Source organism: Dama dama, chromosome 20 (assembly GCF_033118175.1).
Source record: "Dama dama isolate Ldn47 chromosome 20, ASM3311817v1, whole genome shotgun sequence".
NCBI classification, from domain to species: Eukaryota; Metazoa; Chordata; class Mammalia; order Artiodactyla; family Cervidae; genus Dama; species Dama dama.
In genome coordinates this window covers 49,324,055-49,431,484 of record NC_083700.1, presented here as the reverse complement: position 1 = coordinate 49,431,484, position 107,430 = coordinate 49,324,055, and the positions used below count along the sequence as shown (strand labels likewise).

Here is a 107,430-nt window from a genome sequence, read left to right as displayed (position 1 = left end):
GCTAAGGTCTCTAATGTATACTGCAAGGTGAAAAAAAAAAAAAAACCCAACAGATAGTACTTGCAGTAAGGCCCAATAGCATTTATTTTTGTATATGCTTAGAAAAAATGTGTAGAGCGATTCACAAGAAACTTGGAATAGCGGAGACCCTGGGGAGTAGAACTAGGGCAGGAGTGATCTGACTTTTTGGCTCATTTTAGATTTTCTTTTTTACCTTGTGTATACACTTAGTACTCTTACAATAAAAGAATTTTTAAAAATTCCTTCCTTGCTGAAAAGTATTTTTGTCAGCTACACAGGAGCTTCCAAAAAATAAAACTTCTCCATCATTAATCAAGCTGCAATGGATGATTTTGAAAAGAGAAACTCAGTATCCTAGAAAAGTATACTGAACAGCAAATCTCAGTGAGTTTGGGGAAGGGAGATGGTGGCTTAGTCACTCAGCCAACTCTTTGCGACCCCATGGACTATATATAGCCCACCAGCCTCCTCTGTCTGTGGAATTTTCCAGGCAAGAATACTGGAGTGGGTTGCCATTTCTTTCTCCAGGGGATCTTCCAGACCCAGGAATCGAACCCGAGTCTCCTGCTTGGCAGGCAGATTCTTTACCACTGAACCACCTGGGAAGCCAATAGATATATAAATAGCAGTAAAATAATGCTAGCAAGTAGGAAGAGATGAAAGAGGAACAAAACAGTACGTAAGATCACTTTATGAGGAGAGAGAGATTACTCCCAGTTAGAGGGGAATCAGGAAAATTGATGGAGGAGGGGAGGTAGCATTTAAGCCAGAGCCTGAGAATAAGTAAAAAATGAAAAATGCTAATGAGATATAAATTCATCTGAATTTGAAATCAGATTCCCAATATATACAATAATTTCAAATTTTAGGAAGATGTGAGGCAGAAGTTTTTTGGATATTCATTGAACTAAAAGATGAGTAAAAATAGTTGAAAGCCTGAACATACACATTCTGCAAAAATGTATAAAAAATGTATAACTTAACTTCATCCTATGATAGTCTAACTTCTTTACAAAAATACTCTTTACTGAAGTGTAAATATTTTCAACACCAATTTCTCTGCAAGGACGAGGCATAACTTCTGGGGAAGGGAAGAATCTTCAGGAAATAGATTCTGATACTGCCTCAAGTTGAGAAACACTGAATTAATGTACTGCATTTTATTTTTATAATTGTATATGCTGGAAAATTTTAGCATATAGAAAAAACAGTATCATGAACTCCCATGTACCCAACACCAAGCTTCATTATTTAACATGGCTAATCTTGTTTTGTACCTAACCCATCCCCTACTCTCCTGACATCTTCCAAACATCGTGTTGCTTTATTTGAGAGCACGTTTTTTCATTTTGTTTGTTTTTTGCTGTTTTTTGTTTGTGGCTGCACTAGGAGGCAAGTGAAAGCTTAGTTTCCTGACCAGAGATCGAACCTGTGCCCCCTGCAGTGAAAGCACAGAGTCTTAACCACTGGACCCGCAGGGAAGTCCCTGAAGTTATGTATTCTTATATTAAGAACTCTTTTTTTAAACATTATCACCACACCATTAAGATATGTTTTTATTAAAAATTTTAATTTTATTTTATTGATGTATAGTTGATTCACAATGTTGTATTAATTTCTGTTATACAGCAAAATGATCCAGTTATACAAATATATATTTTCCATATTCTTTTCCATTATGGTTTATCACAGGATATTGAATTTACTTTCCTGTGCTATATAGTAGAGTCTCATTTAAAGATAAGTTTTTTAAAACTTGCCAGTAACCCCTCTATATCATTAACTATCTAGTAAGTATTCAGATTTCCAGACACGCGCTATATATGGGATTTGGTTGCTATGTCTACTATGTTCATAATTATTTAAAGGTTCTGTTTCTGCTTTTTCCTCATAATTTATTGGTTGAGGAAACCAAGTCACTTGTCCTGCAGAATTTCCCACATTCTGGACTTCACAGATTATATACCTGTGGAGTTTTTCAGCATGCTCTTCCATCCCTTCTGTTTCCTGTAAATTGGTAGTTAGATCTAGACTTGGTTTGATTTGGGTCTAATTCTTTGGAATAATAGATAATGTCCTGTTTCACTCTGTGATCCTAACTGCCATTGATGACTAGGATTGAATAGTATCCCTCACAAAAGATATGTTCAAATCCTAAACTTCATGCCCATGGAGGTCATTCAGGTTAAAATGAGACCCACATTAACCAGCACTTACTAGAGGAGGAACATTTGAACACAGACTCAAGGAGGAGATGGTCATGCAACCACAAAGGCAGAAATCAGAGTGTTATATCTACAAGCCAAGGAATGACAAGGTTTGCCAACAAACACCAGAAGATAGAATAGGAAAGGAAGGATCCTCTCATAGAGTTTGAGAGGGAGCATGTTTCTGCCAACACCTTGATTTCAGACTTTCAACTGCAGGACTGAGGGGCATTAAATTTCTTTTTTAAGCTACCCAGTCTGTGGTACTTTGTTATTGTAGCCCCAGGAACTAATACTATCATCCTTGCCTAGAACCATTATTTCTTTTAGGACTTGTCAAATGTTGACATTCCTTAATTATTGACTGGAATGCTTCTATAAAAAGAAACATCTCCTTCACTACTGTTTCAAATTCAGTTCATATGGCGAAAGTAGATAACATGTTTACTTGCCTATATTCAGAACAGTAAGTTGGTTTCCCAGTATCATCCAATGGTGGTTTGGGGTTGGAATTTTTTTAGCATCATTATGAATATTATGAATTTTGAACATGATTCACATGTTTTAATTCTTTTCCATTTTCATGTTTAAATTGTCCCATACGTGGTTAGTTAGAGCCTTGACAGGTTGGCTCTGAGTCCTTTTGACATGACTCCAGGAATTTCAGGTATGTTGTGATGTTCCAGGTTGATCACGTACATTGCCTGCCTCAGACCAGAACCATCCATCTCCTCAAGAAGCCCTGGTTCCCATTAGTGGGAAATAGTATTAAGGGACTAAACTGGCACTCAGGGCACACATTCCATGTGACTGGCCATTTTTTCTAGGCCTTTTCAGTAGGCAGAACTAGGAAACAGACTTTCAAAATAAGAAAATGTATCAACAGTTCATACTAATATTTTCCACTCAAATTTAAGACTATAAAATGTTTACTACATTATTAAATTCTGTGTTTGCATCTCTTTGTCTCTTCTGGTAAAATTCTTGGTTTCTATTAACATTAACATAATTACTTACTTTATATGTAGCTAATAATTTCAGAATAATAATACCAATGTTATTACTAACATTTTATTCTGTTAAAAATCTCTTGAGGGGCTTCCCTAGTGGTTTAGTGGTAAATAATTCACCTGCTAATGCAGGGGACATGGGTTCAGTCCCTGCTCCAGAAAGCTTCTACATCCCTTGGAGCGAATAAACCCATGTGCCACAACTACACAACTACTGAAGCCCTCACATTCTAGAGTCTATGCTCCATGACAAGAGAAGCCACCGCAATGAGAAGTCCTTGTACCACAACTAGAGAAAACCTGCATGCAGCAATGAAGACCCACAGCAGTGAAAAAAAAATTAATTAAATTTTTAAAAATCTCTTGAAATAATTCCTCTTGGTTGGCCACCAACTCAATACACAGTTAAAAACATTTTGATTTTAAGGAATTGCCTTTTTCAATTTTGATTTAATTTAGTCTATATTTTATGTAAATTATTCCCATGAGTCCAAAATCAAACCTACAAGACAAGGTATATTCTGAATCTAGCTTTTAATGGTGTCATTTCCTAGTTTCCTCCATCCTTCTCTAGATAACTGTTTAAAAATTTGTGACTCCTATGTGTTTTTTTTTTTAATGAGGCAAAATCACTGTCAACAAGGACTTTAGTGAGGTGACTTTACATATAAGTGAACATCTTGGTGAATTTTTATCAAATATACACACTTACGTAGGCTGATCAAGATAAAATATATTTCCATCACCCCAGAGGGTTACCTTGTCCCCACTCCAAAAGTCAATTGAGAAATCCCAGAAATAGCTACCATCTGATTCCTACACTGATTAGTTTTTTCATTCCTGACTTTCATGTAAATGAAACCAACTATACAGAGTGCACTCTTGTGCCTGGTTCAGTTAACATGCCATGTCTGAGAATTATTCATGCTGTTGTATCAGTTCATTGTCTGTTATTGCTAAATAGTATTTTATTGCATGAATGCACCATGATTTATTTATCCTTTCATCTTTTCTCAATTGTTTTTAGACTGTGTCTGATAGGAATAAAGCTGCTAAGAACTTTCTCATAGAATTCATCTTTTTGTGGATATTACTATTCATTTCTCTTGGGTGTGTACTCAGAAGTGGAGCTGCTGGGTCATAGGAAGTGGTCTGGAGCCAGCTTGTACAGCTTGGGGCCAGTTATGTGCATTTCTTCCCAATTCTACTTTCAATGACTTCCCATTGGTAGCTTGAAATCAGCCAAGGGGGAAATATTTATCCCAAGGGGGAAATATTTACACCATGGAAATAGGCAAATGCTATAAATCAGGACTTCCTTCTCCTCCACCCCCAAACCAATTGTTAAAGGTTTACAAGCACACTACTAGCTACAAGGAAGTTACATAAATTTGTTAGAAACAGCTAATTTCCCAATGGTTGTATCATTCTTATTTCCACCAGAAGTGCATAAGTGTTCCTATCGCGCCTCATCTTAGCTAGCACTTGGTATTCAACTCGGTTTTAGAATTTTTAGCCATTAGGATGGATAGGTGGTATTTTCTTATTGTAATTTTTATTTTCTTGATGACTAATGATGTTTACTGTCTTTTCATTTGCCTATTGACCTTTTGATGTTTTGGTATGTTGACGCTTTGTCTTCTGATTTGACTAAATTTACTTATTAGTTCTAGTAGTTTACTTGGAGATTCCTTTAGGCAAAGGACTAAATGTCCTTGTACACAATCACATTATACACTTTATTCATTATAAGCTTTATTTCATTTCCAATCTTATATCTTTTCTTTTACCTTATTGCACTAAAAAAATAAGTACTGCATATATTTTTTTAGACAAATTGTAGCATACCATACATGCTTTAATTAATCTTGCTTTCTTCACTTAACTCTATATCTTACAGCATTTTATACTAGGATATAGACAGAATAGTGCTTTTTATAAAATTATTTTGGGAATTCCCTGGCAGTCCAGTGGTTAGGACTGTGCTTCCACTCCAGGGAGCATGGGTACAGTCCCTTGTCAGAAAACTAAGATCCCATAAGCAGCATGGCTAAGAAATAAAATTATTTTACCAATTTGAAAAGTTGTGGCAACACCCTGAAGAACTCACAAAAATTATATGCTATATGGAGATAAGTCAATAAGATCTCAGAAATTTATTTCTTGGACCTTCCATCTACTGGCTGGCTGATTTTCTTCAGGTATAGTAATCTGTTGACAACTTGATAAGGTCTAGTTATGGGAGATAAGAGATCCCTCTGTCCTGATTGAAGGGCCAGAAATATACATAAGAGAATGTATCCTCCTCTGTGGTCATAGCAACCCACCCGGTGTCATCAGGCTCTCCTTGGCAACCCTACCATATATCCAGTACCATTTCATTGTTTCAGTACTCATGTTTCAAGAACATTCATGCAATGCAGAGACTACATACTTCATCCAATCTTATATGCATGTTCCTCAAATATATCTATAAATACAATGTGGTCTGTGAAACTTCTTGGACTTAGCATTTGTATACATATATATATATATATACACACACACGTATATATATATGTGTGCATACATACACACACACACCCACCTGTGGGAATAATTTTCAATCTAGACCACTGTAATCTTGCTGAAAAACATAGGGTATTACATTTGGGCTTCCAATCTTGTTTGGTTGGACGCTACTCAGAAAGAATCCCGTGTCTAGCCCTGCAGCCCAGCTCCCTCTGAGCACCTAGAAAGTGAATGGAGCCATACAGCTATCTAAGTTTTAAATGCAAACACCCTTTAGCACAGCAAGTTCACCTATGTAAGTTTATCACTTCACAAACACGCAGCATGCATATGTTCAAGGGTTTATTGCAACATTATTTGTAATAGAAAAAGAAATTCTGGAATAACCTAAATGTCAGTGGGTAGAAGACTGGTTAAATTATGGCTCATCCATATAATGGAAAACTATGCAGATGTTTAAAAGAATAATAACTGTCTGAATGTACTGTTGTGGCACATTCTTTAAGATAAATTGATTTTGAAAAGCAAGGTGAAAAAGAACCACTATATTATGATCACAAGGGTATAAACTTGAAAGGAGATAAATTATAGAAAAACAGATCTGGATGTAGTTATATATGTGGATGAAAAGTGAAAGTGTTAGTCATTCAGTCAAGTCTGACTATTTGCAACTCCATGGACTGTAACCCGCCAGGCTCCTCTGTCCATGGGATTCTCCAGGCAAGAATACTGCAGTGGATTGCCATTCCCTTCTTCAGGGGATTTTCCTGACCCAGGGATCGAACACAGGTCTCCTGCATTGCAGGCAGATTCTTTACTGTCCAAGCCACCAGCGAAGCCCATCAGTTCAGTTCAGTCGCTCAGTCGTGTCCAACTCTTTGCATTCCCATGGACTGCAGCACGCTAGGCCTCCCTGTCCATCACCAACTCCCGGAGTTTATTCAAACTCATGTCCATTGAGTCAGTGATGCCATCCAACCATCTCATCCTCTGTCGTTCCCTTCTCCTCCTGCCTTCAATCTTTCCCAGCTTCAGGGTCTTTTCCAATGAGTCAGTTCTTCGCATGAGGTGGCCAAAGTATTGGAATTTCAGCTTTAGCATCAGTCCTTCCAACAAATATTCAGGATTTATTTCCTTTAGAATGGACTGGTTGGATCTCCTTGCAGTCCAAGGGACTCTCAAGAGTCTTCTCCAACACCACAGTTCAAAAGCATCAGTTCTTCGGTGCTCAGCTTTCTTTATAGTCCAACTCTCACGTCCATACATGACTACTGGAAAAATCATAGCTTTGACTAGATGGACCTTTGTTGACAAAGTAATGTCTCTGCTCTTTAATATGCTGTCTAGATTGTTCACAGCTTTTCTTCCAAGGAGCAAGCATCTTTTAATTTCATGGCTGCAGTCACCATCTGCAGTGGTTTTGGAGCACAAAAAAATTAAGTCTGTCACTGTTCCCACTGTTTTCCCATCTATTTGCCATGAAGTGATGGGACCAGATGCCAAATGCAGGTAAAGGCACTTACATTTCTGGAGGGTTACACTATTAACAGCTTCCAGTAGGGGCCTGGGAAAGGACCAAACCTCTAGCAAGAGGAATGGGCCTGGGAAAGGACCAAACCTCTAGCAAGAGGAACCTCTAGCAACTCTTCTTGGTGGTGAAGAGTTGGGTGGTTGGAGACAGAACTGCTGTCTCCATGAGCCTGCAGTACCTTCACATGTCTGTTGAATACACCCCATGCTCTGGGCACCTCCCTACTAGTGCAGGCCTGGGTAGCACAAGAGCACAACATACAATGAATAGTTAGTGTGGCAGGCACTTTGCTAAGTGTTTGACCTCTACTGCCTCATCCTTGAAGCTCACCGAGAGACTGCTGCTCTCTTCCGTAAGGAAACTGATCCTTTCATGGGATCATTAACTTGCCCAGAGTCACACAGCTAGGAGTGTGGGAGCTGGGAGTCCACTCTGCTTGTCTCTTGTTGCAGCTGGAGCTTTACCCACGACTCCCACCTCCTGCTCCGTTTCCAGGCACCTGGCATTTCCAGTTCTTCCACTAGGTCCCACTTTTCTAGTCTCTGAGACTTGCCCTGAGATACTTTTACCCAACCCTTCCTTGCTCAGTTAACTCCTGCTCGTCCTTCAGCTTTATATTCAGATATCATTCCTCAAGGATGGGATGATCATCCTCCTCAGAGCCTTTCTGAAGGTAGCTCCTTCCCTGTTTCCCTTTATCTGCTATCATAGAATCAGAAGTTCGAACTTCCCTGGCAGTGCAGTGGTTAACACTCTGAGCTTCCACTGCAGGGGGTGTGGGTTTGATACCTGGTTGGGGAATTAAGATCCCACATGCAGTGTGGTGTGGCCAGAAAGATAAAATTTAAGGGGCTTCCTTGGTGGCTCAGTGGTGAAGAATCTGCCTGCCAATGCAGGAGACATGGGTTTGATCCCTGATCCAAGAAGATCCCACATGCCTCGGAGCAAGGCATGTGTCACAACAACTGAGCCTATGCTCTAGAGCCCAGGAGCCACAACTACTGACCCCATGTGCTGCAACTACTGAAACCCGTGGCAGCCTAGAGCCTGTGCTCCAAAAAAGAGAAGCCATGGCAATGAGAGGCTTGGGCATCGCAGCCAGGGAGTAGCCCCCACTTGCCGCAATAAGAGAAATGCCTGTACAGCAATGAAGACCTAACACAGCCAAAAATAAATAAATTTTTTAAAAATCACATGTTAAGTTATCAGTCTGCCCACAACCTGTGCTCAACCTGGGCTCTTAGGGGAGAGGAGGTTGTCTGACGGTCTTAGTTATTAAAAACCTCAAGTCCTGGTAATGGGTCACGGTTGAGTTTTGATTTTTTGACTCTAATGTATCTCTTGGCCGATATCAGAAAAGGCAGTTAAGAAGGAATGGCAAGATGGGGCGAAGGAGTGGCCAAAACCAGCAGCCGAGTTTCTAGCAGTCAGATTTAATTGTATAAAACTTTGAAAGAGACAGCATGGGTGTGAATTTTAGGCAACTCACTTTTGCTTAGGAGGCAGGGTCAGAGAGACTACTCATGGGTTAACAGAACTATCAACAGGGCAACAACTTCTAATTGAGAGATGAAATCCCTCAGGGCCTGTAAACAGCCAGAAGGCCACTCCGCCTGTGCTCACCGTTCCCATTCATCCATCCTTTTTTTTCCACAAATATTCACTGAGCTCTGCTCTGAGCCCTGGGAAAGAGGATCAAGAAGAAGAGAAAGCTCTTGACTCCAGGGGGCTGACAGTCTAGTGGAGACAGTGAGCTCAGTCACTTAGTCATGTCTGACTCTTTGTGACCCTCTATGGATTGTAGTCCACCAGGCTCCTCTGTCCATGGAATTTTCCAGGCAAGGATACTGGAGTGGGTTGCCATTTCCTCCTCCAGGAGAACTTCCTGACCCCTAGGGATCAAACCCACGTCTCCTGCATTGGCAGGCAAAGCCTGCATTGCAACGAGCCTGCATTGAACCACCAGGGGAACTAGAGATGATAGTTAACTATTAAACAAATATAGAAGGTATCAGGTGGACATAAGCAGGATGAAGAAAATAAAGCAGGATAAGACAATTAGCAAGTGATATGAAGGGCTGTTTTGGGCACAGGGTTCAGAGAAGCCCCCCTCTCTGAGAGAAATCTGGGTGAAGAGGAAAGTAAGCTTCATACAAAACTGAGGGGAAAGATGTCCCAGGGCAACATTAGTCATGTTGACAGAAGGTCATTAGAAACCTGAGCCTCTTCCTTCAGCGCTTTTAAGTAACTGCTTAGTATTTAAGTAATTCAGGAAATGAAGACACAGTCATAACACACGGTACTCCTGGGTACAGGCCAGGGGAATTGATCCAGGCAGCTGCAGCAGCCCCCTCCCACCCTTTCATCTGCATCAGGCCTCTCATGCCCACCATCCCCGCCTCTCCTGCCTCCAGGAAGGGAACAACCTTACCCCAGCATTTCATCTTGAATTCAGGGCCTTTTAATCCTGGGATGACTCATGTTCCTGTAGCCCTTGTCCTCCAGCTGAAACGCAAACCTCTCAGGACATGTCTCCTTACCCTCAGCCCTGCCTTGTTTCACGTCCTTCCTGCTGACCTCACCTCTCACCACTCATGGGATCCCCTCCCATTCTTCCTCAGTACCACCTCTGGGGCCCCACGAAAGGCAGACAACACCCTAGACCTCAGCCTTCCCTCCCTGAGGGGCTCCTCAGCCTTCCTTTACCAACTTCTCCAGGGACAGCTGCCCATCCTGCTACTTCCTGTCCCAGTCTGCAGGTGCTTTGCTTCTCCCCTCCCTTAGAGAAAACTCTGGCCATCCACTACTTCTCCCCTCTGCTTTTCTGGGTCTCCCATAATAGTTACAGTAAATCCCCTATATATGAATGAGTTCCATTCCAATAGTATGTTTCTAAGTCCAATTTGCTCTTAAGTCCAACAAAGTTAGCCTAGATATCCAACTAACACAATTGACTGTATAGTACTGGACTGTAATAGGTTCATAACACTTTTTATACAAGTGAGACATGAAAAACAAATGAACACAAAATATTTTTACTCTTATAGTCAGTACTTTGAAAAGTACAGTAGTCCAGTACAATAGCTAGCATACAGGGGCATGTTCGCATCCTTTAATGTTCACAACTTGGAGGTTTGTATGTAGGGGACTTACTGTATTGACAGATTGACTCAGAGTGTTTTTTGCGCTCCAGTCCTCATCATCACCTAGGGAAATGTCAAAACTTGGTTGATAATTTTCTTAAAACACTGGTTTCACAATTCCTTGGCTTTTTCAAATGTAATGATTTTCAATTGCTCTCTACTCAGACACTAAAAGCTGGAAATGGTCCAAAACAGAAGCATAGAGACTGGAAAAGAAAAATGACATTAGATGTACAGGAAGCAAAAACAAGATGGCAGAGCCAGGATTTTCTTTAGAAATAAGGTTGAGAAGCTCAAAACTCCACAGGGAGGGTGGGTTTGACATGCTTTATGGGTGTTTAAATTTGGCTTAAAAATTTACTTGGTCTGGTCAGAAATGAGAGCATTCTGGTAATTTTGCTTCAGTTCAATTCAGTTGCTCAGTCATGTCCAACTCTTTGTGACCCCATGGACTGCAGCACGCCAGGCTTCCCTGTCCATCACCAACTCCTGGAGCCTGCTCAGACTCATGTCCATGAAGTCGGTGATGCCATCCAACCATCTCATCCTCTGTCTTCCCCTTCTCCTCTTGCCTTCAATCCTTCCTAGCATCGGGGTCTTTTCTAAAGAGTTGGTTCTTCACATCAAGTGGCCAAAGTATGAGAGTTTCAGCTTCAGCATCAGTCCTTCCAATGAATATTCAGAACTGATTTCCTTTAGGATGGACTGGTTTGATCTCCTTGCAGTTCAAGGGACTCTCAAGAGTCTTCTCCAACACCACAGTTCAAAAGCATCAATGCTTCAGCACTCAGCTTTCTTTATGGTCCAACTCTCACATCCATACATGACTACTGGAAAAACCATAGCTTTGACTTGATGGACATTTGTTGGCAAAGTAATGTCCGTGCTTTTTAATATGCTGTCTAGGTTGGTCATAGCTTTTCTTCCAAGGAGTAAGCGTCTTTTAATTTCATGGCTGCAGTCACCATTTACAGTGATTTTGGAGCCCAAGAAAATAAAGTCTGTCACTGTTGCCATTGTTTCCCTATCTATTTGCCATGAAGTGATGGGACTAGATGTCATGATCTTAAGTTTTCTGAAAAAATTTTTTTTTTTTTGCTTAAAAAGACATATTACCAAACATACAAAGAAGAATAAAATACACTGAAATCTCACTATCACTAACCATTGTTTGCTGAATAATAACGCCCATTGAATTTTCAGAGTACTTTTGCACATTTTACTTCATTTTAGTCTCAGAACAGTCCTATCCTGGCTCTCTGGTGTGAATCAGGCCCATTGGCACCAATCAGACATTGGTGCATTGGATCAACTGAGGATGGCTTCACCTAAAGGTCCTCTGGGGGTCCAGGGCAGGGAGGGCCAGTGGGAAGAGAAAGGTAGCCAGTATGTACAAAGCCATGGAGAAGAGAAGAAGACCCAGTTCTGCACAGTCCAGCTGACTGTCTAGTACAAAATAAATATCATGGCCATGCTTCAGTAAAACTCTATTCCTGGACACTGAAAATTGAATTACATTTAATTTTTACATATCACAAGATATTATTACTTTTATTTTCTTCAACCATTTACAAATGTAAAAACCATTCTTAGCTCCAGGGTCATTCAGAAACATCCAGTGAGCAGGATTTGGACCATGGACCACAGTTTGCCAATCCCTGGTCTGTGACAACACACCCATAAAGGAACCTGACAGCTGGTACTCTGTTCACAGACTAATAGTGATAAAAACAGCTGCCATTATGAACACTTGCTTTATGCCAAATACTGTGAATATGGTTTATATATGATCACTTAATATTCATATAATCATGTAAATTATCCCCCTGCCCCCACTGTAAAGTGGCTATCTGCCTGAGATCCACAACCAGTAAGGTTAGGAGATTCTCCCTCTGTCTACAAAGATTATACTCTGAACTAGTATGCAGAATGCCCTATGCTAGCTCTCTGCCATACACAGATCTGGGCCTTAAGTCGTCTCATTCTACCTATCCATCCTTCTACAACTTCCTGATGTTTGGCTGTTTTAACTCTTATTTCACCTTCTCTTTGCTCCCCATCTTAAGATTTATCTTCTCTCTGACTTGGCAGTTATTCAGTTAGAAACCAGGAAATCTGTCTCTTCAACTTTATATAGATCCATGAGTTTGGGTCAGGAAAGCTTGAACCAGCATGAGGTGCCTTTCTTGAGGCAAATGGAAGCCAAAAGATGAGTTTCATCTAAAGCCCTTACAAAATGCCTAGTGTCAAAGCCAGAAAAACTCAGACCAGTGTGAAGTCAAAGATGAGAGGATCCAGGAGAGAGGGGCACCAAAGATTAGGTCCTGTGTGGAGCTGCGAGGGAAGGGAAGCAAATTTAAGTCCAGTTTAAGTCCAAAATGGGTGAATGGGAAAGATATACCATGTTCTTGAATCGGAAGAATCAATATTGTCAAAATGACTACACTACCCAAGGAAATCTACCCATTCAAAGCAATCCCATCAAACTAACAAAAGCATTTTTCACAGAACTAGAACAAAAGATTTAAAAATTTGTATAGAGACACAAAAGACCCTGAATAGCCAAAGCAATCTTAAGAAAAATGGAGCTTCGTGAATCAGGCTTGTTGACTTTAGACTACAGTACAAAGCTAAAACAGTATCTACTATATCAAAACAGTATAAGTTCAGTTGCTCAGTCATGTCCAACTCTTTGCAACCCCATGGACTACAGCATGCCAGGCTTCCCTGTCCATCACCAACTCCTGGAGCCTGCTTAGACTTATGTCCTTTGGAGTTGGTGATGCCATCCAACCATCTCATCCTCTGTCTTTCCCTTCTCCTCCTGTCTTCAATCTTTCCCAGCATCAGGGTCTTTTCCAAGGAGTCAGTTTTTGCATCAGGTGGCCAAAGTGTTGGAGTTTCAGCGTCGGCATCAGTCCTTCCAATGAATATTCAGAACTAATTTCTTTTGGGATGGACTGGTTTGATCTCCTTGCAGTTCAAGGGACTCTCAAGAGTCTTCTCCAACACCACAGTTCAAAGCATCGATTCTTCAGCACTCAGCTTTCTTTATAGTCCAACCCTCACATCCATACATGACTACTGGAAAAACCATAGCTTTGACTAGACAGACCTTTGTTGGCAAAGTAATGTCCATGCTTTTTAATATGCTGTCTAGGTTGGTCATAGCTTTTCTTCCAAGGAGCAAGCGTCTTTTAATTTCATGGCTGCAGTCACCATCTACAGTGATTCTGGAGCTCAAGAAAATAAAGTCTGTCACTGTTTCCATCATTTCCCCATCTATTTGTCATGAAGTGATGGGACCAGATGCCATGATCTTAGTTTTCTGAATGTTGAGTTTTAAGCCAACAAAACAGTATGGTACAGCACAAAACCAGAAATAAAGATCAATGGACTAGGACAGAAAGCCCAAACACACCTATGGTTAATCAATTTATAACAATGGAACAAGATGGCATCTTCAATAAATTGGTGCTGGGAAAACTGAACAGCTACCCGTAAAAAATGAAATTAGAACACTCTTTTAACACCATACACAAAAATAAACTCAAAATGGATTAAAGACCTAAATGTAAGACCAGGTACTATAAAACTCTTAAAGGAAAATATAGGCAGAACACTGACATAAATCGCAGCAATATCTTTTTGGGGGCTTCTTTGGTGGTCCAATGGTTAAGAATCCACTTTGCAATGCAAGGGATACCAGTTCAATCCCTGGTCTGGGAAGATCCCACATGGAGCAACTAAACCCCCACACCACAACTACTGAGACTGTGCGCCTACAGCCTGTGTTCCACAAGAGAAGTCACTGCAATGAGAAGTCCATGCACAATGAAGAATAGCCTTCAGTCATTGCAACTAGAGAGAGCCCATGTTCAGTAATGAAGATCCACCACAGCCAAAAATAAATAAATAAATCTTTTTTGATCCATCTCCTAATGAAAATAAAAACAAAAATAAACAAATGGGACTTAATTGAATTCAAAAGCTTTTGCACAGCAAAGGAAACAATAAACAAAATGAAAAGACAATTCATAGAATAGGAGAAAATATTTGCAAATGATGTGACCAACAAGGGATTAATCTCCAAAATTTACAAACAGCTTATGCAAGTCAATATTAAAGAAAAAAAAACAACCCAATCAAAAAATGGGCAGAAGGCCTGACTAGACATTTCTCCAAAGAAGACATACAGATGACCAAGAGGCACATGAAAAGATGCTCAAGATCACTAATTATTAGAGAAATGCAAATCAAAATTACAATGAGATACCACCTCACACCAATCTGAGTGGCTATCATCAAAAAGTCTACAAACAGTACTGGAGATGGTGTGGAGAAAAGGGAACCCTCTTACACTGTTGATGGGAATGTAAATTGTGCAGGTACTGTGGAGAACAGTAAGGAGATTCCTTAAGAAACAAAAATAAGCTACCATATGATTCAGCAATCCCACTCCTGTGCATATATTCAGAGAAAAACATAGTTCAAAAGGATACACGCATCCCAGTGTTCATTGCAGCACTGTTTACGATAGCCAAGACATGGCAACAACCTAAATGTCCATCTGTAGATGAATGGATAAAGAAGAAGTGGTACACTTATACAGGAGAATATTAGCCATTAAAGAGAATGAAATAATGCCATTTGCAGCAACATAGATGGACCTGGAGATCATCATATTGAGTCAAGTAAATCAAAGACAAATATCATATGATACCACTTATATGTGAAATTTAAAAATATGATACAAATGAAATTATTTACAAAACAGAAATAGACTCAGAGAACAAAGTTATGGTTACTAGTGGGGGAGTACTAGCGTGAAGGGCAGATTGGGAATTTGGAATTTACATGTACACACTGCCATATTTAAAATAGATAACCCTATATGCAAAACAGAAAAAGAGACACAGAAATACAGAACAGACTTTTGAACTTTGTGGGAGAATGTGAGGGTGGGATATTTCAAAAGAACAGCATGTATACTATCTATGGTGAAACAGATCACCAGCCCAGGTGGGATGTATGAGACAAGTGCTCCGGCCTGGTGCACTGGGAAGACCCAGAGGAATCGGGTGGAGAGGGAGGTGGGAGGGGGGATCGGGATTGGGAATACATGTAAATCCATGGCTGATTCATATCAATGTATGACAAAACCCACTGGAAAAAAATAATAATAATAATAAAAATAAATAAAAAAATAAAAAATAAAAAAAAATAAAATAGATAACTGGAACTTCCCTAGTGGTCCAGGGGTTAAGAATCCACCTGCCAATGCAGGGTACATGAGTTCAATTCCTGGTCTGGGAAGGCTCTCACATGCCATGGAATAACTAAGTCTGTGGGCCATAACTACTAGATCTACACACGATAGAGGCTGGGAGCCACAACTACTAAGCCCACACTCTCCAACTACTGAAACCTGCATGCCTAGAGCCTATGCCCTGTGACCTGAGAAGTCACCACAATGAGAAGCCCACACATAGCAATGCAGAGTAGCCCCTGCTCACTGAAACTAGAGAAAGCCCACACATAGCAACAAAGATCCAGCACAGTCATAAATAATTTTTTTAAAAAAGAAACTACTACTGAAAAAATTAATATAAAATAGGTAACCAACAAGGATGTACACAGGGAACTCTGCTCAATACTCTGTAGTAACCTAAATAGGAAAAGAGTTTGAAAAAGAACAGATCCATGATATGTATAACTTAATCACTTTGCTGTACACTTGAAACTAACCCAATATTGTTAATCAACTATACTCCAACATAAAACTTGACAAATGGATAGATATGGTGCACTGGGAAGACCCAGAGGGATCGGGTGGAGAGGGAGGGGGGAGGGGGGATTGGGATGGGGAATACATGTAAATCCATGGCTGATTCATGTCAATGTATGACAAAAACCACTACAATATTGTAAAGTAATTAGCCTCCAACTAATAAAAATAAATGGAAAAAAAAATGGATAGACAGATGGATGGATGAAGCAGAGAGCTCCAAGGCTACCCTTCAACTGTGGTCAGCTTTAAGGGCACTGGACAGGCAGACCTGGCTTGAAGGTGCATGGTCAGAGCAGAGAGGCTCACTTGGGACTCCCCTTCTGCGAGAAGCAGTGTTCTTGGGCACCACTCTGCATCTTCAGCTCCACTGTTACTGATCCAGGGCTAGAGGAATGCTTCCCATCTGGGTCCAGATGAAACGATCCATGTACTATAGAAAATCAGAGCTCAGACCAAGCAAGGCTGATGTCTAAGGGGCATCTTTGATGGTGCTGACACTGGGGCGGGGGGCAATTTGGCTCCAGAGAAGGCAGCTCATTTTGAGGCCAGTCCCCACACGGCAGAGTTCAGTGCTGGGTGGAGAGGGCCTGAGAGGTCGTGGAAGGACTCCAGTGCCAGCAGAGGAAGTACAGTGTCAGGAAATCAGTGCAGAAGTCCACTATCCATAAGTCCTCAGCAATCATTCCAGAAGATGAGGAGGGACAGCCCCCTCTGGGGTCAACAAGAGGAACATCAGGTTCCAAGAGGAGCCAACTCGAAGGGCTGAGACCTCAGTGGGCTCCCAGGCTTGGAAGGCAGTGAGGACCTCAGAGAAGGACAGACTGTCTTAAATAATACCCCCAAGTCCCAAGCCTAAAGGCTAGTATAAGATTAATAAACTTAACTGTAAACTTTAAACACTTCTGTTTATCAGAAGAACCATGGGGCTTCCCTGGTGGTCTAGTGGTTAAGAATATGCCTGCCAGTTCAGTGGGCACAGGTTGATTCCTGGTCCAGGAAGATTTCATAAGCCTCGGAGCAGCTAAACCTGTGCGCTACAGCTACTGAGCCAGCGCTCTAAAATCCAGGAGCCACAGCTACTGAGTTCATGCACTGTAGTTAATGAAGCCTGTGAGCCTAGAGCCCATGCTCCGCAACAAGAGAAGCCAACACAATGAGAAGCCCACATGCTACAACTAGACAAAGCCTGTACACAGTAACAAAGATCCAATGCAGCCAAAAAACAACAACAACAATTAAAAAAAGAAAAACCATGAAGAAGTGAGAAGACAAGCAACAAACTGGGAGAAGATATTTGCAACATATTTGATCAACAAAGGGCTGATACGGAGAATATATAAAGAACTCCTACTAATCAATGGTATTATCTATAAAAAGGTAAAACAGGTGAATAGGCAAAATTTAAGAAGACTGATAATATCAGAGGATGTGGAACATTCTGCTCTGGCAGAGTGTAAATTAGTTTAGCCACTTGGGAAAATAATTCAATATCATATAATAAAGTTGAAACTTGGAAATGGCAACCCACTCCAATAGTCTTGCATGGGAAATCCCTTGGGCCCAGGAGCCTGGCAGGCTGCAGTTCATAGGGTCGCAAAAGAGTTGGACACGACTTAGTGACTAAACAATAACAACAAAAGTTGAAACTACAAATGCCCTATCATCTAGGAATTGCCTCCTACCCTAAGCTAGAGCTTCTCACCCTCGGTATGATTAACATCTTGGATCAGATAATCCTTCATTAAAAGGGGCTGCCCTGAGCACTGTAGGATATGTAGCAGTATCCTTGGCTTTTGCCCCCTAGATGCCAGAAGCAAAGCTCCTATCATTAGTCACAGAAACCAAAAATGTCTGGAATATTTGGTGAACATTTCCTGTCATTGCTAAAAATCACCCCTGGTTCAGAACCACTGCCCTAGGCTCTTGTGCACTAACAGAGTTCTACAAGAATGTTCACAGCAGCACTGTATAAAATAACAAAAAGCATAACACATAAGAAAAAAGACTGGAAAAAATATGAATATCCAACAAGAGGATGGACAACTAAATCGTGGTAAACAAATGCAATGAAATATTACGCAGTTCTAAAAATGGATAAACATCTCCCAACAATAAATGACTCTCATAGCTGTTGGGGGAAACAAAGTTGTAGGAAAATATGTTTAGTATGCTAAACCTGTATGCAGGTCAAGAAGCAACAGTTAGAACCAGACATGGAACAACGGCCTGGTTGTTGTTTTCAAAACTGGGAAAGGCTGTACATTGTCACCCTGCTTATTTAACTTCTATGCAGAGTACAACAGGAGAAATGCTGGGCTGGAGGAAGCACAGGCTGGAATCACGATTGCTGGGAGAAATATCAATAACCTCAGGTATGCGGATGACACCACTCTTATGGCAGAAAGTGAAGAGGAACTAAAGAGCCTCTTGATGAAGGTGAAAGAGGAGAGTGAAAAAGCTAGCTTAAAACTCAACATTCAAAAAACTAAGATCATGGCATCTGGTCTGATAACTTCAGGGCAAATAGATGGCGAAACAATGGAAACAATGACAGACTTTATTTTCTTGGGCTCCAAAATCACTGCAGATGGTGACTGCAGCCATGAAATTAAAAGATGCTTGCTCCTTGGAAGAAAAGCTATGACCAACCTAGACAGCATATTAAAAAGCAGAGACTTTACTTTGCCAACAAAGGTCCATCTAGTCAAAGCTATGGTTTTTCCAGTAGTCATGTATGGATGTGAGAGTTGGACTATAAAGAAAGCTGAGTGCTGAAGAACTGATGCTCTTGAATGGTGGTATTGGAGAAGACTCTTAAGAGTTGCTTGCACTGCAAGGAGATCAAATCAATCCATTCTAAAGGAAATCAACCCTGAATATTTATTGGAAGGACTGATGCTGAAGCTCCAAAACTTTGGCCACCTGATGTGAAGAGCCAACTCTTTAGAAAAGACCCTGATGCTGGGAAAGATTGAAGGCAGCAAGAGACGGGGATGACAGAGGACAAGATGGTTGGATGGCATCACCAACTCGATGGACATGAGTTTGAGCAAGCTCTGGGAGATGGTGAAGGACAGGGAAGGCTGGTGTGCCTTCACGGGGTCACAAAAATTTGGACACAACTTAACAACGACAAATATTTAGTATCAATATTTCAATAAAGCTTTAAGCATGCACAATCAGGACTTCCCTGGTGGTCCAGTGGTTGGGAATCTGCCTGCCAATGCAGGTGACATGGGTTCTATCACTTCTCTGGGAAGATTCCATGTGCTGTGGGGCAACTAAGCCTGAGTGCCACAGTGCTCCGGCAACAAGAAAAGACTTGCTATGAGAAGTCAATGCATCACTACAAACAGTAGCCCCTGCTCACCACAGCTAAAGAAAGCCTGAGCACAACAACAAGGACCCAGCACAGCCAAAAATAAATATATTTTTAAATAAATTGAAAATAAAAATAAAACGTGCAAAATCAAATAATATTTTACCTATGTAGTACCTACATTAATAGTCCAGTAGGTGGTACTTCCCCAAAAAGCCTGCAAGGGTATTTCTGGTCCCACCTGTTTTTCCAGAACCTGCCTACTCTCCCATTAACAGGTGCAGGCAGTGACCCTGCCCCTTGAGCCAGGTGGGACTTTGTGGCTGCTTCGACTAATAGATGATATATGACTTTTGAGGCTAGGTGGCCAAAGTTCACACAGCTTCTGTGTAATTTTCTCTCTTGGGAGCTCGGCACCATGCTGTGAGAAGGCCCAGGCCTCAGCCCAGCTCCAACAGCCAGCCAGCGAACACGTCATGGAAGAACATAGATCCAAAAGGCCCCAGGTGAGCCGCCCCAGCTGATGCCGTGTGAGACACAGGTGAGTTTTTCCTACACAATCCTGCCTGCAGGATTGGGAGGAAAATAAAGATTGTTACTTTTACACCACTAAGTTTTATGGTTGTTTTTGAATAGCAATAGATTTCTAAAATAGATGGCAAAACTATAATGAAGAGCAAGTGAATGATAACATAAAATTTAGGACCCTGGTTACTGATGGGGAGAGGGCTGGGGAATGTGATGGATTAGGGGCTGTGGGGAATGTTCTAGCCAGGTGGCTGAACCCACTGACAGACAGTGAAACCACTCTGTCCTTCCTACTCTTAGGCATCTTCTGGGCTGAGGGTGAGCAGTTCTTCCTAGCATTAAAGAGCTGCAGAGAAACTCAAGCCCCAGAGAGGAAGGTGTCCTGACTACACAGCGTGGGCCCAGCCGGTTGCACCTGCCTGCTGCCCTTTCAGGGTGGGCCCGGCTCCTCTGAAGGGCTAGAGGAAGGTGGAGAGATTCTCTCCCTAGGCTGTACTTTTCTGGTTGTTTAATCAACACTTACAGTTATCTGTTGACATTTTGGAAACAAAACCAAGTGCCCCTGAAAAGACAAAGTGAGCACTGTGCCAGGAGTATTCAGAGCTGGTCCTGAATAGTGGTGTGAACACTGGACACTTATCTTCCAGTGAGACAGTCTTTGTGTGCAGACTTGGCGCTGGGCGAGGTTGTGATGCTGGAAAACTCTGACGTTGGTGCTCCTTGTACGAGCTTCCCTTACCCTTGTTGAGAATTCCAATGTTATGGGGATGCAGCATTTGTCAGGCAGTACAGACAGTGAACTCCAGGTCTCAAGGAGAATTCTGCTCAGTCGTGGGGATTCCCAGAAGGGCCCGTCTGGGCGGGGTGGGGTGGGGGACGGGACTGGAACTGAGCATCAAGACTGTTCTGGGAACTAGGGCAGATCACTCAGTTGTGTTCTTCAAATGAGCAGAGCTGCAGATGTCCTTCAGACAAGAAACAGTGACCTGCTTGGCTTCCTCCAAAGAGAGGTCAAACTGGAAAAGAAAGAAACCCCCAAAGGAGTTCTCTACAGAAAACTAAAAACCAAAAAAAAGTATTATTTGTTACTTTTCTATGGTAGAACTGGGGTGTATTTTCCTAAAGCAGAAAGCCTCAGAATCAAGTGCTTGTGAGGCATAAAATGTTACAGTTGAAGGGTAATAGGGAGTGGTGGGGACTGTGGCAAATGGATCACAGATGGGAGTTTATGAAGGGGGCCCCCACTACTCAGATCCAGCCCATTGCTGAGAGGAGGAAAACCCAGCCTAAACATATTCAATATTCTGAAAATTGTGAAGAAAAGTCAGAAATTCAGATATTTACATAATTTTTTCACATATGTAATCATGATTTTTAAAACACTGTGTCAGGTAAACCGACTATATGTATGGATAGTATTTGGATGTGCCAAAAGGAATATAACTCCCTTGTAGGGTTGTGAAGAGGATAAAATGAAATAAAATAGAAATAACAGCATTTAGTGAACACGCTTCCCTGGTGGCTCAGATAGCAGAGTCTCCCTGCAATGCGGCAGACCCGGGTTGAATTCCTGGGTTGGGAAGAGCCCCTGGAAAAGGGAATGGCAACCCATTCCAGCATTCTTGCCTGGAAAATTCCATGAAAAGAGCTGCCTGGTGGGCCATAGTCCATGGGGTCACAAAGAGTCAGACACGACTAAACAACTAACACTTTCAGTGAATATGCATCAGAAAAACCTATATACATAATTTTAAAAATAGATCAGAGCCTACTGACGAACTATTCTCCAAAGATAACTGCAATAATATTTTGTATCCTCCTGGTTTTTTAATTATGTAAACTTGACGCTGCTTTCATCAAGTGATGGGGGCTACTTTCCCTCCCCTTGAACTGAGGACTTCATGATTTCTTGAAGCCATAGTATGATGGAAGAGACACTATGTGGCTTCTGAAGCTAGGTTACAAAAACACCATGCAATTATGCCTTGCTCTCTGAGATGCTCACGTCTATAGCCCAGCCTCCATGTTATGAGGGAGCTCAAGCAGCCTGTAGAGAGAGCCATGTTCAAAGGAGCCAGCCCACACACGCAGCTGGGCTCCCAGCCAGAGCCAGCTCCAGCCTGCCAATAAGTGTAAGGGAACCATCTCCAAGGTGGGTCATGCAACTCTCATTTGAGCAGCCCCAGTGGGACCATGTCGAGTGGAGACAAACCATTCCTGCTCAGGCCTGCCTGAACTGCAGATTCGTAAGCAAAACAAATTAACGTTGTTGTTTTAAGTCACTAAGCTTTGGGTGTCTTTTCATATAGCAACAGTTAACTTGAACAGGGTCAAAAATTAAACTTTTAAACCAGAGACATTCCTGAAAGGGTGAAGAAAGAGACCCAAGGGCAACTCTGCTGCTGCTGCTAAGTCACTTCAGTCATGTCCGACTCTGTGCAACCCTGTAGACGGCAGCCCATCAGGCTCTTCTGTCCCTGGGATTCTCCAGGCAAGAATACTGGAGTGGGTTGCCATTTCAGGCCCTCCTGAAGCATGGGAATGCAATTTTTAGGTCAAAAGGAAGAGATGTTTTTCTTCCAGATTTCCCAAGCTGAGACAGAACCCACAGAGACAAGGAATGGAGTGAAATGGACCATCTGAACTGTAATTCAATCCCAGGGTTAGGCTGAGGAGGGAGCTGCAACCCTTCTGCATCTATCTGCGTGTGGAATCAGTCCACATCTCTTTCAACTTTGAAGACTGAACATTTTTATTTACCACCTAGTCCAGCATTCCTCCAAGTGGGGTACCCACAGTATGCCCTACATCTGACTAATGTAGAAGGGGGTCTGAGAAGCTACATTTTCCACCACTTCCCAGATGATCCTTTTGTTCCAGTTTAGAAACCTACATTCCACTCATCTCTCAGGTAACCCTTTCAGACATGCCCTTGGGGTTTATTTCTTGGGAAAGTGCTCATGGTTGAACATGTAAGCGGCCCATGGCTCTGTCAGGGGAAGAAGCAGGTGTTTCAGGCAGTGGCCCTGCATTCTCAGGGACTGGATACAGTGGGCACGGTGTTCAATTTGACGAGGTGGAGGGAAAGAGGCATCCCACACAGGCGGTGGGTGAAAACTTAAAATTAAATGAAGTCAGAGACTGTGCAGACCAGAGCCTCTTCTGCTGGCAGACAGCTTTACCGTTCCTCCCGCAAACCCTGGATGGGCTTCCCAGGTGGTGCCAGTGGTAAAGAACCCGCCCGTCAATGCAGAAGACTTAAGAGAGGCAGACTCGATCCCTGGGTTGGGAAGATGGCTGGAGAAGGGCATGGCAACCCACTCCAGTATTCTTGCCTGGAGAATCTCATGGACAGAGGAGTATGGCAGGCTACAGTCCCTAGGGTCACAAAGAGTCAGACACAACTGACGTGACTTAGCAGTAGCAGCCAAACCCCCTACAACTCCACCCTTAATCCACAACAAGTCTCTCATCATTCAGTCTTGACCACCCCCCAGAACCCCACCTAGAAGTACCTCCCCTCTGGTAGTAGAAAGAATTTAGGCTGCAAGAACTTAAGTTAAAAGTTAGAAAAAAAAATGTAATGTTAGTAAAAAAAAAAAGAGGAAGAAATGAACTGAAAATGTTGGTAAAATATTTTCTCTTGAAGCAAGAGGAAATGTTCACCAGCAAATGAAGACAAACCCTGATGCTGGGAGGGATTGGGGGCAGGAGGAGAAGGGGACAACAGATGATGAGATGGCTGGATGGCATCACCAACTTGATGGACATGAGTTTGAGTAAACTCCGGGAGTTGGTGATGGATAGGGAGGCCTGGCGTGCTGTGATTCATGGGGTCGCAAAGAGTCTGACATGACTGAGCGACTGAACTGAACTGAAGACAAAGTAGCTAACATGTAAAGGCCTGTTATGTGCAGGACACCTTCTAGTCACTACCACAGAAACCAGTCGGGCCCACTGCATCAGGCAAAAGCTAGAGAATGTTACATGCAAGTTTCAAGAATACGTATATAGTATTATCCTATTTCTATACACATTGTTCATGTAGCTCTGTATTGGTATATTTATAAAATAGTCTGGAAACACTCAAATGATCATTGTGGTTGTAACTTGGGGTGGAGTGGGAGTGAAAGGCAGTGTGAGATTATGCTGAAATTTCCCTTTTAAATGACTGTAAAAGTTTCTTTTTACTTTTTATTTTTGGTAATGACAACATATTAAGAAGGTGTCATAAGAAATACTAAGAAAATAATGGGAAAAAACTATAAGGATAATTTAGAAATACATATAATATTTTTACTTTGAAAACCATCTTTATGAACATATAATCTGCATTCAAAATACACCTATTTTAAGCATATACTTTGGCTTGATGAGTTTTGATTAAAAATATACACCCTCCAAACAACACCTCAATCGGGATATAGAATATTTACATCACCCCAAAAAGATTTCCTGTTCCCTCACCCCTGCCCCAGGCAACCACTAATTGCTTTCTACCATGACAGATTATTTTTGCCTACTCCAGATTTCATATAAATTAGAAGAATAGTATATTGTTTTCTCTTTTGTATCTAGCTTCTTTCATTCTGCATGTTTCTAGATTCATTAATGTTGTGATGATTTATCAATAGTTTGTTGCTATTTATGAAAATTTTTTTGTATACAAAAATATGCTTATCCATTCAGCAGCTGAAGGATGTCCAGGTTGTTTTCTGCTTTTAGCTATCTTGCATAGAATAGAGCTGTTGTGAACATTTGTGAACAAGTCTTTGTATGAGAATGTGTTTTCATTTCTTCTAGGTAAATACCTAGGATTGGAATGGTTGGATTCTAAGGTAAATGTATGTTTTATTTTTTAAAAATATAGGTGCTTCCATTTTGATGCAGTAATTCTCACAATTTATTATAAATAATCATGGTTGCATGTGAAGATTTAGCTACCTGGATCTTCATCACAAAATTGTTTACACATTTGCTACAGTTTAAGGTATAACCTTGCTATGGAGTACCATGTGCATGCTAAGTCATTTCAGTTGTGTCCGATTCTTTGCAATCTTATGGACTGTAGCCCACCAGGCTCCTCTGTCCGTGGGATTCTCCAGGCAAGAATATTGGAGAGGGTTGCCCTTCTCCAGGGGATCTTCCTGACCCAGGGATTGAACCTGCATCTTTCTCCTGCATTGGCAGGCAGATTCTTTACCACTAGCGCCACCTGGGAAGCCCTATGGAGTACCATTCAGCTAAGGCTATTTCAGGCTCCAAGTTCAGGTTTGGACTTAGCCTGGGCTTCCCAGGGCTTCTCTAGAGAAGGAAAAAGTGATGCACTCCAGTATTCTTGCCTGGGAAATCCCATGGACAGAGGAGTCTGTCTATCGTCCATAGGGTTGCAGAGTCAGACAGGGCAGTGACTAAACCACAAGAGGACTTAGCAACTGCACTCATCCTCTGAGACTGTCATTAAAACAACAACGAATGGATTAAAATGATACAGACTGACAGCAAAGAAGAAAGCAGGAAAGGGCCATCAGCTGAAGTTTGAGCAAATTTCTTGGAAACAGAAAGGGCTGGGTGAATATGGAGGAACACAGCAGATGGGGGAGGCTACAGGCAACGGAGGCTCCGGTCTGTCCAGACACTGAGAGATGCCTCAGCATGGAAATGCAAAGGATCTCAGAAAGCAGGAAGGGAAAGTGGGCTGAAAACTGCCGAAGTTCTACATATGCAACACCTCTGTTTGCCCAGACTGGACACTAGACAGGTGCCAGTCACTTTCTCTAAGTCCAACATTGGAGGGCTTGTTTCTGAAAAGATTGTACAGACCACCTGGGGGGAATTCAGTTAGCCAATATGGAGCCTGGAAGTTCAGAGTGGATTCTTCTGCACTCCTGTCCTTCGGAATCCTTCACAGGAACAAAAAAACTAGCTTTCTGCCACCTTTCCCTGGAGAGAAACCTGAGAGGTTCTGCCCATGTTCTTTAAACTTCCCATCAGCCTCCTATTGCTTCAACCTCAACCTTAAATATTAAAAGAAAAACCAAGAGTAAACAGATATGGAGGAAATTTGACAATAGGGAAAATGTACAAAAAAGATAAACCAACAAGCAAACATGATTCTAGAGGAAACAGATAATTCATGGAGCAGGAGAGGATTAAATAACAAATACTCTTAAAAAACCTCAGAGACAACTGGGAAAATACATCACTGTGGTAAAAACAAGAAAAGGGTGCTATGAGAAAGAAACAGAACAAGAGAAATTCTTTAAAATTAAAATTTACTTGCCAAAATAATAACCCTAGTAAGGTTAGATGATGAAGTTGTAATCTCCAAGTATAGATTTTAAGATTTTAAAATTTTTAAATCATACTTTCATAATTAAAAATATTTTAAGAGATTTTAAAACAAAAAAAATGCATGATGGAAAATACAAAAGATCTAGAGGTTTGAGATCTAAGTAACAGGAATTCCAGTAAGAAAAAGTTAAAACAAAAGGAAGGAAGTTATAAAAGAACAATGATAAATAATTTTCCAGAATGAAGAAGGGCATGTGTCTTTGCTCATAGGACCCACAGAGGCCCGGCACAATAATCGAGAAAAGATTCACACCTGGACCTGATCTCTGAAAACTCTCAATACAAGATAAAGACCAGGGAGGGAGGGTCAGGATGGGGAACACATGTACACCCATGGCTAATTCATGTGAACGTATGGCAAAACCACCACAATATTGTAAAATAATTAGCCTCCAATTTAAAAAAAAAAAAAAAGATAAAGACCAGGGTCACAAGATTCCAGAGAGATAAAAACAGATTCTGCTTTGAGGAATGTGATGTTTGACCTGGAATTTAATACACAGCCAACTGATTAATCAAGTGGAGCACAATAAAGGCATTTTCAGTAGGCAAGTTCTATAAATTTTACCTTCTGTATAGTTTATCCTGAACAGTGACTCAAGGACACTTTCCAGCAAAATGAGAGTGTAAACTAAGAAAGAGGAAGCTATCATGGTCTTGAAAAGAGTGACTCTGATCAATGAAAGCAGCGAATAATGGTCCTGTGCAGCAGACCCATAGGAAATAAGGGCAGGGAGACAGAACTACAGAGAGCTGCAGGGAGAGGCTTCTTGTTTTGTTTTTAGGGAGGAAAGGAAATAGAACCCATAGAAAAATAGTGTGATCAAAAGCTTGGAAAACATGATATGAGGCTAAGATAAAGGAAATTGGTGGAATGTAAAGAAAAAAGAATAAATTTACTTCAGAAATATTCTCTGTTGAATAGGGACATTGGTCCCATAAAGAAATGTGGTCCTAGTTCACTCCTTTATCTGCTGTGAGCTCTGTTTACATCACCAAAATAAAAGAAACACTATTTTCTGGCCTTCTACTCTTAGATCAACCTTAGACAAACAAACAAGAACAAAGCTGTCAGAACAAACTGTAAAAGTATGGAACAGGCTGACAGAGGTGGGAGGGAGGGAGGGAAGGAGTGAGGAGCAAAGAGATACTGTCTGTAGTCGATGGAGCAGGAAATGGGGGCTTAATTGTGTTCTTTGAAGTTGAAGAAGAGACCAGGGTTTAACTCTGAAAATAGTCATTTAAATATATTTAGAAGAGTTGGAGGAGGAGATAGGAACAGGGTAGAAATGAGCTGATGCCTCATCTATTACATAAGGAAGTCAATAGAAAGCACTGAAGTTAAATCAATAAATAGCATCTTACTTAGAAATACGGAGGTAACCTCCAAATGAATTCTAAGTAGAAATGCTTAGAATTTGTCTCGGGGGAGCAGAACCATGGATGGGGAGGGGTGGAGCAGGTAACTTGTTTCATTGTAAGGTCTCTGGTATTATTTGGTCTTAAACATTTGAATATATTACTAATTAAAATCTTTAATGAGGAATTTCTGAGGTAAGTAGTTTATAAGACCATGTAGAACATCATGGCTTGAAAAAGTTGAGGGATATAAATAAAACTGGTGTTAGAAATCATCTCTGAGTCTTTGGATAATAGATTGTTTCATTTTCCTCTTTATAACATACATATCTGTATCTTCTATACTAATTAGGTTTTTACTCATAATTTAAAAAAAAATAACTTTTAGAGAATAACCCTTTAAGTTTCTCTTGGGGCACAGGCAAACTATCTGAAACTGAGACCAAGGAGGTTAAAACCCTTGGACTTGCCCAAGGTCACAATCCAGATTTGATTCCCAGTCTTTTATCTGAACCAGATTTTTAAAAGAAAGATCATTAGGGCATCTCAGGTCTTTGGGTTATAGGTAACAGAATCTCAATTTCAAGTCAAAGGGAAAAATTATCAGAAAAATGCTTCACTTCCCTGGTGGAACAGTGGAAGAGAATCTGCCTGCTAATGCAGGGGACAGACAGGGCTTGGATCCCTGGCCCAGGAAGATTCCACATGCTGCAGACCAACTAAGCCTATACACCACAGCTACTGAGCCAGCTCTCTCCAGCCCGGGAACCCAAACTCCTGAGCCCACATGCTGAAGCTCCTGAGGTCTGACTGCCTAGAGTCTGTGCTCTGCAACAAGGGAAGCCAGCAAAGTGAGAAGCCCCAGCACTGCAGTGAAGAGTAGCCCCCACTCACCACAACTAGAGAAGGTCCTCGCAGCAACGAAGACCCAGCGCAACCAAACATTAAAAAAAAAAAAAAAAAAATACTGGACTCCAAGGACAAGGTAGTGCAACTTGTCAGGGTCCATAGCAGGGTGGAGAAAACCCAGGGGATCACAGGCAGCTTCCCTTCCCCTCTCTCTCTGCAACTGACAGACAAACACCACTCCCGGGCTCCACTGAGTGTGGGAGACAATCCTGAGGGAGGGAGGATGGGTCCTACTGGGCAGATACAAGGCCTGGGCCAGCGTAAACCCTAGATGAGGAGGGGAGACGTTCAGAATGCTTCAGGGTGGGAAATAGGAGGAGGGGAGGGAGTGGAGAAGCTCTGACACGTGTTGAATGCTTCTGGGCTGTGCATTCTGCTGGAGACTTGATCAATGCTAAGTCACTTCAGTCGTGTCCGACTCTGTGCGACTCCATCCCTGGGATTCTCCAGGCAAGGACACTGGAGTGGGTTGCCATTTCCTTCTCCAGTGCATAAAAGTGAAAAGTGAAAGTGAAGTAGCTCAGCCATGTCCTACTCTTCGAGACCCCATGGACTGCAGCCTACCAGGCTCCTCCGTCCATGGGATTTTCCAGGCAAGAGTACTGGAGTGGGGTGCCATTGCCTTCTCTAATACCATCCTCATTTTAATGACAAGGGACTGAGTCTTGGTACAGTTAAGCACAGACAGTGTGGAGCTGAGTGACGGACTCGAAACTGGCTCTTCTTCCTCTTAGTATAAGACTCTTGCCTTTTCACTTCTCCTGTATCATGTGAAATGATCCTCTTGGCATGGGGGGCCCTGGAACAAGCCCCAGCTCTCCACTTACCACTCTGAGAAGTGTTACGTGCTAGCTACTCAAAGCCGTCAGCACCCTGGGCTTCTCGCTGGGACCCTGGACCAGTGCTGAGGGGTGTCACTACCCACTTCTTGCCTTAGCGGCTCCATCCATTTCCTGGCACTGGGCCTCCATTCAGGAGTGTGCTGGAGCCAGCTCACATAGCCTCCCAGGGTCAATTGTATTTTTTGGAATTGTGCAAGCTGGTTGACATCATACTGGTAGCTTGAAATCAGTGGTTGTGGGAGGATTTTAAAGCCTGGAAATGGACAAATGCCACCAATCAGGGCTCTCCTCCACTCCCAGCTTGTTGTTAAATATTTACCAGCACATCACTATCTCCATCTGCCCACTTCCTGCCCGGAAAACTCTTGAAGATGTTCACATGGAAGCTAACACTTGACTTTTAATTCTCCATGTCTTCAAATGTTTAGTAGATTGGTTTTAAAAAAAGAAAAACAACTTTGTAATCTTGAATTCTTTAAATCCATTTCAGTGGTAACTCTAGGCCAAAAGCTTAAGAGAACAAATGGATTCTTTGTGTAACTCAACACTCCAACTCAGCTGTAATGTTTAAACCTCCTTGCTTTCTACACTCACTGCTGGGCCCTTACCTCAGGCGCTTATCTCTCATGCAGCCTATAGTTGGACTTCCTATCTGGTTTCCCTGCCTCAAGCCTCCCCGCTATCCACCCTCCATATCGCTGCCCAGTCAATCTTTTGGAATTCCTTCCTCCCATCAGAGGCTCTGCACTGGCTCCACGCAGTTCAATTTCCTGACCCTGTCTCTTAGCCTCCTTGCCTCCCATTGCCTTAAGGCCTTTATTCCCCAGGGGACCCCAATGATAAAATGGACAGGACTGGACTTTACTCCTGTGTGGTTCTTTCTCCCTAGAAGGCCCTCCTCCACCCCATCTCCTCTGAAACTCGGTTTCTGTGGCATTTCATCCACGACACCATCTGTCCCTAGTCCCTACTGCCTGGACAGAGGTGACCCCAGGCGCTTTGGACCTCTTAGAACACTGGGCTTGAGGCTCTCAGCTGTCCCTCACGGCTGTGACTCCTCTAACGTGGGCAGGACACAATCACCTGCTGCATCTCTGCCACTCAAAATGTAATCATGTAAATCTATGGCTGATTCATATCAATGTATGACAAAACCCACTGAAATGTTGTGAAGTAATTAGCCTCCAACTAATAAAAAAAAAAATAAATAAGATAAAAAAAAAAAAAATGTAATCCTGGCAGCACTTGGCTGGTCTGTTAGCAAAGTAAATTCTCAATCCCTATTCCAGGCCCAAATGAATCAGAATTCTGGGCTGGGTGGGGGAGGGAGCCCTCCAGGTGGTTCCAAGGGAACTGGTCTACTCTCCCTCATTCCCATGGGCCTTTTCTACACAATGTCCTTTATCCGGCGGCCCCTCATGGTATCTTTTCATTATCAATACTTTCCCCGGCTCATTCAGATTCTAGCAGTCTTACCCACTAGAAGGATCCTCTCAGCAAGGCTCTAGGTGATAGTTGCATCCACCCCACACTACACTCCTTTTCTGTATTTCACAGGCTCTGAACGCTCCCTGTGTCCCCAGCCTCTACTGAGAGGTGGGGCCTGCAAGCTCCATTCCACATTCACCTGGGTCCACTGTTCTCCCCCCCTGCAGAGGTGTGAATCACAGCCTGTCTTCTCAAAACACTGGCTGCAAAGGCCATCTTCTAGGTCAGGCAATTCTATTATCAGGTAAGCTTTGTGTGCAGATACTATGGCCAGCCAAAGGCGGTCAGGCCTTCACAGCTAAAGCCACTTTCGCTGAGAAAAGGCCTCTTTATCCCAGCCCTAACCCCAACAAGGGAGCTCTCTCCCTGCCCAGAATCAGGCTACCACAAGCCCCAAACCCTGGAGAACTAGGGCAGCCTTTTTTGTTGTTTTTATGTGGATACAATTTCAAAGTTTAGTACAAAGAAATTCTAGGACTTCCCTGGTGGTCCAGTGGTTAAGAATCTGCCTGCCAATGCAGGGGACATGAGTTTGATCCTCAGTCTGGGAGGATCCCACATGCTGAGGGGCAACTAAACCCAGGCGCCACAACTACTGAAGCACTAGCGCTCTAGAACCTGAGCCCTGAAACAAGAGAAGCCACTGCAATGAGAAGCCCGAGCACCTCAGTGAAGAGTAGCTCCCACTCTCCAAGACTAGAAAAAAGCCCATGCAGCAACGAAGACCCAGCACAGCCAAAAAAAAAAAAAAAAAAAAAATTCCATATACCTTTTACCCAGATTCACTTCACATTTTGCTCATTTCTTTTATTGTTACTGTTTTTTCTTAACTATTTAAAAGCAAGCTCAAAACATTGCGTTTTTACCCCTAAATATTTCTAAGAAAAAGGATATTCTCTTATATCAACACAGTACAATGATCAACTTTAGGAAACTCAACATTGATAGAACACTATTATCTAAAGAGTCCAAATCAAATTGCATCAGTTGTCCCAATAATGTCCTTTACATCTACTACCTTTTTCCCAGCCCAGAATCCCATCAAAGATCAATCTTGTATTGCCTTTAATGGTCACGACTATTTAGTCTCCCTTAATTTGGAACAATTCCTTAGCCTTTCTCTTCCTTCACCTTGACATTTTTCAAGGTCACTGGCCAGTTATTTGAGGCTTCCCAGGTGACTCAGTGATAAGAATCCATCTGCCAGTGCAGGAGATGCAGGAGAAGTGTGTTCCATCCCTAGGTCGGGAAGATTCCCCTGGAGAAGGGAATGGCAACCCACTCCAGTATTCTTGCCTAGAAAATTCCACAGACAGAGGAGCCTGGAAGGCTGCTCTCCATGGGGTTGCAAACAGTTGATACATGAGCACCAGTTACTCTGTAGTCTGTCCCGGAATTTAAGTTTACCTGGTGTTTCATGTTTACATTTAGATAAGCTTCGGGGGTAGGAAAATCACAGGACATGACGTTGCATCCTTCTCAATGTATCTTCGGGGGTCCATGATGGGGGTCTCTCCCAAAAGCGATGGTAGCTTTGAGCTCCATAGAGGCAGTAGACAGCCTGTGCGAAGGCTGCCCTCTGCTGGTCATTTTCAACACTGCCGCTGCCTGCCTCGGCGGATAGAATGGACAAGGGACCAGAAACCATGATGCGCAGACCTTGACCCCTTTCTGGTTGTGAGACCTTGGGGAAGCTATTCAGCTTTATTGAATCTTGATGTTCTCATATATAAAAAGAAGGTGACAGTTCCTGCCCTGCTTCTCTTACAGGGCGGTTGAATGTGAAAGGGTCCTACAAATGTGGTCATGCGGTGTTTTAAACTGTCTATAACCAACTGCTACGACGTCTGCACAAACCCAGCCCGGAGGTCCCTGAGTGCCAAAGCTGCCCTTCAGGACTCGCGTCCGCTACCTGCAAAGCCCGGAGCGGATCCTACCCCTGCGGCTGCTGCGACAGAGCTGCTGCCTCACCTGAGGCTTCCACGAACAGCAGGTATCCATGAGCCAGCCGTGCTGTGAAGGAACACAGGGAGGTCTGGCCCTCTGTGTTTCTGCCCTCGGGGCCCATCTGGGGTCCCCACTGGCCCGTGCACCAGCCGTGTTAACCCCACCCCCGCTGGGGCTGCTGCCACACTGCTGCTCCCAGGCTGGTGGGACTGAGCCCTCCCCTTCAGCTGGCGTCCTCCCACCCCCACCAAACCAGGAACACCTGTGGTTTCAGCACATTTAGGTGTAGGGGTTTCACCTGCACTAATGCCAGAATTGTGCAAACTGTTCTTACCCAAACCTTAACTCTCCACATTTTATTTGCATCCTTCTGAGACGTTTCGGTGCCCCCACACACATTTCTTCCTACCTACCTGCCTTCCTTCCTCCTTTCAGTAAGTATTTATTGAGCACCAACTATACGCCGGGCTCTGCCTTGGGGCTACATGGAGAGCAGGATCCATGCTTGCCTCACAGAGCTTATAGTTTTTTGAGTGATGGAAACAAGCAGAGCAGCAATTACATCCTAAATGAGGTTCCTGTGCCTTCCCAGGCAGACTTTTCCTATCCCACGTGACTCATCCACTCCTACTGCCCCTCACATAGCCCAGAGCCTCCTCTTTATGGCTTTATAGTTTTGAGTGCTCTCCCAGAACACCAGGGAGATTCATTTTGTAGGGCCAAAGGAGAAGCTCAGAGCAGAAGAATCATGAGAAATAAATAGATCAAGGAGGAGAGGCAAGAAATATTTCTCAGCATGAAATTAACTAGCTGCTTCTTTTCTTACTGGGGTTCACTCTTGGAGCAGAGGCATCTTTAAGTAGTGAACTGGAGCCATTCTCTGGAGCAGCTGTGGGGTCCTCATGTTTGGGGAAACTTGGGATTCTTGAGAATTGATGATTCAGCAAATGGAGTTCTGCGCCAGCTCAGAGAAAGGAGCATCACACAGACAGGGGCTCATTATATACTGATGTACAAGTGCACTTGACTTTGTAAAGCTGGTGCCCAGATTAGTCTGCGAGGTTGGGCCAGAAAGCACTGGGGAGGTGGGCAGCCCTGGCCTGGAGTGACCAACAAGCCTGCCCAGCTTCCTTTCATTTACAAGACTGGAGAAGTCACTCCTCACCATGTGAAAGACATCATCGCCTGACTCATCTGCCTCACAGGCTTCCTTTGAATGGAAAATGAAATAAAACATGGGAAGGGCCATGCACCATTTGTGCAGAGATGCCCTGCACAGCAACAGATATATAGGAAACATGTTTGGCCAGAAACATGAATAAGGAGTCACTTCAGAATGTAATTTTACTGTGGTTTATTAGAGAGCTTGTCTCCAGCTGGTTAGGCTTCCCAGGTGAATCAGTGGTCAAAAAAATATTCTCCCTGCCAATGCAGAAGATGCAGCTTTGACCCCTGGGTCAGGAATATCCCTGGGAGTAGGAAATGGCAACCCACTCCAGTATTCTTGCCTGGAAAAATGCATGGACAGAGGAGCCTGGTGGGCTACAGTCCATGGGGTCGCAAAGAGTCAAACATGACTGAGCATGCATGTACGCACTCCACCTGGTTAGCAGCGGGTTAGAACAGAGTGCAGATTAAGCCGCAAGATCATGGTCTGAGCTGGGTTTACAATGGTCTGATTCACACCTGCCCTGCTTCCTCATTTATGTGTGCATTCCAGACACAAAGGATGCTGGGGAAGAATGTGAATGGGGCATTCACAAATTCATCACAACTTCTCAAAGAACAAGTGGGTGAAAAATTAGGTCAGCCTGCTCTGCAAAGGGCTGAATGCGCTTTGGAAAAGTTTACTAGAATTCCATGAGGGTAAAGACTATGAGGTCTGGTTCACCACTTTACACCCAGAACTTAGTGTCATACCTGGCACTGAGTAGGCACATTAAAACATTAGCAGCAGTGGAGGCTCACCATGACCTGGTTTATTATTGTAGCATAATTGACAGAAGGGTAGCTGATGTTTTCTCATGACCTTATCCCCCAAGCAATACTTTTGAAATGAAGCCGCAATTTCTAGTGTTGCTTTAATTGGTGAGTAATTAATAAACTACTTTTGAAATTAGAGCTCTATTTAAAAATCAAGCAATTGATGGTAATATTGAAGGCATTTAAGCTGTTGCTCACTGAGCTCTTGACTGACCACGTCAAAACAACCATTGTCGCTAAGGCTGAAATATTAAGAAATGCAACTCCAAAAATGAAGACAGAACAAAACAAAATCCCTAAACTATCTTAGCTATCATTATTAAAACAGGTACTAACTTGTATTTTGCTGAAGTCCTGAAACTGCCTTCAGGGGCAGGCAAGCAAACACTACATAAAGGGGAAAAAAAGCAGCAGCAGCACAGAAGCAGCAGCTATAATAATAGAACTAGTTTGTCTGTCCTGAGCCTAGGAAGGCAATACCTTCCTGTATTGTTCCATAACATTCACTTCCCAGCCATCTGTTTCCCTGGTCCCTCTACATCCTGTTAAACCAACACTATCCTGGGAACAGGAATTCCTGTTACATAAAGAAACTTTATGATATCTTTCCAGCTTCCTGTCCTGTTTCTGCAGGAGTTTTATTTAGCCTTATATATGAGTGTGTACTTGCATATGTGATGGAAGGAATGAGTGCCAGGGCATCAAAGAAGGGGTCAAAAGGGGTCAGTCACTCGAGGGGAGGCCAGTATGGAACATGGTCTGGCCTTGCTTTCTGGTTCTTGGGGCTGAGAACCAAGCCTTCTTAGTGGATCTAGTCCATGGCTTTTGAAAGTTACCACTTACTGAGCACAGTGCCCAGTGCATTGCGTATGTTATTTCTCATTAGATTAACTTCACAGTACCTAATGAAATGTTTTTGTTGTTGTCACTGCTTTTTTATTAGAGTGCAGGAAACAAGCCTCAAGAAATGTTGCATGCCTTGGTCTTTCCCATGACTCAGAACAGGCAAAAGTGAAATCTCAACTCACGCCGACTCTAAAGCCTGTGCCCCCAGCCACTAGGTGTTTTTAGCCTTTACGCTCCTTCTATTTTGCTTCCCTGTCTCTGGGCTCCTTCCTAGTTCAAGATGGACAGTCATCCATAAGCTCCATATCACATCTGTCATCCTGCTTTCAAAGCCCTCCACAGTTTGACTCTATTCTGCCCTTACTACTCGCATGTTCAGGTTTTCTTCTGCAGCTGACCAGGTCTGTTTATCTTGCAAGCCCCAACCCAGCACCTCTGCAGCACTCCACATCACAGCACTTTCTGCTCAAGGAGTTCTCCTTGTCCCAGCCTCCTCCTGCTTCCTCACCCTCCTTATTCACATCCCCAGCCCTCTCGCTCTGCCAGGGCCAGTGAAGACTTATTCCCTCCATGAAGCTTCTCCATCCACCCAGGCCTCAGGGTGAAGAACTCGTTCTTTGGGCTGCTGATCTGTCCGTTAGCCATATGCTACTTTACGATACTCTTAATATTACTGACTTCACTATTAATTTTTCATGTGCTACTGCTTTGCCTCCACAATTAAGATTATAAGCTCCTTGAGTGCCAAGTGTCTCCTCTAAACTTTGTGATATTTCTCTTAACCCCTCGTTTGGTGCTTTGCACACTAAACGGGTTCAGTAGATATCTGTTGGTTTCTATATGATTATATTCATACCAGGTTAATACCAGCACTCTTAGCACAAATGTCCAAGAGCTAATGTTAATCTTCAGTGCTTACCACCTCCCACTCAGGGTTTTATTCTTCCTACCTATGAGCTGAATACTTTGGTCTACCCTTTCCACACAATATCCCCAACTCAGGCCTGCCCATATCTAGTCATGCTATACTGGGCTAATAGTCTATTGTTGTAGTTATGTGTCTCCAGACCCAAGTTTCCTGGATTTATACCCTATTTCTGCTACTTTCTAGCTGTGATCTGAGCAAGCTACTTAACCACTTGGGGCCCCAGTTTCCTCATCTGTAAAATGGGGATAATAGTACTATCATTCATCAGCTATTTATTGAGGGCCTACTGTATGCTAAGCACTGTTCTAGGTGCTGAGCATGAAACAAATTCTCACCATCAGGAAGCTAACATTCTAGTGAAGAGACACAGACAAGTAATCGAAGTAAACATAGAGTGTCAGAAAGTGATATGGGCTGTGGAAGGGAGTAAAATGGGTGGCTGTGAGGCACTGTGGTTTCACTGGAAAATAGATCCATAGGATACTGTAATGATGAACAGATGAATGTAAAGACTTAGCATCTGGTACACAGGAAATACTGAACAATTGTTGTTGTTGTTCAGCTGCTAAGTCTTGTCCGACTCCTTGTGACCCCGTGTGAAATGCAGCACGCCAGGTTTCCCTGTTCTTTACTATCTCCCAGAGTTTGCTCAGACTCATGTCCGATGAGTTGACTCTTAGCATCAGGTGGCCAAAGTAGGAGCTTCAGCTTCAGCATCAGTCCTTCCAATGAATATTCAGGACTGATCTCCTTTAGGATGGACTGGTTGGATCTCCTTGCAGTCCAAGGGACTCTCAAGAGTCTTCTCCAGCACCACAGTTCAAAACCATCAATTCTTCAGCGCTCGGGCTTCTTTAAGGTCCAACTCTCACATCCGTACATGACTACTGGAAAAAGCATAGCGCTCAGCTGGAATGTAAACTAGACTCCAAGAGGCAGAGATTATGGCTTCTTTGCTCTGTTTTTAGTAGATGGTGAACATGTGTTTGTTGAATGAACAAATGAACCCTGGGCCTCACCCCAGGCCCCTCCCAGGCAGCCTGACCAACTCTGCCCCCTCCCTCCTTCCTACAGACACCTGGCCTGCACTCCCGTTTCCCGCCCTGCTGACTGTTTAGGACTCCCAAAGAACAAAACAGTAGGGACAGAAATAACTTCCTTCTACCTTTGCCCTCAGAACCCCTAGTGCTGCTCCGTAAAGTGACATGTGGCAGCTGTGTTCGAAGGTTGGGGTCAGGAGCAGGGCTCCCCATGGCTGGCTGCAGGCCGGGCCTGACTGCCTCAACTAAGCGGCCCGTCCTCTCCTCCGATCCTCCAGATCCATCCCAGAGGGTTGGGCTGGGCTGGCCTCTCAGATGATGGCTCTGGGTGTACAGACACACTGACCTTGCAGCCTTCCCTCCCGTCAGGGCTCCCTTGCTCTGGCCCGGGCGCTTAGAGGCACCATCCCCCTCCTCTTTGTGTTCCTGCATCCGCCTGGCGGCTCCTCCTCCTTTCTTTCTGGCCCTCTCTCCCTCTGGCTCCCTTGGCTGGCTTTATTCCTCCCAGGGTTCCTGTCACACTAAGCTCTTTGTCCTCTCTCCCCATTCCTCAGATGACATTCTTTCATGCCCTCTGTAAGTCCAGAGCTGCCTGGCAGGGCCTCTCCTCCTCCTCATTCCTTCTGTCTCATCAAAAAAGGCACTTAATCTGATTGAAAGTTTCCTTCTGGGCACTGGGTTCTGCATGCCCTGACGGCCTGAGGGGCAGCCTTCTCCCTGGGAGGGCTCTGCCATCCTGAGGAAGGGTCTGTGAGAGAGAGAGCTTTGTCAGGCTTGGCTGCGAGCGGCATGCCTGGCTTTTGTTCCAGGCCATCCCCTTCCTCAGCTCTCAGGCCATCCATCAAAGCTCAGAAGCACAGACCTAGAATCCTCAGCGGGTCAATCAGCTCTGGGGTGAATTCCCTGGGTGATTTAAGTGGATGACATTCTCTCAACACCCAGGGTCCAGTTAGGGAGCCAGGACACAGGAAAGCCCACTCAATAACCCCAGAGGAAATCACTGAGCGCCACACCTATGTCCCCAACTCAACCTCAGAGCCAGTCTCACTCCCAGGGCTGTAGCTGGCGGCTGCCCTGGGCATACATCAGCTTGCAGAGCATCTGCCCTGGGCAGCCCAGCCTTCAGAACTCAGCCTGCCCCACCCCGCTTTGCTCTTAGGAGCTAAGCAGCAGCCTTCATTGGCGGATTCTCCCTCCTACCCAAAAAATGAATTTTGCAGGTTTAAGCTCCTCCTTGGTAGAGAAAAGCAACCAAGGCATTTAAAAGTTAAGGTCCCTTCAGAGAGAGAACCAGAGGTCACGCTGGCAGGAGACAGTAATGAAACAAGGGCACAACCCCTGCCTTTCTCCAAGCTCTGACTGTTTCTTGCAGCAGGGATTCAAGCTGCCCCTTCTCTGTCTCTCCTGAGCTCAGCTTCCCTCCATGTCCAGGGCCAATGCTTGGGAGCTCATCCTGCTGACTCTTTGCCCCATTTCTGCGCTGGCAGCTCCACTCACCTGACCCCTAAATCTGTGCCTGCTTGGGGATCCGGCCGAGATGCTTTCCTGCTCTTGTCTGCCTGCCTGCCAGCTCTCCTCTGCTTCCCCTACTGTGGCTCCAGCCCAGTGGAACTGTGTCTGGTTTCTGGCTGGATTCACTTTTCAAAGCCTTCAGAGAGAATGAGAGGAAAATTCTCTCTCCAACTTTTAACACACAGAAGGAGCTTGGTAAATATGAGTCGAAGTTGGTAAAGAATGGAGGGATGGAAGGAAGGGAGGGAGGGATGGAGGGAGGGAAGGAAAGAAGGAGACAGTGGAGAATCCTGCTCACGGGACCACCCTACCTTCTTAAGGACTCCAGATCCAGAGATTCTGAAAGCTCTTAAACAAAGTATCAGGGTGGGCGGAGGGCAGGAGGGGAGAGGCAGAGCGCAAGGGATGCACTGGCCTGTGCTCCTGGGAGAACACAGACCCAGGGCTGGGAGCCCGTAGCTTCCCCATGTCTGCAGCACTGCTCACTGGCCAGTGTCTCCCCAGGCCCAGGGACTGTCAGAGGCCCCGCGCCATGCCTTCGCCCCTGCAGTTTCTTCTACCTGGGCTGCTCTTTGCTTTCCTCTCCACCTCTCTCTTTCCTGTGAGGACTTCCCACCCATCCCTCCCCACTGCCTGCAGCCAGGGACTCTTTCCACTCTGCCAGCCTTCCTGGAGCAGCACTTGATGGAGGGCGTTTGTCTGTATCTCTCTCCCTTTCATGCTTTCATTCATGCGGAATTCATTCACGTGAAATTTATGTTTTAATTTTTAATTTATTTAAAAAATATCTATATTTATTTGGATACGCTGGGTGTTAATTGCGGCACATGGGATCTTTAGTTGTGGCATGCAGGAGCCAGTTCCCCGACCAGGGATCAAACTGCAGTCCCCCTGCATTAGAAGTGTGGTGTCCCAGCCGCTGGACCACAAGGGAAGTCCCCATGTGGAATTTACTGAGGGCCCACTGTCTGCCAGCAGTGATCAAGAGAGACCGGGCTCCTCAGTGCCACCAGCGAAGTGGCAGTGCAGTGAGGGAGAAGAAGACTTCAGGAATACAAGATGGGGAATGTTTCGAAAGGGAAAGTCAGGGTGTTATGGGTGAATGTAAAAGAGGGTGTACTTTAGTCTGGGGTTGGGAGCAGGACAGTCAGGGAAGGTCTCCCAAAAGATGAAACATTTAAACTGAAACCTGAATAATGAGGAAGGCATGGCCAGGGAGAGGTGTGTGTGTGTGTGTGTGTGTGTGTGTGTGTGTGTGTGTGTATGAGTGTATGCATGTGCAAGAATGTGTGTGACTGTATGTATGTGTGAGTGTGTGTGTGTGTGTGTGTGTGTGTGGCAGGGGCAGTATCCCATTTCAGGCTGAGCTTGCGCAAATGCAAAATCTGCACAGGGAAAGAGACAGGGATTCAGGCGAGAGGATCCCAAGCACAGCCTGCAGCTGGTGGAGGGACACAGGCGGCAGGTGGGGTGGGACAAGACGGTGGGACACCAGCAAGGCCAGGGAGAGGGTGTGTGTGTGTGTGTGTGTGTGTGTGTGTGTCTCTGTGTGTGTGTGTGTCTGTGTGTGTGTATGTGTCTGTGTGTGTGTGTGTGTGTCTGTGTGTGTGTGTCTGTGTGTGTGTGTCTGTGTGTGTGTGTGTTGTGTGTGTGTGTGTGTGTGTCTGTGTGTGTGTGTGTCTGTGTCTCTGTGTGTGTGTATGTGTCTGTGTCTGTGTGTGTGTGTGTGTCTGTGTGTGTGTGTGTGTCTCTGTGTGTGTGTGTATTTCTATGTGTGTGTGTGTGTGTCTGTGTGTGTGTGTCTCTGTGTGTCTGTGTCTGTGTGTGTGTCTCTGTGTGTGTGTGTGTGTGTGTGTCTCTGTGTGTGTGTGTGTGTGTGTGTGTGTGTGTGTGTGTGGCACAGTGAGGTGGGACAAGACGGTGGACACCAGCAAGGCCAGGTTCAGTGCCATTCCAGAAAGGGAGGGCCTGTGACTTATTTGTTTTTGTATTCCTGGGGCCCCTGGGAATCACAGGTGCTCAAGAAGTGTTTATTGGACGAATAAAGACTGAAAACACTTTAACTAGAGAAACAGAATTTAACCGGGCATGGGGACCTGACCAATGAAACAAAACCACCCCAGAGGCCACCACTTGGGCCGTTTCAACCTTCAACTGGCAGCTGGGAAGCGCTGCATCCATCCGACAGGCTTGTAGTGAGCACATAAGGTCTGATTTGAGCTGGTGAAACTTAGCAAAACCAGAGTGTCATTCATCCAAAGCAGGTCTATCTGGAGCCCATGGGAGGGATTGGTGACATCTTCCAGGCTGGGACTTCACACAGTGGGGGAGCCTGGCAGACACAGACCCTGCCAGGGGCTGAGTTTATACCATTCGGGAAAAGGCACTCTCTGCTTCTCCCCACAGTCTGCGGACTCTGGAGAGCCTGCACTTTCAGGGGGACTTTGAGAGCCTGCACTTTCTTGTGGACTCTGGAGAGCCTGCACGTTCAGAGTGAGGGGGGATTCCAGTGATCATCTGGTCAGCTCCTAGTTTTACAGATACTGACACCAGACAAACTGAGTGACTCACCCTAAGTCAGTGACAGGAGGAAGCTAGATCTCAGGGCTGCTAATTCTACATCCAGTCCTCTTGTAAGAACACCTAAGGGAAGAAAGGAGGAAGGAAGAGAAGGAAAGTAGAAGGGGGTGGGGAGGAAACTAGATGAGAGCTGTCTCATGGGAACTGAAACAAAACACAGGTCTCACAGTGAAGGGCAACTCAAAGTTCTATGCCTTGTAACATACTCATAAACCTGAGTTCAGGTGCCACATTGAAAGGCAATGAGTGAGAACCCAGTGTTTGCCTTTCTCAGCTGAAGGCTCAGACTTTGAGGGGAAAGTTCCTACCCTAGCGATCTAAGATGCCACTGGGACCACAAATCCTTCTACTTTCAGCTAACCAGTAGCTAGGAGCTGGGATCTGGAATGAAGCAGCCCAAAGTTTGGCTGAGCCCTTGCATTTGCGTAATCTCCCTATACCTTTCCTCATTTTCTTTCTAGCAATAAAACTCCTGGGTTTTAGCTGGCACATGGCTGGCTGGAATAAAGATTACATTTCCTAGCTCCTGGTGGCTAACAGTTGCCTCTGTGACTAAGTTCTGATCAGTGGCAGAGGGATCAGGTGCAGCCTCTAGAAGTCAATTACAAGCAGTGGTTCTTTAGCTGAATAGATTTTGCTTCCCCGGGGACACTGGGCAATGTCAGGGGACGTTTTTTCTGTCACACTTAGGAAGAAGGAAGTTACACTGGCATCTGGTGGTAGATGCCAGGGATGCTGCTAAACAGGACAGGTCCTATGACAATCTGACCCCAAATGCCAATAATACCAAGACTGAGAAACCCTGCCTTAAGGGAGACGGTGTGCTCATTTTGCTTCTCTCTCCAAATGACTGACTGGAGCATGGATGTAAAGGCTGGAATCTAAGCTGCCATCTTTGTCCATGAGGTGGAAGCTACAGGTGTAGGATGATGAAGTAACAAGATGGAAGAAATCTGGATCCTTGATCATCCTGAAATTGCTAGGTATCAGCTAATGATGCCTCAATTCCACACTTTGTTACTTAATACAGAATGACGTTTAACTCTTGTTTTGGGCTTTCCATCACTTCCAGCTGAACTTCACTGATAAACATTCCTTCCTCCTGCTTCTTTTCCACTCCCCTCAACTTCAGTGAGCCTCTGTACACTCAACCCTCGCTCCTGGTCTCCCCCTACCTTGCACTCCTTTGTTGCTCCCAGCTTTCACCTCCAGATTGACTCCAGAGCTATATTCACCCATCCTCTACCTCACTCTACTCTGACTTTGGATACTGGCTCTAAGATCCATCTTGTTGTAGCTCGAAGTCTATCAAGTCCTGCTCCTTCCAGATTCCCAGTCAATCCAGCCAGTCCTATGAGCAAGTGCATATCATTTGGGTTCTAAACATTCCTCTATAACCTAGTTTGCAACATGGTACCATGTTCTCCCAGACTGGGTGCTATCTCTAGTGACCAGTACAGGGTGGGTGCCACCAGCAGAGTGGAGGCCTGACCAATGGGAATGGTCCCCTCACTTGAGGCACTACCCTTATAGTGGTCATATACTCATAGTCATATTATACCTGAAGAATTCATCCGTCTATTCATCTATCCATCCATACATCAGTTCATTCGACACTTGCATGAGTTGTATTTAAGGCTGTAGCACAGACTCTGCTATGATGATACCCTGGAGATCTTTCTATTTATCATTATTGTTTACCACAGGCTGAAAAATGACAAATCATTGGCCACCAAGGAGGATCAGCCGGAGAAGCAGACAGAAAGGACTGGCCCCTCTCTATTTCTTGATGCCTCCCCATTGCTAGTGTTGAAGAACTTGGTATTAACTAGCCCTTTCCTTTCAAATGTGAATTTGTTTGTATAATCATGGGGTCACATTTATACAACCATATTGTCAGGGATCCAAGAGTAAACACTTTGTATTCAAGGGCAGATATTCCAGGACAAGGAGAGAAATTTCAGCCACCATATTTGACAGTGCTTGAGCCTGACATCTTGAAGATATAACAAAATTCATAGAGTGGATTCTTTCAAGGGGAAAGTGGACAAGGACCAGTAAAACAAGGAGCATCCCAGTCAATCTCCATGCTTGTCAGATGAACTGGGATAAATTCTGAGTCCAGTACCAAATTTCTGAGTCATAACTGTCTGGATCCTTGATCAGATGTGAGGCCTGATGTGAGGACAGAAGCTTCCGACTTAGACAAAGTAATTTGGAGTGAGAACAAAACTGAATCACCTCAAGAATCTTCCTTCGCAGAATATTTGGTGATTGGAGTGGAGGAGGGAAATTGGCTGCCATATTAAGAGGAGGAAGAAACTAATATTAAAGATGCGGCGTGGGGCTTCCCTGGTGGTCAGTGGTGAGGGTGGCTCACCCTTCCCCTCCCACACTGTATTGGAGTTGATCCACGTGACCAATAGAATGCAGAAGTGATGGTATGGGGCTTCTGTGGCTAGGTCATAAAGGCATGTGGCTTCCACCTCTCTCTCAGATCATTCAGTCTGGGGGAGTCAGCCCTGTTGAGAGGGCTGAGGCAAAGAACTAAGCCCTCCTGCCAACAGGCCTGTGAGTGAGTGGCGTCATCTTGGGAGCAGACCCTCCCGCCCCAGTCAAACCTTGAGGTACTCACGGCCCCAAACAACCTCGAGAGAGACCCTCAGTGTAAACCACTCAGCTAAGTGGCTCCCTGACCCATAGAAACTGAGATATTTTATTGTTTTGAGCTGCTAAGGTCTGAGATAACTGGTTAACACAGCCCTAGATAATTACTGGGCTTCCCTGGTGGCTCAGGGGTAAAGAATTCGCCTGCCAATGCAGGAGACTCGGGTTCAATCCCTGAGTCCGAAAGATGCCCCTAGAGGAGCAAATGGCAGCCCACTTCATTATTCTTGCCTGGGGAATCCCATGAGGGTTGAGGATCCTGGAGGGCTACAGTCCATGGGGTTGCAACACAACTTAGTGACTAAAGGCAATAAAGATAGCTATTACTCCCCTTACTGTTACCACAATCCTGTGAAATAGAAATAACTTTCTAAAAAAAAAAAAACAAACAAAAGAGGAAATAACTTTCTCCACTTCAGAGGTGTGAAAATGGGTTCAGAGAGTCTAAGTAATTTCCCAGGTCATACACCTGCCCGCAAATCCTTCTAAACCATGCTGCCCTACACAGTCATGCCTCTCTGAGACTTTCTCCTCCTCCTCTGACTGACTTACAAAGATAAGCCTGGTTGCTCTGACAGTGGTCTCAGGTTTAAGGCTGAAATTATATGACTCATATATGATTGTTTTCAAACTACCACTGCCTGCAAAAATTGTTTTCTTACAGACCTTGTGAAGCAGCTTCAAGGACTTGGCAGAGATGAGGTGAAGCAAACAGCATTCTAAAGTAATGGCAAAGAAACAACTAAAAAAATGGACAGTGTTTCTAGTTGAAATCAGAAAGCTGATGACAAATAACAAGACCTCGCTGGGACAAAGGATGGTTGGTATCATTTGTGGAGCTATGACACATATACACCATGGGGAAATAGCTGAAGCCATCAAAGTGTGGACACCGCTGGCTGGAGGATTTTACCTGGCGGCCCAGGTGTGCTCATCACCTACCCGTGTCCTTGAGTCTATCTCAGAAGGAGAAAGACAGCCAGGAGTGATTCTTCTGCCAGTTCTGGAATGGACTCGACCTAGGTTCTGTTGGGCATAACTAGCAATTGAACTTTTCTTCCCCAGTTCCCCACACAGTGGGAAGTAAAACGGCATAGTTTTCTCTGAGGTCACTTTTTGAATTAATAAATCAGATTGATTCAGAGCTTTTCAATGGAATTTTGAGGTCTGCTTATTGAGGACTTAATGCTGATAACAGAAGCCAAGTGGATTAATAAGAGTTTGCTACCTAAGCCCTAAACCAGTGCTTCTCAAACTTTAATGCAAATGAATCACCTGGGACATCTATTGAAATACAGAGATTTGGCTTCAGCAGGGCTGGGATAGGGCTCCCAGGTGAAGCTGATACTCCTAGCCCATGTTCAGCATTTTAACAGGAAGAGCAGAAAGCAATCATTCTCAAACTTGGGTGCTTATGAGAATCACCTGGGAAGTTTAAAAAGCTATAGATGCCAGTGTCCTACCCGCAGAAAGTCTGCTTTAATTGGTCTCACGTGCATTCTGGGCATTAGGGTTCTAGTGTGTGGCAGAATCTGCGGACACTGGTCTAACAAGGCCATTTCCAGTGGTTTGCTGGTTCCCTCCTGATCCTTTTCCTGGGAGAAGCAGCTACAGTTCAAGGTAACTGGCAGCTGGGGGCAGGTGCCTGATCCATCCTGCTGCTCTCTCCATGGCTCCCCTTCTCATCCGGGGATGGGGGCAATGACTGAGTCAAAAAAAGGATGGAGCACATTCACGTATTCACAGAGAACTTAGTGTAATGCCTGGCACAATGCATTATGACTTCATGATTACTCTCAATTGCTAAAGACTTAAGATTAGTTAAGTTTTAATAGATGGTTATCCTTTGTGGGCCAGGAGTGGAGAGTGCCTTTGTTTCCTAATATGGAAGAAAGAGAAGTGGATCTGAAGGGATGGGATTCAAGACCCACTCCCACAAACTTCGAGACTGAAGGCAGAATTAGGACACTGAAGATCAGGTTCTACTCCCAAGATCATTCACGCAACATCTCTGGAGTGACAGGGCCTGGTGCTAAGTAAGCCTTGGGGAGAACTGCCTAAATTAGAAAGCAAGGATGTTTAACTTTCTAGAGCTTCTGGTTTAAAAAGAAGACAAGCTAAGGAATTCCGTGGTGGTCCACTGGTTAGGGCTTCAAGCTTTCACTGCTGTGGGCCCAGGTTTGATCTCTGGCTGGGCAACTAAGATCCCACAAGCTGTGTGACATGGGTGATCTAGCGACAAGAAAGTGTGGTTCCTTCCCCTCAAGATGCTGATAGTCTCAGAGAGGATACAGAAATAAGATAGAAAACTATACGACTCCCACCTCCAACCTAGAAGAGGAGCTCATCCCCACCAGCAGACTTGGTTGAAGAAGAAGGTCTGGGACAGTTTGTGGAGGAGGTGACACGGGCTCATCAATTTCAGGCCCTGTAGCCTTGCCTTCAAAGGGCTTCAGGATCTTTGTCTCCTGACAAGTCAAACTATCTTCCGGTATCCATCCATGCTCTCCTGTCTGACTTTGCTCAAGACTGCAAAGTACATGGGAGCAAGGAAAGCACGTGTGTTCCTCATTACGGTGTCCCCAGAGACCAGCGGAGCGCCCTGGCATTTAGCTGTGCTCAGTGCTTAAGTGAATAAGTGTGGTTTTTGCCGGCTCAAAGCCGGAGCAGGTTTGAAGACCCAGGTCAGGCTTGGCCTTTGTCTAGCTATCCTGACAGCAGGGAGTGACTACCACCTACAGGAAGGTTCTACATTCTTCCTGAGCTCTTCCAGGCTTGGAAGCCTGGTTGGCAGCCTCGAGGTCTGGAATCCCACACATGGTGCTGCCTGCCTCAGACACAGTATACCTGCTTCTGCCTTAGTGTCCCTTTGAGACTAGACTCCTTCTCTGAACACCAGCCTACTGGTCCGAGATGATCAACCAGTTCTTTCCAAAACCTTCCCTTTGGGGGCTGGATCATGTTCCTTTTATCCTCAGCTGTGATTCTTGTCCTCCTGTGAATCCGCTGATGGCACAGAACCATGGAACTGGCCCGAATCTGACTTGGTCACCAGTGCCTTGAACCTCGGTGACCTTCTCCACCAGCACCTGCTGCAGCCAAGGCCAAGTTAGCTGAACCCGTTCAGACACTGGACTGCTCAGCCGCTGCCATTTCCCCAGCCCTGACCTATCTTTTTCCTCCATCCTCCGCAGTCTGTTTGCTAACCCTGCCTTCCTTGCAGGCAAGTCGGCCCTAGGTTAGGTAGCCCTTTCCAAATACAGCTTCCTGCCTGCTTTGCCCTTTCAGGATGTAATCTCACTCTCCCCCCTTGAAGCCCCAGACCACTGCATCTGACTCACTTGGACACTGTTTTACCTTGCATCACAGCTGTGTACCTTTCATCACATCTTCTAGGCAGTAAGCCAGGCACACGTCTTTTTCCTTTGTATGTCAATGAGACACTCAACTACTGCTTGTTGAAGAGATGGAAGTTATAAGACAACACTAAGCACAAATCAAATGGGATCCAATTTTCCTTGACCCTTGCACCCCATTCCATTCAGCCTGTGTCACTTCAGTTCAGTCGCTCAGTCGTGTCCGACTCTTTGCGACCCCATGAATCGCAGCACACCCGGCCTCCCTGTCCATCACCAACTCCCGGAGCTTACTCAAACTCATGTCCCTTGAGTCAGTGATGCCATCTAGCCATCTCATCCTCTGTTGTCCCCTTCTCCTCCTGCCCCCAATCCCTCCCAGCATCAGGGTCTTTTCCAATGAGTCAACTCTTCGCATGAGGTGGCCAAAGTATTGGAGTTTCAGCTTCAACATCAGTCCTTCCAATGAACACCCAGGACTGATCTCCTTTAGGATGGACTGGTTGGATCTCCTTGCAGACCAAAGGACTCTCAAGTCTTCTCCAACAACACAGTTCAGAAGCATCAATTTTTCGGCGCTCAGCTTTCTTCACAGTCCAATTCTCACATCCATACACGATCACTGGAAAAAACATAGCCTTGACCAGACAGACCTTTGTTGGCCAAGTAATGTCTCTGCTTTTTAATATGCTATCTAGGTTGGTTATAACGTTCCTTCCAAGGAGTAAGCGTCTTTTAATTTCATGGCTGCAATCACAATCTACAGTGATTATGGAGCCCCCAAAAATAAAGTCAGCCACTGTTTCCACTGTTTCCCCATCTATTTCCCATGAAGTGATGGGACCAGATGCCATGATCTTAGTTGTCTGAATGTTGAGCTTTAAGCCAACTGTTTCACACTCCTCCTTCAGTTTCATCAATAGGTTTTTTATTTCCTCTTCACTTTCTGCCATAAGGGTGCTGTCATCTGCATATCTGAGGTTATTGATGTTTCTCCCAGCAATCTTGATTCCAGCTTGTGCTTCTTCCAGCCCAGCGATTCTCATGATGTACTCTGCATAGAAGTTAAATAAGCAGGGTGACAATATACAGCCTTGACATACTCCTTTTCCTATTTGGAACCAGTCTGTTGTTCCATGTTCAGTTCTAACTGTTGCTTCCTGACCTGTGTATAGGTTTCTCAAGAGGAAGGTCAGGTGGTCTGGTATTCCCATCTCTTTCAGAATTTTCCACAGTTTATTGTGATCCACACAGTCAAAGGCTTTGGCATAGTCAATAAAGCAGAAATAGATGTTTTTCTGGAACTCTCTTGCTTTTTCGATGATCAGCCGGTGCATTGCCTCCTAAATTAACCACTCTAAAACACTTCCATAGCCATTCTCATGCCAAAAGAAACGGCCTACTGCATGAAATCCATGTTCTTCATCCTGAACCAAGCTTGCCCCCAGCCCCTTTGCCACATCTGGCCTCTATCCTACTTGCCCAGCGTCCTGACGCTGCAAACCCTCACTCTAGCTGTACATTCATAAGGACTCTTGTGTCTCTTTTCTACGTTAATATCTAAATTTCTTCATCCTGGCACTTTTTCTTTTCTTTCTTCTATTCCACCTTGCCACCTAGTGTATTAAATAGCTTGCTTAATGATTATTAGGATGAAAAAAGCAATCACTTAAATGTTGTGAGCAGATTTTGTCTGGCAAGAGAAGAGTCTTCATAAATCCTTCAGGGATGCATTGTTTTTCTCTTGTTTTGGGAAACCATGTGGTTGCACTCAGGAAGATAAGAATCCACACAAGGTTCTTGGGGGAGAACTATAAGGAAACCACGGAGCTGAAGGTAGATGTTCTAGTTGGAGAAGCTGAGTGTTCTGTTTGGTATATCATGTAAATGTGATGTCAACAGCTGAGTAGGAGTCCAGTAGGGAGGTTGAGAATGTTTCTTGAGTTGCAACAAATTTAGCTGACCCTGTATCTGAGGTCGGTTTGTTCCTGCAGAATGTATGAGATTTCTTTATTGAAAGCTGCTTGCTAATAATAACAGCAAACAGTTGCTACACACTTACCATGTGCCAGGACAGAGAGAAACCCTTGCAAGGATTAACTCCCATAATGCTCACAACTTTAGGATTTTTTCAGAGGTGGAGGAGAAGGCTCAGAAAAGTTAAAGCTGATGTCTTACAAATTAGAGGCACAACCAAGACTTGAACACCAGGAGTCTGACTTCACAGCCTATGTTCGTAACTACCACTCTTGGAGTGTTTGATTTTTTAAAAAATCTCTTCCTTTACATTTTTTCTTTTAAAAAAGATAATTAGTATAGAGTATATGCTTTTTATTTGGGAATGCAAACTCAAAAACAGTTTACTGGTAGGGATACCCAATCACATTTTGCCACTTTTTCATATGCCATCTTGCATTAGTTTGCTCCTCGTTTCATAGTCACAGGTATTTCTCCCAAGGAATCTGAAGTGTCCTTAAAGGTAGGGATTGTGTCTTAAACTTCTATTCTAGCTCCCACAGTAGGCCCAACTGTATCCTCCCTAAATACTCCTTGAATTGAATTACACTGGTACTCCAATGACCTCCTTCCTCTGAAGCAAAGCAAAGCTAGTGAAAATAAATAGAAATACAGTCGATTTCTAGAGATTCTGGGGAAGGCTGAAGCTGCTTCTAAGCACTGCAAATAGAACTCAGTAACTTAAAAATAATCCTTCTATACAAGCATGAGAAATGTTACTGCAGACTCCCAGAGGGGTATAATGATCTGAACTTAAAAATAAGACACCAAGATGAAGTAGGGTTTTGCTGCCCAGGGAACTCAAATTGCAGCTGGGTGAAGATCAGTCGGCTCACAGGTGGTTATATAGTCCGTGCTTTGGCTCCCTCTGTCGGCAGAAAGGAAGAGGTTTGTCTGTTTTCACCTGTAGGAATTCTTGGTGCAAGTTGTGTGATGGCTGTTAACTGCATGTACTATTGCCTGAGAAAATTCAGCTCTTAGATTTAGGAAAGGGGATGAGAAAACCTACTGGATCTTTCTCCTTAGATGGAAACTAAATACAGGTTTTCATTCCCTCTACATGCTAACACTGCTGCCTCTAAAACCAGACTCACTACAAACCACTTATTGTCAGAGAACATATACAGCACTTGTTCTGCCATGGCTTTCCCAGGCATCTAATTGTAAGATGTAAAAAAGCACACCTTGATTGCTCACAGAGTTGGTCATACAAGCCCTGGTTTTCCCACACTGTCTGGTAACCTTGTATCTTGGTAATGTTTTCCATGACAAAGACAAGGGGTTTTGATCTCAACTACTGAAAGCAATCAAATATCTAAAAATTATTCGCTTGATTTATTAAAAGGAATTAAGGACAAACACATCTTTCCTTAACATGTGATTTCTTTTTCTATTCCCCGTTCCCAGACCTTTCATGTATGAGTCTGAACTGTTAATCATGTCAATGATTCATCATTTGTAATTTGGCTCCAATGCTCCCAGAATTCCTCTGTATGGTATTCCAAGGAAACATTAAGGCATTGCAATTCCAAGGACTAGTGAAGACTCTAAGATGCCACTAATGCCCGGCACATTTCCAAGTTCAAAAAAGATTAAACAGAAACATTCTGAAGTCATTTGCTATTTTAAGAGTTAATTTTGTATATGTCAGAATTTCTCCTTCCTGCATGTGAGGATATTTATTTCATTAATCTTAAAGGGGGCATAATGATGTTTTACATAAAGTGCTTACTATCAAGAAACTTAATGTATTGTGGTAAAATGAAACATACAGGCCTGGCATCAGTCTGGGCTCTGGCATTGTTTGGAGAGGCAATGCACACAGGCCCTTAGCATCCTTGCACGTTCTTGCTGAATGTGCTATGAATCTAAGACCCTGCTCACTTGGGTCATTCTTACAGGCTGTGTTTGCAGTGAGCAACCTTGAAGGATTAGGGAATGTCTATGAGACAAAGAGCCGGCTTGCTTACTGTGTGCTATGAAATGGTAGGTTCCCCAAGATCAGCATTCCTCTTATGTAATACAACCCATTTTGTGTGCAGTCTTCCATCTGAGCCCACCTGCTTCTTTCCTGTGAGAAGTGGGGTTCAGAGAACTGATACAATCATGTTAACACTCTGGCTACAGTGATAGTCTTTCATCTCTGACCCAGGAGTCCTATGTGTTCTGTCAACATCGATGAAATTGGCAAGAGGTCATAACTGGCAAGTAGGGTAAAATACACGATTCTTCAAAGTTCTTGTCACACTCCAGCGGGGCCTCTCTACACAAGTCATTCAAACTCTTTAGCTGCAGTTTCCCTTCCTTATAAAGAGGATGATAGTATCTGGCTCATAACATTGTAGTGGTTCAGTTCAGTTCAGCTGATCAGTCGTGTCCAACTCTTTGCGACCCCATGGACTGCAGCATGCCAGGCTTGCCTGTCCATCACCAACTCCTGGAGCCTGCTCAAACTCATGTCCATCAAGTCAGTGATGCCATCCAACCATCTCATCTTCTGTCGTCCTCTTCTCCTACTGCCTTTAATCTTTCCCAGCATCAGGGTCTTTTCCAAGGAGTCAGTTCTTTGCATCAAGTGGCCAAAGTATTGGAGCTTTAGCTTCAGCATCAGTCCTTCCAATGAATATTCAGGACTGATTTCCTTTAAGATTGACTGGTTTGATCCTGCAGTCCAAGGGACTCTCAAGAGTCTTCTCCAACACCACAATTCAAGTGCATCAATTTTTCCACACTCAGCTTTCTTTATGGTACAGCTCACAAGATTATTGGAAAAACCATAGCTTTGACTTGATGGACTTTTTTTGGCAAAGTAATGTCCCTGCTTTTTAATATGCTGTCTAGGTTGGTCATAGCTTTTCTTCCAAGGAGCAAGCATCTTCTAATTTCATGGCTGCAGTCACCATCTGCAGTGATTTTGGAGCCTAAGAAAATAAAGTCTGTCATTGTTTCCATTGTTTCCCCATCTATTTGCCATGAAGTGATGGGACTGGATGCCATGATCTTAGTTTTCTGAATGTTGAGTTTTAGGCCAGCTTTTCATTCTCCTCTTTCACTTTCATTAACAGACTCTAGCTTCTCTTCACTTTCTGCCATAAGGGTGGTATCATCTGCGTATCTGAGGTCATTGATATTTCTCCCGGCAATCTTGATCCCAGCTTGTGTTTAATCCAGCCTGAAATTTCCCATGACATACTCCGCATATAAGTTAAATAAGCAGGGTGACAATATACAGCCTTGACTACTTTTCCGATTTGAAACCAGTCTGTTGCTGCATGTCCGGTTCTAACTGTTGCTTCTTGACCTCCATACAGATTTCTCAGGAGGCAGGTAAGGTGGTCTGGTATTCCCATCTCTTAAAGAATTTTCCACAGTTTGTTGTGATCTACACAAAGACTTTGGCGTAATCAAAGCGGAGTGAAGTTAAATAAGAACGCATTGATCCCTACTCTACTCGACCCTTCCTGGGTGCTTCCTCCCTCGCTAGCACTGGGATAGGGTGCGGAAGGCACGATGTAGTTGGGCAGAGTGGAGCGGAGTGGACCACAGGGTAGGCAGCAAACGAGCCTGAAGAGATAGCACAGCAGTAGCCCCGCAATTTCTAAGTAGGCGGGCTCGGAAAACCGCAAGCTGATTGGAGCGGGGATCAAGGGTTTTGTATGCAGAGGCGTTTGCAGGGCAACCACGCGGTTTTTACTTGGCTTGTCTATTTCAAGTGGCTTTCGGGTCGTACTAATAGGAATTACAGGGAGCTCTGAAACCCCAGGTCCCCTCAGACAAACCCTTGGATTCGTGGCGACCGCGCCCATTGGAGCGGCGGGAGCTTACCCAGCCTCTGGCTGCGCCGCCTCCCGGAAACCCCGCGGCTGCTCTCGGGAGCGCGCCCCCCGACCGCTCGCGACCGCTCACGCATGCTCCCCGCGCTCCCACGCGCGCAGGCCCTTCGCCGCCGCCGCCCACGCAGCCGCGTGCTCTGGCCGCGCGGAGTCGGCGGCTACGCTGCGCCCACCGAGCCAGCTGCCGGCGCTGGGACGAGCTCTCGGAGGATGCTGCAGCGCGGGGCGCGTCGTCCCCCTCAGTCCACCAGAGCCCGGATACCTCAGAAATTCGGCTCTGGGTCTGTGGGGAGCGAAATGCAACCTAAACTCCATTTTGCCGAACCCCGCGCAAATAAACACACACAAGCATTCACACAGACGTCGCCGCGACTCGCGCCCGCCGCGGCGGATCCCGGCCGCGTGCGGCCAGGCAAGAGGTCGGGACCCGGGAGGGGTCGCTGCTCGGGACCGGCCGCTAAACGGTGCGACGTAAGTGCCCGGCGTTACCGGCCCGGCTTAAAGGCGCAACTGCCGGCCGGAGGCCTGCAACGCCGGGGCGGGGCCAGGCCGGGCGGAACCGGGCGCGGGAGAGCGGGCAGGCGGGGGAGATCGGAAAGGAAAATAGCGGGGGAGGAAGAGCGCGGGCGTGATTTGTCCTGCTCGGCCAGGTACTGCGGCGCCCAGGGCGGGCGGGAGACCGGCCTGCGGCTGCGCTCAGACTCACCAGCCTTCCTTCTCTTGCAAGGCTAAGCCGACTTTATTAAAAGGCGGTCGCCGAATGAGGACGGGCGCCAGCGGCCGATGTTTGGAAGTGCTCTGGCCTCAGCCATACAGACCAACAGTTATGGTGGCGGTGGGAAGGGCGCGGGGCCGTCGCCTCTGGCTTAACAGAGCAGATGCGCGGAAACTCCAACAGGTGGCTCCGTGGCGCAATGGATAGCGCATTGGACTTCTAGAGGCTGAAGGCATTCAAAGGTTCCGGGTTCGAGTCCCGGCGGAGTCGGAGGTTTTTTCCCACCCCTTGTTTTATTTTCTACACCAGTCATTTCTCTCTTTTTCTTAAAGGGTGTACACTCGCCTCGCATTTTCTGCCCGCTCTCCCCACTGTATTCGGCTTTCTGCAGCTCTTTTTCTTCTAGTCGCTCGCTCCTCTAGTCTATCCCTCCTCCTGCTTCCCTGGCTCGGTGGCTCTGGTCCAGGGCCCTGCCGACTCCGCAGCCTGATCCGGGAACTGGGAAAAGCAGCCCGGGCGGCAGCGAGGCAAGGCCTTCTGGGCGTCACTCCAGTGAGGCCCAGGAAAATGACTTTCGAATAAGAACGCCTGCTCCTCTCCTCCATGATTCCGGTGCAAAGAGACTCTGCCTGTAGCTCCTCTAGCCATGGCTATCTTGTACCTCTTCTGACAGATTCTTGACCGACAGCTACCGGTGAAGCCCTTCTGACAGTTCATATCTTTGCATGAGATTAGGGTTCTACCTCGATGAATGCGAATAAATCAGTGAGTGAGTGAAATTTTAACAATGCTGCAACAAACAATTCATGCAAAAAAATACAAAATCCCAAATTGTCAAAAAAAAGTACAGGGAAAAGTAAACATCTTTGTTTTTCCTATTTCCCAACCCTTCAACTCTATAAGCCATCAGTGAAAATGGTTTCTTGGAAATATTTTCAGATTTGTCTTATGCACATGTCAGCATTTCTGCATCTACCCTCTTTATGTTTGTTGATGTCATTAATGTAGGTGGTTTTGCATGCCATTGGTGGTATACTATGATTGCTAACTCACTTATTAATGCAATAGAACTGCCTTGTTCCATTGTACTTAAGTATCACAATGATTTAATAGTCCCCGATAGTTGGCCATAGCACTGTTCTGTATTTTCCTAGTGTTTCAGTGAACATCCTTATTCTTATATTACTGTACACAAATGCAAATTTATCTGTAGGATAGATTCCTAGGAAATTGAATTGCTGGGTCAAAGGCTTGTTCGTGCATTCTTTGATAGATATTACCAAACTGCTTTCATAGAGATTGTATCCATTTTACTGTCACTAACAGTGATAAAAGTGGCATTTCAAATTTGCTTAGAAGAGGAGGAATGTTCATTGTTAGTGATTCTGAGACAAAATTCCCACTTCAGTCCTTTTACAGAGGTACATTTCAGATGAAGAAAATACAAATAATATGACCATCAAAAGCACTAAAATAAAATGTAATGAAGTTATTTAATAACTTGAAGCAGTATAACTCCAAACCTAGAAGCCACTAAAAAATCAGTAAATCCAAATATATGGATTTCTGTAAAACAAAAAATAAAATACCATAAACAAAATCAAGACAAACTGGAAAATAACAATTATAATACCTATCACAAAAAAGGGCTGGTTTCCTTAGTGTGTAAAGAACTTCAAATCAATAAGAAAATGACCAATGATGGAATAGAAAAATGACCAAACCCACCACACACACAGTAGGTATCTAGAAAATATATTTGGGTTTGTTTTCTTTTAAATAGGCATTATATTTTGGCTTTAACTTCTTTTTTTAAAGTTAAATCTGATAGTTTTATAGACAACCAAGATTCCTGTGCTATTTATTAGTTGCACTAAAGTACTCACCTACCTTTCTTAACATTTTAAAAAAATGTTAATTGAAATAGTTGATTTACAATGTTGTGTACAGTATAGTGATTCAGTTTTATATAAAAATATTCTTTTTTTTACATACTCTTCCAGAGGTTATTATAAGATATTGAGTATAGTTCTATGTCTACTGTTATTTTGTATATAGAGGTCTGTATTGGTTAATCCCAAGTTTCTCATCCCCCCTTACCTTTTTGGTAACCATAAATTTGTTTTCTTTGGCTGTGAGTCTATTTCTGTTTTGTAAATAAGTTCATTTGTATCAGTTTTAAAGATGCATATAAGTGATATCATGTGCTATTTGTCTTTCTCTGATTTAATACGATAATCTCTAGGTCCATCCATGTTGCTGCAAATGGCATAATTTCATTCTTTTTTATGGCTGAGTAATATTCCATTATGCGTGTGTATGTGAATACCACATCTTCTTTATCCATTCATCTGTCAATGGACATTTAGGTTGCTTCCATGTCTTGGCTATTGTAAACAGCACTAGTGAACATTTGGATGCATGTGTGTTAATTCAAGTTAGAGTTTTCTTCAGTTATATGCCCAGCAGTGGGGTTGCTGGATCATATGACAACTCTAATTTTAGTTCTTAAGGAACCTCTTTAGTGGTCTCCACAGTGGCTACACAAATCTACATTCCCCCCATTGTGTAGGAGAATTCATTTTTCTGCACACACTCTCCAACATTTATTATTTGTAGACTTTTTAATGATGGCCATTTTGACTGGTGTGAGGTGATACCTCACTGTAGTTCTGATTTGCTTTTACTAATAGTTAACCATGTTAAGCATCTTTTCATGTGACTGTTGGCCATCTGTATGTCCTCTTTGGAGAAATGTCTGTTTAGGCCTTCTGCCCATATACTGATTGGGTTGTTTTTTTGATCTTCTTAAGCTGTATGAGCTGTTTGTATATTTTGGAAATTAATCTCTTGGTAACATTGCAAATATTTTTTATACTCTGTCGGTTGTCCTTTTATGGTTTCCTTAGCTTTGCAAAAGCTTTTAAGTTCAATTAGGCCCCATTTATTTTTGTTTTTATTTTCATTACTCCAGGAGACAGGTCCAAAAACATACTACTGTAATTTATGTCCAAAAGCCCTATCTTTTCCTCTAGGAGTTTTATGGTATCTGGTCTTACATTTAGGTCTTTAATCCATCTTGAGTTTTTTATATGGTGTTCAAGATGTTCTAATTTCATTCTTTTACAGGTAGCGGCCTTGTTTTCCCAGCACCATGTATTGAAGAGAGACTGTCTTTTCTTCACTGAATATTCTTGCTTCCTTTGTTGTAGATTAATTTTGACCATAAGTGAGTGAATTTACTTCTGGGCTTTCTGTTCTATTTCACTGATCTAGTGTCTGTTCTTGTGCCAGTATCATACTGTTTTGATTACTGTAGCTTTGAAGTATAGTCTCAGGTCAAGGAGCCTGACTCCTCCAGCTATGTTCTTCTTTCTTAAGATTGTTTTGGCTATTAGGGGTCTTTTGTGTTTCCTAGAAATTTAAAAATTTTTTGTTCCAGATCTGTGAAAAATGCCATTGGTAATTTGATAGGGATCACATTGAATCTGTAGGTTGCCTTGGGTTATAGAGCCACTTTAACAGTATTGATTCTTCCAATCCAAGAACATGGTACATCTTTTCATCCATCTACATCTATAGTTTTTGGAGTATTGGTTTTTGCCTCCTTTGGTAAGTTTATTGCCAGGTATTTTATTATTTTTGATGTGATGGTAAATGGGATTGTTTCCTTAATTTCTCTTTCTGCTATTTCATTGTTAAGTGTATAGAAATGGAACAGGTTTCTAGATATTAATTGTGTATCTTGCAACTTTACTGATTCATTGATGAGCTCTGGTAGTTGTCTTGTGGCACCTTTAGGGTTTTCTGTGTATAGTATCATGTCACCTGCAAACAGTGACAGTATTAGTTCTTCCTTTCCAATTTGGATTCCTTTTATTTCCTTTTCTTCTCTGATAGCTGTATCTAGGATGTCCAGAACTATTAGTATGTTGAATAAAAGTGGCAAGAGTGGGCATCCTTGTCTTGTTCTTGGATCTTGGAATGCTTTCAGCTTTTCATCAGTGAGGATATTAGCTGTGGGTTTGGACGTGTGTGCAGATGTGTGAGTTGTGTCAGCCATCTGAATTATGGATCCCAAGCTGGAACAGCACAAGATGGGAGGCTGGATGACCAGTTCAGGGCTGTTGAGGTCATCTAGGTAAGAAAATGATGAGGGCTGGACCTAGAGAGGTGGTTTGGAGAGAGGGATAAGTATCCAAATTGAGAGATATTAAAGGAAGCCAAATTGATGGGACTTGATGAATTAAGTGATATGTAGAGAAGCAGGGGCAGTCAGAAAAAAACTCCCATTTCTAACCAGGGACTATGGGTGGATGCTGAAACAGTCATGAAGGAGATAGACAGAGAAGTGGGTCAAGTTCATACTTGCATGTGTTGAGCCTGAGGTCTCTGTGGAACATCCTGGAGAAGATGTACAGTGGCAGTTGATATGCAATGCCAAGTACATAGCAAGCTCTCAGTAAATACTTACTGAATGAAAGGACTAAAAGGAAAGTAGGTATTTAGGGAAAGAGGGAAGAAAGAGAAGGTCTAGAGCCCAGGAGGCTGATCTAGGCTTGAGATTTAAAATTCGTTCACCTACAGATGACACTTGAAGCTCTGGACCATGTGAGGTCATGCAGGGGGAGTGTAGATGGTGTATGGAGAGATGAGGGTTGAAGACAAAAACCCAGAGCATAGACAGTTGAAGGATAGTCAAAGAATGAGTTCTTTGGAGGGAACAAAAAGAGTAGCCAGGGAGGTATTAATAGCAAGAAATCCAAGAAGAAGCATTATCTCCAAAAACTGACAGAGTAAGTTTCCTCTTGAGGAGGACCAGAGTCAAGAGGCAAAGGAAGATATCTCACATTTTTCTAAATACCCGCTTCATGACAGCAACTTTCTTTAACACTTGCCATTAAAATTATCCCCTCAATCCTAAGAAGTACAAAATCTCATTTTACAGATGAGAAAATCGAGGTGCAAAAATGTTATGGGGGTAAGGTGAAAGGATTAGCCTAAGCATGATGGAAGAGTGTCTGCTCTTCTGAGGCAAGCGGGAAGAGGGCAGAGCTTACAGCATGAAGATGGAGAAGGGAAAATTATAGGTTTCCATGTTTGAGGACCTGTTTCCTCTGTGCCCTCTTTCACTGCTCTGCCTCACACACTCAGAATTCAGGAAGGTATTGACAAAGTGGGAGCTCTGCCCCAAAGGTGGAGACATTCCTATCTTAATGCCACCTATAGCCAGTACAGACCTTAAAAGACCAGGGACTCAGGGAGGTTTCATTCCAGCTTCCTCTTATCTGAGGCTTTCTGTATCAAAAAATTTAAAAAATATTTTACAACTTCATCTACCTTCTATGGCAGCTACTTGATCAGGAGACCCAGGCTCCTCATTCTTCCATCTTCAAAATGCAACTTCCACCTCATGGTCCAAGATGATTGCTGCTGCCCCTGCCATCAGGTCAGCATACTAGTTAGTGGGGAGAAGGTAAAGGGATGGAGCCTCATTTCAAGCTCACCTTTCTTTGAGGACACCTCCCAGAAGTTGCACAAACCACGTTCATTCACATCCCATGGAAAGGTGGGACCATTCCCAGCTAAAAATCATATGTTCTGTAACTGTAAAAGAAAGGGAAAAAAATCCAGCAGTTTCTGCTGTTGATGCAGAAATAGGTATGCACATAGCTATAGTGCCTAGCTAAAATGAAAGTGGAACAGAATTATACATATTAGCTCTGTGACTTTAGGCAGGTTACTTAATTTCTCTGTGCCTCGGTTTCATTAATAAAATGATGAGGATAATAGTAGAACTTATCTCCTAGGTTTACCTAAAGGTTACCTAAATTGTTATATATGTATGTATGTACGTTTCATACATACATACATATGTACATAATGGTTACATAAAATAAGTTGTAAGTTCTTAGAAAGTGCCTGACACTTAGCAAGTGCTATCAGTTCAGTCGCTCAGTCGTGTCTGACTCTTTGTGACCCCATGAATTGCAGCACACCAGGCCTCCCTGTCCATCACCAACTCCCGGAGCTTACTCAAACTCATGTCCATCGAGTCGGTGATGCCATCTAGCCCTCTCATCCTCTGTCGTCCCCTTCTCCTCTTGCCCCCAATCCCTCCCAGCATCAGGGTCTTTTCCAATGAGTCAACTCTTCGCATGAGGTGGCCAAAGTATTGGAGTTTCAGCTTCAGCATCAGTCCTTCCAATGAACACCCAGGACTGATCTCCTTTAGGATGGACTGGCTCAATCTCCTTGCAGTACAAGGGACTCTCAAGTCTTCTCCAACAACACAGTTCAAAAGCATCAATTCTTCTGTACTCAGCTTTCTTCACGGTCCAACTCTCACATCCATACATGACCCCTGGAAAAACCATAGCCTCGACTAGATGGACCTTTGTTGGCAAAGTAAGGTCTCTGCTTTTTAATATGCTATCTAGGTTGGTTATAACTTTCCTTCCAAGGAATAAGTGTCTTTTAATTCCATGGCTGCAATCACCATCTGCAATGATTTTGGAGCCCCCAAAAATAAAGTCTTGACACTGTTTCCCCATCTATTTCCCATGAAGTGATGGGACCAGATGCATTATCTTAGTTTTCTGAATGTTGAGCTTTAAGCCAACCTTTTCACACTCCTCCTTCAGTTTCATCAAGAGGCTTTTTATTTCCTCTTCACTTTCTGCTATAAGGGTGCTGTCATCTGCATATCTGAGGTTATTGATGTTTCTCCCAGCAATCTTGATTCCAGCTTGTGCTTCTTCCAGCCCAGCGATTCTCATGATGTACTCTGCATAGAAGTTAAATAAGCAGGGTGACAATATACAGCCTTGACATACTCCTTTTCCTATTTGGAACCAGTCTGTTGTTCCATGTTCAGTTCTAACTGTTGCTTCCTGACCTGTGTATAGGTTTCTCAAGAGGCAGGTCAGGTGGTCTGGTATTCCCATCTCTTTCAGAATTTTCCACAGTTTATTGTGATCCATACAGTCAAAGGCTTTGGCATAGTCAATAAAGCAGAAATACATGTTTTTCTGGAACTCTCTTGCTTTTTTGATGATCCAGCGGATATTGGCAATTTGATCTCTGGTTCCTCTGCCTTTTCTAAAACCAGCTTGAATATCTGGAAATTTACGGTTCACATATTGCTGAAGCCTGGCTTGGAGAATTTTGAGCATTACTTTACTAGCGTGTGAGATGAGTGCAATTGCGCAGTAGTTTGAGCATTCTTTGGGATTGCCTTTCTTAGGGATTGGAATGAAAACTGACCTTTTGCAGTCCTGTGGCCACTGCTGAGTTTTCCAAATTTGCTGGCATATTGAGTGCAGGATAGTAAGTGCTATAGTGTTTATTAAAAACAAAGTAAAAATAAGAGTCAAATGGGAATTCCAAGGATGCACGTATTGGTGGGGAAAAAACAAAAAATGTTTTATGAAGAAATGTAGAGCATCAGCTCATTGATGCCTGGGATGGTCTTATTCCTTCCCTGGGCACCCCAAGCCCCTGGCCTATTGCCTTGCACAGAGAAGATGCTCCAAGTACTGGTTTCTGAATGGGTTTGAAAGGTTAGTAGTAGTTTGTTAGGTGGGTTGGAGGCAAGGAGAATACTCTAGGGGGGAGTTAACCATATGAACAGAAATAAAAGGTGAAAACTTACTGTATCCAGCACAGTAGCTAGTGTGCATAGAATGTGGTATTATGTTGAGTAACATTCAATATCAGCTAGTTTGGTTTGGCTGAAGTCTGTCAGTTGGGTCCAGGCAGAAAGACACATACATCACTTTAGGGAATGTAATATGGGGAACTGTCACATAGGTGATCAAAGTATAGGTAACCCAGAAATTCCAACAGTAGGAAACCTCTTATCACTCCTAGTGCCAGTGGGACAGGGGAGGAGGTGGTGTTCCCAGAACCCAGAATCCTGAGGTATCCAGTGGTGGGGGATTGCCTGGTGGGAGCTGGGAAATGGCAGAGCTGCAACCCAACCCAAGCCAGACAGGGAGAGAAATACCCTCTTCCCTTTTTCTGTCCTCATCTCAGGTCAGTGACTCACTGGAAAGTCAATTTGGCATCTCGGAAATATCACTTCTTGAAGTCCAGAGCAGAGCAGTGAGAGAAACAGGCAGATGACCAGCAAAAAGGCAGTTTGGAGCATAAGCAGGGGAGTGATGAACATAAGCCTGTGGTGGTGTCCTTTTATGGAGTCTTGAATGTCAGATCTTGAATGTAGGGATTGCCTCATGTTTTGTTAGGCAGAGGTGGGCCATAGAACATAAAAAAGCAGAAAGACACTGTTAAAACCATTTTAGGAAGACTTCCCCAATGGGGAAGATGGAGAACAGAGAAATAGTACCTTCCCTTTGAGTACCTGTCATGTGCCAGGTATGGCGCTAAGCATTTATCTCAGAAAGATGATGTGTCTGGTTCTGGATATGCTGAGTTAGGACTTCACAATAACATGGATGGGCATGTTACAGAGTTAATAGGAAATTTGCATCTGGAGCAGAGGTGTAGAGATGTAAGGGTGGTTGGACCTCCGTGGGGGTGTAATGAGTAAGAATCTGCCTGTTGATGCAGGAGACATGGGTTCGATCCCTGGTCCAGGAAGATTCCACATGTCGTGAGCAACTAAGCCCATACACCACAACTACTGAAGCCTGCATGCTCTAGGGTCCATGAGCCACTACTGAGCTCGAATGCTGCAATTACTGAAGTACACACCTAGAGCCTGTGCTCCACAACAAAAGAAGCCACGCTGACAAGCCTGCTGTCTGCAACTAGAGAAAACCCATATACAGTAACAAAACTAAAAGCAACCAAAAACAAATTATTTTAAAAAAAAAAAGAGATGTAAGGATGGAGACATTGGTGTTTTCTGCAGAGAAGTGAGAGCAAAGCAGGAGAGGGAGAACAAGACATTCAAGTTAGACAGTATAGAGGAAGAAGATAAGAGCGCAGGCATTATGGGAGACTAGCAAGCAGTGGGCAGAGTAAGAAAACCAGCAAAGAGAAAAAGAACAGAGAGATAGAAGCAGAAAGTTTACCTTCCTGCAGTCGCCAAGAGAGGCTGGAGCTTCAAGAGGGAAGGGTCAGTAATGTCAAATAATATTTCCTGGCCAGAAGAGATGATGACAAAGATAAAAGCTATTGAATACAACAGCTGGATGCATGGAGGAATGGTTTCTCTTGATGGATTAGGTCACAGAAGGAACAGTGGGTATTTCCTTGGCTGGAAGTGGCAGGTGCGAGTAACAGAGAAAAAAAAAAGAGATAAAGAAACGTCTCACCAATGGATCCAGATTGACTAGGGAGGAAAATGTATCCTGATGGGGGTGGAGGACTGGGAGGGGCTGAAATACTCGAGATCAGGAGTTTAGAGTCTTTGGAGTCTACAGGACTTTGGGGCCACCTCAGATAATTCCAAAGTGCAGGTCAAGGTTGGGTTAGAGCGAACTGGAGGGAAGGCTAACAGGAGAACAGACTGGGATAGTCAAAGTCCAGAATCTTGACCACTGAACAGTTTTAAGCAGTGAGTCTAAGTCCATGATGGCGACTGACTGAGGTGGAGTGGAAATAGGGTGACTAGAATTGATGAGGCCGAGCCTGAGAAACGGCAGGCTTGTCTTGGTTCAGTTGCCTTTGGACAGATCAGGATAATGATGTTCACTAAAGGAAAAACGAAGAGTCAACCTTAAAGGACTATAGTCAGGTAAAATATGTGAAAGGGTTTAAGTCATGATTCAGCAGTTACCACAGCATGAGGAGAGGCACTGGGCCAGTTGTGTACTATCTTTTCACCTCACTTGGACATCCATCTCCCTCCTGGCAGGTGGGGGCAGGTGACAGCTGAAGCAGGTTAAGTGGGAGACTTGGCTGGAAGGGCAGATGTTACAGCTACATCAGCCAAAGTTTGGATGAGCTTTACGTTACAGAATTAAGCCATGACTTGTTCTCCTAGCTCTGTTTCAGAGCCAGCCATTTTGATTTGTGTACACATAAAAATGTATACACATACATTTAAGGGAAAAAATAGGTCTTCCTGGTAAAACTTTAACATATAGAAAAGTTTTATTAACTACAGTGTGTACGTTGTTTTTGTTCTCTTAGTACATTACTCCTGCGAACTTCCCTGAGTTATGGGGGTGGAGGAGTGCATGTAGGAGGGAGGGACTGAACAAAACTTCATATAAACATTTCTTCATATAGATGACTGCATGCACATCTTTCTTTCCTGCCACTGACAAAGGTTGAGGAACACCCCTCAGTCATTTGTAATAGTCCTCACTGCTTTGGGGAGCTAAAGTTCATATGGTAATTTGGAAATTGAACTAAATCTAATTATAGTTTTCATAATCCATGTTTCACTTTTCTTCCCTTAATGAACAAGACCTCAGAATTTGAGTACATTGCATGGGATCTGAGGTCAAGATTTTGGCACCTGAACCATACCAGCCTCTGCTTTGCAATTCTGCCCAGGAGGTTGTAACCATAAGGAAGATGAATCAATGGAAAACAAAGTATACCACTCATGTAATAGCTTTAGAAGAGCACCATGACTGCAGACTTCTCAGGTAGGCTGCGATTAAATGACTTATGCCCCTGTCATCCCTTACCTTTCATAGAGAAAGCCTGGCTCAGGAAAGCCCAAATTCAGATTTCCCACCTCATTTGGAAGAGAGAATGATAGGCCTGCCCCTAACAGGGCAAGTGACCAATTGCAGATGGTTTCTGACCTGTTAATACATCAGCCCTGTTTATTTGTGAAAGTATAGCCTAATGGGTATCTTGGGCTCACCTATCTGGTTAGCAACTCCTCTTCCCTTAGGAGGGGTAACTAGGAAGAAGGCAGATGGAGAAGAGCAGGACTTCCTAAATACTGTGCAGTGCCACACAAAAGTGTGGGTCATGTTTTGGTTTTCTAGCCGATTTCTATGCTGTTGTTTAGTTGCTAAGTCGTGTTCCACTCTCTTGCGACCCCATGGACTGTAGCCCACCAGGCTCCTCCATTCATGGGATTCTCCAGGCAAGAATATTGGAGTGGGTTGCCATTTCCTACTCCAGTGGATCTCTTGACCCAAGGATCGAACCCATGTGTCTCCTGCAGGGAGGCGGGTTCTTTACTGATGAGCCACTGGGGAAGCCCTTCTATACTGTACTACCATTAAACTGAAGATGAAAAATTTCAAGAATGTGTTAGGCCTTCGAGATCTGCTCAGCAGCCAGCTGAAGGACCTCATTTGATACCATGTGGAGTACAAGCCATCTAGCCCAGCCCTGTCCCACTGAATCATGAGATTGAGTAAACAGTGGCTGTTTTGAATCAGTGAGTCTTGGGGCAGTTTGTTACACAGTGATAAGGAATGAACACCTGTCACCTGAACCTGTAAGCTTCCCCTTTCTCACAGCGGTGTTCAGTGTTTATTGGTAACTTTACATTTCAGAACCACCTCCAGAGTTTAGATGAGTTTAGATAACTCACATTTCATAGTTTGAAACATTCCAACTCTGATAAAACACTGATCTGCTTAAGACAAGTCATGCTACTGACCTTGCTTCAGGGAAATTATTATAATTTGAATGCATTCCGTCTTCACTTTTAAACAATGAGACCTGAATTTTACGTTCTAGTCAGATGCTTTGGGAGTTTGTAAATCATTTTGTTTCAATCCTAACTGCATGCTTCCAATAAGATGTTGTAGATGGTTACTGTAAACAGTAGTTGTCATTACTTGAGACTGAACTGAACGGGCACCTGCACATATTCCAGAGATGGTACTGAAAATTTTTTCACGTGAGTTTTTCTTATATTTGCTAGATTTAGAATGCAACCCCTTGAATTTATCCCAATTGCTCAAAGTTTCATTAAATATTTCTGTACAGCCTTTCTTCCTTTTAAAAGCCTGCTATTTATTCTCTGAACAGCCAAGCATGGCTTGTAGTCTGACAGCCTTGTTAGGGAACCCATGAGACATTTCCTCCGGTCTTAAAAACACGTATAATGGTGTTTCTCTAAAGCAGTTGTTTTTAATCTCATGGCACAACACTGAACAGAGCTGATTTTTGTGTTAAGATTCTAGGAAGCTGAGAACTTGCCTTCATCAACTGCTAGTTTTCTAATTTCTTCCATCTTCATTTTCCTTTCCCTAATTTCCTTACTTTAAGAAAAACAACCCCCCACCCCCCCGCCCAAAAAATAACCAACAACAAAACAACCAAAACTAGCATTGCAGACTATTTCTAAGTTGTCTTAAAAGCATTTCGGGTATCTTTCAAGAGCTCCTTAAGGTATTCTGAAGGCTCTTCTTTCATTACACTGTATCAGCACTTGGTACACTTTATAATGCTTTTCAGTTGAGAAGTCCTGGTACTTCTGACAGTCATTAGCCTTCAAATAGCTCCAGTAAGTGAACTGAGTTTAGTTGACATAAGCCAAAGTCACTAAACCTGTTTCTTAATGGTTGCTTTGCTTAAAAAAAAACAACAAAAAAACACAAGACAAATACATCCATTATTCAAATACAGATTTTTGTAGAAGCCTAAGGGCACTAAGAGACTTCCTTCTCATCTTTACCTAGATATACTTTGATACTCTGTTTTGAAGATTTAAACTTGTGAAGATCATATCTGAGATACAGCTATGCATCTTACCAGTTTTAATCCCTTAAAGTAAATGTTAACAGAGGTGACTTAAACTGATTTTTAGTTGAAGTATTTCAGTTTATTTCAGTATTTCACTGAATAAGGTATTTTAATTTGTTAATAACTCTCTACTTTGTTCAAAGTTATTTATGTGACTTAAAAAAATACATAAAGGGACTTCCCTGGTGGTCCAATGGCAGACTCCATGCTCCCACTGCAGAGGGTGCAGGTTCAAAACCCAGTCAGGCAACTAAGATTCTGTATAATTTGCAGTGCAGCCAAAAAAAAAAAAAAAAAAGACTGCAGTATCCTGGAAAAGAAAGAGTATTAGGTAAAAAACTAAGAAAATCTGAATAAAGTATAAACGTAAAGATAATACATATAAAATAATCAGTGGAGCCAAAAAAGCGCGTGTTACAACATAACCATAAGTAAATACAGTGGGCCCCTGTACAACACAGGTTTGAACTGGGTGGGTCCACTTATAGATCTTCCAATAAATCCACACTAAAGTACCGCATGTTCTGCAGGAGCTGACCAGGCGGCTCTCAGACGCGGAGCTGTGGACACAGAGGGCCTGCTTTAAGTTTCTGACCTTCAGCTGCTTGGGGGTCAGAGCCCCTCACCCCTTTGCCCAAGGATCAGCTATCAGAATACACTTGGTGAGCACCTCTAAGGCGGGTTAGCGAGGTTGGCAACTAGGTTCAATTCTCTTCCTTATCACTGCTTCCCAATCTAGAAAGCTCAAATGGAGATTTCCAATTTTGTGTTCCCTGTAAATGCACTATAGTGTCCCAATTATCTGTCGTAACTGCAGTTTTGAATACCAGATAATTCAACCTATTCTAGCATTCATGAGTCAGAAACCAGCAGGCAAGTTACAAATAGATAAAAAGTTGACCCATTCCCTTGAGCCTGAGAAAAAACTGGGTAAATTCTCAGTTGCACAGAGAAACACAATACAAAAGGGCCACCAGTTTTGAGTGTTCTAAAACGCCAGTAGCGTGAGTTGAAGAAACATTCCGCTAACAATGTCTCCTGGAAGAACGTGTATGAGGTAAATGCTTCTTGTTTTGATAGCTAATTCTCTTATAGCAGGTCCTTAACGTAAAACTTAATACTCTTGAAATAAAAGTTTTACTATAAAAATGAACAGATACAGATGCTTCCCTCACTCTGCCTATAAATGTCATTTAGTTTTATTACTAGGCTGATTGTGATCCTGAGCAATAAACACAAAATAGGAAGTTTCTTATTTACTGAAATCCCAAGAAAGCAGTACGGTAGAAAATAGAGGTCCTGTGAATAACGACATAAAGGAAGCAATAAGCCACCAAGAAGCATGAATAGAAATGACTAGTGTTCCTTGGGTGTCATGAGTTGCTTAGCCAGGATGCATATTTCTGTCACTGGAGACTTTACCTCCTGGCCAAGTTAAAATTATTTGAATACTATTCACTGGAATTTGAATACTATTCACTGGAATACAACATTGAATGTGGATAAAAATCTATCTTTCTTCCTGTTTCAGTTGCTAAGGAAAGAAACTGTTTCTTTCCTGTTTCTACCTTTAACCTGTTTCTACCTTTCCTGTTTCTACCTTTAACCCAAACTTTCCAAGTAGTCTATCTTTTAAGTCCTTTTCATAGCTTCATTTAGTTCTTTGGTCATATATTAACATAAACATGCTCCAACACTTGTAACATTTCTTTGATTTCAACTGTGACTTTTATACTTGCAACAAGATCTCTGTATCACAGCTTTACCAGTTTTCTGGATTTGAATGTGCAACTGACATAGGGCATCATCTCCTCCCTATGTACATCTCTACATAATAATTACAGTTTTGCTTATGTATCTTTGAAAATACTACTTTAAATTTTTTGAATGTCAGCAAACTTTATATTTTCTAAATATTTTGATTGAGGTTCTTTTCCTTTTTTCCCTCCTCAAAGGGTCTAAACATGAGTGGATCTTTGTAGACACACCTATTTTTATTCCATGTGGCAAGTGACTGATTCTCTCTCAAATCAATTTTTTAAAGAGAAATCCCCCCAATAGTGCCAGTCTATGTTACTTTATGTGACGGTCTTGCTAATTTTTAAATTATCTTTAGTAAATAAATAAAGAGGAGATGTACAATTTTGTGATTTGCTTGGTGAATCTTAATTACGGAACTTCTTCTTCTTTCGAAACTTCTTTCCTGCTGCATTTGCTGCCTTTTCAGCCATTATCTCTGAGTACTTCCTTCGGTTGTATCTAAAAAAAAAAACCAAACCTTTAAGTTCTAAAGTATGACACACCAGACATCAGAAGTTAATGTAACCTTTTGGTGGAGTTTGGGGGGCAGTGGGGGGTGGGGGTGATGGGCAGGTGCTTCTAAATTTTTTTTTGTTTTGCATTTTCACTATCCATCACATCTGTACCAAGTTCCATCATGAATAAGCCATACTAGGAGCTGGAGACAAAGCAGTGAACGAGTCAGCCACAGTCCCTGCCCTCAGAGCTTGTAGTCTAGTAAGAAAAAAGTGGCCATGGTAGAGGCAGGCTTTTGGAAACTTTCAACTACTAGAGACCCATGCTGTAATTTCTGAGACTGCTATCATGAAGGTCACAAAATGTAGGTCAATATATGAAGTAAGCAAAGACTCAATCACCTTGTACCCAACACCTCTGTGGGATAGAAAGAGACAGGCTTAAGAGATAGGAAAATGGGAGGAAATCTGACAGTCTGAACATGGGACTAAAGGGAGGTGGCGGTATAAGGACGTGCCCTAAGGGATTGAGGGCAATGCTGTTCAGTCATGACAAACAGGTCACTGGGAGAGGACTAGGATGTATAGAAGGACCAAGTCAGGAGGCCCCAGTCAGCTCTCAGAGGGGCTAATGAGATATTCATTATTGTTCCTGAGGCAGCAGCAGGTTATGTGGCTCTGGACTCAGAAGAGATTCAGACTATACATACATTTGAAAGTCAACAGTATATAGATTAATACAACTTTGTGGGGATGAGATTTCCAGGGAGAGAGAAATAAGCAAGAAAAGAGCATTGCTTATTGCTAAAAGTTTCACCATTACCCAGAATCATTAAAACCTCATAAATATTATCACTTTTACTATTAAACCAGTCTGGAAGTTCAGCAGAAGTTTCTATATGAGGCATGCTTTTAAATCTATGCTATACACATACCTGCTTCAAGGACATTTAAACATACTTAACTGCCCCCATCTCAGGGGGAAAAAAAATCCAGCTCCATTCACTAGCTGTGCCTCTCTCGTATTGCTCACATCTCTTATTTCGTCAATTCACTCTCAAGTATCGTCCAGTCTGGTTTCCTCCCCATCACTCCCCTAAAAACTCCTGACAAGGTTACTGTGACGTCCATGTACTAAATCCAGAGGAAGATCTTAGTTCTCAGCTCACTTGCATTCTCAGCAGCATTTATTCCTGTTAACCACTCGCTCTGGCTTCTACCTGCCTGTAACACTCTTTCCTTGACTTCTATGACACTGCTCTCCTGGTTTTCTTTCTGCCTCACTTCTTTCCTGGTCTCCTTTGTGGGCGCCTCCTCTAGTTAGTCTCATTTCCTTCTAAAGCAGTGGTTCTGAATCGAGAATGCTTATGCATGCCAGGGAACATCTGAAAACGTTTGAAGACATTTTTTGAATGTCATGAATTGGGAGGGAGGGGAGTACGCTACCAGCATCTAATGGGCAGACACCAGGGATGCTGTTAAAGATCCTACAGTCTACAGTCCTCCCTAAGAAAGAATTATCCCATCCAATATACCTAATAGTTCTGTTGAGAAACTATGCTAAAGCATTTAAAAATTATCTTGAATTTAAAGTTTTTGCACATTCTAAAGGAAAACATATATTATAAAGTGAAACATAAATTCCTTTACCTTCTGAACTCAGAATCAGCCAGCAGTTCCTCCACAATAGTTCTCTTCCTTTGTTTCTTGGGAACTCGTGAATGGTAGAAGTCAGCAGGATTGTCAACTATGGTTCCAATCTATGAATGAATGATTGAAATAAGTCATGCAATACCTGAAAGCCAAGCTGTTTTCATACCTCAGGGGAGCTCTAACAAAGTACATTTATAGAAAGGAATGGAAAACACAGCTTATATTTTACCAATATTAAAGTTAGTAATTTAATTTTTGACATTTCTTAAAAAAATCACTTATTCAACCTGCACTGGGTCCTACTAGTGACATTTCTTCATTAAAATTTTTGAGTAAAACTAAAATTCCTTCTATGTAAGTGCTAGACTATAAATTCTTGATGAATAGTCTAAATAGAGGAAAAGTAGGGCAGATAAAAGTAACACCTTTTTAGTTTTCCAATTGAACAAGATTGGTACACACATTCTACTATATACCTGTTAGATCTCCTAGGTTATCATAAATGCTGCCAGCTTAGAACCTTCTTACTGAACACTTGGCATTTGTTCATACATTCAACCAAGTAAAATATACAATGTCTGCTATGTGCCAGGAACTGTGCCATGGTTAGGGAAACAGAGAGTATCTGGTCCCTGCCAGTGAATGGCCAATTTTATAGAAGATCCAAAGAGACACGGCTAAAAATGAAAGCATAACCTAATATTATGTTGAACAAAACACTCTAGATTCTCTGAAAACTAAGTGGCCAATTCTACCAAATGGAGGTAAAGAAGGTTTCACAAGGATGACATTTTCACTTGGACTTGTATGGGTAAAATTCCACCAAGCAAACATGGCAGAGCCAAACACTAAAGTCAGAATGACTAGACCAGTCTGTGCACATCCTGAGAAGACTGAGCAGCTGAGTGTGTTGGAGCTTAGAGGGCTATGTGACCAAAATAAGGGTTAGTGAACTGGTGTGGGTGCAGATTGTGAAAGGCTACATCACAGGGTAGACAGTCTATCCTAAACGTTATAAAGAATCACTGGTGGTATTAACTGATTATCTTGATACCACAGAGGTGTATCATTAATATATGGCACACCCATCTTACAGGTTCCATATTTACAGAGCTCATCTGGAAACCTAGTTACCATTCAGAACATGTCTTTTGATGAGGAAAGCCATTACAGGCTGATGGTTATCTGAACTGGGTTCTGGCCATTATTATATGGTCTGAGCAGATATACACTGTAAATACACATTTAAGAGGAAACAAGTCACTACAGTGTTTTTCAGACTAAAATCCTCAGAACATCACTACCATTATTCTGTTTGCTTCATACCTGGAAGTACTTAGGGAAGCCATCTCTATCATTTTTCTTGTAAAACCTTTTTGGGTCCATGCTAGCTCTCATCTTCAGTGCTTTGAGATCATTTTTCAGTTCGTCTGTCAGTTCTGGCGCTTTCATACCAAACCATCCATCACCTGCTGTTTTTTGTCGCTCTTGCTGAAATTAAAAATTCCAAAAACAATTAGAAAATTCTAATTTTTAATAAGTAGTGTATAACGACACCCCATTTCAATATTATGAAGAAAATTTCATGAATTAAAAACAAGGTTACTTTACAGGAATGTAAGTATTAGTCTCCAGATACACCTTTCATTAAATGAATTAAATGACAAAAATCCATTTCTCTTGACAAGTTAGACAGAGCACTATCAGTATCATAAATGAAGGCTCCTTAAAATTTATTTTGCATCTCAGTAAGAACTGCTGACTTGTTGGGAGAATAGTCGACAATGTCGATTTTTTACTGTCTGAGATATCCTACAAGATGTAAAGTATAAAAACATTCTTACTTCTGGAGCCTTTCTGTAAACTTTTAACACTTTTATTCGGTCACCCAGTTGTCTCTTAAGAGTTACTCTCTCCAACAAGCCCGGAATTTGTATTATTTCTAAAATTCAAAATATTTCTATTTTTTGGAAAACTTACAGCAAGTTATTTGCTTAATTTCATTTTTTTGTTCATCAGCAAATATTAGTGTTTACCACCCGCCAGGGTGCTCTGGTCATATCAGTGACATAACTGGCACACCATCCTCAAATTTCCTCATGTACCATTCATAATTTCTTTATGCTTATTAATTGAAATGGAAGTAGTCCCATGTATTTTACTCAAGAAATTCCTTGCTTTCATTTGGCAGACTAAATAGGCTGGTGTTTTTAGCTGGTTACATTACTTCAAGAGCTAACAACAGAGTTCCCAGCCCTCTGTGAACAGTATCTATAAGCCGCAACATAGTACGGTGTGGACAGTGACCTCATATGCTGGCTGCCACTGTTTTTAATAAAGGGAAAAAAGACTGTATCCAAATGTGCCTATTGGTATACTTTTACTTTGTGAAAATTTATATGAAACGTGTTTATGAAACCATATTTTATGGGCTCTTAGACATCTGTGATAATTTTCTTTGGAAACATTTTAATTGTACAACCACGTTAGACAAGCTGAATATATATATAGTCAAACACATTAAGTGTTCTAAATAAGAATCACTGTACTTACTCTGCGTTTTTTCTGAAGTTTATATTTTGATTCACTATATGGTGGGACACAGTAGTTTTTTTCAAATTCAGGAGTAATGACAGTTTTCTGCAGAAGCTACAAAAATATTAAACTGGTTTTAAAATAATGTCAAAATGTCAGTATTTTTTTCAACATCTTTGCCTTAAAAAGGAAACATCTCCCACACTGATGACTCCAGATACATTAACCTTCTTTATAGATAGACTTACTACTGCAAAGTTGTTCCTGTCCTTAAATCTGTAAATTATATAAAAATAAAAATGCTTTACTGAAGGGTTATTTTAGGGTATCTATAAAGTTAATATTCATCTCAATTTTTTTTTCTAATTTGAATTTGCACACACCAGACATACATTAATGTGTCCACTCGCATTTCATTGGTTTGCAACCAGCCACCTGCACCAACCAACCGGAAAACAAAGACAACAGAAACAATGCTATAGTGTTCTGGAACTTCCCCCAAAAAACAAACAAAAAAACACCTGACTAGGCTAAGTTCTTTTGATGTTGACAAAACAGCTTTATGTGATCTGAGACCAGCTAGACTACTAATAAGAACAGCAGTATAGATTTTGATTAAACAACACAAGGTTTTAATGGTAACCAATTAAATCATGCCATCAAGCAAATCTGCCTTTTGCAACTCAACAACCCATCAGAGATGTTCTTTCAATGTCAATTCATACAAAGATCAACTTCATAGCAGTTATGCACAATTTTTCTTGATATTTAGTTTAATAGTCTCCATTAAATTTTTTCCATTAAACATTGTAAACATCATCTCTGAATACTTATTTCTGTAAAACAGATTCCAAAATGTGTCATTTAAATTTTGATAGGTACCACTAAATTGCCTTGAATCCAAGTAGTACAAACTCCTACCAGAAGTTAATTGGTACCTTTTTTTTTTTTTAAACATAGCTAACACTGGTGATTATCTCTGTTTTGTCAGTGGTACCTCATGAATGTTTCCATTTGCTGCTGATCATCTTTTTGTGTATTTTTTTTTAGCTGTGTATAAGTCTTTTTCCGTGGAGAAGACATGCATTTGTTTGGGGTGGGAGGGCGGTGTTCTTTTTCATTTTTATACAAGGTTGTGTTATTAATTTGAAGAATTATATTCTGTATCTTAGTGGTATTAAACCCATGGCCTTTTACTTATCTTTGTTTAGATGTTTTTAATTGCCTAAGTTTAAAAATTTTATGTAGTCAAGTCTGTTAATCTTTTCCTAAATGTCTTCTGCATCTTTTGATTACTTGCCTAGGGTAATTAAATACTGTCTTAATACTGCGTATGTGACTAAAAGGAAGCTCAGACTCATTAGTCATTTCCCTGGTACAAGAACTAAAGACAGTTCACAAAACCGTTAGCTGGCAGGAACAGTTCACAGGAACGCAGCAAATATTAACGTGGTAAATAACATTTGCAATTATTAAATCCTCAATTCAAATTTAGGGCTAGAAGTTGCTGGGTAGCACGGTAGTGGTCTAGACTTTCCTAGCAGTCAGAGAAGAGTGTAAGACATTTATTTTACAGGTTATTAAGAGCTGGTTGTGTATCAAGTACTATAGTGGGGTTTAGAGTGGTTCCCAACTGAGAGCAACTGGCCATGTTTGAAGACATTGAGGTGGGGGCATGAACTGGCAGAGATGAATGCTACTGGCACCTACGGGGTAGAGGCTGGGATGCTGCTCAACATTCTGTAATGCACAGGACATCTGCTCACAACAAGTAATTATCCAGTCCAAACATCAGCTTTGCTGAGGTTGAGAAATCCTGTTTTTTCAGTGCTAAGAACACAGCAGGTAGACAGAGCCAGATCAACAGAGGCACCTTGAAATGCTCTGGGGAACCATTCAAGGACTTAAACAGGAGAATATCATGGTCAGATGGTATTTTGTGTTTTCAGAATGAGAAATCTAGCAAGACCATTGAGGACGGCTTGAAGAAGAGGAGGCCAATGCAGTGGTCTAGAAAAAGTAAAACAGATGTCACTAGTCAGTGACAGTGGGGTGGAAAGGAGGGAGTGGAATATTAATAGAAAGTATATAAGAAGCACTGTCCTTCAGGCTTAGTTACTGATTACAAAAGAGAAATAGATTTTGGTGTCATTAACCAGGATAAATAATACAAGAGGAGGAGCTGGTTCAGGCAAGGAAGAAAAGAAGGGCAAGTAGTGAAGTCAAGTGCCTGAGCACATCTGAATGAACAAAGAAAAGGCACCTGAGTTTAAAGACCTGTGTAGGCTGCAAGACTAGAAAATACGACAGATTTAGGAGGAAGCCATTCAAGGTGGCAGCAGAAACCAAGGGCTTATATAAGGTTACCTAACGTGTAATTTCCTTCTAAAAATGTATGTACAATTTTATGTCTATGAGCACATATGCTTTTTCCTGGTGGGGTTAATGGGTACTCACAGCTTTCAGATTTTCAACAGAGTCCAACGCAGTGAAGAATGAAAAGTATAGCAAGAAAAAACAAAAAAACTCTGGGATCATAACTGGTGCTCGCCAGAAGAGGAATACTGATCCTACATTAGTTTTCAAATGTCACCTTTAGCTGGGATTTTATGATAAAAAAGAAATGACTCTCCTGGAAAGAGAGAAAAAAGTAGCACAGTAGGCTAATGTGGTTTCACTGTAAGAAAACTAGTCTCTTACCAAGGACAAATCATTTCTAGAAGTGACTGGTGAGTTCTGTGAAAACCAGTGGGCTACTCTGTGCAGCTTACCTCATCTTTCCTTTTCTCTTTTATCTGTGTTAGGGTTCTCTTGTTCAACTGTAGCTTGTCTGCATTGAAATTAATATACAAACCACCCAGTTCCTTAATATTCAGTCCAGGATCTATGCTGCTGCTCGTCAACTTCAGACTGAAAGAGAAATGATCACTTTTTAAGTGATTAAGAAATAATCTTTAGATCGTTTAGCAATTCAAAATGAAAACTGAGACTTTTCATTTAGAAGAAATTATAGGATAAATAATGAATTAAGTCTTTGGAGAGCACATCCAAATTTATTCCCCAAATTTTCTTAAAAGAGGATTAAGGCCATATTATAAGTCAACAGACATCATACACGTATTTTACAAGGAAAGAATTACAGAAAAAAGGAGGAAATAATCTGGCATTTAGCTCAATTTCATATGTAGGTAGTAAATTAATAAACGTCCATATTCTTCCATCTCAAAAGCCAATGAGACAGATACGGCCTTCTTCTCTGTACTTCTAAGTTATCCAAACTTGGAATGTTTTCCTAAGTATTTAAAGACATTTAGTAGTGCCTCTAAATCAGTGAGTTTTAAACAACAGTGAGCATCTGTATTTTCCATCAGAGCTTAAAAAAAATTTAACTGTCATACCCTAGACCCACCATATCAGAATCTTTAGCAGCTGGCTTGGGCTTCTGCTGTATTTATGTAACTACTAAAGTCTTTTTTATAAGTACACTTATAAACACTTGGACTTAGTTTCTTCCCTAATTATTCATATAAACTGAGCAATTTAAAGTTTCCATAAACAACCAACAAGGCACTCAATTACAGTGCCTTGGCAGTGATTATAAACCCTGAGTGTATGTTACAGTTATCCTGGGAAAGGGTGTGGCTTGTTAAAATAAGTACACTGAGACTAGTCTCAGAGATTTCATTGGTTTAGAGTGAAGACTAAAGACACTAGAGTGAAGACATCTGTTAATGTACAGTTCCTTAACCAAGGATACCTGCATTTTCAGTGGATCCACTGCCACCAAAGGCCTGTGCCTGGGAAAAACAAATTTGGAAAACAGAAAAACTAAAGAAACCGCCCCCAAAGAGTGCTTTTTAATGGCAGTGGATGGGATTATAGGTTACTATTTTTCTCAGCTTTCCTCTCTTTTTCAATTTCTCTACAATCAACATGTATAAAAAAGCCAAGTTACCTTCCTTCCCTTTTGTATGTTGCTCTTCATAATCATGCAAGAAAATCTTAACAGATCATTTTTAATACACCATCAAACAGGGTACTTTTAGCTCTCACCAGTGGGAAAAATATGACACCCAAATAAACAAGGGAAACCCTGACAGATAACAAAGCTCTTTTATAAAGAACCCAAAGCAGTAATTTTTTTCAGTTCCTATGCTTTGTAGTATTTCTATGGTAAATTATTGCCACTTGAAGCACGTATCAAAAGCTTACTTTAAAAAAATAAAAGATAAAACTTACAGTTTAAATTTTGTGTTACTTAGCAAGTTGTCTTCATCACTAAACTCATTATCTTTATTTCTGTCATGGTCTGATAGTTCTTCTTCACTTTCTTCCTCTTCTTCTTCCTCCTCCTCCTCCTCCTCCTCCTCAATGGCAACCTCACTTGCCTTGTCTTCTTCATCCAAGTAAAAATTTTTATCAGCACTCAATCCGGGAGTAGTGTCAATCACAAACAATGCATTGTCACGTGACAGACTTTCTGAGTCTCCATTTAGGGACTCTTTGTTACCCTTATTTTCAACAAAACACACAGTGTCCTCTTCATTCTCACTGTGTTCAGACTGCTGGCTTTCATCACTGCTGAGAACTAACAAAACAGAATCATCTTTATCCTGAGTTGTGTTGAACTCAAGTTTACTTGGTTTGGTAACACTCTCAGAATCTACCTCCTTTTCTTCGCTCATGTCTTCACTGACACCTATAACTGTGCACTCTTCTTCATCACTATCACTATCATCACCAGGTTCTGAACTGTCACTTGTTTTTATGGCATTCTTTCTCTCTCCATTCCATCTGTCCATTTTCACAACGGCAAATGTTTGAGCTAATGATTTCATCACAGCCTCACAGTTCAGAGTTGTGGACTCTGATGTGGTTTTGTTACTTTCAGGGGTTGAATGCCTTTGAGAAACTAACTGCTGAAGGCCAGTGTCCTGAAGTTCAGAAAGATTCTTCAACTGAGAGTTCTTCTCATTACCTTCTTTTCCCCCAACTATTATTTTTTTGGCTTCTTCATCTAAACTTTTACAATTCTGCTTTGATATTTCTTTGAGAGGTGAAATACTGTCCTGCTTTTCCTCTCTTATGGTAAAATTTCGGGTTTTTTTCACTGCTAGTTTTTTTTCTGAGATTCCAAAGACGGAATCATCATCAGGGTCATTATAAATTTCATTATTAGAGAAATTTGGCTTATTTATCTGAGAAAGTGATCTTGCTAGTAAACGAGAAGTTCGTCTGTTAACTGAATCCTCTAAATTCACAGGTGTATGTGTGATTTCCTTCTCATTTTCTAGTACAATCTTAGTATCATTCTCCTCAGTTTGTGCCTGTAATTTCCTTTGCATACTCCTTGTTGTTCTCCTAGTTGCAATTCCATTAAATGAAGAAACGTCTGAGCACGATGACTCAGCGTCAGAAATAACTTCCACATGGCATTCTTGCTTTGGCTCTCTTTGGGATTTAGCCTTACTTCTTCTGGTTGTCATTTCTGTGCCAGGTATAATTCTAGAAATACCTGAAACATGTGATTCTGCTTCAGACACTTCTTCTTCAGTATGAGACTCACTTACCCGAGTTATTTTCAGCCTTTTCCTTACACTAGAAACTGGGGTGCCTGCAACTAAGATCTGTCTTCTCCTAGTTACTCTGAAAATAGGATCCTGGACCTCAGACACAGAAGAACAATTTGACTCTGCTTCAGAGATCTCGCCATCTGTCGAAGATTTGTTCATTTCTGGTAATGAGCCTGTAGTTCCACTCTTCCTGGTTTTAGGAGTTGGACTTCGTTCTGGAGTGGTCTGTGATTCAGCAGTATTTGGGTTATCAGGTGAAGACCCCTTCCTGCCTTTTGGGTGCACTTGAAGTCTTGTGACAACAGAATTCTGTAAGCCAAACACATTGTAATTTAGGTAGGGCTGGGACAAGGGCAAAGCGAATGAGGCACTCCCTTCAAAGGCAAATTTTAAGGGGGCACTGGAAAAACTCAGTAAACAAAATTAATGCAAAACAATAACTACCACCACCACCCACAATTTAAAAAATCAACAGCCAGATACTGGATCTGACTTCGCATTTGCAGGCTCTGCCTCACTAGCGTCACCTCAGTCCTGACTCTAGGAAACAAAACAACTGCAAATAAAAATTTTCCTCACGCAAGGTCACAAATGCTTGGTGGCCTTACATTCCGAAACACATACAGGTAAAGAACAAAGAAACCAACGATGTGTTCAGGAAAACACGCCAATGGAATCGGTCGCTGTCCTTACTTTTCATATCTACGTGTACTAATACTAATGTTCCCTTCCCTTCATCGCAGCATCAGAGACAGCAGACAACTAGCACCACTGAATTACGAGGTGACGTCACCGCAGTCCTCTCCACTCCAGAAGGAAATGCTGTCAGGGCACAACCAGTCTTCCCACGTGAAAACGGTGCCTTCTCCAATCCACGCTTGGCGGCCGAAATTAATTCTCCTTTAGAGTAAGGTTAAAAAGCGAGCACTGCATCTGCATTACGGAGCTGAACTACGCACATCAAGTTACCTATTACCTGCCAAGGATTACCTTAAAAGATTCCAATGTGGTCTTTAGAAGCTACAGGCTTAGAGGGGAGCCTGGTACGCGGAAGCACGCCGCCAGTTCTGGCTTTTCTGCCGTTCCTTCCCCAGGCTCCACCAGACCCCCGCACCGCCCACCTTCCTCAGCACCGCTCTGCGAAGCAGTTAAAAGAAATGAGAGAGACTTTCGAGTTCTCCTACCTTCTTCCGCGAGCTTTCAACTGACGTGGCTTGGTTCCCGGCCCGAGGCCGCGCAGACCTAGTAACCACCATCTTCCAGGCGTGCGGCTCCCGCGGCCGCCCTGTTCCGACGCCCCGGAAGTACGTCAGAGATGCGCCTCACTCGCGTTTGCCGCGAGAATCTCGGAACTCAAGAGAATCTCGTGCCGTCTCCGCCCCTCAGACCTAGGTCGAGGCAATCGGAGCCGGGATTCCGAAGGGCTTGGGTTTTAGAGTTCAGTACAGTGCGGGACTTCCCTGGTGGCAGACGGTAAAGCGTCTACCTACAATGCGGGAGCCCTGGGTTCAGTCCCTGGGTCGCGAAGATCTCCTGGAGAAGGAAATGGCAACCCACTCCAGTATTCTTGCCTGGAAAATCCCATGAACGGAGGAGCCTGGTAGGCTACAGTCCATGGGGTCGCAAAGAGTCGGATTGACCTGGTGCACTGGGAGGACTCGGGGGAATCGGGTGGAGAGGGAGGTGGGAGCGGGGATCGGGATGGGGAATACGTGTAAATCCATGGCTGATTCATATCAATGTATGACAAAACCCACTGAAATGTTGTGAAGTGATTGGCCTCCAACTAATAAAAAAAAAAAGATTAAAAAAAAAAAAAAGAGTCGGATTGAGCGACTTCACTTGGATTCACTCACAGTGCGGTAGAAGACAGACCAGGCTGGTGCAGGGAGAGGCCTTCCCGCAATGATCTAGGGCCCTTGTCCTCATTACACCCGAATGAATTCGAAATTAGCATCATGTGCCCCACTACATGTATCCTCTCATTTGTTCAGCAAAAGTCTTAATGTAGCCATGGTTATGGTCAAAGGAGACGTTTGCATTATCTATCCCAACACCTTAAATGCCCCTCCCACACACACACTCTTGTATTATGTGTGAAGTTAAACATAAATAAAAGACCTAGTTAGAGTAAAAGACGTGTTTGCTAAATGCCCAGGAACTCGACTACTTAGGAAGGAAGCTATATAATTTAAAGGTGAGATCGTGAGTAGGGATGGGGAAAAAGCAGAATAGAGGAATGTTAAATTGCAAAAGAGAGAGTTTTTTTAAAAAGGTTTTTTTTTTTTTTTTTTTTTTCAGTGAAAGGAAAATGACCAGAATCAAGAAAAGCTTTTTGATTTTTCCTTCAGAATGAAGAGAGAAGAGCTAGAATATGTTTGAGGGCAATGGATTGAAGAAGTAAACAGACGTTGGAGATGAGAACGCGCGCCTCATCGTATCTTTTCTCTCCTACTTTATAACAGAAAACTTTTTTTTTTTGCCTTAAAGTCACAAAGTACAGAATTTTCAGTGGGCACACTGCCCTCAGCTAAATAACTCCTCTCATAGTTTTCCTTGCAGACAGATACGGCTGTCTGAGCTAATTACAGATCATTAAGTGTTGGGTAGTTCTCTAGAGACCTCTTAAAAGAGGAGGTTCTCCTTGCCTTTGACTTCATTCCACTCCCTGGAGAGTCATGTTCCCTGGTTTTCAAGCAGCAATCTTGTGCCATGAAGAGGAGAGCCATGCTTTAAGGATCGCAGAGCAGTGACAAAGAAGTTTCTGACAAATTGGGGAACTGCCATATCAGTTGTTATTGCAGTCACTTTGTGACCCCACGAAAAGGAGCACGCCAGGCTTCCCTTTCACTACTGTCTCCCAGTTTGCACAAACTCACATCCGGAGATGCCATCCAATCGTCTCATCCTGTCACCCCCTTCTCCTGCCCTCACTCTTTCCCAGCATCAGGGTCTTTTCCAGTAAGTCAGCTCTTTGCATCAGGTGGCCAAAGTACTGGAGTTTCAGCTTCAGCATCAGTCCTTCCGATGAACGCCCAGGACTGATCTTTAGGATGGACTGGTTGGATCTCCTTGCTGTCCAAGGGACTCTCGAGCCTTCTCAGTACCAAAGTTTGAAAGCATCAATTCTTCAGTGCTCGGACTTTATGGTCCAACTCTCACATCTTGTACATGACTACTGGAAAAACCATAGATTTGACTATACAGACCTTTGCTGGCAAAGTTGTACCTCTGCTTTTTAATATACTGTCTAGGTTTGTCATAGCTTTTCTTCCAAGGAGCAAGTGTCTTGTTCTAAACAGACTGTTTTAGAGCTGTTTCACCTGAGAGAAACATCTCTTACTTTAAATCACTGTTATTTGGGTATTTTCTGTGTTTTGCAGCTGAGCCTAATCCTAGCTAAAGCATGGAATTTTTTCTTAAAAAATGGAGATGGAGCTACAGAGGAATGCTCCTTCCTTTGAGGCAAGTGGGAAAAGTTGATAATTGAAGCAGAGAGGAGACTGTAAATGCTGGGGAATTAAAGTGGAGAGAAGAGGAGGGGATCTGAGAGAACATCAATCTATGTAAGTTGGAGTAGGTAAGAAAGAACAGAAGACATGCTAAATTTGAAGAGGTGATGGGATGGGGTAGAGGAAGGAAGGTGAAGCAACAAAGTGGGTAATGGAGATCAAAGCAGCAGACAACAGCTTCAATCATAGTAACCAGTAGAGCACTTACTATATGCTGGTACTAAGTGCCTTACATGCATTAACTCATTTTATATATACTTATGTATAACATTTAATATACATGACCACTTTAACATGAACAAATGCATGAAAATAGAAATTAAGATTACAGGAGTTGTGTAGAAAATCGGGAGAGTATTATTAATATAAAACCAGTGTGTACTATTCACTTACAAGTATGGCCCCTTTAAAATGAAACAACAACAGTAACAAAACACTCCCTAGTATTTAGAATCTAAAAAGTTCAAGAACAAAAATAAAATACTAAGATTAAAATGTTAGTACATATTAATAATATAAGAAGACTGGACTGGTCTGCTGATCAGGGGCAAAACTGTGAAGTGTTTTTTTTGAACTGAACAGGTCCGCCATGTTTCCCCATCTCTGCCTTCTTTACCTGCTCTTTTCTTTACCCAAAGTGGATTTTGGGAAGATAGAGTAAATATAAAAACACAGTAATTATTACTCAGGCCTAAAGGGAAACTCTCCCATAATAGTCTATTTTACTAACTAAAAATCTTAAATTATAGGGCTGAATCTCTCGCAGGAATTTTAACCAAAAGATGAGAGTTTTAGTTCAATTCAGTTCAGTTGCTCAGTCGTGTCTGACTCTTTGCAATGCCATGGACTGCAGCACACCAGACCCCCCTGTCCATTACCAACTCCCGGAGTTTACCCAAACTCATGTCCATTAAGTCAGTGATGCCATCCAACCATCTCATCCTCTGTTGTCCCCTTCTCCTCCTACCCTCAATTTTCCCAGCATCAGGGTCTTTTCAAATGAGAGTTTTAGTGCATATGCCTAAAAATACATACTATTCATGGTCATTTTACATTACTGCATACAAAATATTACTTTTAAATTAAGTTTGACTGGTAAGATGGTCTCCATTGATCCTATCCTCTTCATACTCTTGAGTATGGCTAGACCTAGTTTCTTATAATGAAAAGAACGTAACAAAAGTGATGGGTGTCACTTTCAAGATGAGATTACAAAAAAGGCTGGCTTCTCTCTTGTACTTTCTCACTCATTCATTCTGTGGGAAGCTAGTAATTGCTTGCTATGAGCTGCCCTATAGAGATGGCCATGTGGCAAGGAAGTGAGGAAGGCCCCTGGCTTATAGCCAGAAAGGAAACTGAGTCCAGTCAACCACCTCATGAGCAAGCTTGGAAGGAGACCAACCTCAGTCAAGCACACAAAGGAGACTGGAGTCCCAGATGACCATGATTGCCACATTTTGAGGCGCCCTGAGGTATCCAGGTGCAGCAATAGATAATACAGTCAATACTAATTCTGTCTGTCGTAAAAATTTCTTGTAAAGGAAATAATGTATTTTCATGTCCAGCTTCTTTCACTCAGCCTATTTCTGAGACTCATCCATATTACTGTGTATGAAAGTGAAAGTGAAGTCCCTCAGTCGTGTCTGACTCTTCGCGACCCCATGGACTGTAGCCCACCAGGCTCTTCAGTCCATGGGATTTTCCAGGCAAGAGTACTGGAGTGGGTTGCCATTTCCTTCTCTAGGGGATCTTCCCGACCCAGGGATCAAACCCAGGTCTCCCTCATTGCAGGCAGACGCTTTACCATCTGAGCTACCAGGGAAACCAGTGTAGTAATATATATTATTACTATATAAACCAGCAGTAATATATATTACTGTGTATACCAGTAGTTATTTTTTTTTAATTGCTGATTATACTACAGTTCAGACTTCTCAGGTGGTGCTAGTGTTAAAAATAACCCGCCTGCCCATGCAGGAGACATAGAAGATGCAGGTTCGATCCCTGGGTCTGAAAGATCCCCTGGAGGAGGGCATATCAACCCACTCCAGTATTCTTGCCTGGAGAATCCCAGGGACAGAGGAGCCTGGTGGGCCACAGTCCATAGAGTCACAAAGAGTCGGACATGACTGAGGCAAATTAAAACTACTATTTAGCATGCATACTACAATTCATCTCTCCATTCAACTACTGCTAAACATCTGGGTTGTTTCCAGGTGTTATGAGTAAAGTACTATGTTGTTGTTTAGTTGCTAAGTCATGTTCAGCTCTCTGCCACCCTGTGGACTGTAGCCTGCCAAGGTTCTCTGTCCATGGGATTTTCCAGGCAATACTGGAATGGGTTGTGATTTCCTCATCCAGGGGATTTTCCTGACCCAGAGATCAAACCTGCATCTCCTGCATTGGCAGGGGGATTCTTTACTGCTGAGCCACCACAGAATTCCAAAGTACTATAGATATTGGTATATGTCTTTTTCAGATATATGATTTCTCTTGAGTAAATACCTAGGAGTGGAGTTGCTGGGTCACATGGTACATTTTGTAAGAAATCTCAAGTTCTTTTTCATAGTAGTTGTACCATTTTACTGGACTATGTGAGAGTTGCTTCCTCTACATCCTTGCCACCACTTGCTACTGTCAGTCTTTAAAAATTTTAGCTACTTTGATGATATTTCATTATGGGTTTAATTGGCATTTCCCTGATGACTAATGATGTTGAACATCTTATATGTTCTTACTGAGTATTATGTCTTCTTTGGGGAAAAAAAAAAATCTGTCCTAAATTTTGCCTAATTTTTCTTGGGTTGTCTTAAGCTGTAAGAAGTTCTTTAAACACTCTGGATACAAGATCCTTATCAGCTGTATGATTTTCAAGTATCTTATCCTGTTTTTAGGTTGCCTTTTGACTTTCTTGATGGTGTTTTGACTTTCTTGATGGAGGTTTGAAGTTTTTAAAAAAATTTATTGAAGTGTAGTAGATTTACAATTTTGTATTAATTTTTACTATACAGCAAAGTGATTCAGTTATACATACACACACACACACACACATTCTTTTTCATATTCTTTTCCATTATGGCTTATCTTGAATGGTGTTTTTGAAGTTCAATTTAAAAACATTTATGTCCAATTTATTTTTCATAAGATATTTATTGCACATATTTCATTGAGTCTGTGGCTCACATTTTCATTTTCTTGACAGTATATTTTTAACAACGTAAGATTTTAATTTTGATTAAATCTGGTTATTGATACTTTCCTTTACGGTTACTTTTTTGGTATTATTAGAAAACTCAGAAGCCAGATTTCATTTTTTTGCTTTATTCTAATTCCACACATATCAAAATGAATCAAGTATTTCAAATGAAAAAAGAGACCAGAGGGAAAAACAGATTATTTCTAGGGAAGAAAATCCAGATTCTCATTAGCAAGAGTATAAATGCTGGAAGTCAATGGAATATTATCTTCAAAATGCTGAGGGAAAGTGTTTGGAAACTTAGAATTCTATAATGTCAAATGATCATTTAAGATTGTTAACAAAGACATTTTAAGACAAACAAAACCTAGGAGGTTTACTGCCCAAAGACCTTTAGTGAAAGAATTACTAAGGATATAATTAAGAACAAAGTAAATGTGAATGGAATAAGATGCAAGAATCAACAGTGAGCAAAGAAACAGAGAAAACAAAGCCAAGTCCAAATAAGTAATGCTTATTGTAAAACACGAACCTTAAGATAATGAGCCAAAACACAGACCAAAATCTTGTAGAACATTTTATACATTTATTCATTGCTGAGAGATACATATCAAGGTTTTGTCTGACGTTTCTGGTAGTGAAACTACATAAGACATACCCTAACATGTCTAGGGGACTGGGGCAAGTTTTTGTCTTATGTAAAATGTGACTTTTCAAACCTTACCTACTCTTGTCTCACTAGAAGCCATTCCTTTCTATCTGATAAGAATAAGCTCTTGAAGAAAGTGTTTTCACTGAATTTCTAAAGTTAAACTGTTTCATCATTCAGTATAGGTGTATTTATTGAATACAAACCAGGCACACCCCTCATCCCACTCTATGATCCTAACTCTAAGGCTAGTTTCTTCAAGGAACTTTTCTTACATGTCCTCACTCTGCTTCCCAGCAGTCCTTCCATATGACCCTACTCCCCTTTCACAGCTTTTATTATTAACAACAGGTGCAGCCCTTTATTGCTCTTGTTTACACTGAGATCTCTCTCGTCCCTCCAATATACTTATCTACTCTCTGAAGACAGGGCTGTTTTCGTCTCTGTGTCTTTCTGCCAACACCTTGCACAGTGCCTGGCACACAGCAGGCATTCCATACATCTTTATTGAATGAATGTATGAATAACTTTATGGCTTGGATGTTTACATTTTTATCATAATTTATTTTCAAATCATACTCAGTTTGAATTTAAACAGTTCAAAATCAGTGTTTCAAGATGCTTACAATTATTGCAACAACTCAATTAAAAAATATACAACTCATACTTTAAGTTCATAATATAGTTAAAATTAAAAACTATTATAAATATTTAATGATGCTTTATATTTTGCCTTTATAGTATACTACTAAAGACACATAAAAGCAGAATTATCTAATTAAAACATTTCCCCCTCCTATTTCTCACTCTGAAAACTATAAAAAAATTAATAAAAGTTATAGTACATATTTTTAAAAAATAAAACTCACATATTGTGTGTGTATATATATATACACATACACACAATATATATATATATATCTCAACTGCTTACATTCCTAAATATTGAAACTGGGTGGAAAAGTTAGAAAGATTTCTAAACTTTCTTAAGTTTAAACTTAGGAAGTTCTAAACTTGAACTTTTTAGGTTCTAAAAAAAGACACAATTAAATGAGCCTTAGACCTTTATCACTGAAAATCAAGATCCTATTTCAGTTACTACTAGGCTCTGGTAGGGAAAAGTCTGTATCATTCATTCAAAACAGAATAACTTCACTTTCCATTTCACACAGCTGTCTAAATGTTCCTTTGAATGGAAAAATTATCAGCTATTATTTGTGATTCAATTTCTAGCCCTGGTTGTTGGATACTCTATTATCATACTGGCACAATGTGGTCTTCAGAATTCACACTACATGAAAACACATTTTATAAGACACCTGGGTCCTTTTTTTGACTACAGTTTCTTAGATGAGAATTCAAAACAGACTCATTACAGAACAAATTACAAGTTACAGTACATTGTGTTAAAATAAGGCTCCAGTGTATTTTGGACATATAATAATAAGCTGCAGCTTCTTGTCATGTTTACTGGAAAAAAAGTTATACAAATTCTTTATACCTTGGGTCACTGGATACACACCTCCCCAGAAATACAAATCTGTTATATACACTATTGCTCACTTAGCTTTCAGTTTTAAGCAGTTATTTGGTAGTATCATCACTCTTTATTTTATGGCTTTTTAAACATTAAATCCTTCAATATTTGAAAAGCATTCACTATATTCTGATAATTCACCAAATAAAGAAGTGAATATCAGCTTAGAAAAGATGAAGCCTTAAAAAATCAGTTTTTTAACGAAAGGTTATTCAAGAACAGAAATTAAAGGTATAGAAGCAAAACAAAAAACACATTAAAAAAAAGCCATACATGATCCCCTTCATGAAATGAATCTATAATCTTGGTTCCTTGTCAAGAGTTGATGAAAAAACACACAAAAAGGTCCCCCTGAAGTCTAGATACATTGGCAATATATGTTTTTTTCCTATTTTCAAAATAACCTTTTAAAAATCTGCTTTTGTAAGCCTAGGGTTTTAAAAAATAATAAATGTGATATTTACGTACCCTCTTAAATATCTTGGCCAATTCACTCTATAGGCTTAAATTAAAATGAGCATTTGTTTAAGACTTATGTTACACGAAAAAATGTACTTTTCCAAATTAAAAAGTTAACTATGTATACTTAATAACATTACATACAATTAATATAAAGGCTACAGAAGGCTTTAGGAAGCTGAAAGTCTAAACAAGTTTTAGCAGGTAAACCAGCTGATTTCACATTACAGTTCTAATCAAATTATCCAACTAGTAAACCACAAAACCTTACTTATGATAGAAGAGTCTTGTTTGTTTATATAATATTGATTTTTAATGTGTTTATTTTGAATATGGAATCATAGTTCTTTTCCCTAAGCTGAAAAAACTTGGGCAAATTAGTTTTATATGAGTTACATACATGTGTGTATATGTATATGTGTGTGTATGTATAAACATGTATATTATCATTAGCTTAGTTTTACAAACCATATGTTAAAATACATGGTTTAAAAGTATTAATTGAGATACAAGAGATTTTTAAAAAAATTTTCAAACTATTTGGGTCACAGATATAAATTTATAGAGTTACAGAGACCAATAGTATATACCAAAGGTCACAACTTACTTATTGGCTATTTTCTGGTTCTTAATCTAATGAGGAATCATATTGAATGATACACAGTCTCTTTTAGCTTTAAAGTTTTGGTTATACTGTCCTGTTTTTAAATAGTTAAGACCATATCTCAAACAAAGTTATCTAAATAGACAACACTGACCCTGAACTAAAGATTTTTTTCACCTCTTTTCCGGCTCTTAGTCCCTTGTAGTTGGTTACTAGAAGGGAATGAGTATTGCGTATTTTACTTAATTGATTCTTCATCCCTGTGCTCCCTCCTTCCAGAGCCCACAGTGCCCAGCACACGGTAATCGCTCAATACTTACTGAATATTCTTGAATGAGTAGAAAGATACTAAGGACAGAATGAGAATTAAAAAGAATCTGGATGTGACAATAGCTGCTTTTATAAAGCCCCCAAACAATAAGATCAAAGCTCCTAGTCTCCTTTACATATTTACTTTGGTTTGTCCTGTAATAAAAGCAAAAGCAATTATGGCACAGAATACAAGGTTAAATCATTGCAGGTAAACTACAAGCAAGGACACATAAAAAAAATTTAAGTTTCCATTCATGTAGTGAAGAAAGGACTTTTATTTACACTATTAGTAGATCCCAGCTACTCCAGTTAGTCTGAGATACAATCATCTTATCAGTGACAGGAAAAATATCTTCCAGTATTTCAGTTGTAACAATTGTAATTAAATTGCTTAGTTATACTATAGAGTAAGAAGCAATTAATGAATTTTTTAGAAGTAAAAAATATGTATATACATTACCCTGATGCCTAGGCCAAAATATATCTAATGACAAATTTTCTTGATTGCTATTGTCATAAAAATAAAGGAAAAATATATTGCAAGTATATTCTTTATAGACGATTTCAATTAGAAAACAATAGTTTAATGAAAACAATACAGTGGTTCATGTGAGTGAACTGATATGGAAGCAAGAGAAGTATTCAAACTTGACAGATAATATATTGTCAAATATAACTAAAGAATATCTGCCTCCATGACACACTTACAGGCAGTAATTAGATTTTTACACATCTCAATTTTATCTTATATTCAAGGAAAATACAGGTCAGTAGGTTATGACCCTAAGCTGCAGTTAGGAACCCTTTCTTTTAGCTTGTAAGATGTAGCCTTTTGATTTGATAATTCCTCTACTTTTAACAATGACCGAGTACCGCAGTAGCCACAGAGGCACCCACTCATGTGCTCGAATGTCAGGGATGCTCTCCTGAAGTGCTTCTTGGAAACTTGCTTCAGAAAGCAGTTCTTAAAACAAACAACAAATAAAAACCCAGATTGTTAAACTTGAAATCAAAGCACTTTACTATGTAGGTAAGCATTTAAATACAACAAAAGAAACACCTCAAAACTGAATATTTATCCTTAATGTGTGCTACAAATATGAATCAGAATATCAGAAAAACCCAGGTAGTTCTTTAGAAAGTATCTATACCTGTAACCCAGCCAGTTTAACTCATAATTTCTGGTGAGAGGAGCCTGAATACTTGTGTTTTTTTGACGATCTCCAGGTGATCCCAATGTATAGTCAGGGACAATAAAGGAAAGGACAAAAGGAAAAAATATGGACCATTTCCACTACCATGTATTTCCATCCAACTATTTTTTCTGTATATATTTACTTTATATGTATGTATGTACCCATATCTTAAAAACCAGAAATCGTACTGTAGTTATAGCCTAATTTATTTTTCACATATATTATGAATATTTTCCCATATAATTATTCTGTGAAAGCATTTTTCATAGTTCTCCCAATATTATATTTTATAGATATAATTTATACATTTTCTTATTGTTGGCAAAAAAAATTAGGTTTTTCCTCATATTTTCCTAATAAAAATAAAGCTTGATGAACATCCTTAAAATGCATGCCTGGCTATGGAATAATAAGGTCAAAGTACAAGTACCTTTGGAAGGTTTGATACATGGTGTATTGCCAATTTGCTTTTCAGAAAGACTGTGCTTCACACTTGATACTGGAGTGCCAATCTTACCATATCCTCACCAGCACCAGCAGTCATTTACAAAATCTTTCCCAATGGTTATCTTTTAATTTGCATCTCTTTGATGAAATCATTATTTTCTAATTCCACATTTATATCTAAGACTTCCACCATTGCTCCGATTTACAACTCCCTTCCTCACTTCCTCCTCTCTAGTCACACTGGCCTCACAGCTGTAGCCTGAAATCCTCAAACATGTTTCTACCTCGGGGCCTTTGACTTAGCTGCTTCCTCTTCCCTGAGCACTCTTCTTCAAGACACCCACATGGCTCTCCCACTTCTTGGAGGTCTCTGATTAATGTACCCTACAACAGAGGCCTCCCCACCCATCCTATATAAAACAACACCCCCTAACCTGGGCACTCTTTTCTTCCTCAGCCAACTTTTCTCCATGGCACACACCACCATTTATCACATTCAACATTTACCTTATTTGTGTCTCCTCCCATAAGAATACAAATTCCATGACAGCTGAGATTTTCCTGACTTGGTCTTGTATTTCTAGTACTTAGAATGCCTGGCACATAGTCTACTGAAGAAATCAATCAATATGGAAAGATTCCACTAGGGTCAGAACCAATCCTACAGATAGGGCTTAGATGACCATCTATGCAATATGATTTGGGAATGTAAAGAACCTGCCTGTCCCAAAATGAACTACTGTGATAGTTGAATAACACCAATAAATATTTCAGTAAATATTAGCTACTGTCATGTGCCAGGCACTTTTCTAAGTACTTCACATGTATTAACTCTTTTAATCCATATGTTAACCCCAAGAGATGGATATTATTTTCCTTTGCAGGGGGAAATCGATGCAGAGACATTAGATAACTTGCCCAAGGTCACACAGCTAGTAAACGGTAGTTTTCATAAATAAAATGCTAATTTTCCAAGTATCTCTGTTTGTGGATCTGTTTTTCAGATTGTCTAATTGAGGAACCCTAAGGGAATGAGGCATACTATAGATTAGACTTAATGGGAGTAAGGAGAGGAGTAAGGCCAATAAAAGAAGGAAAGCTCTTAAGTCAGAATCACATACTTCACAATTGTACTCTGACTGTAGTTAAACTGTTACCACAACTTCTAGGACAAATAATAATGGAAAATAAACCTTTCTGAGGAAAGGGTAATTATAAGGTAATTATAGAAGAGAGGAAGGCCTTTAGTTGACTTATAAACAAGATTCTATTTTAGATGACAAATAGAGTTAAATGTTTTACAACTTGCTTGCTTAAAAAATAAATCTTACACAAAATCAGAAGACTATGTTATTCACTAACTACATTCTTTTAATTCAACTAATGTTAAATCTTTAGAATCAGTAGACATGGCAAAACTTTTAAGGGAACTGCTTCATTACAGATCAAAGTGTCTGAAGATCCATTTACAGTATATGCAGGATCAGACTATAAATTCTACCTAAAGGCTTTAGAATTAAATTAAAAAGACATCCAAATGTCAAATTACACCAGTAAAACAAAAACATACTCTTCCCAAAAGGATTAAATTTCTCTTCTCCTATACATATGTAATATATTTTTCCATGACAATGATGTATTAGCACATAATCCACATGCCCACATTTAGATAAATGGAAATAAAACACTAGACACCTTAGACTTTTCCTATTTCCTTTCCCACTGGAAAAAGAATTGCGTGTTTTTCAAGTGAAGCTCAAATGGGGTACAGGCTCACCGATCAGCTATTTGTAACAACTGTTGTTGGTAATAATTACAGTTGGAAGAGCCTCCACAAAGTAAATAGAAAAATTATATAATATATGCCGACATACAGGAATTTAAAATTTTAATAGCTTATATTTCAGAACAAATCAGCACAGTAATTCTTTGTTGGATTTTCACCAAAATGACTTTAAAAAAAAAAAAATGAATCTAATTACTTATGTGTGAAAGCTCTGCTGGAGAGGGGAGGTAAAAGTAACTATGTCCTATTCTGGTATGATTTAAATGGAGGCTGATAAGAAAGTAAAGTTTCGGACCTGAAATACTACAATACTAATGTTTCAAATCAGAGAGAGAGTGGGGAAAAGGCTCCAAATTCACTCAGGACCTAGGTCTAAGTTCAGACTTCACGCCAGGCCAGCTGGGTGACCTTGAGGAGTTTCTTAAACTCTAAGGCTCTATTTCCTCATCCATAAAATGTCCAGTTTCAGCTGTGAGAGTTACAATCTCTGAGGCATTTAGCAAGATGCCTAGCATTTGAGAAAGAATAACTATTAAAACTCCACCTCCACTTCCTATAAAACAGTAAAAAAAAAAAATGAGAATGGGGGAGACTGTTTATAATAAGGTTTAAGAAGTTATCCATAAGCATCCTAAAAATAAATGGAATCACACCTCCTATACAAATGCCATCTTTTTAGAAATGAAAGTAAAAACTGAAATTTTTTTCTTTAGGAATCATCTATAAAATAAAATTTCCTCCAATTTTTATTAAACTAGAACTTCTATAGAAGTGTCATGGAAATCTGAAACTTTCACAAGATAGCTCTCACTTGACTATACCAAAAAGAACTATTTCATAGAGCCTGTATATTTACCAAGGAAAACCCACCTCTGCTCACTATGAAACTGAAACAATGAAAATGGAGCAGACTGCTAGAAACTAAAGTGTAAAACACTACCTTCCCAGCTTTCCAACTTATCTTTTAAAATGTCGATAAAAACTTATCTTACAAAAGGCAGGCAAGCCATTCTCATTAATCAAATAACATTTCTGATTAACATCAAACATATATGTATTGATAGTAATGATTAATAAAATACCTAATCAAATACCCATCCTAAGATGCTTAAGTTTCAAATTAAATTTTATCTGCTGCTTTTTCCAGATATTTATCCTCTTTAATTAAGTGGCCTTTTGGTGCAATCTCTGCTGTACTAGACAACCTTATATGTGACACTACTTAGAGCATCTTACAAGATCTTCTCTGTGTAGCTTACTATTTATAAATCTGAGCAGACTGGATGTTCAGGAAATGATCCCTTCATTTCTTTTCCCATTGGTACAAAGACAAAATTAAAGCATTTTGAAACTAAAATAAAGGTGTATGTGTTTTTAACTATTAAGAATAGTTCTAGGTGACAGCATTGTACCTTTATCACTGTACAATTAAAAATTAAATTTTAGCAAGTAGTTTCTTATAAAATAAAAGCACCTGATCAATCTCTACAAATGAAAATCTCAGTCTCACCTTTTGGATCATTATGAGTCAATAGCTGTATGTCAAACTGTTTAGCAAATGCAGTCAAATCAGGTGGCATCACACAGCAGGAGGCAAGATTAACTTGGTTACTATTTGGTTTTACCTAGAAGTGAAAAAGAAAAATCGTGACATCTCCTTTAAATTAAGTACTTCAAAAAGTAGAAAGCAATAAAAGGACTCAATTTTAGAACATATGAAATATCACATCCTACCATGCTTCAAGTTTACTTTTACATGAATTTATTTTTTACTTTTACTTGTGCCAGATTTTTTAAAATTTGTTTTCTAATTGGAGGATAATTGCTCTACAATGTTGTGTTGGTTTCTGCCTTACATAAAACAATGCAGATCAGTCATGACTATGTAAGTATCCCTTCCCGCTTGAGCGTCCCTCCCACCCCACCTCTCCATCCCACCCCTCTAGGTTGTCACAGAGCGCCAGGTTGGTCTTCTTGTGTCATAAAGTAGCTTCCCACTAGTTATCTATTTTACACATGGCAGTGTATATATGCTTCCCAGGTGGCTAAGTGGTAAAGAATCCACCTGCCAAGCAGGCGATGCAGATTCGATCCCTAGGTCGGGAAGATCCCCAGTAGAAGGAAATGGCAACCCACCCCAGTATTCTTGCGGGGGAAATTCCACGGACAGCGGAGCTCGGTGGGCTACAGCCCATGGGGTCATGAGGAGTTGGACATGACTTAGGGACTAAATAGCAGCAGGAGCAGTGTACATATGTCAATGTCACTTTCTCAATTCATCCCACCCTCTCCTTCCCCGGCTGCGTCCACAAATCCATTCTCTACATTTGTATCTCCATCCCTTCCTTGCAAATACATTCATCAGTACCATTTTTCTAGATTGCATATATATATACAAATGTATATGTGCATATGTATATATATGCACTAGTATATTATATTGTTTTTCTGACTTACTTCACTCTGTATAACAGTTCTAGGTTCATCCACCTAACTATAACTAACTCAAATTCATTTCTTTTTATGGCTGAGTAATATCCCATTGTATATACATACCACAACTTCTTTAACCATTCATTTGTCAATAGACATCTAGATTGCTTCCATGTCCTATCTATTGTAAATACTTCTGCAATGAACATTGCGGGTCCATGTGCCTTTTTGAATTGTGGTTTTCTCAGGGTATATGCCCAGTAGTGGGATTGCTGTGTCATACAGTAGTTTTATTCCTAGTTTTTAAGGAATCTCCATACTGTTGTCCATCGTGGCTGTATCAATTTACATTCTTACCAACAGTGCAAGAGAGTTCCCTTTTCTCACATCCTCTCTGGCATTTATTGTTTGTAGGTTTTTTTGATGATAGCCATTCTGATTGGTTTGAGGTGATACCTCATTATAGTTTTGATTTGAATATATTTATTAATATATGCTTTTCTGACTAATGGTACTGGTAACAGGAAAGGGAAAAATAGCTCTAAGGAGAAGGGAATAAGCCAATATATTACTACACTATTAAAAAGTCTCATACTAGAACCTGCCATCTAATACATCTGCCTTGAAAACAAACATGATTCTAAGTGTGATGGTTCCAACTAGAAAGGAGATATCTTAGAGACAGAGGATCAAATACAAATGATTAGTATATTTAGTGCTGAAGTATATGATATGGTTATTAATCAGATACAGTTGAAAAAGAGAAGAATTAGATAATTTCTAATAGATGCTCTGGTTAATTTACAGATTCAGATCACCCAAGTCATCTTAGCGATTCAGCAGAATCTTAGCCACATTCTGGCTATCACCAAGTCAAAGGGACAAGGAGGCAACTTTTCTCTAGGGTTTTCCTGCCCAGAAGAAAATTAAAAGGCTGGGGATGAAGTAAAAGGAATAAAGAAAAATAGAGACAGTAAAGGTAAACTACTTGTAAGCAACTTCCCTAATAATTTTGTAGGTTATTAGGCCAGAGAGTGGCAGGGATTAATTTATGACTCCTACTCCATATCAAGTTATGTGAAATGAAGGTCTTACATGTCTTTAAATAACAGAGCAAAATATATGTTATATATGATATTCTCTTACTTAGGAAATTAGAACCATGGTCTAATAATACCTAAAGGAAAACATGATATTTTTACCACATAGTTAAAACTGAAGGAAAGAGCCTTAATTCATTTGGCTATGAATGTTTCAACACACATTTTCTACAGTTTTTTGTCAAAGTCTGCCTCAAAATCCCCATATTTGGAACAGGCTCCCCACAGTGGCGTCTGCTATGTGCATGATGTTTAATGGGGTGCAGCGAAGCCTGCAGAAGATAGGGTGCTCCTGGAGTGCTCAGGATGCAGATGTCCTTTACCTGTGCCCACTGATACAGCTGCTCCAACTGGTTTTTGTCCAGATCAGAGGTACCAATAGCAACAATCTTTTTGCTCTGAACTAAGTTTTGTAATTCTTCCCAGTAAGGCTGCAAATGCTCCAAGGAAAGATTAACTCCATCCTCAATAGGAGGTGAAGCGATGATCACAGAATCCAGCTGTGCAACGCCAAGGACTGAACAGGCTGATGTGACGGAAGACACAAAGGGAAAACACAAAGACAAATGTTTGTACACAACAAAGGCAAGTTGTTTCTAAAGTCCTTTGCTCCCCCACTGAATTCTGGCCATAGAGCTCACTAGTATTCTATGTAACAGATTATTTCATTAGGTTTCATAATTTACCTGTCATGTAGAACATTTCCATCTTCTTTAAAACAGTGAGTGTCCATTCATCTACTTGGTCTGTGTGGCAGACATGTGGGTTTCCTTGACCTGCCTCATTCCTGGGGAAACTCACAACTACTATAGGCTCCTTGTTTCCTAGGCCCCAGGACGTTCTGGCAGCTTCTGACCTCATAGTCTGTCATTGTTGGGTGTGCCGTGCGTGCATGCTAAATTGCTTCAGTTGTGTCTGACCTCTGGGATTCTATGGACCGCCAGGTTCCTCTGTTCATGGGCTTCTCCAGGCAAGAATACAAGAGTGGGTTGCCATGCCCTCCTCCACATGACTTTCCAACCCAGGGATCAAACCCAAGTCTCTTACATCTCCTGCATTGGCGGTGGGCTCTTTACCACTAGTGCCACCTGGGAAACCCTACAACTGGTAATCATAGCAAAGACTAAGCTTGAGACTATGAAAAACTGAATTTATGGTCTTAACTTACACATTAACCTAGGTGGCTCAGTGATAAAGAAACTGTCTCCCAAGCAGGAGATGCAGGTTCGATCCCTGGGTCAGGTAGATCCCCTGGAGAAGGAAATGACAACTCACTCCAGTATTCTTGCCTGGGAAACTCCATGGACAGAGGCACCTGTCGGGCTATACAGTTTAAGGGATTGCAAAAGAGTCAGATACGACTTAGCAACTAAACAACAACAGATGTAGATAACTTCTTAGTTTTTATAAAAATGACTTTAGTTTTAACAATTTTTGTTCCTTCCATAGTTATATTAAACAGTTAGTTATTTAACTGTTGCATGTATGTAAATAGTAGAAGAATGTTTGAAAAGAAAAAAATACTAATTAATTATAATGCTATATAGTAACCTCACCATGAGATGAAAACAGATTAAAATGCTTGTTTTTGTTGTTATTCTTTTGATATTTCACCTGTAGTACTAAAAAAGTTAAGAATATGATTAAGGAGAATTTCTATCTCCAAACATATAGTTAACATGTAATTATGTTACATCTTTTACATTCTTCTTATATATATCAAAATATGACCTTACATTGGTTGATGTGATTTCCACAGAAGCCTTAAGAAATTAGGCTAGAACTTGAAAAGGTAAAATTGCAATGAGCTCCTTTATTTTTTTAAACTAGACCTGAACACAAGATATAATTAATACAGTAATTTTAAAGTTCACCATGAAAATAAAAGTTAAAATTTTGCTTACCCATGTCAACTGCATTTCTAGTTGATGATGAAGAGTTTGATCCTACAATGAACAGTTTTGCTGAGTGACAAAAACAACAAAACGGATTTTTATATTTGAGTAACATTCTACTACACAGTAGTAACACTGCCAAAATACTAAGAACAGATAATCCTGAATGGATTTTTTCCTTCCCTAGCTGCATTGTTTTATAGTTTTGATTTTTAAGACCTAAAAGTATATTTCCATGGTAATTTTAAGAAGATATGCTAGTTGCCAACAAGTATCTGATTGTCAAAACAAAAAGGCAAATATTAATTCCCCTTTATTGGAAAGCAGGGCAGATAAATATAGGAGCATTCAAAATATATGTTTCTATGAATTAAACATTAATGGAGCATATTATATACTTGGGATTTCCTGGTAGCTTAAATAGTAAAGAATCTGCCTGCAATGCAGGAGACCTGCGTTCCATCCCTGGGTTGGGAAGATCCCCTGGAGAAGGAGATGGTAACCCACTCCAGTAGTTTTGCCTGGGAAATCCCATGGACAGAGGAGCCTGGTAGACTATAGTCCATGAGGTTGCAAGAGTCAGACATGACTTAGTGACTAAACCACCCCCACATGATATACTTTCTCCAATAAAGTCTATATAAAGATTAAATTAAATTGCTTGTAATGAGAAGAAAATTGAAAAAACAAAACCAGAAAACCCAAGCAAACAAATATCCCACAATTCTATTTTCTTAATACAATCATTTTCAATTTTAGACAAAAACTGTTACTTTCAAGTTCTTGGTCACATGAAACACAGTATATATTTTTTACTTCTATGTATTTGGTTTATTACTCTTATGTAGCAAACACTTTTTTATATTTCTATGCAGTATTTAGGTAAACTGCCAGTAGTCTCATCTCCAAAAGCAATTACTGTTTGATTTTTATGTACTCTGTATTTTTCTTTTGCTTTTTTTTGGCTCTGAAGCTTGTGGGATTTTAGTTCCCTGACCAAGGGTCACACTTAGGTCCTTGGCAGTGAAAGCTGAGTGGCAACTACTAGACTTCCAGGGAGTTCCCTGCACTCTGTATTCTTAATGAACAACATCCATGGTGACTCTGTTCAACTTTATGCCTCAAGCATTTCTGAAGATCATAAATGTAATTATGAGTCAAAGGATATGATTCTTTCATCAGTCTTGCTTTATTTATCTCTTACTTTTAAAAAAACTGTCCCAGGTTACCAGACCATTAAAAGTTAGAAGTTGCTTCCCTAACAATATAGGATGCTATTTAAAAAAAGATATATATTTTTGCTAATTTGATAGGTACAAAATATACCTGCCCAGAACCACATTAATTGGCATTTCTTTGCTTATTAGGAAAGTTGAGTAGTTTTTCATACTTATGAAATTGAAGCTTTGGCTTGATTTGACTCAACATTATATATATATATTGTATATATTTACTTTATGTAATAAACTCACTGTTCAAAAATCTAAATTTACTCAACAAATAGGTAGAGTAATAGGAAAGCAAGAAGAGAGAAAATCATAAAGGGTAATAGAGAGAAAACAAGGTTAATGAAATGCCCGTATGTAAAGTGCCTGGCATTCAACATATACAATAAATTTTCTTTGTACAACATTTCTAGCTGTCATTTCCTTTCTAATGCTGGATTAATTGTCCTAAAATACTGCTTTCCTCATGTAGTTACTTCTCTATCTAAAAGCCATCACAACTTCCTACTAGCTGAGTCAATCTTCACCACTTTGCTCCAACTCAGCTCTGTAATTATATTCTGTGAAAACCCTCCCCATCATTACCCCACTGGCTATGAATTGGGTGTCATTTGAGATGGTCTCTTTCCAAAAGAGGAGGCATTTTTAGGTAGGTGAAGAGAGAGAAGCTCTTGATGCTTATCAAAAATCTCAAGCCTTCCAGGAATAAAGGACAACTTATTCCAAGTTGGATCTACACCATGATGAACTGCAATATACCACAGAGAAATGCTGCTCTGATGTCCTTTTCAACACAAATAGCAATGTGAAATTAACAAAAAGAAATGAGTTCTGAAGTCAGGCATACCTTGATGGACTCCTGGTTCAACCATTTACTTGCTACATGACAGCTTTCAAGATATTTAATGTCACTTGTGTAATGGGGATAATAAACCTACCTTGCAGAATTGTTTTGAAAATTCTATAAAATAAATATAACCATAATGTGGCAAGTACAATCTCTGGTACAAAGTGAGATTCAACAAATGGTAGTTATAATTATTAGAGTCAATGCTCTAATTCATCTTACGTGTTCATTCTAATAAGAGTAATAAAATGACAACAACTACAACACAGCCGCATATAGTAATAAATAACAGTTACCTGGCACTTACTTTGTGCCAAGAATCATGCTAAGTGCTTTTTTTGTTATTTCATCTAACTTAGAAGGAAGCTTGCAAAACAGGTGTATTCCCGTTTTATAGATAAGGAAACTGAGCTCAGAGACGTTACATCATTTGTTAGCCCTAGATGATGTCAGTCAGTAATCTGCACATCCAGGGATTTCAGTCTAGTTAAGCTCAAGTATTTAGTGACTATGTCATGCTGACTGTAAGCCGAGGACAAGAACAGCTGTCATTCCTTGAACTTAACACTATCTCTGGAAAGTAGTAGCAGTCCCTCCACCTTTGTTGAATGGGTACAGGATGTATTTTATTTTCCTTCCATGCGGCTTGTTGCCCAGACTTGTTTCTCTGCTCCCAGGTGACCTCAGTCATTGCTTAGTAGTGTCACACCAGGAAGGGAGGACTTATGCTGGCTTCGGGTGGACACTGCTCTTAAGCCTTCCCTTCATTCTTTCCTACACCTTTTACTGCTCTGATTAATAATGTCTCACATAAATTAGTGAGAACAAAATGAAGAGGTGAAGTTCTATTCTGCCTTCACTGAAGTAGCCAACAGTGACCTATAACTCCTTTAAAGCTGGCTATAAAATTATGTTATAAGGAATCTCTCTATTTCCGACACTGAGTGATCGAGTTACTTATTACCAGAATCAAAGAAAGGCTTATCCCCATGCCTAACAAAACCCATTATCTACTGTAAAACAAAATGAACTGTAAAGGCTGGACTTTACCAGAAACTTTCATTTCTTCTCTTTCATCAGGATTTATCTTTTCTACCGCATGAGATACAGTACATTCCAAGACATCTGGAAACTCCTATAATAAACACATGATATTTACAATAAAAATAAAATTAATGTTTTTACTTAGCTATATATTTTCTATTGTCCATAACACTCTTTAGAACCAGAGAATCCATAAGACAATAAAGTTCTTTACCTGATGGGCTTCAGAAAGTTTATAAAGCCCTGAAATAGAGGTAAAGGGCTGTGTGTGTGTCCATTTTCCGGAAAAAAGTGTCTTATTGTGATGAGATACTCAGGGCGGGGGTAGGGGAAGGATGTATGACCAAAAACAAATGAACAAACCAGCAAGCAAACTGGGCTGTATGTGAGGAGTGAGAACCATTAACACAGTCAATACTTCTACTCAGAAATCAATGAAAAGTAGTATTTTCCTTCTGGATATTGACATGTTAAAAACTTCCCATGTATCAATCCCAAACATTTTAACCCAAAATGTATTTTTTTCTGAATGCAATGGAAACAAAGTAAAGGCAATTCCAATGCATAAAAACAAGTAGTTAATGAGTGAAATGATAAAATATTGGTACATAAAAATCAGTAACATACTAACATTTATAAAATTAAAACAAAGTAAACAGGATTTTCCCATAATTCTTGAACATAGAATGCCTGACCACATGTTAAGTATTTCCAACTCAAGCACAGAGTGAATGGTCACTTCAGAGAAATGAGACTGATAGAAGACATTAATGAATGTCTGCCTAGCACCTTTAGTTACAAACTTGCAGTATGCTTAGGGAAACAATTATTGATAGTGCATGTCTTCTTCCATACTTTTTAAGTAGTCTCTGTAATTTGTGACAAGCCAGCCTTTGGCTAAGCTGGATTCCAAAGAGTGGTTTATAGACTGTGTTTTGTATATTAACATTTTTTATAATAGCCATATACTGACATTCAATGAAACACTTCCTTACTGTTTCATAAGTGACACTTACAAAATTATTTTTAGTAACTATGTTTTGCTTATAGTCTACCAAAGCCATCTAGAAACCAGAACTGTTTGATAGTCATTCCTCTACTAGACCAAATATAAACTGGAACTAAATACACTCTGAGAAGACTGTGGAACCTTAGAAGCTTGTCTTACTGAAGAGTTGACTACAGAGTTGGATTTTCTCTTTCATGCTTAAGCCTACTGGGTCAGACTGCCATTTCAGCAAATGGACCACAGTGATTTTCATGCTAGTTGCCTATCTGACTTCCCGATCAAACCTGAGAAAATTAATTTCCTGCTTATTACATGATTTCTTCATTCACAGTTCACTCACCCTGACCAAATCTGGGCTGATTTGGGAACTCCATTCATTTAAGGTCTTTTGAATACAATCTCGAAGCTGCAAAAGAAATGCATTTTGTAACTGTTAACCATACACTACACTTTTTATGTACTTCTACAATGAAAAAAGGTTGAAATAAACCTTCACCTAAAGTTTTTTTTTTTTTTAAAGGACTGTATTAGTCTGATAAATAGGAAAAAGAAGATATCCATAGGAAATATGATACAAAACAAAATTTTAATTCTACAAGGTTTTGTTTCTTTAACAAAGATCAACTTAGATCTGTTTTTATCCTACTCTTAATTCTCAAATGTTCTTGACCTAAAGCAGTAATCTAATCATTTAAAAAGTATTTTTGTACCAATGAAAATTTAAGTAAACTTTTGAGATGTAAAAGCATTCATAAAGGAACAAAATTTCAAGAATAAGGAAATTTATAAATGGAACTGTAATCAAGCCCAGGCAGCCTGACTAGAATGAACCTTAACCACTGTGCAACTACATGAGAATCACCTGTGGTGTTCAATAAATGTTTAAATTCCTGAGCACCATCCTAGATCTGCTGAATTACTTTCTAAGGGCAGCAGAACTTTCATTTTAAGAAGCATCCAAGTAATCAAAATGTACTCTCAAGTCTAGAAATCACCATAGTCCTATCTTGCAGAAGTCAGCTTGCATACAGTCAGTTCATATAAGTCATTTCCTAACAGGCAGGTAGACCTTAGACCTGTCATCAATGTTTTCTTATACAATTTTCTTACACTAACACTGTAGTATTCTGTAAATTCATTCAAATGTCTAGTTATCTTTTATCTCTTATGACAGTGTATTTCCAACTTATTTAATAGTGGTCCAAAATAAGACATACACTAACACAGTGAGTACAGATGTATATATATATATATATATCAACAAAAATTCACAAAGTAATATTTATGCTTACTATATACCAGATAGTCTGGTGACTTCTATGAGTTAGAAAAAACTATGTTGCTCCATGAATCACTGAACTGACTTCTGACCACAAATGGGCCAACACTAGCAGTTTGGGCCCACGCTAGCAGAAATCACTGCCTTATAAATACAAAGGGCACAGTACTTTGCATTCTGTGGGCAATCAATGAAAAAATAAATGAGTAACTAGAAGCACATCCCTAAATTGCAAAAGCACTTTCCTAATACCAACAACGGAGATTAAACTTCTGAACTCACTATCTGATCTCTGAGTGCTTAGGATAAAAACCGACACAAGAACTTTATTGCTTATTTTTCAGTTTGGATAATTACAAGGGACAACTGGTTTATCAATTAAGAGCTCAGAATCACCTATTTAAGATTTACAATATACAACAGTAATTCATGTGCTAGTCACAATAACCCACATAATTCAGTTTACAGGGTGTATATATTTATAATCAAATTTAAGTCATTAAATAAAAAATGATTAGTTGATAATCATTTTAGACAGAATTACAAGTCAATATTCTCTGAAAAATTAATAAAAATTGAGGCAGCAGGAACAACAATTCGATCAGGAGTGCTGTGGCTCAAGACATGGGAAAAATTTTAGAAATTCTCCTCTGGTGGGATGATTAACTGGCAGAAGGCTTTCCAGATGAATTTCTCAATTCATGAAGATAAGTATATTTTCAGAGTGTTCTCTCCCTCCATCAGGACAAATTTTGCACAGTCCAGTGTTACAATAACATAAGAAATTCACTATCACAAACTGGGTGATTTTTAGTCTTTTATATGTTATCTATACTGAATGAACATTAACCTTGTACTTTTTTGTTCTCTGCTTTCTTCATTCTTACCACACATAGTATCATGGAAGATGAGCATCATCATAATTTAGTGTATCATTAGATCTGGAGTTGTATAAGAGTTTTTTAAAAATGCTACATGATCAAATACCTTAACAACAGATAACTGTTCAAAACAGTCCAATAATAGCCCATTTAAAACACAAGATTTTATTTCAGAAAATTACAGTGAAAAAAAATCTGGGCAGAGATTACAGAATAATTAAAAAACAAAACATTAGACTAGAAAAGACCTTTTAGGAAATTCAATAATCTCTACCTAATGTGTAAATTTTCTCAATAATGAGTGATTTATTTAGTTTCTTTATTCAATGAGGTTGAACTGTTTCAAGTAGTGTGTCCCACTTTACAGCTCTGGTTGCTGCAAAGTTCTTTACATAGAAACAAAACACACCTCTCCTATTCTAATCAAGCTGTCACGTTTTCTCTATAAATGCTAGCACCAAGCTTTCCTCAAAAGTTTTCAAATTTCTTAATTTTGTCCCTCTTTCACGTCACCCAAAATAAAAGACAGTCTTTTGAACAATGTTTTTCAAACTGTGGGGTGTAACTCATTACTGCATTAACAAATCACGTTTTTAAAAATTAAAATAAGATAGAAAAAATTAGAATACACAGTATATAGTAAAATCTTTTCATAAGATTGTGTGTGTGTGTGTGTGTGTGTGTGTGTGTGCGCGCGCGCGCGCGCGCGCGCGCACGTACAAACCATGAAATGGAGTGTCAAGGCAAAATGCTTTTTTTAAACTGGGTTTGCAGTCAAACTGCAAACTACTACTTTAGCATGTGTTGAGTGAGATAAGAGAGAGAAAATGTCACCCAGCATTATCTATGTGCAAAATGCTGTATTGAACCATCAACCCTGGAGAACTTAAAGGTCTAGTAAAAAACACAGAAGTGTCTATCTTTGGGAGAAATAGCGCAAGTGAGGGTGTTTTTTAAAAACAACAAAACAAAAAAAACAACAAGAGAGACAAGCTGAGCTGCATCCTGGACACAGAATATGGTATGGATTCTGATTCCTATTAAAGTTGCAACCAAGAGTTCTCATCCCGGGGTCCTCACTGCCGACAGGAGGCCTGGGCACAGGTCAACTCATACTCAGAGGGATGCTACTGCTACTACCTAGTGTAACACCAACATCTTATTTAAAACTGATTAGGAACACAGTTGATAACATCATAATTGACATAGCTTAGGAATTTTTTCTTTTAATCAAGATTTGTTTTATCTCTCTGAACCAGATGGCAAGGGAGATAAACGCTTGCATGGTGTTTCATATAGGATCTTTTATTCCTCACCGTGACCTGATGATGATATAATCAACTTTTAAGTCATGGAAATAGGCTCGCGAGGGTAACTTTCCCAAAGTCACAGAGCTCTTAAATTAAAAGTTTGTTTTATTGTTATTTTTTAACACTAAAACCCGTCCTATACCACCAACACGCCTCAGCAATTAACTGTGCCTAATGATCGACTCTTCCCTTCAGGAAAGACCAGCGACGTAACAAATATGCAACGAGAATATAACTCCAGATTATTCCCTGCCACTTCAAAATAGTGGTCAGTCTTTAGCCAAATTAATCTTCAGCAAGAGAAATACATACCTTTTTCCAAAGCCGAATTTGAGTGTTCAGTCATTTGCCTCACAGCCAGACAGAAACTACAGTCAACACCCTAAAAGCTAAGTGGATTATTACTACTACCTCATCTGAGTCTTCGGCAAGCTAATCCCCCAGATTTTTCTTTACCTGGACACCGTGGGAGAAAGGGAGTGAGCTAGGGAGGGGGACGAAGCGCGGGATCGGCCCCCTCTGACCCCCTCGCCCGAGAGAGCGATCCAATAGGTTGGAGAGTTTGGTCATCAGCCGGGAGCACTGACAAGAGGCGTCACCCCTCATCAAGTTGCACCTGCCCAATTTGTAAAGACGCAGTGCCCCCCAACAGCAGGTTCGGACGCGACATCGAGCAGACAGCAGCCCCGGCTTCCTCTCGCAGGCGGAGCCCAGGTGCGCGCCTCGCCCACGTCCCCCGCGGCGCCAGGAGCCCAACCAGCCGCCCGCGGAGCCGCCCGGCCCGGCCCGCGGCCTGGCCCTGGAGCCGGTCTCGCCGGCGCGCTCGCCGCCCTCACCTCCTCGCTGTGCGTGGACGGGCACTTCTTCCGCAGGCGGCCCCAGTTCAGCAGGTTCCCCGTCTGCAGGTGCAGGGTGCTGGCCCGCGCCAGGAGCGCTCCGGCCGCGCGGCTGTCGGTGCCCATGACAGCAGCAGACGGAGCGGGCCCGGCGGCGACGGGGCCGCAGGCGGGGAAGGAGGCCGCCCGTAGGACGCGGTGCCCGAGGCCGGAGAGCAAAGCGCGAGGCTACTCGCCCCGCGCGGCGAGACCCCGGCCTGCGCTCGGGCCCAAGGACGACCGGGTGGCGGCGGAGCTGCGGCCAGGAAAGACGCGCTGATGTCTGCGGCTCTCTGCTACAGCGGCCGCCGCGGGAGAGTGGACTCCCAACTGAGGAGCCGTTTCCTGGAAGACAATGACTAAGCAGAAATCGCGGCGGAGAAAGTGCTTCGTAACCGTTACCCGTCCCGCGGCAGCGCCGGGCGGGGCGGGGCGGCGAGCGGGCTGCGGGGCGCCGGCCCGTGGGTGACTGGCCCTCGGCCTGCGGCGGGCGTGGCGCCGGGCGGCAGGCGGGCGCGCGGCGCAGAGATCGCGGGGCACGCGGGGCGGGGCGGCACGGCGCGGGGCCGGCGCGGGGCCCGGCGCTCGGCAGGGCTCCCCCTGCCGGCCAGAGGGCGGTGCGGCGGCCCACTCCACCTCCAGCGGCTGCGCTCGCCCTCTCACCTCCAGCCAATGGGCTACCACGCTGGTGATAGCCCTAAGATACCGCTTTAAAAAGAGAAAAGTACCGAGGCATTGAAATGCC

General features: G+C 41.5%; 2 protein-coding genes, 1 long non-coding RNA gene and 1 other non-coding gene across 7 annotated transcripts; 2 read left to right on the top strand and 2 right to left on the bottom strand.

The window, feature by feature from the left end:
- Positions 1-19,942: 19,942 nt before the first annotated feature.
- Positions 19,943-80,266, top strand: LOC133041031 (uncharacterized). 3 transcript variants are annotated; one of them, XR_009689104.1, is made up of 4 exons: positions 19,943-20,074; positions 24,865-24,899; positions 32,784-33,006; positions 79,832-80,266. It is a non-coding gene; the product is annotated as an uncharacterized LOC133041031 (long non-coding RNA). The 3 variants fall into 3 exon arrangements; XR_009689103.1 differs by lacking the exon at positions 79,832-80,266 and adding an exon at positions 45,181-45,604; XR_009689105.1 differs by lacking the exon at positions 79,832-80,266 and adding an exon at positions 43,556-43,885.
- Positions 54,622-54,706, top strand: TRNAR-UCU (transfer RNA arginine (anticodon UCU)). The gene is given in 2 exon segments: positions 54,622-54,658; positions 54,671-54,706. It is a non-coding gene; the product is annotated as a tRNA-Arg (tRNA).
- DNTTIP2 (deoxynucleotidyltransferase terminal interacting protein 2) lies at positions 67,130-80,408 on the bottom strand. 2 transcript variants are annotated; one of them, XM_061121350.1, is made up of 8 exons: positions 80,273-80,408; positions 77,755-79,397; positions 76,287-76,425; positions 73,534-73,629; positions 72,307-72,471; positions 70,978-71,087; positions 69,213-69,331; positions 67,130-67,382 (listed from the first exon to the last, which is right to left on the bottom strand). In XM_061121350.1, the coding sequence occupies exons 1-7, from the start codon at positions 80,342-80,344 to the stop codon at positions 69,238-69,240; spliced, it is 2,319 nt and encodes a 772-aa protein (XP_060977333.1). In that variant the 5' UTR covers positions 80,345-80,408; the 3' UTR covers positions 67,130-67,382; positions 69,213-69,237. The 2 variants fall into 2 exon arrangements, with proteins under 2 accessions (XP_060977333.1, XP_060977332.1); XM_061121349.1 differs by lacking the exon at positions 67,130-67,382 and having other exon boundaries at positions 68,191-69,331.
- Positions 80,409-89,612: 9,204 nt separating this feature from the next.
- On the bottom strand, positions 89,613-107,126 carry GCLM (glutamate-cysteine ligase modifier subunit). Its single transcript, XM_061121351.1, has 7 exons — positions 106,647-107,126; positions 102,681-102,746; positions 101,338-101,422; positions 98,224-98,283; positions 96,643-96,845; positions 94,297-94,411; positions 89,613-90,321 (listed from the first exon to the last, which is right to left on the bottom strand). Exons 1-7 carry the CDS (start codon positions 106,770-106,772, stop codon positions 90,152-90,154), a joined length of 825 nt encoding a protein of 274 aa, XP_060977334.1. The 5' UTR covers positions 106,773-107,126; the 3' UTR covers positions 89,613-90,151.
- Between the last annotated feature and the right edge of the window lie 304 nt (positions 107,127-107,430).

What these genes read in the sequence shown, in the direction of transcription:
- DNTTIP2 (XM_061121350.1), bottom strand. Translation starts at nt 80,344, where the DNA reads ATGGTGGTTACTAGGTCTGCGCGGCCTCGGGCCGGGAACCAAGCCACG. An exon ending in AACTTCAGAAAAAACGCAGA is followed by an intron (nt 72,472 to 73,533) that starts GTAAGTACAGTG and finishes TTTTAATTTCAG; the next exon opens with CAAGAGCGACAAAAAACAGC. An exon ending in GCTGATTCTGAGTTCAGAAG is followed by an intron (nt 69,332 to 70,977) that starts GTAAAGGAATTT and finishes TTTTTTTTTTAG; the next exon opens with ATACAACCGAAGGAAGTACT.
- GCLM (XM_061121351.1), bottom strand. Translation starts at nt 106,772, where the DNA reads ATGGGCACCGACAGCCGCGCGGCCGGAGCGCTCCTGGCGCGGGCCAGC. An exon ending in AGAAGAAATGAAAGTTTCTG is followed by an intron (nt 98,284 to 101,337) that starts GTAAAGTCCAGC and finishes TTTGTCACTCAG; the next exon opens with CAAAACTGTTCATTGTAGGA. An exon ending in TAGAAATGCAGTTGACATGG is followed by an intron (nt 96,846 to 98,223) that starts GTAAGCAAAATT and finishes CCGTCACATCAG; the next exon opens with CCTGTTCAGTCCTTGGCGTT.